Genomic DNA, 104,830 nt, shown 5'->3' on the forward strand with positions numbered 1-104,830 from the left:
ATACACTGAGCAGAACAAACAGTAATATGATTAGATTATATCTGGTCATAGTAAATAGGCTTATTGGTAAAAAGGCTTGTATTTCTGGTCCACTATTGACTCTCAAGTCTTCTCAATCGGTGCATCTTTGTCCATAGAGTTTCTAAATATATATCTAGAAATTACTTTTGGATAGGTTCTAAGGATTCAGCATTTAGTATAGACTGAAGGTGCACTTTGACTCTAAATTGTCAGTGACGCTATAAGTGTAAACTGGTGCTTACCGGGTGGCAAACATGGCTCTAAGGGAGGAGAAGGTGGCAGCATCCTCCTTCAAGGCTTTAAGCTCGTTGCGGAGCTTCATCATCGTCTCGGTCACCATGGCTTTCTCGTTCTCGTACTTGCTCTTCAGATTGGCCAGTGCTACCTCAGCAGTCTGAGGAAAGAGGACAATGATCAGGCAAACGATCTGCAAGGCAATAAATCAGCTATCTGATGGAGTAATAGTCTAATAATATAATATGATATATTAAAACAAAACACTATACAATCATTTGTAATTGTTACAATGTTAAAAATTAAAAAATTTCAGGTCCAAGCAAATGACATCCCTAAATGAGCACATTTTGTTAGAATTACTTTTAGCTTTGAACACTGAACCATCTGTTGACGACTTTGACGACTTTGTGAGTGCTGGGGTACTTTAAAGGATGTCAGCAGGAGCATTAGTGCTGTGCAGCACCAGAGTGCTTTGAAAGATCAGTCAATGTAACTGAAGTAAACCTGGAATATTAGGTACAATGTTGAAAGGTCCGCCTGGTGGCCTAGCTACTTTTTTAATGACTGGCTTTATCGAGAGAATGTGTGGCGGAACAGCAGATGACTACACAGCAGCTTCAAAGAGTCAGACTTGGCCACCCTGCCCTAGGATCTGCACACCCACTCATGCTTTTATCTTTATACAGCACAAAGAACAGAAGGGTCAGCTGTCAGCAAAAAGACGTAACGTTCCATGTGGAGACCAGACAAACAGGTGTGCCTCATTGTTAGTACACGTCCCCCATATTATCACCCTAAATTGGTCCATGGTTCTCGATGTGGGTTCCACATTACTTTAGTTTCAATTCCAACCCACAATGAACAAAGTCATTGTATTCATTTCTCATAAATAAAATGGCTATTTTCATATATTATCCTGTTTGTTTGGTCCCCTTATTCTTTGGGATCAATATAAACCTCAACAGCTTGATGTAGACCTGTAAATAATTTGAACTTGAATCTGATGATGATGGATGAATAAAACAGTATTCAGTGAGTTGAATGTTCAGGAATAAAAGCTCTTTGGGACTGAAACACCGGAAGCATTATTCTCATTCTGAGTGTCAAATATTTAAATATCTGCAGTTAAGCAAGCGAGTACTTGTATCAAATTTTAGTTAACAATTTTAACATTTAACCCAATGATAATGGTTTGTTTGATTAACTATTTTGCCGATGGTTCTAGCTCACTCAGCAGCTCTCGACTAGCCTGAATACAAACCTGCTTGTTGGCTTTGAGGACCGTTCTCAAGGTGGCGATCTGCTCTCTCTTGGTGCTGAGAAGAGATTTGAGCTTAAGGATCTCTTCCACGCTGGCCTCGTGGTCACGGTCAGAAGTGGAACCAAGCTCTGCCGAGGCTAGGCGCTGACGAGACAGCTCTGTACTGCGATCCACGGCCAGTTGCAGGTGTCTGATTTGGTCACGGATGATGGCCACCAAGTTGTAGATGTTCATTGGTTCCTTGCGTGGATCAGCCACTGGGGAAGAGACAGGGGATGGTGATTCTGCCTCGGGGGAGGGGAAGAGGCCGCGTGTCAGCAGGATGGGTGAACGCCGGCCACGACCCTCTGGGCTGGCACGACTGTTGGTGCCAACATTGGCTTTGCCCTCGCGGTAGAAGTCGAGCATGACACGGCTGGGGGTCTCATTGTTGCACATGCATACGTGGTGGTAAAGGTTGGCGAGCTCCTCGCTGAACGTAGCCAGCTCATCCTGTGCTACGCTCAGGCTTCCCTGGCTCTCACCGGCTGCCTCACTGGCACGACGTAACTCTTTCTCCATCCGTGCCAGCTGCTCACGCTCGGTCCGGCTGCTGCACTCCAGGGTGCTCAGCTCAGAGCGAAGTGATGCCACCTGGTTCTCCAATTGGCTACGCTGCTCCTCAAGCTGCGAGCGGCAAGCAGAGTATTCAGACTTCAGAGTTTTCAGTTCGTCTTTCAGGTGACCCACCTCAGAAACAGCAACCTGGGATTTACAACGTATAGAATTATTGAAAATTACCCATTTAAATTTTTGTATCCAGCAACAGAACCATACATGGGTAAACACCTTATCCAAGAACAAACCAAATCCGTGGAATGTCATATGCACTGTACATCGTTCTAATCTCACCTTGTACTTGCACTCCAGGATCTCAGGCCCATTGATGTCCACTTCATAGTAGTCGCTGTCCTCGTTGCTGTCACGCTCCTTCTCGTTGTCCAGGGCTGACTGGCGCTCCTTGCTGGCTTGAAGCTTGCGTATGGCATTCAGATTCTCAGTGAGGCGGCTCACCTTCTCGTGCTCCTCTGACAGAGCCCCGTGGGCCTGCTCCAGCTGCTTTTGTGAGTCCTGCAGTGTTGATAGCAAGGTCACCTTCTCCCGCTCCACCTGATCGACCGGGACAAGATGTGGGACAAATATATGCTATATGGTTTTATGCAATAAAAAAAAAAAGTTGAAACAAAATAAATTATTCTGCTATATTTCTTTACCCTAAACCTTTGATGCTGACTTGCATTTACATGTGCTCACCCGAACATTTTTCTTTTCTCAGGAATTTTTTGCCCAACAAAATGCCAAATGACAAAAACAGCACACTGGTTTTTCATTTAAAAGCTAAATTTCAAGTCAGCAGATCTTTGCTTGTATTGAGGCCTGGCTCTGCCACAAGCATGTGCTTATGCAGGTACTAAGTTTGCATGTGCAGTATATTAGATTGCTTTGCTTACAGCATATTCACTTCAGACCTCTATCTCTTCCAAAAATAAGTGTTCTATAGCACTAACATTTGGAAGGTTTTGCATTAGTATCTTTGTACTAATCAAAGTTTGTTAGTATCAATTCTGCTCCACCTAAATACTTCTATACACAAGTGTGTGTGTGTGTGTGTGTGTGTGTGTGAGAGAGAGAGCGAGAGGGGGGCTCTTAAGTACCGAAGCAGAACAAAATGCCGAAGAAATTCTATTTCAGTAAAGATCATGTTTCATTCTTGAGTGTCAAAATTCTCACTCACCTTCATTAATAATTCAAGGTGGTAGAACGAGCCTCTCCACCCAAATGCCTTATTTGTTTGGACTAAATTGGAAGATGTCTGACTGGTAGTATGAATGATAATACTGAGAGGCAAACGAATGTTGACGTGATTGCCGCTTATTTACTTGGATTCAATTCAAGATTTCATGAAGGCTGCAATGTGCTTGTCCGTTAAAACACTATCACGTCCTGACCTGACCTGAACTCACACCAGGCAAAATGGGGATGTGCTTCACTCACTGTTCAATAACTGAGCTATTATACTCCCCTGGGAGGGATATGTTGTATAGGGTAGTATTAAATCTTTGAGATTGATTAGCTGGTGCCCGACTGAGAGCATAAGGAAAGAGCAGTGAGTGCTTATCAAGGATGAGAATCAAATTACTACTGTTCAGATCATTCTTTCATCCTGGATGTGCTTGATGAGAGCAGGATATGAAATCATTTAAAATGCTGTCACTGTCAGCAACAGTCTGCTGTCTGACTTATACACACGTGTACACGCTTGCCGCGAGTGCACACAATGTGCCTCAGTTTTTTTATATGGTGGTCAAAGTTTATAGATTGATTTATTTACAGATGGCAGCACTTACTGTGCCAAAAAAGGGGCGGAGCCAGGGAAGCTAATCTCAAGGTTCATTCATAATATTTTGTAACTATAGCTGCCAGCCAATCACAACAGAGCATTTTATCATACTCAGGACACTTTCATAGGTTTTAATCTTCACGATTCTTAATTTGAATGTACAATCTTCTAAAGCTAAATGTAAAAATGATTTTACTTTTGTAATCATTGTCAAACTACACAGATTACAACATACAGTATACAGTTTGTATCGTACCTGCACAAGTTGTTGTTTAAGCTTATGGATTTCGGAAAGGTTGAGTTCACTCAGCAAGTCGTCCACGAGGCTGGGCGCCGGACAGAACAGCTGGCTCTTTTTGGGCGTGGACATCCGGTTATCCTCGGCTTCGGAGATCTTGTCGAAGCCGTTTTCATAGCCATGGATGGGCTCGTCGTTGTTAGGCACATCTTCGCTGAACTTCAACCCATCCAGGGAGATGCTCAAGGAATTGTGGTACATGGAGTCCCCGATGTTCATGTACTGAGACAGTTCCTTCCTCATAGTCGCCTGTTGTCCATGAACAAGGTGCAAAGTATGACAACTGGCATTTTAGTTAAAAGTACAGCCAAATAGATTTTATTAAGGAGAAAAAAAAGCACATTTAAAATATTATTAATAAAGTGCATAAAAAGTGGTGAAATCAGGGTGAAATCTACAGACACATTTCTCGATACAGAATATAGTACAGAGGCTGATTGTTCACTTCAATGCTATTTTTAGTGTTCATTAAGTTTTCAGTTGAGTTGGACAGAATAATATTTATTCGTGTCGAAAGGGAGCGATCGGTTGCTGAATATAAGCTTCCATGACATCAAATTAGTCGCATTCACCAGCAGCAGCTTCTTAATGCACGATATAAACAAGTGGATGGTTGTAATTCCAAGCAGAACACAACACTGACACTCCTACATTCCAGAGTAGCAACTGTATGGTGCATAGAGCCAAATCTGTGTGACTGGTTTTGATGAGCATTAAGCAACATCGGGACACTGAAATAGTGAAAACCGCTATTTGAATTAAAAGGAATTACAATAAATTTTGCAGTGTTGTTGGAATAATAGTGTGCTAGAACTGACAGGAAGCATGTCAAGAGGCTGGTGTAATGTGATGTTATTAAGGGAAAATTGAGTATAAGTAAGGAAATGACAATAACCATGGCATGAATGTGTTACAGATTGCAGCTGAACCAAATAATAGGGTATTTCGCAACTCTTGCCTTCTGCTCCCTCTCGGTCTTGATGGTTTCCAGAGCTTCTCCCAGCTGTCTCTCGGCTATCTCCTTCAGACGGACGGCATCCTCCAGTTGGCTGTTAAGGAACTGCGTGTCCTCCTCCAGGCGACGAATCTCATGCTTCAGGCCTTCAAACTCCACCTACAAGAGATGAGAGACGTTGGCAAAATCAAAATGTGAAACTCCTATAGTGGAGGTAGAACCTATACATGATATTATAACTCAAAGACAAAAGGAATTTAGTTTTCCAGCACAATATTTATTTATTAGCTAAGACGGACATCTTAAAGTAAAAAAAAAAAAAAAAAAAAAGGCTACCTGGTTCTGTTTGAGCACAGACACGGATTTCTGCAGCGCAATGTTTTCCTCCTCCAACTCGCTATAGTCCTGCAGCAGACGAGCCTCGCGGAATTTGTACTCCTTGATTTCGTCACGGAGTCGGGACCTCTGCAGCTCCACCACCTGACTGTTCTATAAGACAAAAAAAAAAAGAAGAAAAAAAAAGATAGGGTTCAGAGAGTAATAGGGAAATTTTAGGTCATCATGGGAACCATACATTTGATGCTCACTCTTTGGATGGCCAATCTGACACAGATGGTCAGCATGTAATCAGTGTGTGTGTATGAGAGAGGGGAAATGACAGACGCAACACACAGGTATACCAGAGCTACAGTAATTTTTCCAGTTGGGTTTGTTAAATTATTTTGCTGGGACTTCTTTTGGACTGCAATTTGCTAGCTGGTGAACCCTGTTGTATCACTTCGGTACATTCGTTTTGTCCTCCATCATATAAAAATTCAGTTTTCTTTCTCCACCACCCCTTCACTATCAGAATACACATGCATTAGAGTATGTTCTTGCATCATACACAGATTTTTCCCTTTCCACCTATGACTGCATACCTGCCTATGCCTCAAACAGCATTGTTAAGTTTGCAGATGACATCATGGTGGTAGGCCTGATCAGAGGTAACAACCAGACAGCTTACAGGGAGGAGATCCAGCAACCTTGTAGTAAGGTGTGAGGACAACTTGAACTCAACACCAAGACGACAAAGAAGCTCATTGTGGATTATAGACGAGCCGGCAATCACACTCACGCTCCCATTCACATCAACGGAGCTGCTGTTGAGCGTGTACCCAGCTTTAAGTTCCTTGGAGTCCACATCTCTGAGGATCTCATCTGGTCTTTAAACTCTTCTATACTAATCAGGAAGGCACAACAGCGCCTGTTATTTTCTGACGAAACTTTAAAAAGTCCCGTCTGTGCTACAGGATACTGGAGAACTTTTACTGCTGTACCATTGAGAGCATCCTCACTAACTGCATCTCAGTGTGGTACAGCAGCTGCACTGCTTCGGACCGTAAAGCCCTTCAGAGGGTGGTGAAAACTGGCCAACGAATCATCGGCACTCAGCTTCCCACCTTGGAGAACATTTACAATGGACTATTTATTCTTCTCCCATCGGTCAGACGCTACAGTTGCCTCAGAGCCCAAACAAACAGACTAAAGAATAGCTTTTTCCTGTGGCTGTTACTGCACTGAACAGCTGCTTCAATACTGCATTGTCACTTTGTGTATTTTGCACTGCTTATCCAGTACACATTTCTTTTTTTGTATATACTGTATCCTACATACATCCATTCTTGTACATATCTATATCATGTCATTTGAGCATATCTCCTCAAATGTCTGTCTATGCACAATCTTTGCACAGTATATTGTATATTATTATATATACACACACACACACACACACACACACCATATATTATTACCTACTGCACTCTTCTGTACATTATTCTCCCTCACCCTGTATATATGGACCTCGTACCTTATTTATCTACTGTAATCTATTGTAAATAGGCCACTTATGCACTTCTGGTTAGATGCTAACTGCATTTCATTGGCTCTGTACATGTACCTTGCACAATGACAATTTAGTTGAATCTAATGTAATCTAATCTAATCAGTCTCAGATACACATCGAATCAATTTCAAGGTAGCCCTGCCCACTTCTACTCAGCTGTTGTAATCCATGATAATAAACTGATGTCATGACATTGTGTAAATCCACAAATAGAAATATTCCAAATTGGACAGCGAGGGAATTAGAGCTGGTGGGATCTGGAGGCTGCTATTCGGCAAGAAGTCAAAAAACACATGAGCCCCGACAATCTATTTACATATACCACCGGGTTTAAATGAATAAATATACACAGTGCAAAATCTGGCCAAGTCTAAGAATGCAAGATATTTTATTTTATAGACTACTGTGATTGTTACGCAGGTTTACTGTAACATAAGAAAAAAAAAGAGAACAAGAAAAAGGGGCTATGTAAAAGATCTCTCTCTCTCTATCACAACAAAGAAAGAAAGAAATAAGTCTCAGCTGTTTAAACATTTATTGCTGTCCAGGTATTTTAGGAACACAGGTTCAATAGCTAACAATCATTAGCACAGAATCAATAGCACAGCAACCGCAGCATTGTACTCGCCCTGATCTCAAATTGTTTGGAGAGTACACAGGTTTTTTTTTTTTTTACGACATTGTTGCCCTTGAAAGAGCGGAATGACCATAATGCACACTAATTAAATTACAGACTACAGAGCTAACTCATTAAACTCTGTTGGGTCTTGGCAGAGGGTACAAGTGAAATAAAGCCTGGCATGAAAAAAACAATCAAACTTACAAAGGGTTTAATGGCATCCACATATCCAGAGCAGATATAAATTGAAGATTTAGCAACACTGACAAGAACATCCTAACAGATGTTTCGTAAAGCTGAGGACAAATCTTTACCACAAAAAAATTATTTTTTGAACGCCTCGGCTAAATCCATAGACGTTGGCACCTTTGGGTTTGTAGAAAAGTCAACATGAATATGGTCATCATGCAGTAAGGAAGCCTCTCAATACCCTTTCTCCTCTCACTGATATTTTGCAGACAAACTATATAGTAAAAGGTTCACATTGCCACAATTTTGGAAGCAACTAACTGTACTTTATAGCATGATGAATTTCCCTTTACTGGTACTAACATGCCTAAACATGTTTCAACATGACAATGTCCCTGTACACAAAATGAGGTCCATAAAGACATGGTTTGTCAAATATGGATTGAAGACACACAACTCTGTCCTTGGTCCCAATACACAACTATGGGCTGAACTGGAATGATTAATTGAAGAGAGATATAACCATAAAGCAGGAATTGGATTTGGAATGAGATGGTCAATTACAAATGGACCCAATAGTCAGGTGTCCACACAGTGTATTCGTTATTGAACACCATTACAGCAGTAATAGTGCACATTATCTCTACATGGGACAACCTGCTTTTCACCTCGTTTCTAAACCCTCTTTGTTCAAGATCAAATAAGGACCAGCTGCGAGGCCATCGTGATGTTTCCTTAATAAATATTAAAAGCCTATTAAAAATAAGCCATGGCTTCACCCAGACCAATCAAGATGCAAAGCAGGGCCATGACCTCACAACCTGGGTCTTACTGAAGAGCAAAGCCCCAAAGGAATTGGGATATGGCTGAATGCATTTGGGCAATATGGCGCAGAGATAACTTGGTAATGCCGGAGAGATGCCATTTCCTGGCACAAGTGAGGGACAAGGACTTAATAAGGATACAATTGGAGTCAGTAAAAGATGAATGATATTGGAACAGGCAAGTGATGGAAGACCTCTCTAGAGGGAGGTGCATACAGGGTTGCGTGGGTGTTATTTAGACCTCTGCGTCCTGGGGGTTCCATATTATCATAACACATTTGTTGGGGGAAAAATACCCACAGGACCCCTTGCTGGGGCTGTTTTGTTGAATGCATTACAGTTTTCAAACACGTAATGTTGTATATTTTTATATACATCTCTATGATGTATCTGTGAAATGCTTTTGTATTTGCCACCACTAGCAGCAAATCATAACCATAGATTCTAGTGGGACAGATAATTAATAATGGCCTGAAGCTAAATTAAGCCAAGAGGCCATCACACTTGCCTTAACCATGTAATAGGCAGCTGAAAGCATAGAGTCAAACAGTATGTAGTCTAGCAGCAAAGTTTTTTTTTTCTTCAGTTTTAGACATACCTGTGTTTCAAGATATGTAATAGAGCAGGTGTATTTCCTGCCCCTAGTAACAAGCGTTTCCAAGCTTCAAGAAAAAAAAACTCAATGCACTACAAATGGAAAACTTTTTTTTTTTTTTTTCTTTTTCCTAAACCTTGTTCACCGTGGTGCATACCTTTTTAAAACTACATCCGCTCCCCTATCACCTGTGATTTCTCACAATCTTTGAAGTGTATCTTAGAATCAAAATGGCTAAAGATCATCGAAACCCTGTCTTCTCTTTGCATTTGTTTGCGGAAATAACAAGATACTAGCATCCAAAGAACATTTAAATCTATCCCAATTTGTCAACACTATCACTCTGTTCTGTCTGCTGCTACCCCACCCTGAATATGGGCAGACGAAGACCTACTGTTTCATGCTATTTCCATGACTGCTAAAGAGCACATTAGTTTGAAAATAAAATGTAAATTATATTACGTTTCCTGAATAAAGGATCTGTAAATAAAGTGTTCATTTAAACTCGATGCACATTTTCTTTAATCATCTGCTGATATAGTTGTGATTTTAGCCATTTTCTTTAGCAAATAGTAATTCATTCTTATATCAGTGTATAATTTCATGCAGTCTTCTTAAAGTCTTCTTAAAGTGGCATTTAAATCTAACCCTAATCATAATTCTGTCCTGTGTGTGTCCAAATCAGGAAATTACAGGGACGTCTAGGCAGCACGAGACAAAGATTGCGCAGATGTTACAGAACAGCCATAACACCCCTCCCCCCATCTCTCCCTAGCGCATTCTCCATCTCTCTCTTTCCTTCTCTCCTTCCCTCTGGCTCGGTGACTCACACCATCCCCATCCCCCATCGCCTGCCTCCTGTCCATCAGTTTAACACATTTTTCCTTTGACCTGGTTTCTATCCATGCCACCTTCGCCATTCTTCTTCTCTCCATCTATTCTCTTCTGTATCTTCTAGTTAATGGTTGCTTTTAAAAAAAAAACAAAGTGTTAATAACACTGTCCCCAGGTCATGAATTCTCTGAAGCGGATACCTGCAATCACTGGAGAACACATGAACACGCATGTACACGCAGCAGTCGTCTCTGCAGCAGCTTGAAACTATAATGCATTAAAAATAAATACCTATAAACAGGCTTCGGCAGGAAATGCGGAACCTGGACAGACTAATTTACGACGTTTTCGGTGTTTTTTTTCCACGTGAAAAGTGATATCATGGTTTGATTAGAGTGTGAGGGACTGAGATGTTTGCTGTTATAAACTCCTGATGGACCATGATGCTGTAATACGATCTGAAGGTCATGACGATGGCTGCCTCCTGCCCTGCAGCTGAAGGTGATTCAGTTAAGACAGCTAAGCATTGTGTGTGTGTGTGTGTGTGTGTGTGTGTGTGTGTGTGTGTGTGTGTGTGTCTGCCTGGATGACCTATATGCAAGCTGAGCACATGTAAGGTCTCCAAGCATGTGCATATAATTAATAGTTTTATCTGCATGTGTGTGTGTTTGTGTGTGTGTACTGTTATGGTGTAATTATGGTGTAGCTGACTTCAAATGATGACTTCAAATGACGGTTTCAAATGACATCAGGCAAGTCCCATAAAAGAAAACCAAAGTGCATCGGCACTCAATGATAACACTGGACTGCGTTCAGCACTGTACACAAAAACTCTATAGATGGACATGTGGAAACCAGGAAATAGAACATGCTCAGGTGAACACGTGGAGCTATTTTATGAGTTGCTCAGTAGCTCCTAGTTTTATAACCACAAATGACTGTATAAGACTGTAGAAAGAACATTACTCATAATTTTACACTCCAGTGCTCATGTTAGTTCTCACTCACCAGTGTTCTGTATTGTTTAAAGACTATAAATCACACTCTTCATGTCACCTAAATGACGATGGGTTTCCCTTTTGAGTCTGGTTCCTTTCAAGGTTTCTTCCGCATAACATCTAAGGGATTTTTTTCTATGCTGGGATAACCGTTCACCATAACTCTTAAAATTCTGTAAAGCTGCTTCAAAACAATGTCTGTTGTGAAAAGCGCTATAGAAATAAACTTGACACGTTATATGAATAAAACAAAACGACATGCCATTTATGAGGGGGAAAAAAGTTAATCAAAGATGACCAACATGAAGGATTTGCTGTTTGCGTCAATTCTTTTCTATGATTGTTTTATTTCTTTTATGCCACAATCTTGACATACTTATTATTCAAGGTGTTTCTACACTACACAATAGGAGGTCGACCAATGGTGGATTTTAGCGATACTGATAGCCAGGTTGGATCGTACTTGCCGATAACCGATCAATTAACCAGTTTTTAAAATGGATTCATTGGCAAAACCAGTTTTTTTTTTTACATATAACCCAAGCCTCACTTTTACTGCTGTGGGCCATCATTTAAGCAAATAAGTTTCCAGTTATTGCTTATAATACAGCAGTTGTAACCGGAAATTTCCCTAATGAGCCTCTCACACAGCTTTCTCTCATTTTATTTTCAGCTTTCTTTCATTTTATAGTCACTGAAAAAACCCCAAAGCATAAAAACCTGTTGTGAAGTCTCTCTTTTGTTGAAAAACCAAATGACCTATCATAACCTAAACATGAACACCTGATACACGTTTACTGAACATCTTTCTGAAAATGCCACCATGTCAGCCATTTACTTTGTTAAACAAAAAGGCCTTACTTTAGATTCTGGTGCATCTGGTGCATCGAACATCTGTTGAATGATCCGTTACCATAGAAACTACACTATATTAAACAGAGCGCATTGATATAAAGCTGTGATTTGCCTGGTAGCTGCCACTACTTTCAAAGCTTCAGTGATGGGAAATTAATCTACAAGTTCTGGCCAATCAAAATCAAGGAGTGCTGTGGAACTACTTTACATTTACATTTGCGGCATTTAGCAGACGCCCTTATCCAGAGCGACGTACAAACGTGCTTTAAATCTCTAGTAGTGAATAAATCTACACTGGTACGCAAGAATACAAACTCAATATAAATATAACTCGAATTCTACAAACTTGGAAAGTGCTAATTTAGGTATTTCAGGAAGAGGTAGGTCTTCAGTCGTCGCTTAAAGAAAATCAGGGACTCTGCTGTACGGACATCTAGGGGAAGTCCATTCCACCACCTCGGTGCCAGAACAGAGAAGAGCCTTGAGAGCCTACTGTTGTTCACAGTGTCTTGGGTGTGTACATAATCTGTCAAAGGGAGTTTCTTTCTCAATGCGGAGAAGGTGCTGATTTGTCCACCTGTAATATCTATTTATGAACTGCCTAGCAGCTTGTTAATGTTAACTGGAAATGGAAAATCACAACATGTCTTGAATGTGCTACTTTGCAAACTCTGACACTTTGGATGTAAATTCATTCTCCCCCTTTTCCAACACATAAATCACTGTATGTGTGCACATTAGCAGCCCATCAGGTCCAGAGTTACAGCTGGGGCATTGGCTCTTAATGCTACAGCGTCATTGGACGCAGCCTTTAATCATTGCCGCAACGTCAAAGTGTTGAATGGAACTAACCGCTGTGAACACTAACGCTAACACATGAAAGGTAAATCAGCATTGGATCACAAAGCTCAGGTCTGTTTTTATACTGTGTTTAAGTCTTGTGTGTGCTTTTAACTGTTCCTGTATTTTGTACACATGGGATCTGAAGACATGAGTTATTTTACAGTCTTTGTACTCCTACTCCCATCATCTGACACACACACACACACACACACACACACACACACTCCACTGTACTGTGCATGCTGTGAAAGAATACTTTATTCATCCTATAGTTATAATTGCAGGACGATTAAGACTAGTTCATAAACTTTTGCTTATTCAAAAATCAAGCTTGAATATTGCGAAAAATTATTCCTTAATCATTTGCTTTTAGTGTAAAAGGAAGTCTAGATTAAAATGAAAATTTGGAAAAAAAAATAATATTAATAAATAAAAATGTAGTTTATCTAGCTGCATCTATTGAAATTTTTACTTTCTCATCTGCTGTGTGGTAGATTTAATAAAAGCCTTTCATGCAAACACACACAAACACACACACATACACACACACACACACACACACACACACACACACACACACACACACACACACACACACACACACTCTAACCGTGCTAGGACATGTAGCTGCAATAAACAAAATAAGCAGAAGATTTACACCCAACCCACACACAAAATTTCACCTCCCACCAGCCGACCAATTAGACCATCTTTTTATAAACTGGTCTGCTGGCACCAACTCAAGCTGTTTAGTTGTTAAGCTTTTGTTTGGCAGCTCTCGTTTATTAGGTATGAGAGTAAAAAAAAAAAAAAAAACTAAGAAGCAAAAATCATTATCAATTATAAAAGTGAACCGTGCATTACATACAATTCACCTTAAAGCTAATTTTGGCATTGGTTTCTGATGCGTGTCTAAATATGTCCTAATAGTTACAGTACTAGTTCATTATAACACTGATAAGTGTTATAAATGGTACTAATTTAGTAATTTTATTTGAAAATAAACTTCAGGAAATGTGTTTATGATTAAGTACTTTTAAAAGGACAGTGAAGCAGCCAATTTAGATGCTTAAACTATTACAGGAGCTAAAATTGAACGTGTTTTATACAACAAACAATTATGTAATGTGATTGTAAAAGCTCATTTGGGAATGTTTTCTATGAGATTTATTTTCTGGCATGTACAGAGGTATTCTTAAAAAATTCAGTTTTCCAGCCAAGTGTGGTTCTTCTTCATGATGCCCACAAAACCTTACAATTGTATAGGATTTCTTTGGATTCTGTGCTATAAAATTTTCCCTTCACTTAGACTAGGAGACCTGAACCTGTTCCAGCATGACAATACCCCTATACACTAAGCTCCATGAAGATATGATTCAGACAGCTTTCAGTGGCCTGATATAAAGCTTTGACCTCAAACCTATTGAACAAATGTCTTCAATAACACTCCAAATTCTACCAGAACCTCTTTCCAGAAGAGTGGAGCATATTATAACTTTTGGCAAATGGAGACTAGATGTGGAATAGGATTTTTAATAAGCACATGCATCTTGTTGTCAGGTATCCACAAATGTTTTGTTCATATAGTGTATCTTTATTAAAGTGTTTTGTGAAAGCATTTATATTTATCAGCACATCGCCCAGCCTTACATTTACTGTTGTAGAACATCTGTAAAACTAGTTAGTTGCTTATTAGATAACAGTTCAATCTGTACCTCCCTTAATAACTAAAAACAAATTAAAATGTACAATGAAAATATTTTAAAATATGCTTTGTTTATATTTGCCAACTTAGTTTAATTTTTTGACCGAGTTATATGGTATTGTGGTGAACAGCCCAGATGTGAAATAACTGCTATGTATCCATTTGTCACATCTGTACCACAAACATTCTTCACTCTGAGAAGTTATTTGCCATCATTGTCTGTCTTGCACTTCAGAAAAGCAGTGACAGTTAATGGGAGCCACACATCCTCTTCTAATTATGTGAAGTTGTGCACAACATCTGACATTTATTGCAGGACATCCCTGACCCACCCCATCACATCCCAGACACTAGACTGGCTGCGATCTCTGAATATGTTGCTCTTACTTGATCACTTTTCCTTCCAGGTTAGAATTGTTAGACTGGTGCAAGATCATATTTGGTACTGTGGGATTTCAAATAATACAATTTAGTAATAAATAAATAATAAATAATAAATTCCTAGTTCAAATACTAGTTTTAAATCTGATCCACATTTAATCCACAATCGATCTGCAATCAGCTTTTGAAAAACGCTGTTTCTTACAAATAACAATAAAGAAGCTACATGACAAGTATCATATTTTACCTGCTAATCAGTTAATATTTATAAAGCAAATGGTGTTTAACGTTGCATTTCTAAAGCACTTTTAATGTAGTCCTCAAATAAAGATCACACTGCAAAAGTATTCTCCAGCCAAGATATCTAAACTTTAAATCACAGAGATCTGATCATTAAGCACACAAAACGCTTATCATTCGATCCAACTTATCTTTTCATCCGACCGACACGCCGTTCCATGTCAGACTTATATGCGTGTGGAAACTTGCAGCATACACCGAGGAACTGAAAAGGAATGTCCGCCCTGCACTACTGCTTGAAATGTCAACGCTTCTACAACTTCGAGTCAATATACACTTCCTTCTTCAACTTATTCGAGAGCAGTCCGAGTTGTTACATCTGGTACGAGGAACATATATGATAAAGCGTGTGAATATCTGTCTAGGTCTGGATGTGCTGAAATGAAACAAGGGCCTATAGATATGTTAATGAAAGTGGCCCGGTTTGTTCACTTTTGCTAGTTAAAGTGCAAATTCTGCTGAATCTGAAAAGTGTAGCCAAAGCACATACTTCTCCAAAGCTGCTGACTCGGAGGAAGGAGAGATCTGGGCTCTTGTATGGGAAAGACGATTTAAATAAAAATGAAGAGAAGCGAATACCTCAGCCTGACAGACATTACAATGCTTGAAATGCGATTTGAAGTACTTGGAGGAAACATAAAGCCTGGAAAAGGGGATTTTCAAATGTTCGCACATCCTTAATCCGTTATGGAAATGCAGAAATTAAGAGGATTGACCACTTTGTTTCATTCAGGTTTTTCATTTCACGGCCTACTGTTAAGCTGAAATCCCTTTACTATACAGATTTCAAGACCCACTCGAGATCTTTGTCCCAGTCATCCACAAAAGCATATGAAGTGCATGAAAGCAAGTTGAAAGAACACTAATTAGCAATTAGAGCGATTGATTTGTGCATGCGCAACGATGTATACGGATGTAGGTGCGTAAATGGATTTCACTTGGTGGGTGACGGGTCATGGGTCAAAAGTCAAAGCTGGCATCATGCCTGGCGTGAGAGTATGTCAGTGCTTGCCAGATCAGATAGTGAGAAAAGCTGAGCGGCAGCAGGACAAACCCAGCGGCCTGCCGGGGATTCCAGAGCCACGGTGCTCAAATAACAACCAGTAAAACGATATTTGTTGGAGGTTATGTGGATTACAGTCGCTTTGACCATCAATAACTGGTAAAAACACCTGCCTGTGTGCAGTAAGTCACAAAATACTGCATGTCTGTTCCAATAACCCATCGCAGTGCTGCTGGTTCTGAAGAAATCCATTGGTGTGAAAAGTCAAAAGATCTCATTCATATCAGAGTGACCTTCGGGTTCTTGGTCACCAGTCCTCCAATTGCTTACTTTGGCAGGGTGGCCAGTTCAAAACTTCTTCCACTTATGAAGCTGTGATCTCAGGAACAGCTGTTAACTGTGATCCTGTGAACATTCGTTGCAGCAGAAATGGTTCTTCCCCAAATTAGTTCTTCTCCAAAGTGTTCCCCAAACCTGTTCAATAAAATCCTGTCTTTTAAACTCTACAGACAGTTCTTTTTACATCATGGCTTGGTTTTTGCTCTATTATCAAACTTCTTGTGCAACTCTTATACAAGCGTGTGCCTTTCCAAATTATGCCAATTTAAATGAATTTGTCATTTAAAATGTCATTAGGACATTTCAGTCATTTCTTTTTGATAAATTAGCCATGTCATCATAAATCAGGCTTTAGTTTTGATTAGGAATTCATGAACAACATGTTTAAATGAAATGTGTCGGAGATTAGTCTTATGCAACACTGTTAATGACTCAGTAAGTGCAGATTGCAAAAGAACGACACTCAATCGTAGGTCAACATTGTGGCTGACAATAAAGACACGAATGAATATAAATGATTATGACACTCATCATTAAACTATCAAATTGATTTATAATATTTAGAGATTTAGCGTTCAGCATTGGTGTGTCGGGCATAAAACTTAACGATGTGATGCATCGGTTGGAAAAAAGTCTGCATCGGTACAAGTCGGCATTTGTATCGCGAGGCATCGTTCTTAATATTTAACGATTTATTTATATATAATTATTAAAAGAGGCCAATTCAGACCAATGAGTTGTGACCAATATTTTATATGTAGATTGATTTCTCGTTATTTCACTGTTTCGTACATATCTTGAATGCATTGTATCGTTCGCTATGCATCAGGTTGCGAATCGCTTCTGTCTCGGTTATGAAGATGCACATCACCAATAAATGCATTCAAATTATATTATTAATCGTTCCAATTTTTGGCTTAATCCGTCAAATATTTTAAATATCATTCTTTTTTTTTTTTTTTTTTTTTTTTACCTATTAATGCCCAGGGGAAAAACCTGAATCTTGTTTGCTCTTGGTTTAGTCGGTGTTCTCAGTGTGTGTGCGATAACAGTGTGTCTTACCTCCCTGAGCTCCTGGGTGATTGCGGACATGCGCTCGTTCTCAGACAGTGTGTTGGTGAGGGTGTTCCTCGCCTGCCTGAGCTCGGTCTGTAGCTCTTGCACGCGCTGCTCGTAGTACGCCTCCTTACATGCTGACTCCTGAAGCAGAGATTCCTCCCGACTCTCACCATCAGCTGCCACTTTCCTCTGGTTGGAGTGAGCCTGTCCGAATGCCTGGAGGAAAATAAAAGGTGGTGAGGATGCTGTATTGGAGTCGAAACAAATTTGTTGTCACAACTACTTCTGTTCGTCATTAACATGATTTTGGACACCATTGAGAAATGGTGAATAAGAGGGAGAAAAAAGAAAAGGAAAAAAAAAAAAAACATTTATCTACCCCGTTTACATGTCAATATTCAAAATTCATTTTAATGTAACCAGAAACCAAAGTGCATTTGTGTGTTAAACCTTATGCAATAAGAAGAGGTTGCAATTTATTACTTAATCACTCCAATAAAATGTTCTCTGTCTAAGCAAAAGGAGGACACAGAGTGGGACAAGACATGGAGAAAAAAAAAATGTGTTGCATTCTACTGAAATCTGAGAGAGAGCCGCGCCCACAGGCTCATCGAGGGCATCAGAACCTGCAGATAATCTTTTCCTAACCGCTGCCTAATTTCACTTGCTACCTGAACACAAAGAGGAAACTCAGGAATTGTGTTAAGAGGTTGAAAACACAACCATCACCACTGCCATCAAGCGTTCCAGCTCTCACACAGCTTAACTGAGGCTTAGCGAATTATAAATCTCCCAAAAAACTCTGATCTTGATTAGACCCGCACAAACTCTAGCCCAGTACAACGCGATCGCAAACTCCTTGTAATCTAATCTCTGAAGCTTGGACTGCAGCAACACTCTGATGAAACACGTGCAGGCTTTGTTAAGACCTTTGCTTAATGCTTTGCTCTGCACTCATGACAAATGGCGTGCCTCGAGCACAATAGCCATTAATCAGAAAACAGAGATTTTGATGGGTTTTGCAAATGTTTGCCATTAATAAATAAGCATTTACAAATGTTGCATTTACTGTACCATGCCAACTTCAGCTCATTGTTACAGTGCTGGCTCATGAGTGAAGGAAAAACTCAATTCTACATCATATAAAAAAAACCTTTGTGGTAACAGTTTGGGGGAAAACCACATATGCCTGGAAAAGTCAGGTACTTTTGTCCATGTCTAGCAACCGAATCATTGGAAGAAATCATTGGCAGCACACGTTAACGTGGGGCATACACACTGGTAGGTCTTGGGAGTTTTGCTCGATCTTCATATATACACATACACGTATCTTACAGCAAGAGCTCAGAGCTTGACATTTGATCCAGTTTTTAAACACGCAACCCAGGCTGGGCTTCCACTTTCCCCCTGCACAGTGACATTCTCAAAAGGATATATATATATATCCTCAAAAATATATATATATTCTGGTTTCATAGAGTGTATATTTCAGTAGAGTAGAGTAAATATCAGTAAATAGATCAGTACAGTAAATATTTTCCATCTCTATAGAGATAAAACAGAGGGAAAATGAAAGGGTTAACAGCTGACTACTGAGCAGCCTCTGCATTGCAGCTGAGATTCTGCAGAGGAGAGTCTCTCTCTCTCTCTCTCTCTCTCTCTACCCTCCCTCCCTTTAACACACACGCGCGCACACACACACACACACACACACACACACTATAATAAAATACTGCATGGGCATGTTGAAGCTTGAATCACAATTATTGTTATCTGGAAGTCGATCCACTGCTCTTGTTCCAGCACGCTCTGCGAATAACTCATTTCTCAAGACTCAAGTCCAGGACACTGATACTCTCTTGCGTGTTAGACGATGCTCAAGAGTTACCTCATTCAAAAGAGTTAACACCTTAGAAGGAATAATTCAGAGGACATTCTAACTGACTGAACAGCTCATGGAGTTCTGAGAAGAAAAGTCTCATGCTGGGAAATGAATATATAATATTCCTGAAAAGCCGGCCCTGTTAGTGCTAGTCATGCAGAACGAAAGATGAAGGTCATCTTATGGATGGAAATAAAAGCCTACGTATGAAAATGAATTGGTGTGAATGTGTGGTTTTATTGCGTCAAACTTGTATGGCTCACGTGGAGCACTGGTCACCTGTATGCAAAAAAATTAAAATACATACATTAAAAAAAATCTCTCCTTCACTTTCTTATATGAAACATTTGGAAGCCAAGCATTGCTCTCTTAAGGGTACATTAGGAGCAGCGGCAAACAAAAAGGTAAACATTAACATTTTCCCCTGTTGATTTGAATAGAAACATGTTCATTCAGTTAACTGCCAATGAGTCATGTGGCAGACACACACACACACACACACACACACACACACACACACACACACACACACACACACACACACACACACACACAGGTCAAGCGCTTCCGTCAATGGTTAAAAACCTCAGAAAGTGACCTCTGAGACTCTGACACTAGCATGTACTGCATGTTAACTTAAATATTCCAGAAATATTCTGGGGTCAGAATAGTCTTTGTTTATAAGAAAGAGAGGGTTCAACTGACAAGAATGCTACAGTATCCCAAAACACCACTCTTTAGAACCATGAAGAGCAGAACAGCATCTCAGAACTTACAAAAGGTTTGGCTTCAATTGGCCAAAAAAAAGTAAATGATTCCAGCTGTAACTGACATGTTCAGACACACAAGCTAAAACACATTTGAAGCTGGATATAAATAATTACTAACATTTCAATTCCATAATATTAATAGATTTTTTCCAATAAAATAAAGCGGCTCTAATTTTAATTTTTACGCGTTTTACACACATTTCCCTGTGACGACACATAAGCCCTTGCAGGGCTCCAAAACACTTATTGACCAAAATTTGTGTCAATAATTAACAAGGTTATTTGTTTCGAAAAGCGCGAGATAAAACAGTTAGCACAAGGAGACAGGGAGAAAGGGGCACACTGTGCAAGGCACTGGGAGAAAAAAAAATCCTTATTGATTTTTTCTTGTCCTCTAACCCACAGCCATGAAAAACTGAAAATATCCACACCAGCTAAAACAGAACAGTGTCTGGGTTGGAAGTTCTTGATATTGAGCTCTGAACTCAACCCTACTGAACACCTCCGGGATGAATTGGAAAGCACTCCAGACCTCCCCACCCCTACATCAGTAGGCTGAATGAACACAAATCACCTCTACCACTCTCTAAAATCTAATGGAACATCTTCCTGGAAAAGTGGAGCTTATTATAACATTATAAATGGGGACTAAATGTTAAATGGGATGTTTAAAGAGCGAATCTTATGACCACTTTTGTCCGTGAAGTGTACTATAGAAAATCGCTTCCTTCATAAAGACAGCATTGACACTGACAGCTGCTCCATGGCAGATAGAATACAGCGGCAAGTTTATAAGAAATCGCATCAACAGACAAGAAAGGCGTCGTGAATTCCCTGCCAAATAGAGCCACAGAACAAGAGAATGCAAATCCATGTAGAGTGACTTTGCACAGAGTTTTCCTTCATTTCCTCTGTAGACATTTACATTTTTTCAGCACAGATTCTCACCCATTACTATTACAGGGAGTTGTTTTCAAGGTTCGTAGTCATCTGCATTCATCTCTGTTTCCTTCCCTTAGCATGACTTTTCCATGACATCAGTCTCAGCCCGCGCAGATGACTTATCCAGCTGACCAGTTTCCTGCTTGGGTCAGGAAGGCAGCTGGTTCTTTTTTAAAGTTTTCACAGCCTGACATTTAAGATTTAGAAACTATATATAACCAGTTCCAAACTCAAATAGGGAACCGAAGCAAATGCCAAAACAGCTATTTTTTGTTTTAACGAAGTGAGAAAAAAGAAAAAAGAATCAAGGCCACAAATACACCAGAAGGTCTCTGGTTTTAAAAATGCCTTAGTGTTGATTCATTCTGTATAAGAGCTGCTCTAACAATAGCTCCAAATGCATAGTTTAGATCAGGGCTGTAGCCTTCGGTGATTTTAGTAATCGAGTTTTCTACCGATTATTTCCGACGATTAATTAAGTAATCTGTAATATTTTTTTCTTTATTTAAGATCAATACAACATATACAAGAGAAAATAAGACAGTTCTCTTAAAATGACCAAGTAACTTGTTTCCTTTAAAAAACCATAAATAAAAATTAATTTCAGATTACAAAAAAAAAACAAAACAAAAAAAAAAAACAACAACAGTAAATACACTGTGTTTTCTTTATGTTTTAGTTTGAAATGATCTCATCTTCTGTCTGGACTTAACAGAGCATCGAGGCAAATCATTTGCTACGTGTTTTTTTTTTTTATATTTGAAATACTCGAAGGAATCGTTTCAGCCCTATTTTACATAAATTCACTTGCTCAAACGCATTTCTATAGAAGTGACGTGCAAAGCTACTTGCATGACAGACGTGCCGCTACAACTGATTTAAAGCGTGTGAAATGGTTGATATGGAGAATTTGTAAAGCCGCAATATGAAGCGTTTTTTTTTCTGTTTTCCAGAATCATAAAAAGCTCAGTTTTATTGACTGCATAAGAGAGGAAGAAAAAAGGCTGATGAGGGAATGACTGTGTATACAAATCATTAGGGATAACAGGAACTAATGTGTTTTGCACATTAAACATAAACATGAATGAATAAACATTAGACAATGTTCAATGAGAAACTGCCTTGGTATAAGAGGAATAAAACGCAGGAAAATCATCAACTTAACACTAATTAAGAGTTGTGTTGGGTCTTAAATTACCCTACTGATGATTGTTTTCTGATACCAACATGCTGTGACATGTTTCATTTCTTGGTTCAACAGACAGATTCCAAAATGTTAATTATATTTATGTCTTCAGCAGACAAATTAGAATGCTGTATTTGTTTCTTAACTAGTGATCAGCATACAGTCTACATTAATATTGGCACCCTTCAAGATAAAGGTGATAGGGAGAAACTGATCAGGACACCTAACTCTTCCTCAAACTGTTACTATGAAGTATGACAATTCCCCTGTGTACAAAGTGAGCACCATTAAGATATGGTTTATAACAGAAGATTTTGAGAGGGCTGCTATAGAACTCTGACCACAACTCAATTTGAAAAACGTTCTGCACCCTACATCAGAAAATTACTCAGAAGCTGAGTGAGCACAAATCTCCATAAACCTGCCTCATAATTTACGACAGCAAAAAGAGACTAATTATGGTTTATTATACTTAGGTGTCCACAAGCTATTGTCCATACACTCTGCGTGTGCGACACACGGCTTGTTTTATAATCAGCGCCTCGTAAATCCAACCTCAGACGCGCTTAATCAAATCTCAGCCTGGCAATGCACCGCTAATCAATCAGACTCAGCGTTTAATAAAGTGCACACAGACTGTGAAGAGGGGAAAAAGACCAAATCCTTGCATTTCACACAACAGACAACTGATTCACTGTGCATCTTCATATATGCACATCTGACACTGTGGCACTTTAATACCTGCATATTAGTCATGAAAACCGGCGTGAGCAGTTCGGTGGAATGTTATTGTTTATCTTGGAAACGCTTAAATATAATTTGGTTGTTCTTCAGGGCTAAATGAAATGTTTTCCATGTAAAACCAAAAGCAGGGACACTCCATTACAAGCACACACATGAAAAACCATTAACGATCCTGAACCACCCATTTAAATAATGGTTATATAAGCTGGTTTGTCACTGTTCGTTTGAGTGAACGCCCAAAAGAACCTAAAACCAACTGGTTCCCACAGGAAAATTGGCATTCAGACTCATACACACAACACACAACACACACACACCATTTCTCAGATTCTTAAGAAGCTGGCAAACATCCAGGCCTACCCCCCTTAAGGACCAACACACCCACATCCATATACCCCCGCACACACAAATACACTTTGAGGTACCCTTTGGTTCTTTCTATTCTGCTCTCCTCTCCTGCTACGGAGAACATGTAGAAAAAAGGCACCAAGAGCACAATATGTACTGATTCTTACATAACTTTCGTGTGCAAAAGCCTTTACAAGAACGTGAAATTCGCGCAGAAGGACTTTGACTCGCTCACATCGACACTCGTACTCACCTCTTATTCACACTAGTAGGCGATACAGCAACAGAAAATCCTGCGTTTTTGTGTGTGTATTGAAATGGCCTTAAGTCTATGCAAATTGGGAAATAAAGTGGCAAAGAGATTCAAACAGGCTTGATGGATTCCTCGGATCAATCCTGCGACACATGCTGTATTGTCATTTTATTTCCCAGGGTTTCTGCAGGTTTTCACCAAGCCGAATTTAAAACGTTTTAAGACCCTTAAAAGACCATTAAGAATAAAATTTAAGACCGATATCATAACATCAAAAACACACACTCGAATACGTTGTTAGCAACTGGCCTAACCCAAGCCCTAAATTCGTTTTTTTCCAGTCAAGTATCGCTATCGTTTTACATCTGTGGTACAATCCAGGAGAGATTCACACCATAACAAATTAAAAATAGAAAAACAGAAAGCTGATTGGCTGCTGCGTGTTGGAAAGAAAACACAAAAAAACATTCTAAAGTGCTGTGGGAGAATTTCAATGAGCATTTGCAGTACCGTTACACAGACAATGGAAAATTAAGACCTTTTTAAAATGATTTTAAGACCTAGAACAGCAAAAACTTACTAAGACCTATATTTTAGATTTTTTAATTTTAAACATTTATGTAAATGGAAACCAAGTTTCCTCCTGCACACCTACATCCCCCCTTTACTGTATATACACAATGTGTCTTATTTAGCCACAGAACATCTCTCAGAGACATTATGAAGGAAATTAAGGCTTGGAAAGCTAAAACAGTGATTGTTTGCACCATGAAAGCACTGGATTATTGCCCCACACTGCTTGGTGGTTGTGGGTTGGTCATCACACACCCGCAGGTGTCACCCTGCAATCAAGAATGCGTGCGGTGAACAAGAATGGCAACTAACTGTGTGCCTGCCTTCGCCCACGCAACTCTGCCCTGAGATGAGGTGATTGTCTTGTGCAATTAGAACCATCCACAGGAGAAAATTAAAGGGTGGATCCTGATGACCCTGACGATTAAGAGGTAGAAAAGATAATTGTTTCTGTTTCTCTCTCTCTCTCTCTCTCTCATACTGGCAGGAATTAAGAGTGTTTAGTTTGGTGGATCAGGAATCCACCATTTACTTGTTCACACACACACACACACGCACAAAATGATCCTTTCCACTCACTACCATACATAAAGCAAATCAAAGAAAAACACTTACGTAAACAAACAGACAGTACAGTGGTTCAATATAAAATATATAGTAAGGGTGATAAAAAGAAAGCTATTAAATCTAAGTGGTTAAGGCTCTGGGCTACTAGGTCAGGGGTTCAAACCCTGGTATCGCCAAGCTGCCACTTTTAGGGCCCTTCTGCAAGGCCCTTAACCCTCTGTGCTCCAGGGGGTGCTGTAACATGGCTGACTCTGCATTCAGTGCCTGTGAGATAAACAAAGTATTCTAAAAAAACCCACAAAATGTTATGCACATACTCTTGCCTATACAGTGTATAATGAACCACTTTACCGTGTCTGTATGTTTACACAACCGTTTCATGTTTTTCTGTTGTGCCAAACTGAATTAGGTAATCCAAAAAGAGTTATCATTTCGGTCTCACCGCCACACAGGACCCCCCCTGACCCGGATGCCGCTCAGCCCTCAAAGCTCTGAAGTAAACAGGAAGTAGGAATTCAATGGAGGGAAAAGGGGGGGAGGATCTTAAGATACTGTAGATGCTGGACGACTTCAGGGTTTAGCAGTAAGTGTAAGATGGGACCTTTGTTGTTGCAAAATACATGTTCATACAGTCTGTGCAATACAGGTCTAATCTGAAAAATCATCTATCACTGCCTGCAGGATTTTTCACATTACAAACTAAAAGCATACAGTTAATATAAAAATTGTTCATCGGTTCCGGAGGCACACTATTAAATGCATTATAATTTCTATATACAGATAGCAGGAGGCGCAGACTTTTTTTTTTAATAAGATAAAGCTTTCTCCAACCTGTCTCTATATTACATAACCATTTTTCTAATAACAAACTGACGAAAGTGTGTATTCAACGCTTTGCCATGAACAGTTAACAGTGCCTACACAGTGCGTCATTTGATGGGTACATAAGCAAATATGAAGACTAGCATGTGAGCGGAGACTTGAAAGAGGCCTATTGTCCGACTTCTTCCATTTATCACCGATTCTGGTCTTCACTTTACATGAATTTGCATGGAGGAACAGTTTTCACTAGGAACAGAGCTCCGACATAAAGCGAAAAAAAAAAACACCTTTCAAAAGCACACCATGCAAGAGATCGTGGCGTGGCGTGACCATCTGAACTGTGACTGATGACGTACTGCTCTCGCTGATAACACGAGGTCAGCTGCTCCTTTTAGACACACTTCCTGTCCAAGCTAACCGGATCCATTCTTCTTCTCCCCTTCTATTTTCCATCAAGCTTCTTTACAAAGACATTTGCCACACTGAACACTCACACACAAACTCATACACACACACACACAAAGGTTACATAGCAAATGTGTGTGTGCGCTCAGAACATTAACACTTCGAAGATGACCAAATTCCGAGAGACAGTGAAGAGTGGAATGATAATGTGGTGTAATGTGGAAAATAACCTCCTTACAAGCAGCGCTCGATGTAAGTACAGTAAGTAGGGTAAAGAATTCGTGTTAAAGACGCTCATTTAACTCACATTTTCATCAGCCTCAGGCTGTGGAAAATCCCTCATTCTTTCTCAAAGGGAAGTCCCATTTGTTTAAAAAAAAAAAAAAAAAAAAAAAAAAAAAGAGCAATGCTGTTTTGAGTCCACAGCAATAACTAGAAAAAAAAGCCTTTTTCAAATGTGAAAAATACAACACAAAGCTTATAAGCTCTATAACATACACAGAGCTGGTATATCCGGTCTAAGCTGCTAGTCTCTGTAAACCAGCCGATTGAGGCCATGTGGGCAGAGATTAGCCGCCGCATTCAGGCTCATTTACTGTAGATTAGCAGTTAATTGCGTTTTGTCACTCCGCTCGTTCATACACGGTTTTCTGTTACTTTGACATGCTTCATTGAACCGCCCATAAATATAGAGCACACCTTCGAAAAGACACAGTACCGTTCGAGACATATTTTTAAACCATGCACACCCAAAACACCTTATTATCATTATAATCATCATCATGTTGGTTCGCATGTTTTTGCCTCAACAACACAATGAAAAACAGAAATGTAGCATAGGAGCCGAAACAAAAAAAAAATTCAATACAAATAAAGAAGAATTCAAATCCTTTCCCAATCTCCTGCATCATTAAGGCTCAACTCGGTTGCATTAGGACACGTCTTTTCATATGCAAAACGTAAGAGGCTGGTTTTAATATCTTGATTTACACCTCCAAGTAATGAGCCTTTGATTAGACAGTGCCCGTCTTCTGAGGAGCCCGAAAGAGAGGCCTATTCAGGTAAAAGAGGCAGCTCTTGGTCTTGGCACCTGCTACGACTTTCCCACGCTGGTGCCCGGTGCCAGGATTAGGCTGACTCAAAAACCTTGACCCCAATAAAGAAAATTAGGAGGCTCTTAAGACAGTAGTCTCAACCTGTTTACGGTCTCTTAAAGGCATGCCGAGTCAATCTGGGTCGTATATAATTGTGCAATTAGCACCTTTAAAATTTCCTTGGGTTAATGGATGATTGTTTTAACGCACAAGCAATTTCCATTTCTAGCAGTGACCATCAAGAGGAATAGGAGCATGCAGCTGCTGCAGTATCAGCAGTGGGAGTGTGTATGTGTGTAACCAAATGTGAATGCTTTCACTGTGTGCTTCACACTCTACATAATGCCACAAGGGTCTTTGTCATGGCAACAGAATGAAGGGTGTTTGTTTTCGTGCGCGCGCATGCATGTGCACATGTGTGTCTTTTCACGGCCTCTCGAATTCCCTTATGACATTCCAGGCTAAACCCTGTAACGCAATCAGGCAACACTGATACAGTATCAGTCCTCTTTCCTGCATCATGTCAGCTTAAAATCGTATATACAGTGTATAGTTTTTTTTCCCCTTTTGCCCAAATTTGTAACAAACAAACAAACAAACAAACAAAAAGCCCCACTTATATAAAATGCCAATTGGATTTATATACAAAAAATATGCACATACACAATAACATTAAAAACAATCAATAGAACAATAATAATAATAAAAAATAGTAAAAAGAGTAAAATAAAATAAAAAAATCCCACAAAACTCCTAAATAAATGGCTTTAGTAATTCAAAAAGGGGTCAATAAGCAAGTTGTTGGTCTTTTTTTGTAGGCCAACAAAAAAAAAACGATTATTAGGCACACATATTAGAGAAAACGGCTGATAGGGAATTAAAAAATAAAAAGGAGTTAATTATGCTACTGGTATAGAAAGACATTTCAAGTATAGTTTCTTGCACCATATGTACAGAAACGATTTATACAAAAAAACAAAACAATATTACTAGAAAATGCCATTTCCTTTGTTTACATCAGCAAACATCTCAAAGAAATATTTGAGTTGCTTAGCCCACCCATGAATAAACAAATAAATACATACACACACCCCAGCTGTTCTGTGTGCCAGTGTCAAATTAAGTCAAGGAGGACGAAAAGTCACGACCTCTTTGTTCTACACTCTGTGGGAGAATGTGCGTCACAGAGGGAAAAACTGAAAAAGGCAGCCTGGAGAAGTGGATCAATTACTGAGACATACCATATTTAAACTTTCCCTTTATAACCTCCATGGTGCAGTTACATTTAAAATGTTAATATCTTGGCCAATTTATGTGCAATAATTGTCACATGTGCAATGACTTGTATGACCCTCACTGTAGACACATTTTCGTACAGTAGATTTCAACAAGATTGCAAATTCTTCGATTATACAGCATCTAAACTTAATATATTACTTAACATGTAGGATTTCATTACAATTCCTATATTGTATTTGCCTTTAATTGTAGTATGAGCAACTGCGACCTAACAATTTTCCTGTGGGATCAATAAAGCGTTCTGATTCACATAAAAACCAGACTATGCAGAACAGCAGCAGCTCGTGACAGAGATTGTGCTTAAATTAAACTCGAGAGCCAGTCACATGCTGAAAACTACTGTCTAACCATTATCTATTATCCCTTCTGTATTCGCACCTTTCCTTCTAACAATATCTGTTCAAACCTCTTCGTTTCCACTGTTGGGCCCGTGAGCAAGACCCTTAACCCTCCCTGCTCCAGGACTGAGAAAATAATTCCACCATGCTGTACAGTAAACGTGACAAATAAAGGCTTCTTTTAAAACATCTTTCAATGGAACTGGCTCGATAACCTTTGCACACCGTCTTTCACTGTGCCTAAACCTGCACAAATTCAGTAGATTAATAATTCACATTATTCGCCATGAAGCAAGCTCTTGTCAGCAATGATTAGCCATTCTTGCATTTCTCATTCCTGAATACTGCATGCAATGATAAATCAATAGCCCAGTGACAATATTTTCAACCCCATCCATCTCTAGAATCTCTAGAATCTTACAGGCTCCGGCTACATGTCCTGTTTACTCGTCTTCGTAGACGTAACTGGAAGATGCCTGACTATTTCCTGCAATCAGGAAATGATGGATACTGCAGAAAAACTTTAATTTTGCAGAATTGGGTCATTATCACTTTATCTCTGCAATGTCTTCAATGGAAATAGTCCAAAAGATCATGACTGTTATAAAGATAGCGACAGTTATAAATACACAATTAAAAGGAAAGAAAAAATGATTTTCTTTTGCGAAATAAATGACGTTCATTGACACCCTGCGTAAATCCACACAGTAATGAACAAAAGTTTGTGGACACCTGACCATAAGATGCATATGTGGTTTTTGAACAGAACAGAACCCAATCAACATTTAGTCTTTATTTAGTGTTATATTAACATCCACTCTTCTGGGAAGATGTTCCACTAGATTTTGGATTGTGATTCTAGAGATTCGTGTTCATTCAACCACAAGGGTGGTAGTAAAGTCAGGCACTGATGCAGGGTGAGGAGACCTGTGATGCAGTCCGAATTTCAATTCATCCCAAAGTTGTTTAAAATTTGTGCACATGGGTATTGTGATGCTGGAACAGGTTCCAGGGTATCAGAGTTCAAGCAAATGTAAAATGTAATGCTTCAGCATCAAAAGACGTCCTATACAATTGTGCACCTCCAACTTCGTGGTAACAGTGTAGGGAAGAACCACATAATGCTGGAAAGGTCAGGTCTCCTATAGTCTGTATAGTGTAAAGTAAAAAAAAAACGTGGCAAAATGTAATGTATCTGATAAGCCTTAACAGTTTATAAACATAAATCCTCCTCATTTTCACATAATTGAATTAACTGTGCTGCATTTAACACTTTTGTGCTGCATTTTGAGCATTTTTAACGGTTGTGGTAAAAAAATATGAAATAAATGAAACATTCCCATGAACCCTGCTCTTCTTCTTCTCCCAAAGCCATTTCATGGACACTGAATTAAAAACCCCAAAAAAGAAAACAACCAAGAAAGAGGCGGAAAAAAAGGTCAACTGTTAAACAAGTGACCACATGCAACACTGTGTGTAACAGCTGTCTCCAACAATAAACTTACATAAATCTGTCACAGGGTCCACAAACAAAGCCTTTATCACTCATTGTTATATTATTTTAACACACACACACACACACACACACACACACACACACACACACACACACACATATATATATGGCTTGTCATTAATGTTCAGAACTCTTTAAACTATATCTAACAATATAACTTAAAGAGAGATGAGGTCACTGAACTGGAAATGAAATAAGATGGGAATAATGTGTTTAAAAACCAGCAGATCACTGGATCACTCGGAAACAGCAATGGTGTTATGCCGTTATGCATATTTCTCATACACCATCCATTTGCAATACAATCGTTCAATGCATTTCTCTCCACGGCGTTTACATTTATGGTATTTGTCTAATGCCCTTATCCAGAGCTACTTACAATTCTTATTTATACAACTGAGAAGTTGGGGGTTAAGGGCCTTGCTAAAGGCCCAGCATCGGACGCTTGGTGGTGCTGGGATTTGAACTCATGATGTTCGGATTAAAAATCCACCAAAGGCCACAGATCATCACTTACCTTCCTGAATTTTTATTTTGTGTTCTGCTAATGTGGTCATCAGTTACTCTACAGTGTAATGGATTACATTTTGACAGCTGGACATGATTTGTGATTTTCTGGGCAATGGGCAACATCTGTAACGTCTTAGTTCAATTCACAAATGTCATATTACGTCAGGGCCACGTAAAGAGTCCTATTTAGGAGAACTCCTACTGAGAGAGAAAATAAACAGGATGTTTTTCCTCGATAAAAAGATAAATGAAACGGACTGATGATTGAAGAAGCGTTTTTGGGGCGAAAGCTGGCAGCTGGCAGTTTCTTCTTGAGGGGAAGTGCTTGGGCAGAAGCCCCAGAGAGAGGCATTAAGGAGCCAGAAAAACAAGAAAAGCATGACTTGAACAGTTAAAAGAGAACAAAAGACAAATGACTACACTGCAATAAATTGCTTGAGCGTTTCAACGTTTCTCCCTCTTTTATTTTTTTCTCTTGCCCTCAAAAAAAAAAAAAAAAAAAAAAAGCTCTTTTCAACTGCACATATTTTCACCCTCACTACATATTTCAGAAAGAAGTGTCATTAGTCCAGTAGAAGGCGGCTAATAGGAGACATTTTCTTGCAAGGATCTAAAAAGAAAAAGTGTGTATTCCATTTGACATTAAATGACTCAGTGAGAGACAGCGTTAGGATTTGTGGATGAAATCACTGTAAGAACAAATCTGTGCTCTTCCTCCTCATTTCTTTTTGACGAAGAAATGGCTTACAAAGCAGAGCTAAACACACACACACACACAGAATTCCATTTAGTTTACTCAGGACATCCCACAGCACTTAATGTTGAAACAACAGCTGCTGTCTGTTTCCCTCTTTCACCTACTTCTCAAATCATACGATTCACAACCCCCCAAAAAAAAATCAACCGGAACAGAAGAGGAGTGTTTTCTAAGCAGATAAGGAGGGAAAGTGGTTTAAATAAAAACACCCTCAGCTCGATGAAAGACTACAGAGCTGTCGTTTATCTGCAGAGCTGCATTCTACATTCTCAGCATGCCTGCATGAGCCGTAACTCGTTTGGCCGGCTCGTCAATTTTTCCAAGCGGGAAAAGGACACTTCCTGTTTGAATTCAAACCGAGCCCGCCATTTTTCAAAACTGTGCAATATGAAGTCATGCAATAAAAACCTTATGACAGCTTACTTGGCGTATTAATCAATGAGAAAACACCTTTAAAATGTCATTAGAGACACAGACATGCTGTTCAACAATGCGTTTACTCCTTTATCTTTATTATTGTGAAGTGTTCAGAATGAGACAGTCTGTATGTCTAAATGTCCGTCTGCACCTTTATGCATTAGTTCATATAAACCATAGATTCTGGATTCTCTAGAACAGAAGTCAACTTTTTTTTTTTTACCATGGAGCGCTTTTACACAAAACAATATACATACTTTATCATTTAATTTTTACATATAGCATTTATCGATGCATAGAAAAAACTTCGACTGAATCAAGCAGGATGAAGAAAAAATAAAAACAGTTGACTGTAAAAGTCGATAAAAATTGAAAGTAAAAAATAAGTTTTTTAAAATTATTTTTAGCAAATTATCTTCCGCCTGGGACCCGTCCACTGCCTGGTGGTATTTTTTCCTTCTTTCTAAGCTCACAAATAAATTTGCATATAGAGAAGCATAAAATTTTTATTCAAATTTAAAAAAATAAAAACACATCTATATCACAAGACACCCAGAAAATGACATACTGCTATAATATTACACTCATATAATACAGTTAATATCTTTTTTTATTGATTTAAAAAGTATTACCGGTTAGACGGCGCATGCGCATTAGTAGCGAGGACAAATATCGCGATAACGCATATTAATCGGAGTATCAGGCAGCCCACAAAGATGCCATTAGGAATTTGATGGATCTTCCGCAGCCTTTCTGTGGGTGACCTTGTAGAACAAAAATAATCGATGGGGGGAAAAAAGCATTTCTTGGCAAGAAATTGTGCTAATATATAAATAATAGCGCGCTGGTTTTCTAAACAGACCGTATAAAGCTGAAAGCGACGCTGAGGTGAAGGTTAACGGGGAACACCGAGCCAAACGCCGTGGCCCAGACGGCTAGAACCGGACTGGATTTACGATTTATGTAATATATTTGCTGCAAATAAACATTTTCAGGTTAATAAATATGGATATGAAAGTGGAAGAGAACCTCTCGGAGCTGGTCCAGTTCCTGTCGGACGCTGTCATATTCGCTCTCCAGCTCGTCGTACTGCTGCTTGAGCGCCTGCTTCTCCTCCAGCACCGCGAGCCCGTACTCCGCCGCCTGGATCTTCTCGCGCGTGGTCTCGTGCAGCTCGCCGGTGAGGCGCGCGATCTCGGCCAGCATCTCCTCCGCGGTTGACAGCATCATGGACGGGTGGTGTCGGGGGGATGACCACCGAATAAAATCCAACCTTTCCAATTTTTTCTCCGACAAAACCTTTAAATTTTTTGTCGGGGCGAATAATTTAGTTTCTTCTCCGTTTAAACATTTCAGCCTGTTTTTGGGGCAAGAAGCTGGGTCTTTCCTTTTTATTCTTATTATTTTTGCGTGCTATTCCATGAGCACGCAGAGCTCCGCTCCTCTCCGCTTCTTGCCCGTTAATCAGACCTGACTCCTCCGAGGAGCCGTCAGTTGCCCAAGGCTCCATCCAGAAACTGAGACGTTTAAATGGATTGTGGGAAATGTAGTGCTCTTGTCCGAGCTGCTGAAGCAGACTCGTATGAAAAAAAACTCATATCCCACGATTCAACGCGGTGGGGGTGTGCGTGCGCGCGCCTGGATCCCGGAAGCGCTGCCTTCACTTTGTGGGAGTGACGTGGAGATCCCAGGTATGGTGCAGTGTGTATGCGTGTGAAGCGCGCCATCTATCGGCAACAGGTATAGCACAGCTAATATTTCATGAAAAACATATAAATGGATAAAAAAAAAAAACAGAAAGCATTTCCACTAGCAGCACGAAGTCAAAGTCTTTCTCACTCGTTCTGCAATCCAAGTATTTTTGAGACCGATATCGTCGATATCGATACCGATACCAATACTGATACCAATACTTTTAATTTTCTAGGATATCATTTTTGAAAGCCATCATATAATCTGGAACAGATGGTTCTTCTTCTCCTTTGTTACTGAACATTATTAATTAAACACTATTTAAACATTAAAAGGTTTCTTCTGACTTCTGTTATTGAAAAAATATATATATGTTCGATGGTATAGATAAAGCATTGATCCCGAGAGATATGAGTAGCCAAAGTAGATTGTTTGTACGATGTACAGGACGCACAGCCGAAAAAGATCAGTTCTATACACATTTAGTAAATATTAAACTGTCGATAATATGTGAACATCTGATTTTAATATGTAAATTGTTTCTATTGCTACTCCCCCCAGTATTGCAAATATTGATTCTTTCAGATCGAGGTTGAGGTCAGAGCTCTATAGCAGGCCACCCAAGATCTTATAATCCAACCCTTGTAAAGCATATCTTCATGGAGCTTACTTCCTGCACAGGGACATTGTCATGCTGGAACGGGTTAGAGGGTTTTTTTGTTAAAGTTAAGGGAAAATTTTATGCTAAACCTTGCACAGAGGGTTAAGGGCCTTGCTCCAGGACCCCAAGAGAGGCAGATACTGGGCATGAGCCTTCAACTTTCCAATCAGTAACCCAGAGCCATAACCACTGAGCTACCACCTCCTCAAAAAGGACCCAAAGACATACTATACTGGTTTACTGACCAACTTTGTGGTAAAAAGGATTGCTTTGGGAAATCTTTTTGATCCTTTTTTCAACCAACATTCCGCTCATTCATGGTTTCCAAACACAAGGTACAAAAATAGGTAGTACCAAACACCAAAAAGCACTAGACTACCAAAGTGTACTTTCAGATCAATGCATTCATCCCTAATGCTAAGGTTAGAGTGTGTTCCCTGTGTGCTATATAGTGGTTTTATTCCAAGAACCTTCCAAGAACCTTAGTACAGAACAACAACAGGCTATGAGTTTGGTAGTATGGTGCATTTTGGTGTTACTCGTTTTGAACCTCATGTTTGGAAACCCAAAACCCTGTGCATAAAGCCAGCTCCATGAAGATATGCTTTATATGGGTTGGAGTGGAAGATCTTTGCATGGCTTTCACCCCAGGTCCTTACTATACATCAGTACCTGACTTTACTAACACCCTTATGGCTGAATGAGCACAAATCTTCACCAGTACACTTCAAAAATCTTGTCTAACATCTTACCAGAAGTGTAGTGTCTTAGATATGATACCCTGGGTATGAGAAATAGACACAGATCTATTCAATAATACCAACTAAACAGTCAAATCTGATAGCACAAGTCTGTTTGTGGTTTGTGTTTTGATAGTCTGCTAACACAGGTGCGTTCACCGACGGTTGTCCAGTTCCGGGTGGTCTGATGCGAGACGTTTAGTTGTGTTTTAACAGCTGTGTCCTAGCAATCAAATACAACAGACTAAAATGAAAAAACAGCTTCAACAACTGTTGCTCTGACAGCTACGAGAATTCATTTTATAAATAAAAATCTATACAGGGACGTGCCAGACTCCATTCGTAGTCACTGGGGCAAGAATTTGCATTGTGATGTGCCCTTTCCTGATTTTTTTTTTGGGACACTTTGTGTAAGATGTATATCCAATTATCCAAATATTATTGAGTTCATTTTTCAAATGTTCACGTTTATTATTTTAGATATTTTTTTGATACAGCTTTTGCACATTTTATTTTACTGTAGGGATTTAAAAAAATCATCTCCAGCTTTTTTCATTGATTTAGTCAACTAATTTGTATGTCTGAGATTTTGATTCAATTCATGTAAACAGTCAGACTGACCAATAACTAACAATTTTAGTCATTTCATGTTGCGATAATGTTGAAATGTCAAACTGTAACAAGGTTAAAGCACACAAAGTCTTGAAATATCATACGTCGGGTGAGTCTGAGAGTCTTATAATTCTATAACATCACTGATTCTGTGTGTTCTCCATTAATATACTCACTTTCAGTAATGGCTTTATTATGATTAGTCTTGGAGCATCCTGGGGTCACAGGAACCAGTCCACTGCTTTTTTGGAAAGCTCAGGATCGAACAAAGGATGCTGGAGCTTTGAGGCGGTAATGCTGCCATCACATCACCCTGGTTATAACACATTTAATATTAAAGGCCACATTTTTATAAACTATTTTAAACTGACACAAAACATTTCATATATACAACAAACTATTGAACTGGATGAAATGAACCGAGGTATTCCTCGATGCTATTCCTTTTGTTGATTACAGAACTCTGTATGAACATTAGCCACTTAACAAAAATCTCTCGAATATCTTGAATAATGCATCAGAACGTTCCAACTACGGTACACGTTTTACAAACAGGAGACATGCACAAGTTCTGATTAAATAAAATAAAACACAATTTCATCCTTATAAAACAGTTCCATATTTATTGCAAAATATTTTTTACAGTAAAACTAAAAAAGAAAAAAGAAAAAGAAAAAAACCTGGAATGGACAGTAAGGCCAACATCAGAACGGTGCGTGCTGAACTGTACAAGACATCAACAGTAACACTTTAAATAATCTTTCTAACCTCGCCCTTATTGCCGCCCGCAAACATGTATTTCACTCTGAATTCTCACTACAAACATGCCAATTGAATGAGTATGGATCTGAAATGACCTGGAACATTCCCAGTGCTGTTCAGAGCTGATAAAACAACCTGACAGGCAAGTTAGAGACCACGTTTACACACACTACCATGTGTACTGCAGTTACCATCAAGTCAACAAAAGTGTAAAAAAAAATAAATTATTACTCTTCCCCTATTTTTCCTTTTTTTTTTAAAAAAAAACAAAAGTCCCCCCCCCCCCCAAAAAAAACCTGCCACTTGGTTATTAACGCACTTTACAACACAAAACACAAGGCATTTACACAATCCTGCTATTCACATCTTCAAAACATGTCCAAATGAGAAAATTGTTATGACACTGATATGACAGGCTTGTGGCTCTTTACGAATGTCGACATTCCGTTTAAAGTACACACTTCTTATTCCATCTGTTCGAAGGATTTCGTAGGTTTAATGGGATGTTTTTGTTCGTTTTGGGTTGGTTTTTTTGTTTTTTTTATCAAAAGGGAAAGTTTTGTGCAAACGAACAAATACTGATGTCTTTATACTCTCGTATGAAGAACTAATGCGATTTATATATATATATATATATATATATATATATATATATATATATATATATATATATATATATATATATATATATACACACACACACATATTTTGGCACTGATATTCATCCTACTTTGCTGGCATGCTCAAGCTGTGTGCAGCAGGATCACATTACTGACATTCCAATAATAAGTACATCGTATGTGTATTTTTTTTTTTTTAACTCCAAATATGGATGCTACAAAACCCCATGTTTGTTTGACACGGAATAGGATACAAAATGAAACGGTTACGATGAAAATAGATTTCTTCGAATCTTACAGTGAGCCCTTCTGGAACAGAAACCTGGTTTAAGATGAGGTTAGGTGACGGAAATTGACAATGGTAAGACACTTATTGACAAATACGCACACTGTTGTTGTTTTTTTTTGCTGATGCAATTTACATTTTCATTAAAAAAAAAAAAAAAAGAAAAAACCTTGGATATTGATTTATATCCCAAGTATGAATATAGTGTTTAGTCCTGTTTAGTAAAGAGCGAAAGCACAGGACAGTTCCTTGCCATAATGCGTCAGAAAACTAAGCAGCAGCCTTTGACAGCCAATGTACAAAATTAGATCTGAGAAGGAAAAAAAACAAATCTTCCCTGTTTGAAGTAATGGGGGGGGAAATACGCAGTCCCAGCTCAGATCTAGGCTCAGCTTGTCCCAGATTGTGATGTTAACTGTATTAATTAGGACACGAAAGCTGGACTGATCTCTTATAATCATTTTTTTCGCATACATTTCTCTGGCAGACGTCAATCCAAAGGGCCGATGCTTTCTAAATGGCACGAGGTGGCTCCTCCTTCGATCATTTTTCCCCTCTGTAAAGATCGCAAAAGGAATGGATGAAATGATTTACGTTTTTTTTTTAATGCTCGACATCTTCAGATTTAGTGTCATGTACTCGAAGGAACGTCCTTTTGTAAAATGACACCTAAGAAAAGTGAATGACCTTTGATTTATTTTATTTTTTCACGAGTTATGCCTCCTTTGAACATAACGAATAAAATAACGTATCGCCGCGGATTTTCTTGCTCGAGTTCCCTTCATTTGACCTCGAGGATGTATGATGCCTTCACACACACAAAAAAAAAAAGAAAAAGACTGATTGCCTTAGAACACCACAAATGTAATCCATGTCACAATATATCATATAGGTAATATGCATATCAGCATGCACTGTATATCCTTTCGCTTGTGGAAAGCTTTTCAGGGTCTGCTAGGAGGGGCCGAGAGAGGTGCTATAGTTCAGTGGGAAACTTAAAGCTGCAGTCTTGTACGCCTTACAAAATGGCTCACCTTCCTCCACCGCTGTGCATCGAACTGTAATGGTTTTACATCCATGGATGGAGAGGTTTTATGGGTTTTGTTTTTCACAGAGAACAATATTGTCAGTCTGTAAACATCACAGCGCTACAGTGAGTCAGCAAATTATAAACAATAATAATAATAATAATAATAGTGATAAAGGAAATCTCACAGAAAGTTGATGAGTCGCAGTGGAAGTGACTGGTGTTTGTTTACGGATGATGAACCAGAGAATCGGTGTCTGGAATCTCTTTTTTGAAGAACGTCCCATTTGGGTTTTTTGATCAACACAAAAGAAAAAAAAGAAAGAAAGAGGAATGGTGCAGTCTACACTAGTGGGCCTGGCTTCTTGTATCTGCACAATGATGATAAAAAAAAGTCTGATAAATACAGCATCATCCTACTGTACATCTCCCTGCATATACAGTACCCTGCCCCATTCCCCCCCCCTCACCCCTACTTTGCCATCTAACAGTAAGCCGGGACACACTCTTAAGTGTGTGTGCTGTATGTGTGTATGAATGAGCGGGTTTGCACACATCAGACAAAGAGCTGGATACGTTCGCGGATGCTCTGGCGGCAAATGGGGCAGGTCTTGAGGGCGATGCTGCACTCTATACAGGAGGCGTGGCCGCACTGGAACACGAGCTTGATGTGGTTGTCGATACAGATGGGGCAAGTGATGCGCTCCTCCATCTGCTTGTAGCGCGACTGCAGCTGCTCCAGCAGGTTGTGCTGCTCCGAGCTCTCCGAGTTTGGACTGCTGTCTACCTCTGTCTGGTCTGCGAGAGAACGACAGATTATGGCATCGATCCTAGACTTGAAACCAAATCGCATTCAATGATCGACAAGTGACGGCTGAAAATACCAAACGTTGCAAAACTACGAGATGCACATTCGCATTCTTAATGAGCCTTACCTTGTCGGATTTTCTTTGTGATAGTGACCTGGCATTTGATGCATTTCTTCATTCTGTGAGCGCATTCTAAAGAAAACGAACAGTGTGAATAGTGTATAGTCATAAAGCCATAGTTCATACTGTATTTATATAACCACGCATGGCCTCTTAGGACTTGCGTCGGTGGATGCTCTTTTAAAATCACCCCTTTTTACTGGTTACATTGAGCGCTTTCTTATACCATAACTAAATATCCTTCAACAAATTCATTTGAGGATGTAATCACTTATTTATTTAAGGCATTCTGCTGCCACCATCAGGCAAAAAATAATATTGCAATGTGTTGCCAGAAGCCAGTTACCATCTTAGAGCCAGACTTCAGACAGCCCTGATCTAGTGGAAAACCTTCCACTTCCAATTAGAACTGCTGATGATCTCTGTGAACTGGATTTGTCCCTAGAGCCAGAGTTTAGACAGCCCTGATCTAGTAGAAAACCTTCCACTTCCAATTAGAACTGCTGAGGACACCATTAAAGCAGCACTATATGCAGAAATGTTTATTTACCCTCGCAGGCGACGCTGTGCTGGCACGGGGAGAAGAGCACAAGAAGAGCGAGCTCAGAGCAGATGAGGCACTCGCTAGGACCTGGTGCACTAGGCATGACTAGGTTGGTCATAGTGTTGGGTGTGGTATGAACCCTCCTCAGACTGCTGCTACTGCTCCCATTGCCACCCGTCCCACACGTCCCAGCCTGCAGTCTGACACACAAACACACAAAATAATTAGTTTTCATTTATATATATAGCTTACGGGTTCAATCTGCAATTTTAGACTATTTGACTACATACTGTGGATGACCATTAAATGGATGTGATTAAGAACCGCATTTCAGGAAACACAGGCTTCTAATAAATCATACTCAAAACCACATCTATCTGTTCATCTATTTTTCTATAGAATGAAATTCTAAATAACTATGATACATTATTTCAATATTGGACAACCACAGACGTACCGGTATTTCTCAGAGAAGCTCCTGATCAACTGCAACACGATGCTGTCTGCCACCAAGTCGAGTGGACTCTTGCCTTTATGGTTGGCGTAGTTCATATCAGCACCCTCTTGAGCCAGGAAACAGGCCATAGCAGCCCCGACATTCAGCTCCGTGTTTCCCAACAGCCCTGAGCCACTCAGCTTTTCACACACACAAAAAAGATGTTCAAACTTGAGGTCTGTGTTGTAAATTTAATACATTAACTGTTCTCATAGCTGGTCAGTGACCGCCAGATGAAAGTAAAAAGCATGTTAACAGATTTTGACCTAAATATTTAGAATTAATTCACGTTGGGAACCTGCAGTAAGTATTTGGTATGCAAGAAGCGGTACATTAGTGGTTGAGGGGTTGTTAAGCTTTGCTCTTGAGCAAGATTGTTTAACCGATAGTTTTTCAGGGTTGCGCTATACAATACAAGATCGGCCTCTAGAGGCGAATCACTGACATGACATGCACTTATTTAAAGTGTCATTTTTATTTATTTTGGTGGGGTTTTTTTCCAGTTTAAATGCATGTTTTTTATTTACCTCAATATACATTAATATAATTAATATATTCATACTTGAGAATTTATACTCAATTAGCACATTTCATGATTCAGTACTGCTTTTATTTTGTAATAAAATTCAGTAAATTAAGTGTTATGTTTGTTTTTGTTTTTTAACCAATATATACCAAAAAGAATCATTTGATTAATCGAATATTGGCAAGTACAATCTAACATAGCTATCGGTAAAATCTGCGGTCGACCTCTATCCTTAACCCCTCGACTTCTCTGCTGTATAAATTAAATAACTGTAAGTTGCCCTGGATAAGGGTAAGATAAGGGCCTGCTGTAAATGTGATCTAAAAATAATCACCCCTGTGAACACCATTCCCACAGTGAAGCATGATGGTAGTAGCATTGCATTGTGTGGAGGCTTTTCTTCAAACTTTGATGGAGAAACTTGACAGGACTGAGGGCGATACAGATACAGCCCAAACGCTAAAACATCAAGAGCTTCTACCATTAATTTTTGCCAAAGCAAAAATTATCGAGATCCGTAAGCGCTAAGCTTATCTATACATGTCCCAGAAGCTGTACCTGCAGCCAAAGTTGGTTCCATCAAGTGTTGTTCTATCGGGGTGAACACTTTAAGGTGAACACCAAATACCGCGATCCTGATCACTTATAAACGAGTGTAAGGCAGTTTTTTTTATATTTAGGCAGACTGAGTGATATCTTAGGGTGGTAACAATGATAGGTCAATGAAACTCCAAACACACAGAGCCACACACACAATTCTGCTGATGCATGAAAACAGCTTCATTGACCACCTTGATGTCCAACTACATTTCACCATTGGGTCTCACCCAAAACTCGACCCTCAGCGGTGTATGTATGTCTGTGCGTGTGTGTTTTTATTGTGTGTGTTTAGTGTGAATGACTCATCCTGCACACGCCAAGAAAATAAATGCTTCTACAGCTCAGGGTCAACTACAGTTTAAATCAAAACAATAAATCTGCATTATCAAATGATAAATTTTATACAAATGTATTGATTACTGATCAGAAAAAGGCTTGTTATTAAGAATTTATAGATGGTGCAGTCATTTTTGGGGCCCTCAAGAAACCATGAAATGTATTATACCCTGTGCTCAGACCACAGCTTCCTTCTAAAGGACATGCAAACAAAAAAAAACACACGTTTTCTATCTCTCTGGTGATCTTACTCGGCTGTATAGGTTCGAGGCATCTCTCTCTGTGCTGCTCAGGGAGGTGGCGAGTTGCTGGCGGCTGAGGGCCGTGTGCATTGCCGTGTCTCCCTCTTCATCTTCGGCATTCACGTTTGCTCCCTCAATCACCAGAAGCTCCACCAGGTGCATGTGGCCCTGAGTGACTGCCAGCTGCAGAGGCGTCTGACCGCGGTTATTGCGGATGTTGACATCACAGCGGCCCTGTGAGGCGCAAAACAGAGAGACTGAATGTTAAAATATGAAAACGCACAACTCGCTACGTCCTTCTTCTTGTTACCAGGATGACATGATATAAACCAGAGAAGGGGTCGTTCCTGAAGTCCGAGTCTTTAATGTGACTCAGAAGAACGAGTAGTCACCAAGAGTGATTTGTTCATTTTCTACTGGACGTGCATGTACAGGAAACAGAATTGAGTAGCTCATGAGTTCTCTGGTCCAAGTCATTCATTCTTTTATCATGTGAATTCTATATACGTTACCAAATGCAATAGATTAGAGGTTTTTTTAATCCAAATCTTGGCATTATTTGAACAAAGATTATGGGAGTCAATGAAAACGAATGACACAGATTAGAAAATGAGAGGTGAGCTACTCATTTTGATGATCATAATTTGTTCTAAGCCATAATGTCATATTTTCATTATTGGAACCATAGTCAAAGTTTGTGTATGTAGACGTGTTGGGGAAAACTGGTTATTAAAAATTTAACATTTTATTTTAAATCTAATTAATAGAATGGAATTAATTAAACGATAAAATTGATCATTTTGATGAATGAGCTTCGAAGAACCAGGTGATCCGATCTTCTTATCACTAATATGAACAAAAGAAGTCGTAGGAAATAACTAGTCCCAGTCGCTGCCACTAGAGGGCAGAAAAGCCTTCTACAAAGCGCACCCAGGGACTGCACCTGGGAGGCTACGGTTTAATGTCTTCCTGCAGGGATCGCGATGGCCACCATTTCCCTGGCAAATCACCTCCCATTCATTTTCACAGTGGCAGACCTGTGACTGCAAGCACACTTTCGCAGGGACCCAGAGGAACTACTTCAGCGTAGTAGTGCAGCTTCATCCGTCACAGTCTCAAATCATGTCATTTATATAAAACGTATTCCCTGTATATGTGTAAAAGTTGTAGTGTAGAAATGTGATTCTATAGCACTATTAACAAGTCCCTCTCACAAGTGTGTGCTTCTCACCTCTTTGATGAGGATGTCGGCCACCTCGTAGTGGTTATTGAGAGCAGCCAGGTGAAGAGCTGAGAAGCCATCTTCCTTCTTCACGTCGGCGAGCTGCCGGGCACGGGCCAGGATCATCTCTGTCGCACTAAAGACACACACGCAATCGTTACTGGTATTGTATTGTACAAAGTAGTCAATAAATACACAGCTGTAAAGAAGGTGTAACAGATGTTCTGCTTTTGAGAACACAGAATACAAGACGTTAGAATAAAGCCAGCGTTTCTCTTATTGGATTGACAGATAAAGAATGCTTAGTCACTTCCTTATATTGACTCTAGAGGTGTACGTGTAGAAATGTAAGAGACTTGGGATGATCAGTGGCATTTTCACTCTGCTTTTAGACTTTTACCTCCTGAACCCTGGTGAGGTGAATTAGATTTTTTTATTCAAGTCACCTGGAAAAGGTGGAAGTGTATCAGTGGTAAAATGTCACAGAGCAACGTTTACTGCCAGGATTCTCTTCCTACACTGAAGGTCATATGTAATAAGAAACAGTTCAGGGAACATCACTAAGCAAAGATGAATGAGAACACAGAGACTAATGAAACCTGAGAGAGAGAGAGAGAGAGAGAGAGAGAGAGAGAGAGAGAGAGAGAGAGAGAGAGAGAGAGAGAGAGAGAGAGAGAGAGAGAGAGAAATTAATAAAGGAAAAGAAAGAAAGAATTGAATAAAGGAGAAGAAGGAAAAGAAAGTAGGAAGGACAGAAAGAAAACATTTAATAAAGGGAACGAAAGAAAGAAAGAAAGAAAGAAAGAAAGACAGAAAGAAAACATTTAATAAAGGAAAAGAAAGAAAGAAAGAAAGAAAGAAAGAAAGAAAGAAGAAAGAAAGAAAGAAAGAAAGAAAGAAAGAAAGAAAGAAAGACAGAAAGAAAACATTTAATAAAGGAAAAGAAAGAAAGAAAGAAAGAAAGAAAGAAAGAAAGAAAGAAAGAAAGAAAGAAAGAAAGACTTGTACCTACTGGATGTAGATAAAAAAGGAAATAAAAAGGAACAACATTAATGATCAAACAAAAACTAAAGATAGAAAGAAAGATTTTCTTTTGTCCCAAAAAAAAAAAAAGCAAAAAAAAGCAATAAAACAAGCAAGTATGAAAGAAAACAAATACATGTAAAACTACAGCAAAAACTAATCAGCACGAACTGGATATAAATAATAATAATAATAATAATAATAATAATAATAATAAAAGAGTGAACACAAAACTCATGATCAAACAAAAAAGATAGAAAGAAAATGTTGCCTTCATCTATGACAGAAAACAAAATTATTTTGTAACTAGGTGGCATGATGCAGGAAAGAAAGAAAACAAAGATGAAAAAAGAAAGAAAAAAGCAAGCAAGAAAGAAAGGACCTGGCCTTCATCTATAGAAAGGCAAACAAAATAAGGTTAAAAAAAAAGAAAAAAGAAAAGAAAAAGAAACAGCACTGTGATTCGGTGTGAATGCCGTGTCCTAAGGGAGCTTTGGTCTTTGCTGATAATATCATCAATCATCTTCTCAGCTCCTCATCCCTTCCACCTCCCACCAGAAAAAGAAAGGCCTTGCCTTTGTCCCACACCTCATGCTCTCTTACACGCCATCCATCTCTCCTTCTCTTCATTCGAGAGAAACGATCGCAGCAGCAGCAGCAGGGCGGCACACAGGCCATCTTCCCCACACAGCATAAATGTTAATGTGGGAGTGGAAGTGAAGCACGTGTATCCCCTAATGAGGAGGACTGCGGACTGGGTGTGAACCAAAACTGAGCCAGCAAATATGATTACATTCCTGCAAGAACTCTGTCCGTGTGTGTGTTTGTGTTGTATGCTCCGAATATGGTAGGTTTACCCTGCTGAGGTTTCTCAAGTGTGTGTGTGTGTGTTAGTGTGTAGTGATGCAGACAGTTGTATTGACGCTGGGTGGCAATCTGCTCCTGTTTTCTAGCCAGATATATACGCGAGTTCTTATTATACCCCGAGTGCCGCTCCATATTCGACTGCCCTTTGACCGGCTGCAGCTCTGCGGAGATGAGATTCTCACAGCCGATTTCTCTCTTTCTATTCCCCCCTCCCCATCCTCCCCCTCACTTTCCCACATGGCCTTATGAGAAATGCGGGGCTCCTGATTTTTTCCATTTCCTCCCTGAAAATAAACAAACACCTTCCACGCAATAAATAAATAAATAAAAAACAACTCGCGTAGCCCCCCGGTGCGAAAGAGAAACCAGGAGAACGTGCTGATCTGGTTCTGAGTGCAACAATTTATTTTTATATATATCTATATAAACAACACCACAACCAAGACAATGTCACTGAGAAATATTTGGCAAAATATAAGGATAAAAAAACCCAACAAAAAGCGAGTTAAACGCTGATACGACTAAAATCGCGGGGAAAAAAACATTTTGATTTTATTTTTGTAAATAGTTCTTTTTCTCAACAATGGCTGCAAGACTGCTAGGACAGAAACGCTAACCTGCTGTACCGCACGTGTGACAGTTGCCATAACAAATCTAACGCTTGTTTTACGATCTTTCTCGCCGGAGAGCGTGTGCGATTTTTTTTCTGCCCCTCCTCCGTCTTTGTCTCGCCCTCTGAGAACGCTGCATCGCTCTCCCCATACAAGGGAAAGGCTGCCACTGCAGGGTGTCCTGAGTACATGAGCCAGGGACACGATCAGTCAAGTGTGTGTGTGTGTGTGTGTGTGTGTGTGTGTGTGTGTGTGTGTGTGTGTGTGTGTGTGTGTTCTTCAACTTAGTATAAGTGACAAAGTAATATCACATACACCACATTTACCCTATACACATGACTTATAGGCTATAGGATAGCTCGGCTTTTAGATCAGTGTGTAAGAGCGTTTATGATCGATAAAAGGGATACAGGTAGACAGTGAGTTCTGATGACCCCATCGTAATTTGAAAATACGTGGCCTAGCCTACCCAGGCATTTTAAAGAATGATCATTATGTGGTAATTTTACAAAAATTTTGTTAATAATTGAATTATTTTAGCAATTTCGCAATTTAGCAAAACAGAAGAATTTACACTACCGTAATATACCGTATATAAAGAATATACAAGTGGTTTGCCAGTGGAGGGCGGAGCCGGATGCGCTCTGTTTCAGTGATAAAGAAGAGACGCTGGCAGGAGTACGGCATCTCACGAGGCGGGGGAAGCGTACACCCTGGCAGCGTCCCAGCACCTCGTACCGCATAGATGCTGCTGCATTTGCCTTCGGTGCGCAACGTAATATATTTTTACAATTTTGTTGTATCGCTATCAGCATGGAGAGCGAAAAAACTGTAAGTCGATCCATCGTAACTCGGGGACTACCAGTATTTCAATCAGTAGTGAACAGTAAGGAAGTAAATGTAATTCGTAGCTTTTTCGTGTATCTGCACTTTACTGAAGAATTTCCATTTTCTTTTACTTTTAGTTCACTACATTTCAAAGTCAAATATCTGACTTCTTACTCAACTACATTTTGTTCCTTTTTCATTTAAGAGCAGATACAAAATTACCTGGTCAAACACGCGGCAAGACACCAATCAGGGCTGTTTTGGCCTTGTGATTGCCGCTTGGCTTTGGTATACTCATAATAAATCATAGTAATTTGGATACACTTAAGTACATTTGAAAGCAAATACTTTTGTAGTTTTACTCAAGTGAAAGTTTAAACGGAGCACTTATACTGGAGTCATATTTTGCAGAGAGGATCTCTCTCTCCACTTTAACTTAAGTACATGGTTTGTGTATTTTGGCCACCACTGGCCAAATACAGTACCTGCACCTCTGATCATGTAGATCACGATGCAAGATTAATCGTAACTTGCTTGTTGAGTTATTCTTTCGTAACGACGTGTTAATACGGTGCGGTTTTCTGTTAGGAGACGGCAGCATTTGAAGAATATAGTAGTCTCCACTCTGTAACAGTCTGAGGTTCTTAAAGTTCTAAAAGAAGAAACTGTAGTTGTTTCACCATTGTAAAGTTTCCAGAAAGGAGGGCTTTGGGGTTTCTGGGTAACAAAACATACTGTTTCATAATTTCATATAACGGCTCATAACATGATATACTGTAACACTGAATATATAGGGAATTTACTGTCATGTTCCTTTTTTATGAAGGGTAACTAATGCTAACCTCGTGTTATAATGAAAGTATCAGCGGATGAACAAAAGTTTCAAAAACTGCTCTTAGATGTGTTATACGCAAAAGTATTGGGACACCCGACATTTCTAGCGGTATGCGATTCTTCCTCAAACTGTTACCACAAAATAGGAGGCACACAGTTGTAAAGGATGTCACCTTTGCTTGAACCTACTGAACACCTTCGTGATGGTTTGGGGTGGAAGATCATGAGTGGCCTGCTTTGGAGCTCTGACCTCAACGCTACTGAACACCTTTGAGATGGATTGGAAAGTTGACTGCAACCCAGACCTTCTCACACCTACATAAGTACCTGACTACTAACACCCTTGTAGCTTAATGAGCACAAATCATCACAAGCGCACTCCAAAATCTATGCAAATACTATGCTGAGGTGTCCACAAACTTTATGGCATATAGTGTATGTAGCTCATTTCTTTGAAATCTCTTGTGTGGTAATTGTACATGTGTTGGAGATAATGTAGATATGTGGGTTAGTGAGTGGGTGAAGAAGAATAGCGCTAAAAGTGCAGAAGTGTGGGCTGAAATAATATCGTTGTGGAACATGTGTGGGGTTCAATAAGAGCACCTGGATGGCTAAAGTGGCAGGACGAGTCCCAAACGACAGCGTGCACTCCACTTAGTGTCCTACCTCTGACTCATGGCAGTAAAACCCCGACAGTGACACACTTGTAGTACTTGACACAACAAGCGTCTAATTGGGACTTTTTGGAACAGCGACTAAAATAAGACTGAAAGACAGACATCTCCAGAGGCTTGCATGCTTTTTTCCTCACAGCAGCTCTGGGTTTTTTTTTCCCAACTCAACTGGCACTTTTTGCTATCAGGAAGCGTTTGGGTAAAGGAGCACAAAGAGAAGAATGTTACCTTGAATATTTTCAGTGTTTTTAATGTGAGGGTACACAAGTTAACACACACAAAAGAGTTAAGCTCAGTGTTTGACCTACACGTGACCCGACGTAAGTTTTTTTTTTTTTTTATCGTCATTGCCAAGAAACACCGACATTTACAGTTACACTAATGTTGAAACCACACCAGAGCCATTTCTCTGATATGTACAGGGGAATGTGTGTGAACATGGTGCCAAAAATAATAAATAACTGCCAAACAGAAACACAACAGCAAGACCAAATGCACAACAGACAGACCACATAAACATCAAGAAAAAAAACACAATAGCAAAAAGACCAAATACACAACATCAAGACCAAATACACAACAGCAAAAAGATCAAATACACAAAAGCAAGACCATATACATATTAAGACCATATAACCAAACAACAAACCAAATACACAACATCAAGACCAAAACATAACATTAAAACCGTATACACAGCATTAAGACTAAATGCACAACATCAAGACCAAATACACATCAACACCATATACACAACATTAAGACCAAATGCACATCAACACAATATACACAAGAGGAAAAAGACCAAAACATAACATTAAGACCAAATACACAACAGCAAAAGATCAAATACACAATAGCAAGACCATACATACCAAGACCATATACCCAACAAACCAAATACACACCAACAGCATATACACAACATCAAGACCAAAACACAACATTAACACCATATACACATCAAGACCAAATGCACATCAACACCATATACACAAGAGCAAAAGACCAAATACACAACATTAAGACCAAATACACAACAGCAAAAATACTAAAAACACAACAGCAAAACCATATCCACAACAGCAAAAAGACCAAATACGCAACAGCAAAAGACTATACACACAAAATCAAGACCGAAAAGACAATATCAAGACACCAAACACACAACAGCAGAAACAAATACACCACAAATCCAAAAAAAAAAAATCTAAAGCACAACAACCAAACACCAACACCAAAAACACTGGCACTTATGCATGTTTGTTTTGTAAATGTGTTTTTGCTGTAAAATCTTTGTTTCCTTGATGACTTGATAAAAAACCTGCACACAGGAATGTGTACACGCGTTGTTGGGTGAGGGACAGCCGATAAGATTATAACTGGCAAGACTGTGATAGCTGTGTACAGTACACAACAGACAGCACGTGGGCAGTGAGTATGAGGCTGAAAATGAATTACTGCAGGGGGAAAAAAAACAAAACAAGGGAGCTGGTGAACAGACTGTACCATTCCCAAAGTACAGGCGTAACTCCCGGATGCCAATTATACGAGACGGTCTATTAGAAAATGGCAGTCATTGTGTGGAACAGTCTGGAAGCACCGAATCAGGGTGTTAGTTAGTTATACACACACAAAGAATAGACTATATATTTAATACACACAAAAAAGAGACTAGAACACAATAAATAGAGTGACTATAGTGTTAGACACATTACCATGCATTTGCCCTCAGGAATACTAGCCTTATGAGTTTACGCTTCCAAAAATATCCTCCAGTATTAGATCGGCGTCAAGTTCAACTGTGCGTAGGCTCTAAAATGGTCTCTCAAGACGCATTAGGTAAAAAACTGCACAACCTTTTTACATCCTTAACGCAATTTTCGAACAACACGTACAACTTCCAAATGAGATTTATTCAATCTGTAGCTTTTACACTGTTTCTTTTTCGATGTATCACTTTACAGACACTCTACTCTTGCCTTATCTGCCAAACCAGTGTAAGTAAGTAAACAAGGTACTTCGTCATTGTACACAATACGAAATTTCATTTGGCACCTCTCAAACACCAACAAGGATATTTAAATATCAATTAAATTCAAAGTAAAAAAATAAATAAAAAATTCACTGGACTGCTCAAAAGATCTTTTCTTAATAACATATGTTCTAAATGTAAATATTACACATAAAAACATTAAAGCAACGATCACCAACTTGTTTTTTTTCCCCCCTCACGAACCAGCAATAATGTGTATTATTATATTGCTATTATACATATAATATAATAGAATAGAATTAATCTATGGATTACACATATAATAAAAATGTAATACGACTCGAATACGAAATCAGTAAGAGCTGAATTTATCGATGCATGGGGAAAAAAATACGCAACTAAAACAGTTATAGGAAATTGGCACCACGAAAACCAATAAAATGGTTTTGTTCTTATTATGCGGCCAAATAAACCACACGATCTGTGGCCCGGTGCTTGGGCACCCCTGCATTAGAGATATTACAGTTATAGTAGTTACGTGCCAAAACAAATTTCCAACGATAAATAGCTGCAGTACTGTAGCAGAGCCTATGCATAGTTTCTCTGCTTGGTTATTGGTTGAGGTGTCCTATGATGTCAAAAAAAGAGTTAAACGTCACTTCATTTTTTATTTTCATTGGCTAATGACGTATGTCTATCATTACGCCCCTTTTTTTAACGTCAAGTGATACTACAACCAATAAATCTAAATAAAGCAAAAATCTACGGTTTCTTGAAATGCTACTAATTTCTTATGATGAACTGAAATCGGAACCATTCGCAAAACAAATAAAACATTTGGATCAAAATCGAGGCACGACTGTATTGCACATTGTGTAAAAGTGCACTGTGGTGCATGTAGCAGCAAAGGGTAAGCCTAACGTAAAACCTCAGTCCCTAATAGCTGTAAAAGGGGGATTACTGGGGTGATTAGAAAGATGTGATGACAACTACAGCTTTGGCAAAGAAGCTGCAATTCAGTCAGCATGTGTGTCATTTGATGACCTTGTACCTCTTTATAGGTGGTAAAAGGAACAAAATTTCTTGGGTGTGCGGAGACATTGATGAGCCCCCTGGTCATTGTTTGCAGTCGGCTCACATAAACAGCCTCCAGGTTCGATACTAAGAGTCTGGGTTTCTAAAAGCAATTCTACGGAATGCATATATATTTTTGGGGGGGATATTCATTCTCCTTGATTATTATATGCCTTTTGCAAACAAAAAGCGTTCAATGAAATAATGCTTTTGAATTCCTGATTGTAACTGGTCAAGTGTGGATTTCTTTGCTATAATCGGAGCTCCTATAGTGGGGGTTTGCTGTAACCCAAAATTCTTCCAGCGCTATGAGACGCATTGGGTTTTTACTTGCCGTTTTGTTACGGGTCGGGTGCTAGCCCAACGCCCGCCCTCCTCCTTTTGCAGTCGGGCTTAGGACCAAGTCCTTTATCCCCAATCCCACAACTGAGCACCCAAGAGAGTTCTTATATATAATTATTCGAGGTGCATCACTGATGAACTAAAAGTCTTACTGCCTAAAATATAAGAAATCATTAGCATGAGTTTCAATGAGTGTGAGGACTCACAGTTTGTTGCCCTTCAGGGCTGCGTGGTGAAGCAGGTTGAAGCCGCGGTTGTTCTGCTGCGTAAAGTCAATGTTACGCACCACGGTCAGGATTTCGATGATACTCCTGAAGTCCTTAGCGATGGCATCGTGTAGAGGCGTGTCCCCGTATGAGTCCTAAAAAGCCAAAAAGCACTGAACTAAGCACTTTACAAAATTATACACAGAAAAGGTGGAGTCAAATCAACTGACCAATCAAAGAGGAGGAACCATACTCCACTCCTTGAATATTCAAAATTTAGAAACATTACACATAACCTTGATGAGGGCTAGAACACTGAAATGACAACAATGGTAAATTATATACAGCTGGAGAGCAAAAAGCTAAGAGATGCTCTTCCTAGTCCAGTTTAGGTAAGCCTCAATATACTGTTCATTACTGGCACAGTGAAAACCCGATGTGGACTTCTGAAGTTGTTGCCCATTAAGGTTCTTTGTGTTGTACATTCTGTGATGCTTTTTCACACCACATTTGTAAAGAGAATTTGAAATACTCAAACCAACCTGGCACCAATAACCACAGCACAGTCATGTCCAAGTCACTGAGAGGACATTTTCACCCTCTTGTTCTTAATGGATAATGTATATCAGCAAGCTAACATCACCTAGCATGCAGATTGACTGTTGTTAATTAGTGGTTAGCAGCTTTCATTAATTATTAGCTATATGTGCCTTGTCACTCCTTAGCAAAATTTACACAGCAAACACTGAGGATAATTGATTCCATTCCAAGAACCCAGTGGGAAGAAATGTGCCATTGCTTTAAAGCGCTCTCGTATACACTTCTCCCACAGGATCTTGCCAGAGGACTCCAGTGTTCCTGAGTTTCGGTGGAATCAGCTTTTTAAAGCTGCTCGCTACTGGAAATTAGATCTATCAGCCTATCAGGCGAGGGATGCTATCTCACTATCTCATCAGAGCGAGCTTATGAGTTACACGTGCAATCGATTTGAAACGAGAAGTCATATTTTGCCTTGAGATGCCTGTTGATGCGTTTACTGTTTATCGGCCTGTGACAGTATCAGCTTGTGTCACTTCCTCCATTTCTACATGCACTTTGTTCATTTTTGTTAGCTCTACGTGACTCCATATGGATATCATTAGGCCTGTTGTATCTTATTCTTGGTGGTGATATCCCAGAGGGTCTTTTATTCTGTTTCTTTTTCGATTCTACCAAATATGTGCTGGCTGGAGGCAGTAGATGTGGTTTAATCAGGGGACATGCAGCTGTGCTGCCTCCCGCAGAGCTCAACTTACACCAAGAATACTCAAAAACTCATATTTACACACTGTTATTAGTACATTTAAAAAGTGGATGTGATTCAGAGGCTTTGCCTGAAAACAAAAAACAATAGGCAAACAGCTTGGTGAGAAGGCAATTATTAGAAAATGGAAGAAATTCAAGATGACTGTCAATTTCCCTTGGACTTGGATGAGTAAAATCCCAAGAACACCATCCCAACCGTGAAGCATAGTTTGAAAACATCATGCGTTGGGGGTGCTTTTCTGCAAAGGGGACAGGACAACTGCACCGTATTAAGGGAGGCTGGATGGGGCCATGTATTGTAGGATTTTGGGCAACAACCTCCTTCCCTCAGTAAGAGCATTGGGAATGGGTTGTGGCTGGGTCTTCCAGCATGGCAATGACCCCAGACACAGCCAGGACAACTAAGGAGTGGCTCCGTAAGAAGCATTTCAAGGTCCTGCAGTGGCTCCAGACCTGAACCCAATTGAAAATCTATGGAGGGAGTTGAAACTCCATGTTGCCCAGCGAAAGACCCAAAAACTGAAAGATCTGAAGAAGACCTGTATGGAGAAGCGGGGCAAAATCCCTGCTGCAGTGTGTGCAAACCTAGTCAAGAACTACAGGAAACGTCTGACCTCTGTAATTGTAAACAATGGTTTCTATACCAAATATTAAGTTATATTTTTCGATTGTATCAAATACTTATTTCATGCAATAAAATGAAAATTCATTATTTAAAAATCATACAATGTGATTTAGATTCTGTCTCTTACAGTTAAGGTGTACCTACGATGAAAATTACAGATCTCTCTGTTCTTTGTAAGTGGGTAAACTTGAAAAATCGGCATTGTATCAAATACATATTTGCCCCACTGTATGTACATGTGACTTTATTTCATTTAAAATTTAAATAAAATTGCAAAGATTTCAAACACACTTCCTTCCCGTCATCATGAGTTGAATCTATTTTGAAATACTGCTGTTACAGAGCAAAATGTGGAAAAAGGTAAGCGCTGTGAACACTTTCCGGATGCACTGTAAACATCACATAATGCATTTTTAACAAAAGCACAGCAAAACTAGGAGAATGGATAAAGCAAATCGCTAATGCTGTGTTTGGACATTTCTATGCTGGTTTGTGCTTGCGCTGATGCTACGATCGGTGTACAATGTAGATAGAATTAAAATTACAAATCTGGTTATCCTGTATGACCTCATGCCTCGTTAAGGCATCACTTTTGAAATGCGCACTGGCTACATATTGAACTAACTACAAAGATCCACTAAGAATTTGGACGACACAACACAACTGACACTGCGCCATGCGGTAAGGAGGAAGCAAAAATCTGACGTGGTTTATAGCTTTGTCTTCTTCTTCTTCTTCTTTCGGCTTCTCCCATTAGGGGTCGCCACAGCGGATCATCCATCTCCATACCCCCCTGTTCTCTACATCTGCCTCTTTCAACCCAACTATCTGCATATCTTCCCTCACCACATCCATAAACCTCCTCCTTGGTCTTTCTCTTTTCCTTCTTCCTGGTGGCTCCATCCTCGGCATTCTCCTACCGATATACCCCATGTCCCTCCTCTGAACATGTCCAAACCAGCTCAATCAAAAACCTCAACATCTTCAGCTCTGTTACCTCCAGCTCCACCTCCTGTCTTTTACTCAATTCCACTCTCTCTAAACCATAAAACATCGCAGGTCTCACCACAGTCCTATAAACTCTTTCAATTTGTACAGTGCAAAAAAAAAAAAAAAAAAAAAGGATGGCATGCCTATGTCTCTCTGTGAATTCCAAAACTCCTTCAGGGAGCCTTTCTACTCCAGCTGAGCTCCCACAGTTCAAGTGGAAAATGTGGAACGCCATTCTCAGAAGAGGCTCAGGCAGCGTGAAGATTCTAAATCAGCAGTGTGTGATTGCAAAGGCTGAGAATGAATTCAGACGATGGGCTAATTTGCTAATTGGCCCTAATGATGCAGATAAGTCACAGAAAGCACAGCGAGGGAAGCCAGATTTCCCAGTTGAGTTATTATTTCTCCATTTCTGTACTTTGTGAGGGTGAAACAGACAGATGTGTGAAAGAGTAGACTGATCCTTGCATTAAAGATGCTTTTAAAGTTAATTGCATTCAAACTACTGTTTTCTTCAAATGCATAACCAAGGGCTATGGGCTGCATGTATGCATTTGTGAACGTGTACCTGTAGGTTGACATCGGCCGAGTGCTCGGTCAGTACCCTCACGACGTCGGTGAAGCCCTTGTTGACAGAGATGTGGAGCGCCGTACACATCGAGTTGTTCAGTAGGTTGACGTTGGCCCCTTTGCTCAGGAGCAGGCGGGTGATTTCTGCTTGGTTTCTGCACACACACACACACACACACACACACACACACACACACACACGTTACAGAGACATGCAGCGTTAATGCCAAGATGAGATAATACACATCTGAACTAGTTTTATTATAAAAAACAAAGTCCTAAATGACTCGGCACATGCAAAGAGCACATCCACCCGCCGTCGCCAAACTATGATCAAATCAATGGAAACAATTCCATGTGTGGGAATGTAAGTTTGGACAAATAAAAGTCTCCAAAATTTCTCACTGCAATCAATCAATCCATAATATTTGAGACAAATAAAAGCTTTCAAAATCTAGACTACATTAATTAATGTTTTTAACCCAGTGCTTCCGTGTAAGGTTTATGTCTATCTAATAAAAATCCAGATACAGCATGATTACATTAGTGCTTGGCCCCCTAAAACTTCAAACATAATGTACAGCAAGGTGAAAGTACCTTAACAAGAACAGTAACAAAACAGTGACAAAAAGCCTTTGAGTTAAAGGCTGTTTAGACAGTATAAGACCTTTACAGATTATTATTCACCCGAATGCTGTGTAGTGCAGCGCTGCGTCTCCGTCTTCGTCCTTGGCCTCGATGCTGCTGTTGGCCTGCAGTAGGACCTTCACTACTTCCATATGGCCCTGGTGAGCAGCCACCTGGAGTGCTGTCTTCCCCTGGTTCTTTATGTCCACCTACAAACAATCAGTCAGGATATAAAGAGCATCATTATTGTTTACTGTGAGCCAGGGAAGGACTAAGATCATGCTCATATTCCCTAAACTGTAGCCTGAAACTTTTCCACCAAAACAATGTTCCTGTCCATGTAGTGAGCTCCATTGTTTAAAAAATTACCATATCTCACAGTCATCCATGACTTTTAGATTTTTTCTATTTGTTGGTTTTTTGGCTAAAACAGCTGCAAAGCTCCACCCATTTAAATTTACATTCAACAGAGTTGGTATGCGTTTGACTAAGCGAAAGCTTGTCACAGGTTTAATAGTAAAAGGAATAGGCTAAAATAATAAAAAATTATAATAACAATATTAATAATAATAAACAGTGTCATAAAACACAATTGTAAATTGATTCCTTATGCATTTAATGCAATTCTGACATTGTGCAATGCTCCAATTCCATTACAACACACCAACCTTATCTGGATGTTTCTGCACTAGTTCACGGACTTTAGCAACGCTGCCATGAGCAGCCTCGATGACCAGGCGCCCGGGGTTATCCTGCTCCGTGGACTGAGACAACAGCTTTTCCAGGACAGAAATAACCGTGGCTGAAAAATAGGTAGAAAAAGAGACTATTCACTCTTAATCCTCTACAGATATCCATAAAGAAAATACAGCTTCTTTCTCAGAAAGTCAAATGAGTCAAAATGTCACCATGCACTAGTGACCTGTTTGAATGATCTCAGCCCCCTGTGTCATGTGGGAAAGAAAAAGTGAATTTGTTGTTTGCCATGAAATGGACGGTGAGAAACGAGGAGTTTTGAAAACCTAGGAGGTCAGGTAGAACAAATGGAAGTCCATCCACCCATCGCCAGAGAGTGGGAGCATTTATGGATGAAAAAGACATGCAAAAGACAAGGGTTAACAAAGAAAATTGTGTAGATTCAGAGACAAAAAAAAAGAGAGTTAAGCATAAACTTCTTTAAGGAACAGACAACAGAAAAAAACAAAAAAGGTACAATTAAACAAGCGGCGTGACTGACGGGGATGCGGCCATTTTCTGCTTACTTCTTGATTCGCTTGGATTGTCAGCCGTCATCAGATTGGCGTCCACCTCGCCCGGCTGAGCCGAGAGACACGCAGGGTTAAAAGTCCACGTTTGTCCTCCAAATGCCACGCGCAGGTCACCATCCGCATACACTTTCAAAACCTTGCCAACCTGGCCCAGGGCCTGATGAAACACACACCCAGCACAAACAGCATTATCTTGATGAGTGCAAAACCTGGCCCTATCCTTAGTTCTGTTTTATCCAGCAAGCCTTAGTCTAATATTTGCTGTCTTTCTCAACTGCACCGAATAACAGCCAGAAAGAAATCAAGCACAGCTAATCTCGCTTGTGTTCTGGAACGGAGCATGTGATGCAGATACGTAGCAGTCCTGGCCAGTTTAGGTCAGAGGATTACCGTCCAGGTTCTGTAACTGGCACAAGCTTATCGCGTCTGTGAACTTAAATATGACTTTATTGTCACCTTGAGATTCGCCGAATGTACAGGATTAACTCCACTGATATAGGAACAGTACAAAGGTGGTTGATAATTCCCTGAATCATGCGATCCTGTTCTTTCAAAATGTACCTCGTTAACGCGATTATGTAATAGTGTTAACGCGTAACAAGATTACGTACGTTAGAATTACTTAACAAAAGTAAAATGCGTCACAGGGCAACTTTCCGAGTACACGCAAGACTACGTCACACCTGTGCCTTATAATTAGCACAAAAAGAACATGAGCAGTACTTGGCATAGTAACTGTCATGTTGAGCGAAATCGAACCTGAAGAGAACGAAGAGAAATCGAAATCATAAAACGTGACGTTTTATCTGACTATGCTGCGCATGGATGCATACGCATGCATGGATCGCTGGATGACAGCAGAAGCGGAATGTGAGAAATAGCTCTTGCTTAGTCTAATTTTTCACTTGAAAAAACATCCATACTGTAAAACACAAAAATGACAGTTTTATCTTTTAGTGATACGAATTAATTATGTACAAAATGACAAGGAATAATAGGAATTAGTTCAGGGAAAGCTACTATTGCTTAATTGCTGTGACATACAGCAGTGCCAGAAGTAATTTCTGAAAATCTGTTGTTATTTTGGATCAATAAACCAAAAAAATAAATAAATAAATAACAAAGCCCACACTGCAGACAGGATTTGCATTTCAGAAGAAAATACATTGAGAAAATCTCCCAGATGTTTAATATTTAAATCCCTCCTGTCTCGGTCACGATCATGGAAAGTGAAACTTAAATCTGTTACGGGGGAATAGGGGTTGGATTTATTCACACACGTTTTAAAAATATTTTATTAAAAGCTTCTTTCTTTTCACAATTTTATCATAATAAGCATTATCATAATGGCCTGTATATTAACTTATTGGGGGGGAAAACAGTAGTAGTATGTGAAATCAGATATTGAGCACCACCTTGAAACCAAAATGGGATGATCCTTGTTTTATAACAACTCTGCGAAGATTCGACTGTGAAACATCGAAACATCGAATCTTCCACTATTCGGGGTCACTCCTAATATATTCAACTCTCTGTATATGTCATTGAATTTGTATAGTAATTTAATAATGTGTAAAGTGTAATTGTACAACGTAAACTAACTGATATTTCCTTTAAATAAAGAGAGCGTAGTTGGTTTATGGAGTACGGTGAGTTTATGGACATTTTGCACAGTGTGTGTGGGACAGGATTGGAGTACATACAGGTGCCATACTGTCAGTCCACTCTCCATGCCCGGCTTGTAGCCTCTTCACAGTCTCGATGTCATCCAGTACCCTCACCAACTCACCTACTGCAAACGTGTTCACCTGAAATCATTTCAAGAACAGACAGACACACAAAAGCTTGATCAGACATGACAGTCCAGCGGGAGCTAAGGCTCTATTATGGGACTTACAAAGGGATTTGGCTAATCACTGATATGGCGTGTAGAGCCACGTGCATGAATGTCTAGTCATGCTCCAGTAACCGTGGGCTTTACATTTGTTCTGGATTTATGCCAAGAACATCAGCACTCGCTTTGGTTCTGGCTTTGGGTAAACGTTGATTCTTCAAGGTACTATAAGACGAGAAATGCACAGGGAGCTGCTTGATCCACTGCTTGCTCAGGATATTATATCATAAATCAACTGGAAATCAAATGAAGGTGAGAGGCCAAGGATGAAACAGGAGATTTATTTAATATCCCTGCCCAATTGGGAGAAGCAGGGCAGCTGTAAAACATGCACAGTGTAACACAGCCTTTCCCAGTGCGCATTAAATCAATACCATCTTCTCCCCCCCCAGTCATCCATATGCGCCACGTTATGTCATGTCCATTCTTCTAGTGTGAACCCATGTCTCTTCATAACAACGACAAGAGACTGGAAGACGTATTTCAGCCTCAAAAATCTTAAGCTCATAGTGTGTAAAGAAAATTGGCTAGGCTGTTGCATCACTTAGGGAAGATTTCCAAACTGCTTCTGCCCCCGTGAATCTCAGCATGAGAGCTGTGAGCCAGGAACTTCATGAAATGCCTTTCCATGGCCAAGTTGCTACACACAAGCCTAGGAGAACTTTTCCACAAATGTCTAGGGGTTCCTATATAATTGGGGATTTTTATGCAGAACGGCATAGGTTTCCATTTCAATAAGGGTTTTAAGAAGAACTCCTGATGAATGCTAATTAACTTTGACTTGGAAAAAGGCTTGAGGAACCCCTTTTCTTTTCCCTGATTTCTGCTTACTTTAGTCAGAGCGCCTGGGTGGAAAGTCCAGCGTATGTTGTTACTGTACTGGACTCTGACGTCCCCTCGATCCGTTATCCTGTGCACTGTTCCGATTCTGCAGATGTACTGTGAAACAAAATAAAAGCACAAACCCAATTTATTTGTACTAGCTTTGAAAACCTGGCAAACAAAAACATGTAAATGACAAAAATAAATACTTATATTAATATTGAGAAATAAAACTTTCTAATCATCTGATAAAAGGCAAAAATCAAAACAAAGGTAAACAACAGTCACTATATGGACAAAGGTTTGAAGGCCCCAGACCATAACCCTCTATTAACATTTAGTTCCCATGTGTTCATTCAGCCACAAGTGCATTAGTAAAAAAAAGCTACTGATGTAGGGGTGATGAGGTCTAAGGTGCAGTCAGAGTTTCAACCCGTGTAAACCAAATTTCATGTAGCTCACTTTGTGCACAGGGGTATGTATTATCATGCTGAAACAGGTTTGGGTCTCATAGATCAAGTAAAAGGAAAATTGTATGCTCCCACATCCAAAGAGTCCCTGTACAATTGTGTGTATCCAAATTGGGGTAACAGTTTGGAGAAGAAAACACATATGGATGGGAAAAGTCAGGGGTCCAAATACTTTTGCCCAAATAGTGTAGCTCCAGCTTTGTACATGAAGATTTTCATTCACCTCTGCCATTTTAGGATTCCAGCCTCCGTGTCCTTCCTGCATCTGCCTGAGGATGTCCACATCCAGCAGACATTTGACTTTATCCCCCTGCTGGAATGTGTGACCATCAGCACTCTCCTGCCTCTGCAGCTCTGCATGTTCACCTAAACACACATATGGAAGGAATCTTATACATCATGCATTAATGAAGTAATGAAGTTGGTCAGTGCCTTCCATAATATGAGAGATATTCTTTATGACAAATTAGATTTTTTCGGATATCTGTAAGAGTTAACGGAGAGAACGGGTATTCGGTTAACCGCTAATAGAAGGAAAAATAGCTCACTTAATATGGTGTAATCAAGTATCATTTTCCACTGCAATTAAATGTTCCTTTTCTCAGCGGTGGCACGTGTGCTCATGTGTCTGACAGACGTATTGCAGACAAGTAATGAGCAGAGGAAGGAAAAAATGCAGGTGCCTTAAACCCAAAAGCTAGATTAATATTTTATAGGGGAATTTCGTGCATACTTGGACATGGGTTCTACATGTGTGGAATTTTCTTGGCTCCCCTTCCAGTTGATTAAACAGCCTGATTTGCCTTGAGTAAAGTTGTTACAAACTGCCTTTATGCTTGAAAAATGAAGTTGAGAAAGGCTGAGGTCATGCTTTACTTGTTTGCTGTCAAATGTAATATTATAATCAAGAGAACCTTAGAAATGGATAATGGATAAAAAAAATAAAAAGAAAAGAAAATAGACTATGGTGATTTATTTAAATTTGTGACTGAGAAAAGTATTGAAATGAATATGGGATAGTCCAAGCCGTAATAATCACAATTTTACGTAAAAGGCTATTTGGGGCATTGTTTTGAGTTGTGGAAGGAATTGAAAATATATATTTTATTTAATTTGCCGTGTTGTTTCTAAAGAAAACCACGCGACCACGGTTTAAAGAATAATCTGACTAATCACTAATCAGCTAGCAACATCTTTTTCAGTTAATGTTTTTAACGTTTGAGTGTGAACACAAGGTTGGTTTTTACACTGACCAGGCATAACATTATGGCATTACAAAAATGATGTGAATAACACCGATTAGTTCTTCATCATGGCACCTGTAAGTGTGTGGGATATCATTAGGCAGCAGGTGAACATTTTGTCATCAAACTTGATGTGTTAGAAGCAGGAAAAATGGGCAAGCGTAAGAATTTGATTGAGTTTGACAAGAGCCAGATTGTGATGTTTAGACGACTGGGGCAGAGCCTCTCCAAAACTGCAGCTCTTGTGGGATGTTCCCAGTCTGCAGTGGTCAGTATCTATCAAAAGTGCTCCAAGGAAGGAACAGTGGTGAACCGGCGACAGGGTCCTGGGCGGCCAAGGAACATTGATGCACGTGGGAAGCAAAGGCTGGTCCTTGTGATCCGATCCAACAAACGAGCTCCTGTAGCTCAAATTGCTGAAGAAGTTCATGCTGTTAATGCTCAACGGGTCACATGTTTTGGCAGCGAAAGGGGACCAACATAATATTATGTAGGTGGTCATAATGTTATGCTTGATCGGTGGTCATATAGTTATGCCTGATCGTTGTGTTTGTGTCATTTTAAAAGGATCAAACGTGCAGAGTATCGGCACCTAAATTAATTAAATGTAAATATTGAACATTTAAATTGGGAGTACATAATTATTTATGAGATCAAATACACATACTGTAACTAGTACTAAAACAAATAGGAGGAACACATCTTTATTTTTCTCCAGTCACACCTAGCTTGGGCAGGTGCTCCTTGTAGTAGTAGCCTCCTTGGCCGTCTGAGACGTATTTGAGGTCCACCTTGCCCTTGTGACCCATCCTGTAGACATTAGTTGTGCCGTTAGACCAGGTGACGCTGGCCACGCTGCGGCCGGACTCTTGGTCCCAACCTCGGATATCGACCACCTTCCCGATCTTCCCCTCTCCTCCTGTTTGACAAAGCGACAAACGCAGAGGCAGACACACGAGAGCGCAGCGATCTCAGCACCAAGTCAAACAGTGTGAGTAATTAATGGACGTTCAAAACATACGGTTATGAGCTCAATTCGATTCACAATTCGATTCACTTCAAACACTGTCCATACACTAGTACTACATTTAGTACCAACCACGGCTACAAATGTAATATCTACTAGACCTTCACCTGAAACACATTCAGCATATGTACACAAATGTAGCATCAAAATTAAGAAAGATTGCATTGAAAATGAAAGAAAATGCAGCGGGAAATAATGGCAAGCATTTTTTTTTCCACACCCTGTGGGGCAGAGCAATTATCACCATCAACCCACAAGAAGATATTTCACAAGCACAGCATGGACATTTTGACTCATTTAGCATCAAAGACATTATGCAGTAAAAAAAAAAAAAAGAAAAAGAAAAAAAGGGAGGTGGGGGGCCCAAATGATTGAGGGTTCCAGTTGACTAGTTGTCACCCAGAGAGGATGACGTCTTGGCTGGAAGAAGAGAAATAAATGTCCTACCATGCAGCAGCTCTACACTTCAAACAAAAAACCAAAAGAACGAGGAGCAATGTCCCGAAATAAAATGTAGATTATTCCTTCCTCTGAGTACATAAACAGTAAGCGGGGATCCGTGTGTGAGCCATTTTCCATTTAAGACAGTAATGTCAAGGGACGATACAACAGCAATTACTCATAACCTGCATTCCAGCGTGGTTTACTGAGGGCTAAATTTAGATGTTTAGCCTTCGCTGTGGCACCCAAATGCAAAAGGCTTGTTCGAGGTAAACATTCAGATATCTACCAACACGTGAACGTGCCTTTTTTTGGAAGACATCTGCTGAACATACGCCACCTTATTTCAAGTGTTAACTGCGACTTCTGAACCGACCGCAAAAACCGTGTACGAGCTTCGAGCTGGCTTCAAATTTCCTAACGGGACAGTGCCCTGATTATCGCAATGTATTACTGAAGGACTTAATCTGACTTGCATGCTTTTACTTACCGTCTTGGTTGCCCCAATCCCAGTCGGGTCCACGAACGACTTTTACGCCCTGGAAGATTCCCTTAAGGATAATCCGTGACAGGTTTTGCCTCGGTGCCAAGCTCACTCTGAGTCAAGAAAAGAAAACACATTTTACACAATTAGATGGACACAAGACAATCACAGGTGTCTGTGAGCTCAGATGTTTGTGGACACCTGACTATAAGATTCGTATGTGCTTTTTGAACATCCCACTCCACATTTAGTCCTCATTTGCTGTATAACCTCCACTCTTCTGGGAAGATGTTCCACTAGATTTTGGAGTGTGCTTGAGGAGATGTGTGCTCATCCAGCAACAGGGCCATTAGTAAAGTCAAGCACCGATATCCGATAGACTTGAGCTCAGAGCTCTATATGTAAATCAAATCTTAATCTCAATTTGTGCACAGGAGCATCATCAAGCTGGAGCTGGTTTGGGTTTCCTAGTTCAAGTGATGAGGCCACGCAATGGCTGGAAAAGTTAGGTGTCCCAATACTTTTGTTCATATAGTGGACCAATCTCTTGTGTGTTACAATGCCATGTGGCACAGCAGGAGCAGCAGTTTGTAAACATATCATTGACACAGAGGATGCATTTGTTAGCCTTAACTCTCTGCATATTGTTAGCTACGTCAGATGATGGGGAAAACCAGTGGGTGGGAATTGGCAGATCAAATTGGAAAGAAAGTGAGGAAAAATTTAGGATACACAAAAACCCAACCATGTATTATTGGCTACATGCTCGGCACATAAATTCCCTGGCATTTGCATATGCTTTTATTACTGACAGAAAACGAAATCATGAAACACATCGATCATGTCTGGCCACCCATTAAAAAAAAATACATGAAAAACATTTAGAACAGTGATTTACAAACTAATCCTATACAATACACAAAAATGTCTGCTATGTCAATACAGCGATGCAAAAATGCCTGTACTTCTTTTTTGTTTTTTCAAAATTTTTTTTCTTTTCTTAAAAACCACAAGACAAGACACAGTTGGCTGGTTTCACAAGTCTCAGAGGAAGCATGTGCTAGCCCACAACCTCCCTGGGTAGAAACCGACATGTCACAAGGGAGAGCTGGTTAGCTGTAAGTCTCGGGTCCATTTCCCTTCAGTAAATTTCATTCATATTTAATCTGACTGCTTCATGCTGAAAAAGCAGAAGTTCGTCATCAATTTTAACAAGTGGTCGAAGGTTTTAAATGCTATGACTAATCAAGCCACGATGACACTTCCGCTTCTCACTGTCACTGCAAAGTATAAATTGCACATACGTACATACATACGCACGTAGCCTTTCCACAATGCAAGCAGTTATCGTAAATCTTTTATTTTTTCGTCGGCGACACATTTAAAAATAAATCAATAAATAAATATTGATTGTGATTTTCGGAATAAAATCACGTTGAAAGAAATCAAACAGGACGTCATATTTTACAGCCCTGACGTGGCACTGAGTATCTGTACAATCGTACAATCTGAACATACAGCTCGAACCTGACACGCGTGGTAGAAATGTAAAACAAAGTGTGTACAGCGAAATAAGCAAATGCGCTTAAAATGAAACAAAATAAGAAACAAAGCAGGCATGATAAAAGAGGAAAATAAACAAAGAACAAAGGTGATGGAAGCCCTAACTAAAGAAAAGAAATCAGGGGCGGGGTCCTGTTGCCTCAAGACCAACACACGCTGAATGGATACAGCCAACATGTGCTTAGCTGTTATCCGGAGTTAAATACAAGCCTTGTGTTTCTCATATGTCTCTCATTCCTTGAGTGTATGTGCATCTGTGTATTTCGAGTTCTGTTCCAAAATCAGAATGGATTAGACAGATCTTGCCCAGCGTACTGCCCTAGATCTAAAACATGTGCAGGAAAAATACAACTGAAAACATTTCGACTGTACGTAATCACACAGAGACTGCGATACAGTATGCCAACAAATGAGAGCGCACTTAGTAGCCAGTTCTTCCAGATCCTTTCAAAATATCCCCTGTGCTGCGTCAGGACCGGGTCCAATTACGTACCTTATTGTAAAGATATGGTCCGATCTCGGCGCAAAGGAACTGCCTATTCCCATACTTCCTCCGAAGGCTCAGCATGAAGACTCGCCTCAGTTACACATAATATAGATTTCGACATTCACTAAAAGAGGCCAAATAACTGTAGTGTCTGATATTTCAATCTTCAATCAATCATCAATCAGTGTTTCTGATGGGGTTTTCTTTTTTCTTCAAAATTTGTCCATAAACAAACGACAAGGTGACATCCCAGTCTTGGAGGTCCGAACAAAATAACAGCAAACCTTTAGATTAACTAAGTAAGCAGGGGTCAGGTGTAATCTCCCAGACTCTGTGTGTGTGTGTGTGTGTGTGTGTGTGTGTGTGTGTGTGTGTGTGCGCGTGTGCTTGAAAACTCGAGCGAGATCAAGAGTTGAAACTAATCTCTCAATTTAGGAAACGAAAGCTCAATGACTTCTTATCAGGCACAAGTAATGAGTTCTGACAAGTCAGCCAAGTGTGTTCATTAATACGTCTGCCACAACACATAACCCTCTTTGGAAGGTTTGGCTTTTATAAAAAGGGTTCCACTAACTCTAACTGTAGAGAAGCCGAAGAAGATATTTTTAAGCATGTTATCTCTACTTAAGAGTTTATTCTAGTATTGTGAGCTTCTTTGTAACAAGTGCTAGGATGGCGTTAGATGGCGAAGGCCAAATGTAATCGCTATCATATTGTTTTTGTTAAAGAACTGCTTTAAGGAACAGTGAAAAAAAGGCTACATGGTTGGCACTGTACAGCCAGTTCAAACAATGAGGAAGTGGTAGGTCAGTGGTTAAGGCTCTGGTTTACTGATCGGAAGGTCAGGGGTTAAAGCCTCAGTATTGCCAAGCTGCCACTCTTGCACCCTTGACCAAGGTCCTTAACCCTCTTTGCTATAATGTTTACATGACGAGTTTAAATCGCTTTCTTTCCTTTTCCTTTGTGATACAGACGATCAACAAAACCAAAGCAAAAACATACTGTGACCATTCCGAATTCCTTAAATAATACACTCAACAACAATCACAAATAAAAAAAAAAAAAGGAAGAACAATATACTTTTTCTTTATAGTTGTAGAATGTTTGTTAGTTACTATTATCACATTTACAATACTTTAGCAGCCATGAACAACCATTCCCTCAGGAAATCTGCACTATTTTTCACTTGGAATGAATAAATAAATAAAAGAAATAAATACATCACAGCTTCTCAGCACTGAGTATGTTGGTCACGTGATGGGATCACCAAACAAGAAATGTCTATACACCTTCTATGTACTGAGACACCAACATGCCAGCTTATCATAGGGCTATTGGAACAACAACAGGGGATATCCAGCATCAGCGGAAATAGAATAGGGCATCTATTTTATTTCCGCTGATGCTGGATATCCCCTGTTGTTGTTTACCTCAGGATAAGGATTAGTGACTAGCGGGCATGACAACCGCTAACTAACCAAGCGTCAGGCGTGAGCTGATTAACAAGCTGCGAGGGTTGTTGTGTTTCCATCGCATGGTGAACGTACGCGAGGCCATATGCTCTTAAACACACAGAAACCTCAGAGGACAGATGCCCCTGAGTAAAGCACAAAAACATTATCGTACACGCCACACTAATATTTTCTTTGATGAAAAAAAGAATGTGTTGTAAGGAACACAATAAATAAATTCATAATAAGAACAGAAAATCCTGATTGCTCGCACCTTTTCAGATTCCTTTCTCTACTACTAAGACACTTTCTCTACTCTGTACCACAATTTGACGATGAGCAATGATAAACAACGTATTGTGCTTTTTGAATTGTTTTTACCTTATGCTTGTTTATAATGTTAGTAAACGTTCACGAGATGTCACGCTACACCCAGTAATTCCCTTTGCAACCTCGCTTTTTTTCACCATGCTGAAATAAAAATGAGTAAAATTACAATTTTCATACAATTTTAATGAAAAACCGGAAGTTGCAAAGTCCCTTATGGAAACCTTACTGACCGATACAAAGCAAAACACCTGACTCTTCTTCAGTAAATGTTAAATAAACTTCCCTATTGTTACAAAGACACAAATCTGAACTCATTAAACACAAGTTCCCTATTTGGTATTATTATCGCAAGATCTTTCTATTGTGCCCCATCTATTAGCAAAATAATCTACTTCCCTCTCTAATTTCTGGTGAAAATGGAATCTGTGCATCATTCTACTCACTGTCTGTTTATTCCCCTGAGAAAGCGCAAAGCTAATCAAATCCAACAAGCTAACGTTGCATTAGCTCTTTTTCTCACAAATGATCCCCTTTAATGTCTCCCTTTATTAGATATGGATTCATGCCAAACACACGTGAGTGTAAGTTCTCAATCAGTGTGATCCAGAAGCGGCACGATGAGACTGGCTACTGACAGCCTTGGAATCCATGTGAAAACGCATATGCTGTTTCATTCTCTTGTACAACACTGAACAATGTAGAACATTGATATGGTTAGGGTTGGTATACCCTGATAAGAGAAACTGAAAATATTAGGATAACATTACACTACTGCAGACCAATGTAGCTTCAGATTCCTGTTTTTGAAGGACAAGCCCAGAACCCATTGTGGTGTTCTGCTCAAGTTCCTGCATGTTGAGCGATCCGAGATGCTTTTCCGCTCTACACAGTTGTAAAAAGAGTGCTCATTTAAGTTATATATCCTACCGTAAATTCAAACCAGAGTGGTCATCCTCCTGTAATCTCTCTTAACAACATTTTCATCTTCAAACCCTCTCCTCAGTGAATCTTTAAACAACCACACTTTCGAGACTGTTGTGTCTGAAATTTACTTGAGATCATCAGTTTCTGAAATACTCAACCCAGCCCATTGGATAGTAACAACCACGTCAAGGTTCTGACATTCAATGTGACCATGTGAAGCTCTTGGCTTGTATGTGCATACTTTTATGCAGTGCAATGCTGTCTTATGATTGACTGAAATGTCTGTGGTCTCTACGCTTCAGGAAACGCTAGGGTTCTCAAAACACCGCCTTTCTCGATGACTACCGACTTTCTGTTACAATATAAAAACAATCTGACTAAAGGAAAAAAAAAAAGCAATGTGAAAGAACATAGAGATGAACAGACTACATTTTCTATTATAGCTGCAAGTGAGTATAAAGATGAGCAAAAACATCCTATCATATGACCTTTCATGCCAGGAGATCCCACCCCCCTCCCCCCTACAGTCAATACACTGGATTCTGTATCCGGGTGTATAAAGCTTTCATCAGCTCTTAGTAAATGGTGCCCCTCAAATCAGTCGCTGCTTTAGTGAAGAAAGACTGAAACAACCAAAACATGACAGATTTTCTTATTTACCATCCATTTCCCAATCTGAGTGGCTCATTTTCCATTTAAAAAGGAATCTAATGAGAACTGAGTGCTCGTAAGGTCTCCGAGTCTCCCAACACTTTATTTGAAATAGTGAATAATAAATTGCTTGATGTGGCAGTTCCATAAAAGAAACCGTCATATACAAGAGTCGGCGCTTTCATCCCGATGGAAATCCAGTTTTATACTTATGCAAATCAAGTCCCACCCTTGACTCGCATACCTCACGCCTTCCACTGTGGAATCTGTGCAATAATCCATATAAGCAGAAAGTACAGTAAGACTGTCTTTACATATATCTATGTAAAGATCCCGCAATCAGAAAAGTTTCCAATGCTCAATAGTGCCAAAGGTAGGATTTGAGTTTTGTTCATTTGCTAAGCTTTTGATCATTTTAATATTGGCGCAAACCGAAAAAACTTTGACTCGAATGATTTCAATAAGGCTATTGATAAATAGAATGCATACAAAATTAAAAGACAGGCCAGAGTTTTCACATTCATAATGTTTGGCTCCCCAAACTGTTACCACAAAGTTGGACGCACACAATACTAGATCATCTCTGGATGCGGTAGCATTCAATTTTCCCTTCACTTGAACTAGGAGACCCAAACCTGTTCCAGTATGACAATGCTCCTATGGGTTGGAATAGAAGATCTTGAGTAACCCACTCAGAGATCTGATCTCAACCCTGCTAAACACCTTTGGGATGAATCAGAACATGGACTGCACCCCGGGGCTCCTCAGCCTCCATCAGTAAAGAAGAAAGGTTGTTCTGAGAACCCCGGCACTAAACAAAGAAATAAAAACAGCACAATATAAAAAGGTGGAGATTGAGACAGAGCCGAAGGAGCACGGTCTGCTGGAAACGCTGTAAGTTAATCTTGTCAGATCATAACAGCCAAATATGGATCTCATGTCGAGTTGGCCGGCGAGCTTGAAATAAGAACAAGAAGCGGCCTGTTTACGGGTACGAGGCCCCCATCAGTGGGGGTAGGAACACAGAGGCTCTCGCCACAACACCACATTCAACCAGCACACAAACACAGACAGGCTTAACCTCAGCTTCGCTTCAGTAAAAACCCGCGTTCGATAATCTTGTTTATGAAAGAGGTCGAGTGCCTTGTGGTAGGCACGCAAAGAACGCCGCAAGTTCTCAATAGACGCATACGGATGCTTAATGGGAAGGAAAAAAACAGACAGAAGAAAGACAGATAGAGAGGAAGTTACCAAGATTACGATCATGTTTAAAAAATAAATAAATAAATACTTAATATGGACTGTTTTCATTGTGCGAGTTCAAAATCAACAAGATGTAAATCGTCGACTGAGTCAATCAGAGAGTGAAACCCCCCCAGCAAGTTCTAAAGAGAGTTTATTATTAGTATAGAGCGCTGTGTAAAGGTCAGTGTTGGAAGGCAAAGACGTGTTAAAAAAAAAAAAAAAAAGTAAGAGAATTAAACATTTCCACGATTTACAAACATTCATGTACAACAACTTTTTTTTTTTTTTTTTAATGCATCATTCATCTCAGGTAGACTTTATCCAGCTTAGGAGGGAAAGAGGAAGATCGAGGAGGTGGTTTATAGATGTGGTGAGGGAAGACATGCAGGCAGTTGGTTTGAAAGAGGCAGATGTAGAGGACAGGGGGGTATGGAGACGGATGATCCACTGTGGCGACCACTAATGGGAGAAGCAGAAAGAAGAAGAAGAAGAAGGGAACCAGCATTTTTTTGCGTACAGCTAGCATCCTGGAGAACCTGCCACGATCCTTTCCAAAGACTTGCAGGTTGTGCAGGCAAAAACTGATCGCCTTCATTATGTTAAAAAGTGGCATGTTATGTAAAAAATGTTTCTTTCTTTACATCTCTTTATGTGATGTCATTTCCTTTTTTCCTTACAGTTGTTCGAAAAGAAAAATCGGACTCAGCAATGGAGAAGTAAGAGTACAGCCAATGGGACAAAAAACAAAGGTGTGTTCACATTAGCGTGAACATTTGTCTTCGGTGACGAGCCAGAAAACTGACAGCGAGACAATTGACACGTGAGTCGCTTTATGCAAATGAGCCACAACATGGAAATTGGCATAATCTGGCAGGGACCAGTTTATGAGTGTGTTTCAAGCTTGTGGTGCTAAAAGCTTATACAAACACACCTGGAACATAAACTACATTACACATTTTTACGCTCTTAAATTCTTTGATTCAGCTTCAGCTGGTTGTGCTGGAAATTTAACTTGCGACCATCTGATCAGAAATCCAACCCACTGAGCCCAACCCACATCCCTCTATCTCATGCAAGCTGGATGGACTGTGCAAGCCCACAGCCAACAGCAGCACTGCTACCCCCACGGTTACAAGAGACAAACTACATGGGACATGAATCAACATCCAATATATATATATATATATATATATATATATATTAGGGCCCCATTAGGGGTCGCCACAGCGGATCATCCACCTCCATACCCCCCTGTCCTCTATATCTGCCTACCTGCTACCTGCATGGCTTCCCTCACCACATCCATAAACCTCCTCCTTGGTCTTCCTTTTTTTGCTCCTTCCGGGTGGCTCCATCCTCAGCGTTCTCCTACCGATATACCCCATGTCCCTCCTCTGCACATGTCCAAACCATCTCAATCTCACCTCCCTCACCTTGTCTTCAAAACGTCCTACATGCGCTGTCCCTCTAATAAACTCATTTCTAATCCTGTCCATCGTCGTCACTCCCAACAAAAACCTCAACATCTTCAGCTCTGCTACCTCCAGCTCCACCTCCTGTCTTTTATTCAATGCCACTGTCTCTAAACCATACAACATCGCAGGTCTCACCACAGTCCTATAAACTTTCCCTTTCACTCTTGCAGATACTCTTCTATCACAAATCACTCCTGCCACTATTCTCCACTCTGCCTGCACTCTTGATGAGTTACCTCATGTACCTAGACTCATCCACCTTCACCACGTCTTCTCCCTGCAACCGCACCACTTCACAAACCTCCCTCTCATTCACACACATGTACTCTGTCTTACTCCTACTGACTTTCATTCTCCTTCTCTCATGTCCTGCACCACCCTCACATACTTCTCTGACACACCAGACTTCCTCATACAATACCACAACTCCTCTCTCAGCACCCTGTCATACGCTTTCTCTAAATCCACAAACACACAATGCAACTCCTTCTGACCTTCTCTATACTTCTCCATCAACATTCTCAAAGCAAATAAGGCATCTGTGGTGCTCTTCCTCGGCATGAAACCATACTGCTGCTCACAGATGGTCACCTCTTCTCTCAGCCTGACGTCCACTACTCTTTCCCATAACTTCATGGTGTGACTGATCAACTTTATTCTCCTGTAGTTACTGCAAGTCTGCATTTCTCCCTTATTCTTAAACCAGCACAGTCCTTTTCTATTCCTCAGGCAAAAGTATAAATGGTTCTTGAAACCGTTCACAACTGTTTTGAACTGCTTTGGCTGACCTTTCCTCATGATGTCCAGCTTTTCTTGAAAAGTCCGTCTTGATATTAGACTTGTAAGTGTATCTGTGACTAAATCAGACCTCTGTCAGCCATTGTGGAATAAAAAAAAAAAAAGTAATTAAATCTAAACTAATATATTTCAGTTTGTGCAGTTTGCTATAGATGCAGTCAGTGTGTGAGCTCCGACCATCCAATCAAAGCATGTGAAAATGTTGACATTATTGTACGCCTGCTAAAGGGCCCCAGTTTGGCCGACTAAAAATTAGATAAATTAAATAGCTTGAAGCAACATTTATGCTACAGGCGCCCACATTGTTGAGTCTGTAGGCCACACCGGCAGATTTTGACCCTGGAAACATGTGATGTAAAATATAAGTGGATAGAAACTCTAACCTAAATTTACACTCCAGGAGGCAGCGCAAGCATGAGGAACGGTATGAAATGAAGAGAATAGCCTATTAGGAATAATTTAATACATATTCATGAAAAGAAAAAAAAAACCTCAGTGATTCCTGAAGGCCTGCCCACTGATCGATCTCTCTCTCTCTCTCTCTCTCTCTCTCTCTCTCTCTCTCTCTATATATATATATATATATATATATATATATATATATATATATATATATAAACAAAACAAAAGCTAAGATTTAATGAAGCCTGAAACAAATATAAATATTTCATATTGTATTTCATTATAATAATGCTCTCAAATAGTAAATATGTCAACTATGTTTCAAACCGTTGTCTGTCCAGTTTATTGGCAGATTCATTCTTTTCCGTCATTAATGACAGAAATTACTTAAACTTTTTATTAGTTGCACTTGCAGTCATCCACATGATACTTTGACTAAATATTTCCCATCTAGTTTAACCTGTTTGGGGTTTTTTTTTCCTTCAGGTGTTTTTCCACGCCGCAGAACCACAAGGTAGGCATTCCTGAAATTGATTCATATTCAAGTGGTTGTAAAATGATTACAACCAGAAGCACCTGGTAGACTTGTTGTGTTGCGTTACAAGAGCACAAGGTCATCATTAATTCAAACAGACAAACAAAAAGTAATTCTACCTGTATGGCTGATAATTTTTTTTTAAATTATTATTATGAAAGCAGCAGAAGTCATTCTCTACAGACAAAAAAGGCTAAAAAGGCTTCATTGAGCATAAAATATGTGGACCATCAAATATTTTGAGAGTCTCCTATGGTAACTTTAATTCACTGTTGTGTTCTTGAGTGAAATTGGTGTGTTATGTAACAGCAAGCTATGTTGGGAGAAGAAGAAGAAGAACAATGTGACCCAGGAATAGCATAAAGTTTTGCCTTGCAAAAAAAAAATTGAATTGTAGAATTGTTATGGATGTGAGAAAAGATGAACTCGGTATACTCACGGCTGAGAGTGCGCGGTCTCGTATCGCTCGAAGGCGTGCGAGAGGTCGTGCTTGTTGTTCATGTAGCAATGTGTGCACAGGTCATAGTCGAAGCACACCTTGCATTTCCAACGCATTCCCATAATGCCGTGCTTCTTACAGCTGTCGCAAATGATGTTCGAGTGGCGGACACCTGCAGGGGGAGGCACTAGGAATTAGAAAACGACAGAGTGACCAATGATTGAATAATTTTCCGTGTTAAAAGTGGGATCATGAAAAATCAGAAGCGGTATTTTGTCTGCTTGTTCCCTGAGGAAAAGGTGCTGATTAAAGATTCAGATTCACTGAATCTAAGGCTGATTCCAGTTGTTCATTAAGAGTGTACAGAGATCATGATTATGCTGATTATCCTGATCTCGTTTTTTGCTGCAACGTTTACACTACAAGCATAATTAACTGCGTTGTTAGCCCATCATGCTGCTGAACTGACAAGCAAAACAATAGCTACGAATCGAAACGACTGCTGCTCAGTGTTAAATCACTGTTCAAAAAATTTCTGTGGTATAAGTCAGAATAAAACACTTCAGGACATGCTGTTCTGGATGGTCACACTAACTCCATGTCACAATGTTCGATCTGGAATTATTTTTCTATAATAGCATGCCATGTCATGTTTTCTTTCTTACTTATTTGCTACGCCTGGATTTTTGCAGAATTTAATTGTACAAACTGTACTTCTCCGTGTGACTCACAACTCACCGTGTGAAGGTTTCAGAGAAAAGTCAGAGAGGCTGAGGAGTCCAATTCTATTTTAACAAGAGAAGATGCCATAAACTCATTTGTGCTAAATTTAAATGAACATCAAGCTAAACTGAAAGCTTTCCAACTAGACTGAATAACTCACTGCCTTTTTTTGGCAGATGCAGGCTCTTTATTAGTACCTAGAATTATTGACTACTTCAGAAGGGTAATTGTTTTCCTACAAAATATGTAACACAAATAAATAACATATCATAACATAACATTATGACCACCTGCTTAATAGTGGTCCCTCTTTGACAAAATGTTCACTTGCTGCCTAATAATATCCCACTCACTAACAGGTGCCATGATGGAGAGATAATCAGTGTTACTCACTACACTGCTCATAAAGTTATGATGTAATAATGTTATGCCCACTATTATTTTAAAAGCAATGCCCTCCAATTGATTAATGTCCCATCGACCTTATATTCCTATCCAACACCCACAGCTCCAGGAATAGGCCTTAAGTTCACCACAACCCTGACCAAAATAAAGGCGTTTATGAAAGAGTTATAAATCAAATAAATGCATTTTCGAATGACTACATGTCTTTCATCAAATTTACACAAGGAAAAAAGTGAATAATGGAAACATTTAGACCATGTTAAATCGACAAGGAGCCATGTAACAGGGGAAGACAGTCTTCAGTCTGTGTGAAGAGGAGCCATGAGATGGCACAAGTGAATACTGAGCTCACACAGTTCTGTGTTCATTTTAAGGCAGTGTATAATGAGCACGCAGAGCTAGTTGCCCTTTTGCATATACACTGCTTCTCACTCGTTCTGTTTTTTTTTCTCTCTCTCTCTCTCGCTCATGCTCTTTCGCTCCTTTACTCTGAATCATTTGAGGCTGAATGATGAATCAGGCATCTTTGCTTTACAATGAGCGTTTAACTTGGTTAGAAATACAGCCAAGGAATCTGTATATGGCTAAACTGTTGAAAGATTGTGTTTGTTTGTGTGTGTGTGTGTGTGTGTGTGTGTGTGTGTGTGTGTGTGTGTGTGTGTGTGTGTGTGTAAGAGAGCGAGAGAGAGAGAGCGAGAGAGAGAGAGAGATGGTAAGACAGGCAGACAGATAGGTGGATGAAACTGCATGTGTTGCATGTATATACCACTTTATATAGCCCTGAACCACTGGAGAAAGGGAGAGAATTATATAAATTCACATACACCACTCTCGAATAACAAGGACCGAGGGATTGGCGTTTGTCTGCATTGCAACGTGATCGACTGGGTGATGGTTTGGAGTGTCCGAGACCCTGTTGACACTTGGTTATTGTATATGACATCAATCTGGACTGTATCCTGAAAAGATCTTAAAGCACATACATTTAAACGTCTAGAACGCCGTGTCAAAAATCACTGATGACTGTGGCAATTACCTGCAATTTCCTGAAAACAAGGACATGCAGCTTTTTTTGCTGCAACACTCGGTGCCTGTCTTTGTACCCAGACCTTCAAAGCATAATGTCCAGCAGCACTTTCTAACCATATCTAGTTGCATTTCTAATATTTCAGATAATGTAACCCTATAGAATAAGTACATTAAATACCTACCCCTAACCTTCATATATGGCATTTAAATATTTCGTTTCAATAAAATGCTGCGTCCTATTAGCGCATTTTTAATGCTAAGGACCAGAACTAAAATGGCAGAGACTTTACATGACTATCATTCTTATTATATTCTCAAAATACACTATATGGACAAAGGTTTGTGGACACCTGCCCATCATATCCTTATTACTTCTATTTATTTTTTCCACTAGTTGAAGATTTCCCACAAGAGTTGCAGTTTTGAAGACACACTGACCGAGTCGTCTAGACATTGCAATTTGGCGCTCGTTATACTCGCTCAGATCCTTACGCTTGCCCATTTTTCCAGCTTCTAACACATCAACTTTGAGGACAAAATGTTGACTTGCTGCCTAATAATATCCCACCCAATAACAGGTGCCATGATGAAGAGTTACTCAGTGATATTCACTTCACCTGTTATAATGTTATATTGTCAATGTTATGACTGATCGTTGTAGGGTATTTGGCCTGATTATAGTTTGGTATCTTATTTGGACAAACATATATTGGTCTTGCTGTGCAGAATTTCTAAAAGCTTTTTTTTCTTTATAAAAAGAGTTAAAAAAAAAGGGTTTTACTGCAATAAAAAATTCCTGCCATGAGACATTAACTGAGATAATTCTAGTCAATTTAGAAGTGTGAATCACACACTAGGGGGTTGTGATCAAATGAATAAGCTGCCTAGGAATACAGTTAAGCACAAAGCTTTCTGTACGACTATATCATTAAATATAATTTTTTTATTTTTTCACATTTTATTCATTTGCTCACGTTGATAGATATCCTTCAGTAACTAGGTATGAATTACTAGCATGGCCTAGGTTAATTAAATTGATGATACACTGATGCAAATCCTGACACACACATCACAATGTTCTTGGCTGTCAAAGGCACAGTTCTATCAGTTGCACCCACTGACACTCACCGATCTGTGCGTTGTCATAAAGCAGCAGGTCATAGGCCCCCTGGTAGCCGGTGCGATAGTTAGTGCGAGTGCCGCTGTCCCACTGCACAACGACTGTCTTGTCAGGTGTGCTGGTGCTGCCCTGGCGCCCCACTTCCACTACTGTGCCTACATGGCCCTCGCCGTCGTCCTGGTTGCCCCACTTCCAGTCGACTCCGCGCACCACGCGCATACCCACCTCCATGGCGCCGCGGGCAGGTGGGCTAGCGCTGCAGCTTCCGGCCTCGCCGCTGCGCTTCCGGTGTGGCCACGCAGGCGGCTCGGCAGGCGGATGGGTGGTGTTGGCGCCGCTGCTGGGGCCGCTGGTACGTGAGCGAGCTGGAGGCAGCGGGAGGGTGCCAAGTAAGGGGCTCTCCGGAGACAGGTCAGGGGTGACTGGAAAGACAAAGCAAGAGACCTGCATGTTATGAAACTAATTTGGAACATCTCTAAATTCAAGATGTTTCATTAGCAAAGTGGCTTAAGGCTGGGTTTAGTGCCAAATGCCTACCCACAATGAAAGCTACCTCCAGAACTTTCCCGCCCTGTATAATAATGACGTCATTTATTTTTCTTCACAAAATGAGGTGTAAAATCCAGTGTATTTTTATTGCACTAATTGAGTGTGAAAGAGAGCATCTTGTAATATGAAACCGCGCCTGCAAAACCTCTGGCATATCAAAGTAGACATGCGTCTGTGTATTTCATAAAGAGGGCAAGTTGACCTTAGGATGAAATCAGCCCTGTTCTCCTTTCTTCCACATCAATAAACACACTGCTCTACTGCTGTACATGGGACAAAATTCTTCTTGTAGATGTTAATCAGTAGGTGCGGTCAGACAGCACTGTATGACCTAGTAAACTATTGGGCCACTAGCAAATTTGTCATGAAGCCTATGGCCAAGAGTATCAACAGCCAAAACTTTTGACTTGGTATTTTCCAAAAGATTTAGAGCTAAGAGAAGAGTTTTTTGTCATTGCTGCAAACAGTATTAATTATCAACATTAAAGTCTTCTGTACCATCATTTATTTGTGAACCTGACATATAAGTTGGCAGTAAACAGTGAATGATTTTGGAGATGCATGAAAAAATCCTTAAAACACTGACTATTTCTAATGATTGTGACACTAAATGTTCTGTAATGATAAAGCTAATGACTAGACTTCAGAATACATATGAATATTTGCCTGATGGGGAGTTTTTATTCAGTGGAAAAAGGCAGAGAGGTATGGAGGAGAGAAACTAGAGTGAAAGTGTTGGAAGAGTTATTGAGTATGAAGATGGAGGAGACGTGCAAGGAAGTGGGAGTAGTTTTAAGGTGGAGGGAATACGCCGCAGTGGTAAATGAAAGGAAGTGAGAGTAGTTATAAGGGGGAGGAGATACGCCGCAGTGGGAAAAAAAAGGAAGTGGGAGTAGTCTTAAGGTGGAGAGGATACGCCGCAGTGGGAATGAAAGGAAGTGGGAGTAGTTTTAAGGTGGAGGGGATACGCCACTGTGGAAAGTGAAATGCAGTGGGAGTAGTTATAAGGGGGAGGAGATACGCCGCAGTGGGAATTGAAAAAAAGTGGGAGTAGTTTTAAGGTGGAGGGATACGCCGCAGTGGGAAGTGAAAGGAAGTGGGAGTAGCTTCAAGGTGGAGAAGAAACATCGCAGTGGGAAGTGAAAGGCAGTGGGAGTAGTATAAGATGGAGGGGACAGGCTGCAAAAGGAAGGCTGAGGACATGACAGTGGGACGTACAGTAGAAGGAACAAAGATAAAGCAACTGTATTCCATTTCAGCACTGCAAATCAGTCTTATGAAGCATCAATAAAGGCTTACGCACTACGGTCTTTATCTATGATAGCATGCTGCTTAAAAAAGATGGAGTTGCTCAGTCAGTAATACTATTTTAGTATTGAAATTAGGTCATTAGCATTTGACAGTTTATTCCACTTCTAAGGAGTGCTAAAATGATAAAACAAAAAAATGTGCACAGACTAGCTCAGGAATGTTTTTAATCTTGATGATACGCCTTTTCCTGGATGCGCAATCAACTGTTTATATAAAGGTCTGATATTTGATCTGATAAGAGGGCCTAACATGTCTAAGATATTATGATAGATCAGCTTGATCATGTATATAACAGACATCAATCCTGAAACGGCGTCAACACACACATCATCCACATATGATATACTGACATGCAATCCTTTTTATGAGCGGAACATAGTTACAACCTGGAACGAATTAATTGACGTAATTAAAATAAACGTATTGAAGTAGCAAGTGTGTTTAGTCTCCACTATTTGAGAGCATTTGTTTAATTTATTTAAACATTAAACATTTTAAAACATACACAACAATGCCAGGGGTATAAAAAATTTAATTAAATAAAATAAAATCTGGTTACTAGAAAGAAACTAGAGTTAGCGCAGTGTCACTGTGGCTACTCACTCCATACCAGAAATCTGCATGAAAGAGCTTGAAGTGGTTAGCGGCTAACGCTAGCGCTACGGATTTGTTAGCGTTTTATAATCAGTTTCAAGAATTTCTCATAAAAAGGGAAAATCTGGACAATTCCACATACAGAGGGAGTAAATGAATGAAGGATGGAGGGAATGAAGACATTTGTTAAGTAGAACATATCTTGAGAAATTGTTATATTAATTGTAAAACACACACACAAAGATTGTTTGAGTTAATGAATTAAAAGTGACATAGTTGTCCCACAAAAACTGTTAGAACTGAGCATATATACTGCTTACTGCACTGTTCAATTATGGTCAATTAAAAGTCATTCAAACTAAATGTCGATTTGATTACATTAAATCGTATAAACTCCACAAGCAGATGTTCCTGGCCTGATTTCCTTCACACCACTGAATATTTTCTGCCCGTCGCAGAACTGCATTCATGCCAGCCATCATGAAACTGTTCTACATTATGTACACAGTCCCATGGTGGCGCATGGCGAGTGTTGCGATGGTCAGAATATATATTTATAGTGTCAAGTGGTGTAAGTTCTCAACATAATGGAAAGTAGGGATATTGGAAAAATACCTCCAACATAGAGGGTAAGTTTTTAACTATAGTCAGTGCTTCAGAATAAACAAAAATCCCCCTAGGTTAGGGAAGAGTTTAGCAGTTTCGTACACACCGATCATCTCCTAAAAAACTGGAAAGTTTTCATGAGGAACTGGTCATTTAATGTTTATTACTTCATAATGGTCTATTAGCATGCAAAAGCCATCTTAGTAAGTGCACTATTTCAAACAAAAAACCCAAAGAGGAAATCTGAAGGAAAATTGCATATAGGCTAAACTAACAAGCACATGATGTCCATAAAGTTAAGGGAGGTGTAGAGTTAAGTACATGTCTGTAGAGTTAAGAGTCGTGAGACATTTCTGCCTAAAGATAATTAGAGTAAAACCTAAAATAATAATGAAAGGATTTCTCAAGTTGAATGTATGACATCTGATCACAAGTGATATTTGTAATGCTAGGTGTAAGTGGCTATGCCTCAGCTGTCCACTTTTTGTACAATTACGCAGAAATCATGGTAATACCTTAAATCTGCCCCAATGAACAAAGTGAGCATCATCAAGAAAAGGTTTGCCAAGGCAAGAGTGGAAGAACACTGAAGGATGAAGGATCAAGGGTAAATTATTCCAAATTGATAGAGAGCATTAAAGGGTAACAACAAGAGCAAACAAGAATGGCAGTACCCTCAATGTTAATAATTTAGAACCTCATAAAGCTGTATTACATTCATAGCAAAATGACAATGATTCAGCCTTAGTAAAAACAAACACTTTAACCCAACTAAAGAGCTCTACTGAGCCCTGAGCAAGTCTTTGTAAAAAAATTATTGGCATGCATTAAGCGAAGAAAACATATAAGGAGATTGCTGAAACTGCAAAAATTGGGTTAAGAATTGTCCAACGCATTGTTCAAAACTGGAAGTATAATGGGGAAAAAATTGTGGTCGGGAAAAATCTTGAATGATCCGCGATCACTTGAACGTTTGGTGAAATCTGATTGTAACAAAACAGTAGAACTCATGGCTCTGTTTAAGAGTGAAAGAGCATTTGCACACACACAGAAAGGGATTGGGACTAAATAGCTGTGTAGCCTTTAGAAAACCACTTATCAGTGAGGCTAATCGGAAAAAAGGCTTCAATGTGCTAGGTAGCATAAAGATTAGACTCTGGAGCAATTGAAGGTGGTCATGTGGTCTGATGAGTCCAGATTTACCTTTTTTCAAAGTGATGGGCGCATCAGGGTAAGAAGAGAGGCGGATTAACTGATGCACCCATCATGCCTAGTGCCTACCGTACAAGCCTGTGGGGGCAGTGCTATGATCTGAGGTTGCTGCAGTTGGTCAGGGCTACAGTAGGTTCAGCAATGTTTTGTGCCCAAAAAATACACTGAATGATCAGGACTATTCCATCAATAGATTTTTCTTCCCTAATGGCACGGGCATATTCCAAGATGACAATGCCATTATTCATCAGGCTCAAATTGTGAAAGAGTGGTTCAGGGAGCATGAGATATTATTTTCACACATGGCTCGGCCACCACAGAGTCCAGACCTTAACCCCATTGAGAATCTTTGGGATGTGCTGGAGAAGACTGTGTGCAGCAGTCCGAATCTCCCATCATTGATTAAAGATCTTGGTGAAAAATTACTGCAACTCTGAACAGGAATAAATACTGTGACAATGTAGAAGCTTATCGAAACGATGCCACGACGAATGCGTGCCATAACCAAAGTTTTTTGGGACAGGCAGTGTAGATTAGTCTCCAAATTAAGTTGATAAAGTATTCTTACAAAGAAGAAAAAAACAATGATTCATACATTAGGTTGGCCCATCATATGAATTCCTGCAATTTTATATGCACCCATCTCACTGAGGCCTGGACAGGTTGCATGTTGTTTTCATAGGAAATGGTTTGCGAGCGACGCTAAATAACTTTTTATAGCACTATAATTTACAGCACCGCAGAAGCCATCCATCTATCCATCCATAACCTTAATCCCTGCTGCCTCACAGGAATGTAATGCTCCTTCCAAATAACAATAGCTCCATTTTATTGTGACATGAAGTTTAGACTCCCATAAATCAAACTTCAGATGAATTCAGACACCGGAAATCGGAAAGTCATGGTACACTCAGCTTCATTTAGCAAAACAAGAAAAGTCAAGCGGCAAAGAAGCTGGTTATGTATGTAACTGTCTCATATTATTATCCATAGATCCATAGATGTATAAGCATGCTGAGTCATATTGTCTTTCCTCTCTCAGATACCACAGCTTCTGCTCGGATCTTGCCATGCCTGGTGTACGAGTTCTCATCAACTAAAACTTAATCCCAGCAAAACCGAACTGCTGGTCATCCCAGGTGATTCATCTTCACATCAGATTCTCAGAATATCTCTTTATAACTCTGCTCTCCCTTTCAGCCAACCTTGGGGTAACTATGGATGATCAACTGTTCTTCTCCTTACATGCAGCCAATGTGAGTCGTTCTTGTCGACTCCTTCTCTACAACATCAAAAGGATTTGACCATTTCTGTCCACACAGGCTGCCCAGGTGCTTGTTCAGTCTTTTGTCATTTTGAGACTGGACTACTGCAACTCTCCGCTGGCAGATCTACCTCTAAACGCTATTCGTCCACTGCAAATGATCCAAAACGCAACTGCACGACTTGTGTTCAACCTTCTCAAGTTCTCACACACCACCCCACTGCTGCACTCCCTCCACTGACTTCCAGTAGCTGCACGTACCAGATTCGAAACACTGATGCTTGCATACAATGCTAAAAATAGACCAGAACCCTCTTACCTCAGAGACCTCATCACTCCTCGCACTGCACCACCCTTCCTGAGATCCTCCAGGACTGCTCAACTGGTACCACCTTCTTTCAGGGTAAGAGGTAGGTATACCTCAAGGCTATTTTCTGTTCTGGCACTGAGGTGTTGGAATGGTCTTCCCCTAGATGTTCGAAGAGCGGAGTCTCTGGCTATCTTCAAGCAACGGGTGAAGACCAACCTCTTCCTGAAACACCTAAACTAGCACTTTTCCAGAATCGCTCTTAACAGCATTGTAGATTTATCTTTAGTTGTAATCTAGAGTACCAGTGTAGATTTAATCATTGATAGTGACTTAAATACTGTTTAATACAACCATGCTTCCCCTGGAACCCTCTCAACAAGACTGTACCGGTTCTGAATTGCAAGAGAACCTTGCAGATATGCACATATAAATATTCGACTAGCATTCTTTTAAATGGTCAGAAACCCAGGCCAACAACATCAAGAGGAATAAAAATTCACTTTGGGACTAACCAAAAAGAAGGTGCTCAGAGATCGTCAGTGATATTGTCAATCTTGTAGAGTCTGAAGACAATACTTTGTAATGTAACATAGTACCTTTAAAAAAATGAGGAAGATGCTACAGTCGGGGATAGAAGTCTAGCCCGTCTGTTTGCTAAGGTAACAACAACCACCACCCGGTGGCCTAGCTTCTTCCTAGACAAGGGGGCCCCCTGTGTCTCTTTACTCTGTGGCAGATGAACTGTTGGTCTAAGCTCCGGATGGCTGCCATCTGGTCTAAATAATACTAATGGGTGCTTACTGGCACAGCGAGGAATTATACACAGGCTCAGCCTTACTAAAGTCTCCACGTTCCGTAATATGGCCATAAGAAGTAGTCCTGGATTTAACTACAAGCTCTCCAAAAAGTCATATGGCTAACAAATGCGTTGTAGCTTATTACCAGGGTATGCAACTCTGTTTTTTAAAAAAAATCCATTTCAGGTAAGCATTCTAGAGAGGCTCCTTAGGAAGAAGTTAAGGGAGGTCTCACGCATAACTCCTAGAAGACCTCGGTGAAGGAGGCACCTTTTAGAACAACGGTTCGAAAAACTTGAATACCATAGAGCGGTACTATTTTAAATCTACTATTGTTTAGCTAAATAGAATAAAGGTCAGGATCTAGGGTAAAAAATAGACCAGGTCCAGTTGATGTGGCCTGTTTGCATTCAGAGGTGTTTCCTGGGCTATGAGGTCATAGCTGGTGAGATCTTGAAAAGAGATTCTCTGCAATGCAGAAGGAGCTGACTGACCTTTTGCCACCCCGACTAACCTCTTTCTAGTAAGGCACTGCTCCCTCGTGTGTCTTAAGTACCCTGGTTTTCTACCCTGGCAGGGCCACAAGGGTCAGTCTTCCAAATATAATAGTATCTCGAGGGCAATAGCCTCCTTGCAGGGTAGGAGAGATGCCTACCAGGGATATGAGAGCATGGCTTTACATGAATATGATTTATGAGAGGTAGGTCTGCCCCATGTGGAAGGTTGTGAAGATCTGAAAAAGCCAAGAGAACCGACTGTTGCCAGTTTTGCCAATGGTTTGGAGGGGTGAAATGGAACTGACTTGACCATATCTAAAAGCAGTGCGGTTTATGAAATACATTGGCAATACCCTATATTTTCTGGAACCTCAGAACATCTCAGTATACACAATACAAGTATTGAAATCTAGACTGTAATACAGAGAGTTGCATTCATCTGAAACTATAACCTGTGGTTTTAAGCAACTGCTTGTGGGTAAAAGTCACTTTTGTCCAACACTATCAAATAGCAAATAATATTGCTTAATTAATTGGCAGCGAAATCGATTGCACCCATCTGTGGAAGAGAGAAATCCTGCAGTTGGTTATCAACACCAGGGCTCCCAATCCTGGAAATAGGAAACGGATAGAAAATACGAAATCGACGCAAGGATTCAAATTCTTCAACAATACTGCTCAGAATGGATCTTATCTTAACACCCCACCCCACCAGATACTCTGCAGGAATGCCGCAGAGATCCTCTTGCCATGCACTTTGACTTTTGGAGAGGGCGTTCACAGGCAAGTTCTGTGCCAAGCACACTGAGTGATTCAGCAAAGTTGCAGGGTCTAAGACGTGTGTGTACCTACGCCATTGTTCGCTCTTTGGCTGTATGCTATGTTATGTTAATGGGCAATGCATCCTATTAACATAAACACACACACACACACACACACACAGAGCAAAATAGAGAATCTGGAGGCTACATCACTGATTAAGTCAAATCACAGTTCAGTTCAGTCATTTACACCCTGGTGTAATAAAATAACCCCCCCCCAAAAAATGCACAAATTTGCCTGTGCAAATCTGTGGCTAGTTTTCAGAAGATGACATCATGTGCAAGGTAAGAAGAGGAAACGAAATTTGAATGAGGTTTTTGTGTGTGCCAACTGTTCCGGATAGCCATGGTGATATCCGATTTAAAAAAGAACCCCAGAGGAGTCTGAAATGTGCCACATGCCTGCATGAAAAAAATAAAATAAAAATGTACGAGATTTATTATGTTTTATTTTATTTATTTATTTTTTTAAGAGTAGAGTGAGGTAAAGCGTTTATTTGTTCTTTGTTTTGGTGGGAGGCTGGTAAAAGATACACAAATGACTTAACCTAATTTTGAAATTCGTATCCCTAACCGATTGTGGTGTTGTTTACGTCTGTAAACAATCTGTAATAGCTGGATATCAGTCCAACAGGTTTGTATGTTTCTCTCTCGTTTTTGTATTTGATTTACACCAGGTGTCTGCTCAGCCTTGGTAGGCTTATTGCGCTGTGTTATGGCTAGCATGCTAATGCTATCTGGCTTGCGTCTAATGTGTTTGCCAGGGTGAACAACAAACCACAGAGATAAGATAATAAAATATATGAAGAACACGGATTGGAACACACCAGAGTGACTCTGTTGGCCTCAGTGATGGTCAGGTGATCTCTAATGCATCATTACTCAGAGCCTAAAAACAATGGATTGCCACTGATTTTATTCTGAATGCTGATGAAATGTAAAATATCTATTTTATCCTCAAACTGCATACTACCATTTGTCAGACTTTAGCTGTTATTTCTATTACGCCATTCTCGATAGTGTACATTACGCAGGTTGGGACGCAACACTGAATGTGTGCGGTTGCAGCCATGAGATTAATCTGTGAAGCACAAAAAAACAACGAGGTCGAATCTTTGTTTTGCAGATGATGTTGCAGGAAAGTGTTCTGGGGTGGGGGGTGCAAAAATAGTGTTCAACTATATAATAATTAAATTAATCATTCAATCTGAATCCCCTTTTGACCTGTAGACAGGTGTAAAACTAGCACAGATCGTCCCTTGATAGAGCAAGACTTTTCAGCCAAATACGATTTATGTGTCAAGGCTATGTTAATGGTTATAGAGATTTGTAACATAAGGCCTTCGGGGAACCGGGCACAAAAAGAGCTCCCATGCCAAGCTAATACGGTAACACGTGCCCCATTCAAAAACCTTGTAAAAGCTTTATGAGACCACAATGAAATGCCATGCACAGTGCTGAATTTTTACAGATCTGGCAGCCGCATACACCTTTTACATTGAAACTTGTCTGGCAATTGATACAATTCCAGAAATTGGGCAGGGACCAATCAGGTGCTGCAACTCAACAATGCTGCTCCCCATTCAGTAAGGGAAGACCCTTTTCATTTGCTGAAATGCCAATAGCTTTAGCATGCCATAATCAAACCTAACATCCTCAACAGAAGCTAGCAAAACATATATTTTTTTATAGAATCCATAGAACAATAACCAGGAGCTGGAAGATGCCTCCAAATCTTATAAGCATGATACAAGGGAGCACTTCAGCTTTCTGTTGAGGCCAGCGAGTAGTAGAGTGAGCGAGTGGTAAGCATTACAATGTGCCGAATCGGTCCAACGCACTGGCACGAATAGTGTAAACATACGGCTAATAAGGTGCACGTGCACGCACGCAATCGCCTTTGCTGACTCAACCCTGGCTATAGACATCATCGTGGTGATTTGGAAGTTCGCAGGATTCGAGCGCTACTCCGAGCTGCGTGACTCTGGAAGAATAAGAAAAAGCCTTGCGCTTCAGACGGGCTGCACCGTGAGTAATGCCAGTATGAGCAAAAGGCATTTTTTCATTACATTCACATAAACACGGTGTCGGTTTCTTTATACACTGCTAAGAGTCTGCATTGATAACGAACACTCACTGTTTTAATTTAATGAAAGAGAAGCCCAAGGACTTTTTTTTAGGCAATGCCAGTGTCCTCTTAACTAACAAATCAGAGGTTTATACCCAAAAACATGCACTTCCCATCAGCCACAAAACCCAGTCACATGCTGGTTTCTGCACATGAATCACATTGTCTATTAAAATATGTATATATTTGTCTCTCCATGCTGAGTGTCAGTCCATGATTGTTTACCTTTGTTCCATGTTTCACGTTCTGGTATTTGTTTCTTTTTTTTTGTGTTTGGGCTTATTGTGTTTATTTTATTAAAATGGTCTCGCTTCATTGCATGACAAAAAACATATCAAGTATCAAGATAGTTTGGCTGCAACCCCTTTACATATCTAACGAAAGCCTGGTGCACAATCTGCGACTTTGGCCACCATTCGGTCTTCTAAAATACATTTTGGAAAACCTAAAAGATTCCTAAAATGTGTAGTTTTTCGATTGCTGCTTTGGCATGTATACCGACAGTCGATTAATACGTAGGCTGTTAAGATAATTTTTTACGAGGCCGGTTTACAGTACAGCAAGAAGAGAAACTTATTGAGTTATGAAGGGAAAAGAAGTGTTTCTATGACATTTTATTATCAAGGCATGTCATGAACAAAATAAACTCTACACATTGTTTTTGTTTGCTGCTAGCTACCATTAGAGAGTGAAGGCGGGTCTAAAAGTGTCACGGATTGATGATAAACTTCAGATGAGTCTCTTTCTGGTGTGCGTCAGTTTTTGACTGTCGTGCAGTCGGACATGACGGAGATCCTAAAGTGTGACATGGGGATCATGTCTGTCATTCAACAATCGCAAAGAACTATCAAAAATCACACACAGTGTGCACCTGGCATAAATTTTATATTGAACTCTGGGTTGCCAGGTATGAATTTCGAAAGCCACCATTCACCCTCACTTGTGAATTCTTCCACATACAATCTGCCACAGACCTGAGTATCCAGTTTGCACTGAAGGACAAAAAAAAGAAAACATCGCCTAATGCTAGTGAATTTTTTTTAATCATTATTTGTCATTTATCGGAATACTACAGAATGTTAAACTTCTCATGGTCTTCGAACTGGAATTGCCATTTTTGGATCCAGCCCTATAGACAGACACTTTCACGCTTTTCACCATAGCCAGGTTCCACTGGCCGCTTTATGAAGCGAACATTTCTAGAATGACTGAAATCTACAAAACAGGAAACGCAGAACTGAGCTGTGGGTATATGTGAATGGAAGAAAGAATGCCACTGAAGTGGAACACACAAGGGCAATGCGAGTCAGATTGCTCGGCTTCGAGTGTGTCTGTGAGAATCGGCAACAGATGCCGTCTCCATACTGTACGACCGGCATCACTGGCAAGCACGTTATTTCTTACTGCTGCTTAATTACACTAAGACTTCATCATATTCTCTCATCAGACTCTTTGTACGAGTAAACGAAAATAGAACCCTTTTTTTTCGTGTTCGAATGAATGAGCAAACATGAGAACGGTTCTAAATGGGTACATGCTGTTCTATTCAGGTCGGCAACGAGTTCGAATCCCGACGTGTTTCCTTCAACACTCTGAAACAATTAAGGCACACATAGACAGCACCTCAGGCAATCGTAAACCTTCCTACCAAATTGTCTTGCTGATATGTAGCGTAGCAAAGTGCTCCGATGCTATTTGTAGCCTGCGAATAGTTACGACAAAGACTAATAGGCTACAGCACAATACCATTAGCAATTACCTAAGGTGTGAGCTGAGGTGTGCTGGCACCAATTATGCTACACTGTGTTATTTTTAATTTAGCAGTCAGCAGTTTCACGTGTTGATTCACTCTGGAGAGATTTGTTTTTTAAGTGTATTTATAAACTTTTATTTATTTATTTTTTTACACTAATCGGGATAAATTTTAAAACGCTGTTTTTGTCGCACTCACCCTTTCGTCTTTTTTTTTTTTTTTATCGTTTCCTGAAAATTGCTGATGCGCACTGAAAGGTCTAAAATTGCTTGCGTCCCTGTACTGAGTTTTTCAAAGTCCACAATGCGACGCATTGACTGAAAGCGCCGTCTCGGTGTAACCCAAAAACAGACAGAAGCATATGAGCTTTTCAAACGAAAACGTATGTGTGGACATGGCCTCACAGTCTTCTTTACACCATGGTCTCTGGATACTCGATTCTGATTGGCCGGAAGGAGTTGCAATGTGAATATAGTGGAAAATGGCATAGAGAATTAACACAAATAGCACCAACACCAGCTTTAATATTAGTAGACATGCTACAGGCTTATGCACAGAATTGTGGTACTGTATGAGAAAGTCAAGTGTGTCAGAGAAGTATGTGAGGGCGAGTACACTTCAAGGCTCTTCTCTGTTCTGGCCCCTGGGTGGTGGAATGAACTTCCCCTAGATGTCCGTACAGCGGAGTTCCTACCTCTTCCTAAAACACTTAAATTAGCACTTTCCAAGTATGTAGAATTCAAGAGTTATATTTATATTAAGTTTGTAATCTGGCGTACCAGTGTAGATTTATTCATTACTAGAGACTCAAAGCACTTTTGTACGTTGCTTTGGATAAGAGCGTCTGCTAAATGCCGTAAATGTAAATGTAAGTGGTGCAGGATATGTATGAGGACAGTGTGAAAGCAGTGAAGTGTGCAGTAAGAATGACAGACTGGTTCAAGGTGGAGGGTTGGACTGCATCAAGGATCGGCTGTAAGCCCTTTCCTGTTTGCAGTGGTGATAGACAGGTTGATGGACGAGGTCAAAGAGGAGTCTCCTCGTTTGCTGATATTGTGACTTGTGGTGAGAGCAGGGAGCAGGTTGAGCAGAGCCTGGAGAGGTGGAGGTACGCGGTGGAGAGAAGGGGAATGAATGAAAGTCAGCGGGAGTAACGTGTATGAATGAGAAGGAGGCAGTGGAGTGGTGCGGTTGCAGGGAGAACAGGTGGAGAAGGTGGAGGAGTTCAGGTACCCGGGGTCAACAGTGCAAAGTAATGGAGAGTGTGTTAGAGAGGTGAGGAAAAGAGTGCAGGCAGGGTGGAGAAGAGTGGGCAGAGTGATTTGTGATAGAAGAGTGTCTGCAAGAGTGAAAAGGAAAGTTTATAGGACTGTGTTTGTATGGTTTAGAGAAGAATGCTGAGGATGGAGCCGCCAGGAAAGAGGAAAAGAGAAAATAAATAAACAAATAAATTGAATAAATGGCATAAATAAACAAACAAATACATAAATACATTTTGTTGTTTTGAATAATTTGATCTATTATTTGGATTTCACACTATTAATCTCAAACTCAAATATGAACCTTAACCCTAGATTATTTTACATTGAACGGCAATAATCCTGTACATAAATATGATGAATATGTACACTTCTGCTGTTCCTAAAGGAACACAATTGTACATAATTTCTATATCAAAATGTTCTAAATACTATATAAACAGTAAATAGGCACTACATAGCTACAAACTGTATTGTATTGATTCTTTAAAACTTTATCAGCCAAATAGCAGAGAATAAAATGAACGTCCCTTCTAAAAGAATGTCTAATATTCCCACTATTATTGAGCAATGGGGTACCAGGTTGACCTTGCTGTAGCCCCTCCTACGTCAGTACAGTGACATACTTACTTCGGTGTATGTTCCCTGTGCCCCCATGTTGCCTTCCTCAGCCATGCCACCTGTTAACACTCATTGATGCCAATTTATTCAAGCTTATTCACACTTGAGGGAGGGAAAAAACTTGACTAATCCAAACAGCACCTCCCGCCATGCTTTAAACAGGAACCTGTTTACAGATGCATGCTTGAAAAAGGGAGTCGAAACTCTGAGCTTTAACAGGAATTTAAAGAAGGCTGAGAGGCTGCTGCTCTCAAAACATGACTGTACATTTTTGACCATGGGATATGCAATTTCTTTCCCTTTTTTCTCCCCCACACAGAAAATTTATATTTTACAGATATTTGAATGTGGTTCAAACCAAATCTAAACAATTCCAAACAGGAAGTTTTGAATACATAATAATAGCAAAGTGTTCTGTCGATGCTTTTGGCTCCAAAAAAAAAAAAAGACCAAACTATTACTGTATGCATTTATCTGAAACATTCCTGAAGGTTTCCATGTATAGATACTTAAAGGGGTCTGCGGCTGCACTCAAACCTTTCTGAACCCTTGTTCTGGGCCATATATAGTAATATATCTAAGGAACACATTGTTTGCACAGCTGATAAAGACACGTATGCATGCTTCGTTTTCCACGCTTTGCCTAATACTGTGTTATAAGAACAAACGCTTCACGATTTAAGCAACATATTAAACAGCTTGTCTTGAAGCTAGCTTTAAACAGCCAGGTGAGATCCTTCTACATGTAGTGGGTCCATGCTTGATCTGTAGTTCGAAACTGCTAGAGACAAAACACATTCTTGCTAACATTTACTGAGTAGCTACAACACAAGCTCTTCAGCTTCGGGGGTAAAAGGTTGCTTTGTGCTGATTTCATAGAATTTTGCCTGTTTGTGTGTGTGCGTGTGTGTGTGTGTGTGTGTGTGTGTGTGTGTGGTTCATGCAGCTCTGGGATTAATGGTAGCAACCTAGCTGGCTATTTTTAGCTTGCAAAAATGGTCTGGTTTGCTTTTGCGGGTCTATGTTTTCAAACTCATTTATTTATTACCTTTGGATTATTGGTTATTTATGTATTTAATTACTTTACATTTAGACTTTCATGAGGCCTCCCAGCAGCTCAGGTGTCATTTTTGACAACCTAATTTAATACTGATATTATTTGACAACAAAACAATAGCTGGACTGTGAATTGAGGAGAGATTGGAAGATGAAAATATAATCTGAAGCACAAACATATACTGCATTTGTAACATTAGAAATGTTTTCATTGTTATGAACTTAATAATTTGAATAGACTTAAATGAAGTCAAACTAGAATATATGAACCATAATTTTGTCAACTCAACTAGTGAAATTCCTATTAAACAGCTACCTTTCCCAACTAGCTGAAACTGCAATATCGAGTATTTACATGACTGAAGAAAACTCGCTATTTGGGTGAAAAATACTCAAATTGCTTACACTGCACTCTAAATACCAAAATTCAGTACAGTTCTTTTAAATGCAAATGGGAAAATATTAAATTATTAACTACATCGGACATGTACACCAATCAGCCATATGATGACAATCAGTGACAGGGGACTTGAAAAGGGTTGATTCTCTCATTATACGGCACCTGCCAAAGTGGAGATATATTAGGTAGCAAGTTCTCGAAGTTGATGTGTTTGGGCAAGTGGACCAAGTACACTCACTCCTATATGACAATAATATTCCCTAATGACAATGCCCTCATTCAGCTGGATAATGTGCCCTGAAGCACTGCAAAACTGGTCCAGGAATGCTTTGAGGAACATGACAAAGAGTTTAATGTGTTCATTTGGCTTTGAAATTCACGAAATTTTGTAAGACTGGACAAAAAAAAAAGTCTGATCCATGAAGGCCCGATCTCACAACCTATATGACTCAAAGGATCTGCTGCTAACATTAACTTTATAGCTGATGGGTGGAAATACCTGGATATACAGCCATATGATACTTTTCTAATAACTCCCACCTGGATTACAAATGATGAATAACAGCCTCCGAGTTCAAATCATCTGAGTTTTTCTGACAAAACTGCACATGAACCAGCAATTGCAGGATAAAGACTACAACAGGAAATTCTACTTCCTGTGACTTGGTGCAGCCTGGCCACATGTAAACACTATTCAGACAAGTTCCTGAGTTTCGGACAGTATTCGAGAGTACAGTAAGTAAAACTGGATTGGGGTTTATAGTCAGTTGGGGGAAAAAAAATATCAGGAAACATTTAAATCGTCACTGTGTGGTTTATAAGCTTAAATAGCAAAGTGGTGTACTTAAACCACAAGTGTTAGAGACGGTGTGGGAAATGAGAGTGTTGCAGATATTACACTGTTTACAAAACGGGAAATGAGAAGAAGAAAAAAAAAACCCGAAACAAAACACTGGCCTCCACCTTTTACCTAAAAAGTACAATAACCTAATCCATTCGGTAAAAAAAAAAAAAAAAAAAAAAATCTGAAAAATTATAATAATAAAATATACTAATAAAATATAAGTGGGACGTAATAAAAAGTGGGGTTTTTTTTGGTATTCAGTTACCACAAATCGACCAAATGTCCACCAACAGACACACCATCTAAATAACCGGCTGATTTATGAACCAGCACGAATGGTGAAACAAATTTATAAACGAATTTTAAGATTTGGACGCAGAAAAGCAGTGGCACTTTAAATGTCTTTTTAATTTGTGGTGACTGAACTCCAGATCCATCACCTCCATCAACAGGGGTGAAAAGGCAGAAAATGGAATTCATTACAGGCTTTTTGTTAGGCACACATGGTGACCTGCAGTTTAAAGAGGGAAATCAATAATGGCCCTGGATAAACAGACTGGGAGCATTACAACCAAAAAAAAAGCCCCCAAAGGGAAATCGGTTTTCAGTTTCCAAGCGCTGACGCTGAAAAGCGTGGGTCTTTTTTTGTGTGGTGTGAGAGCAAAATCCAGAAGCGTAACCTCAATGAAAAACGCTTTTATCATGACCAGTTCCCTAAATGTAGGCAAAGCCACCTAGCAGTTCTTATCAATAAGCATCATTATTTAGTTGCTATTGCCCAATGATTCTCGAGTAATGAGAAAGACAGGATCTTACACTTCATGGACCACAAGTCGACACATCCTCTGTGGTCTGAGCATCTCCTGTCTTAACTTCGCCCCTCTCTCGCTTGCTCACACTGTGGTGCGTCGGCGAGCTCTGGCTCGTGAAATCTCTCAGCCTGTTGCTTTTGGCCACAACTTTGTTTGAGTGAACTTTGCTCCCTGTTCAAAGACTGACACTGCTCTTCTGGACCAAAAGGTGTCCCTCGAAAAAACATTCGGACATCGCGTTCAAAAAACTGTACAAGCTTTCCTCTAAAAATAGAACATGACGTACAAAATCATCGGCTGCTGTACACCAGATAATCAAATGACAATACCAGCATACGCTCATTAACAATACATATTATCCGCAAGGAGTGGTGGATTAGCAGGCTAACAAGATAATCAATTTTTGTGAATCAAGAGGAAAACTGTTGAGAGATCTATTGAGACTGGATAGGATACGAAGACTTTTGGGGTGTCCAAAAAGAAATCTGACGGGTCTACTTTTACAGAACCAGTTAGAGGTAATTAAATATAGTGTAGATGTGTGTAGTGTCAGGTTAGTGGTCTGGCTTAGGAGAATAGTCAAAGTTAAAAAGCATATCATATATTTTCGATTCAGGCTTCACACACACATTCCCATATGTTATACCCACTGCTTTTCCTTCCAGTGCTCTTTAAGAACTTAAAAAACTGGTCGAAGAGCAGAAACTCGGTTTGCATGCTGAAGTTAAATTCCTCGACCAGCAAACGGAGAAATGACCCACTTCCTGAACCAGCTGAAGAATTCCCAGACTGTTTTGTAACATTACCTCTGGGTACGCGTGCCTGAGATACGAGTCGATTTCTATTTTAAACGTATCTTTCACGAACGAAAAAAACCTGCATTCTTTCCACTTCCTTGACTTTTATGTTGGTCACTTCATTACGGTTTACAGGGCGAAGCTAATCGCCACAGCTGGTATGCTAACAATTAAAACTGGTGGTAATAGACACCTGCTGAGGTCCATGAGCAGTCTGCTAGTGCTAGATTTCTCAATAAATAAATAAATTCCTATTAGGGAAAAAAAAAAGAGAAGTTTTCCTAAGTTGAGCCACTGCCGCTTGCTGTAACTTTTGCACACTCCATTGTTTTATAAAGTGTTTTTAAGGGAAGTGGTATCTCAGTAGTTAAGATGTCGAAATTCTGATCAAAAGGGCAAGAGTTCAGCACGTCTAAGCTGCTGGTCCTGGGCCTTCAGCAAAACTCTAACCCTCAACTGCTCAGTTGTATCAATGAGATGTGTAGGTTGCACAGGATAAGGGCATCTGCTGGAACGCCACAAATTTAAATGTTCTCCAGTTCTATCATATGTCAAATTAATTACTACCAAAACTCAAAGCTGAGTGAAAAAAATAATAATACAAATCAGCTGAATATCCCTAAACACTTCAGTTGGCTTTGTTTATTAGAGTTTAATTTTGGTCGTTTACAGTTCACAGTTTCAGGTTTAACGCTTTTAAAGCTTTTTTGACCAAAACTATAAAAACGGGAGCACCGAAATGGTAAAACCTAAACTAAACACACACTATATACACAACTGTATATTTTCCAACCACATGTGGTTCTTCCCCAAACTGCTACCACAAAGTCATAGGCACAGTATTGTACAGGACGTCTTTAGATGCTGTGGCATTCAATTTTCCTTTTACATGAACTCTGAGACCCAAACCTGTTCCAGCACGACGATGCCCCTGTGCACAAAGTTAGCTCCATGAAGACATTCTTTACATGGGTTGGAATGGAAAATCTTGAATGGCCTTCTAACTGCATTTCGTTGCTGTGTACCTGTACTATGCAATGACAATAAAGTTGTATCTATCTATCTATCTATAGATCTCTGACCTCATCGTACTGTTGGGATGAATTGGAAAGCTGACTGCACCCCAGCGTCCTCTCCCTATAACAGTACCTGACCTAACTAACACTCTTGCGACTGAATGAACACAAATCTACACAAGCAAAATCTAATGTAGCATCTACCCAGAAGAGTAGAGGTTCCCTATAACAGCAAATGGGGACTAAATATGTAATGACGTGTTCAAAAAAAAAAGACATCGGTCTCTTATGGACAGGTGTATGTATGTATGTATGTATGTATGTATCTATACTATATTTAGCCTCACTAAAGTGCATGTTATTCAGTTCTTCATTTCCAAACATTTTATTCAAACCTACCATTCCTTATTTAGTAGCTACATTGGGACTTAAATAAGAAGTGTGCATTAAAGAAAGTCAGAAATAAAAGCGTGCACAGGGGAGAACGTTTGCGTAAAGCATTGGAAACCTTGATGAATCCTATTTGTGATACTCATTGGCTCACTCACTCACTAGTGAAGGTTGCGGGATGGTGGCGGATTGCCGACTTCATTCAAATCAAAAGCCTGGCACAATTTACACCCCGGTGCGTTTCAAACAAGTAATTAACAAACTCATCCGGTGTCATCAGCACAACACGCTGCAACTAACTATCACAATCTAGAGATTCAAGACAAGAACTTTTACAGCAGTATTATTAAATCACTGACACTCACTCACCGAGGCCTTTCTGAAAGTGTTTCTTAGTTGAAAGAAAAAAAAAAAAGAAGTAGAAAAAAAACAAAGAAAACTGCTGCAGGTCACGGGAGCTGGTATGTGCTGTTGGAACACCCGGTCACCATTTAGTCCTTAGTGTTGCTTATCAGCAAGGATTAGGCAGGAGGGCAAGGGGGGAAAAACGAGCGCAGAGCTTTCAGCTGACGACTCTCACACCCACTGCTCTGTTGCACACATTGCTATTTCTAGCGCTGGCAAACCACAGTCACTCACCCCCCCATGCAAACACACACACAGAGTAATGGACATCCACACTACACAACTACTGCTGCTGGTTGAATGCGTGTATATGCACGTTATATACCATGCGAATGTGCATACGGTGCGTGTAACTGCACGTGCTTCTATGAGCTTAGAACGTCTGTGATATTCTGAAGACAAGAGGGGTTGGGTTGTGTGCTCGGTAAGCTCAGAGAGAACAACGCAAGAGAGAAACGGCATAAAAGCTCAGGGAATTCTGTTTTGATCTGCCATTGAGATTTGAGTCTTATATCTATAGATCCTGAAAGCAGAGAAGAAAAGTGGGCGAGTCCAAGTGTGTGTGGGTGGGTTGGTGTAGGTGGGTTCACTGCCATTAAAAAAAAAAAAAAAGGCAAAGCCCAGCTTTGGGAAACATGGATTCAAGCTTGGTACAAAATCGATTTTTCCCTGCTCTAGATAAAAAAAAAAGAAAAAATGAATCACAATCATCCTCTGCTCCTGACAGCCAAAGAAAGAGGTAGAGACAACATGAGAGTGAAATATCAGCTTTGCGGTCTGGAACTGCTTGTTGGCAGTGGCGAGTGTGAAAAAAATAGCCTAGATGCTGGATTTTTCAACAGTTCCAGAGTAAACAATGGTGTCTCTTTTATTTTAAATAACCCTTTTACAAATGGGTTTTGGTTGTTTATTAGTTGTTTACAAATTGGCTGTTTAATGCCCACGCGCAACTGCCATTTTTCACCGTTCTTGTAGCTTCTTAAAGAAATGAGAAAAAATAAAACGAGTTATCACAAAAAGTCTTGTGCAAATCACTCAAGGTAAACGTGTCAGTTGTCTCATCTATTATATCGGGGTGAAATATATCAAACATTGCCATTTCTTCGTTTAATAACTCGTACTAGCGTTAAATCATGAATTGTGAAGCTCCTACAATATGTACAGTTTTCCAGGTCTGGTAGTGCACTGTAATCAACAGTAAAAAGTAAATCGCTGCATATCATGTTGCTTCTTGATCAAAATTACTTAGAAACATCTTGTATATCGCACAATATTCGCTCGCTTCATTCTACACGCACTTCTTTGTACTCACAGAAAGCATTTTCAGATTTGAGGCATGCACACAGCTGCTGAAAGACTGAAAGCAATGCGCACAAGCAACAAAATGCAAACACTCAAATACCCTCTGCTCAACACCAGTATGACAAAACTCCTGATATTACATTCTTTTGCACATAAAGAGACATGAATGAATGAATATTTGTTGAGATCAAGCTCAAAGGCATGCTCATATTGAGCTTCTTTGTGTTCTTAGTTGTGAAATCAAGACACCGCATGAGACACCCTGTAACCATATTCATACCATTACGTGTGGTTACGAAACTATTGTAATACATATGATGTTTTTTGTATTATTTGGTTATGACTGCTGCCAGCTAAATAATACGAAAAGAATCACTTTGTAAATGCAAAAAAAGAAAAAAATTATAATACGAAAAACTTCAGAACACCGACAAGAATTTAACTTCCCGTCATTCATTTCTGTACCGTGCACAGCACGACAAATAATTCAACTCGAATCGCGGCGCTTTAAAGAGTTTCATAACGAGTGCAAGCAGCAAAACTGACCCCATATACCTTTCTATTAGGTTTGATCACGATTGCTGATTAATAGTGCTGACTGTAATTGAATTAATAAGCCTGTTTAACAATGCATTAACATTTCCATATTGAGAGTTCATTAACACCTGTATGGCAGATTATCTACATTATGTGTTTTATTATGCGTGTCTATATAAAATAGAAAAAGGTACTATGTCTATAACTGTTGAACTGTAGATACGGTGAAGCTTTCATGAACATTTATAGTAGGAGTCTCAAGTGTCAGTGAAGCTTCTATTAACATCAAAAGCATACGTTTTCCGCCACGGGAAAGTCCTCAGGACTTGATAGAGCGTTTTCAATTAAATACGCTTATATTTTTACATTTTTTTTTATTAAAATAAAAAAGAAGATTGCGAGAAAACATCTATAGTTGCTATAGGGAAAGTGATAAGAAGTTATTGTCTTAAAGATGTTCAACATTAAATGGTTTTCCACTACGCAAAAAAAAAAAAAGCAGAATAAATAAAACAAAGCTGATATGAAAAAAAAATACATTTGGGACATTTGGCAAAAGACAAAGGAATCATCTGGTTTTATACAGCTGAGCAGTGGATAGTTATGGACCTTCCTCGAGGGTTCAGCAGAGGCACCTTGGCATTGCTAGGAATTGATCTTGTTCTTTTGATTAAAACATCTTAACTGCTGAGTGTTTTTTTTTTTTTAATACCATTCTACTTATGCTTGTCCTAATCATATTTTGAAAAGTAGACTAAATATAGTAACAGGATAAATTGCACCGGGGAGCAATTTAGGTGCTGAGATGAACAGCAGCACTCCTATTTAGTCTCAAAGCCGGCCAGCAATAAACACATCACCACACACACACACACACACACACACACACACACACACACACACACACACACACACACACACATCTGGAAAACCCTACAAAATCCCCTACTGGACAAACCCAACACTTTAATGGCAAATCACATGTAGCAGGTTGATATTTCATCAGCATCATGACCAAGCCAAGAATTCAATGTGGCTCATGATTAAAATGCACTCAGTATGAAATAAAGTATAACATTTCTTTTTTTTTTTCCTTTTCTGCAAACTTTGAAACTATCTTACGCACACATTCCATTCCTGTAAACCAAAACAGCATAGGAGATGATAGCAAACGATAAAGCCAGACTTCTTGTGGAACACTTTTGTCAATCCCGAGCGACACTAGAAACCCTTGCGAATCTGATACGCGTCACACTCAGGTTAGAGCAGGATTGATCGGAAATATTGCAGAAATCGGAGAAATCCATAAACGATCCACTGGAATGTAAGCGGAAGTCACATGAACTGGCACTGGTGACCTGACAGACATGTGGAAATGAAACGCAGGGTTGAAAAGCAACCATTAGCTGCATGGAAATAAGAAAATGCTCACACTCTCATAAATCCCATTTTGGGTCACAAAAGCTTTTAGAGCAGGAAAGATTGCTTATTAGTACAGGGATTGGGATGCATGCTGCAATTTTAGATGAGATTTTGCACAATGTTATGCTGGACATCATATGCATATATTTGCATCTGTTTTTTTGGGGGGGTGGAGTTAGTAAGTATACACAGATGCAACGCATGCACATGACACTGCATTCTGCAAAGATCTTATGCAAACCACACGGCTCTGTTTATGCAGTAATAAAGGACCGATTGAAGTGTCTACGTGTGGCATGCAATATTAAAGAATTAGATTGGTTGATAATCAATAATCGATCTCAGAGCATTTCCATCTGGTCTGTTCTTTTCTGTTCATCCAGTACCGAGCAGCTGCCTAGTTGTATTGATAGTATTCCACTCATTGTTTTCGCAATATACAAAACAAACAAACATTTCATCTCGGGAATAATGTCGATCTGAAGGGTTGAGGAACCTGTCCACGATGGAGGAATGGAGAGGGACTGCATTGGATTCTGTACGATTTATTGTCCATGCACTGAGCCACTGATCGATAAATAATAATAAACCATCGCACCAATATTCTTAAATATCGCGACTGGAGGAATCAAAAGTAAGAATCGTCTTACCTGTGGACAGCATTAATACCGCCGCGAGGATCTCACCTTCCCAGCCAGAGAAATGTGTCTAATGGTCAAGCTTTAGATCAACGTGAGAGACGACCATAACGGAACAGTCATGTGTGTCACCAAAAACTAGACAGCTTCACCTCCTCTCTCCCTCTCTCTCCCTCTCTCCCTCTCTCTTATCTAGCAGCAACCAGACACCGGGTTCAGCACGGACTCAGTTGCAGTAAGATATCTTCTCTAACCTCCCCCTGGTTTCCCCCCTTTTTATTTTAATTTCAACTCCATACAGGCGACGAACGACCGCGTCAAAAAGCCCGACATCTCCGTCCGTGCTTAGCGGAGCCGTCGAGACGGAAGTCAAAACACAGGAGGCGTGCTATGCTAACGGGGCTTCGCATTGACACTCCCACGCGCCGCTCGTCCTCTCTTCGATTCAATTTTTTTGTATATCTCTTTTTTCTTTAAACAATAGAGGAAGTGTAGAACACTGAGTCTAATACAAACAAAAACATAAAATGAATCCGTTTCTGTACACGCTAGGATGACAATCCAGTTTTAACGCCGTGTTGTGTGTGAACGCGGAGCGCGAGCTCGGTGCAGCTGACAGCTGTACGTCATCCGCTCGCTCGCTCGCCCTGGACGCTCGTTACTAGCGAGAGTAAGTGCGCATGCGCGCAAGCTTCACGTTAGATTCAGGATCGCGTTTTTTCTTTTTTTTTTTTTATTCTCAAGCGCAATTTTTTGTGATATTAAGACCTAAAAGAGGTTTATTGTTATGCGTGGTTGTTAATGTGCCTTTAAAAAAAATTAAGATTTTTTTTGTTGTTGTTTAATAACACTCGCGAAGCGTGGAAGGCACTGCTGCCATGGCAACGCGCGAACGTCGCCTGGACGTGGTGCGCGCGCTCTCTGCAGTTCAAGGTCTAGACTGTGTGTTGAGAATGCAAAGCAGTTCAATTCAGTGCAATGCAAGTCATATCAGTGCATCTTCTTTCAATAGAATTCAATTCTATTCAATGCAATGGAATTTAAGCAAATTCAATTTAATGCAAATCATTGCAATGCAATTAAGTTGTATTTGTATAGTGCTTTTCACAATGAAAATGGGATCAAAGCAGCTTTTACAGAGATAAATCAGTTATAAGTTTGTATAAGTTTTGTGCCTATACGTTTTTTCCTTATAAATTTACTAGGAACCATTACCCAGTGGTTACTGTGGCAAGAAAAAGTTCCCTGAAACAGTATTAGGAGGAAACCTTGAGAGGAACCAGACTCAAAATAAACCATCCTCATCTGGGTGCCACCGAATGTTCATGTCATTACAGTTCCATCATTGTTGAGGTGTACTGTTTAGTGATGGTGCTTAAATTCAGAATTGTTAACTGATATTAATTACAGTCCACATCCATCCTCATATTTCTTGAGTTGCCCAGGAACTTTGTAGAGCTTTAAGGCTGTTGATATGGAACCATCTTCAGCTTCACAGAGTGGACATTAATTGAAGGGGACGCCATTCAAGGCTTCGGGATGAATCGGGCAGATTCGAAGAGAAGACAGGAGCACCGGTCACTGAGAGAGAGAGAAGAGAGAGAGAGAGAGAGAGAGAGAGAGAGAGAGAGAGAGAGAAGGAGATATTTACTTTATTACCCAACGTGGCCCAAACATAGAGCCAATCTAAAAATCTGCACCAGTGGTGCAACTGCACATTTCCTGAGGGGTGCGCAAGATTGCCACCCCCCTCCCCCTCCCAAAAAATAAATACACTTCATGCGATGCCACCCTTGTGCGGTGCCTCTATGTCTTGTATATACTGCATAACTCATTTTTGCACCTATGCCGAGCACAAGTGTGCACACTGCACACTTCACACGTGCACATGCATGTGTTTCTTGCATTTGCATTATTATAGCTTTGTACATTTCTAATGTTTTTTTTCTTAATTTCTTAATTTATGTCATACGCTGCTTGGAGGATTCACAGAGTGGGAATTTTTTTTTAGGGTGTAACACAGTGGTGTCAAGCTCAATCATAGAGGGGGCCAAAATAAAATACTGGGGCTAATAACAGGGCCAAATATGGTCAGCTTTTAGTTAACAACAAGAAAAGGATCAAGTGTGAAAATAAAACAGTAAGTAAAAGCAGTGTGTTCGTTTATTATACATATTTGCCTGGGCAGAATGCTTGGCATCATTTAATTTCTGTCAGTTCATTAATGCTGCCACTTTTAAGCTCTTAAAGAAAAAGCCCTTAACCCTCAACTGCTTAACCCTCTGGATAAGGGCGTCTGCAAAGTGGCGTAAGTGTAAATGTCTCTGTATGCTGTAGATTCCCCTTTGCTGGAATTAGGAGCTGCAAACAGCTGAAGATGTTGAGATTTTTGTTGGGAGTGACGAGGATGGACAGGATTAGAAATGAGTTTATTAGAGGGACAGCGCATGTAGGACGTTTTGGTGACAAGGTGAGGGAGGCGAGATTAGGATGGTTTGGACATGTGCAGAGGAGAGACATGGGGTATATCGGTAGGAGAATGCTGAGGATGGAGCCACCAGGAAGGAGGAAAAGAGGAAGACCAAGGAGGAGGTTTATGGATGTGGTGAAGGAGGACATGCAGGTAGTTGGGTTTAAAGAGGCAGATGTAGAGGACAGGGTGGTATGGAGACGGATGATCCGCTGTGGCGACCCCTAATGGGAGAAGCCGAAAAAAAAAGAAAAAGAAGAAGAAGAAACATGTTCCACCTGTGCACAAAGAGAACTGCAAAGCTGAAAATGTACCAGGCCTCCTCATTTTACAGTGTTGCCCAACTTTACTAATGCTTTAGATGGTTGATTGAGCAACTCTTCACAGCCATGCTTCAACGTCTAGACCAGAGCAGTTATAACAGCAAACAGAAGCTACATCTGTAAATGGTCTGGTTTCTTCATGGTCACTTTTGGCCATACATTGTTAGTAAAACAATTCATTCCTGCTCTAGACATATAAAGAAGTTAAGAATAGGAAAAGATTATCAGAGACGTGTTTAACATGACGTCAACGCTGCCAACATCTGTGAGAGCGAAAGACAATCTGATGCACACAAGGCTATGCAAATCACCCCAAATAGGACACCATTCCACTGCAGGGCATTGGAGGAAACTGGAGAACCCTGAGAAAACCCACAAAGACACAAGTACATACAAGGAAACTCCACAAAGACGCTAAATTGAGTTCAGGATTACACCCTTGAGCTATGAGGCAGCAATGTTAGCTATGAGGCAATCACTAGTTCAGGCCCTAGTTTGTTGAATCACATTTTCTTTAACTATCAGGTGCAGCCATTTTGGATCTTGCATTTTTGTGTTTGAAAGCTTACCACATAGGGATATCCGTGAGGTACTTGGGGTTTAGTTGGTGGAGGGTGGAGATGGTGATATAAGATGTTCTTTTCAGTGGATCTGATATAAAGCAACAATATTTACAGGGCAAGCTCGCTTTGCAGTAGATTAAACCCTAAATGACGAAAGTTGTGCAATCATTGCTTCTATTGCTTTCTGGCCTCCACCCAAAACGCATTACACTTATCAGTGAAATCCCTTGCAATTAAATTCTGGCCACAGCACTTCCGGGTTGAATACAGAATTACTTGTAAAAATAAATCGTTTTTAGAGAGGCAGATTCCATAGCAAAACCAAAAGTGTTCATTGTGGTCGTTGTTAGGAAACAGCGCCGTCTGCTGTTTCAAGCGGCACACCACAGGTTGCTGTGTGCATTCCTTAATAAATGTAAATGCAATTATGTTAATTGCTGTGGTAGAAAAAGAAATAAAAACTCAATACACCGTTATAAGAAAACATTTCACTTTTCTGAATCACATCACCTTTTTTTTGCTGCTTCATATCCCTAATTTGAGTATAATTTTAGACACTGACTTGTTTATCTCTGCAGTGTAGTGTGAAATCTGGGGCATGTAAAATAGGTGGGAGAACCATTTGGACTCCCCAGAAGACAAGGACGTCCCTAAAGATAAGTGCGTGCAGGGTGGAGGTAAACAACATTATGCTTTTTTTTACATTCTTTGAACTTGTTTGAGTTTGCACTAGAATACCTCATGGAAAGTTGCGGGGGCCTCAGCTGTATCAGAATTTCCCAGACACTAACATAGATTTTGCATAAAGCATTTAAATAGTCCACATCTGTGCAGTCTACATTCGAGGACAAAAATGAGAAGAGAAAAACGAGTGTTCTAGCTTATTCGAACTGTTCGGGCTGTATATTGATTATTATGTGATGCCTGGTCTTGTTATTGGATCTCATTTTGAAACTCTAACTTGGTGTCTAAATAAAATGTCAAAATGTAGATCTTTTTGACTTCACCACCATGAGAAAACTATTCATCCAA

The 104,830-nt window shown here is 39.9% G+C and overlaps 2 protein-coding genes across 4 annotated transcripts in view; both read right to left on the minus strand.

The window, feature by feature from the left end:
• zgc:171572 (protein bicaudal D homolog 2) overlaps positions 1-33,930 on the minus strand; it is a 45,696-nt gene extending 11,766 nt beyond the window's left edge. Inside the window, exons 1-8 of one of the 2 annotated variants that reach the window (XM_046870663.1) lie at positions 33,037-33,930; positions 17,588-17,800; positions 5,489-5,641; positions 5,156-5,311; positions 4,156-4,446; positions 2,411-2,668; positions 1,520-2,263; positions 264-415 (exon numbers count right to left, since the gene is read on the minus strand). In XM_046870663.1, the coding sequence (XP_046726619.1) occupies positions 264-415; positions 1,520-2,263; positions 2,411-2,668; positions 4,156-4,446; positions 5,156-5,311; positions 5,489-5,641; positions 17,588-17,800; positions 33,037-33,237 (2,168 nt within the window). In that variant the 5' untranslated portion in view covers positions 33,238-33,930. The remainder of the gene's footprint in view (positions 1-263; positions 416-1,519; positions 2,264-2,410; positions 2,669-4,155; positions 4,447-5,155; positions 5,312-5,488; positions 5,642-17,587; positions 17,801-33,036) is intronic. The other variant, XM_046870664.1, reaches the window with a different exon arrangement.
• Positions 33,931-38,063: 4,133 nt separating this feature from the next.
• mib2 (MIB E3 ubiquitin protein ligase 2) lies at positions 38,064-101,088 on the minus strand. 2 transcript variants are annotated; one of them, XM_046871053.1, is made up of 19 exons: positions 100,455-101,088; positions 77,110-77,523; positions 73,825-73,996; positions 63,531-63,637; positions 62,297-62,491; positions 60,552-60,694; positions 59,868-59,975; positions 58,846-58,950; positions 57,137-57,299; positions 56,543-56,676; positions 55,935-56,083; positions 55,246-55,402; positions 51,758-51,912; positions 43,312-43,438; positions 42,090-42,314; positions 40,338-40,516; positions 39,887-40,080; positions 39,343-39,408; positions 38,064-39,205 (listed from the first exon to the last, which is right to left on the minus strand). In XM_046871053.1, exons 1-19 carry the CDS (start codon positions 100,465-100,467, stop codon positions 38,964-38,966), a joined length of 3,048 nt encoding a protein of 1,015 aa, XP_046727009.1. In that variant the 5' UTR covers positions 100,468-101,088; the 3' UTR covers positions 38,064-38,963. The 2 variants fall into 2 exon arrangements, with proteins under 2 accessions (XP_046727009.1, XP_046727011.1); XM_046871055.1 differs by lacking the exons at positions 73,825-73,996; positions 77,110-77,523; positions 100,455-101,088 and adding an exon at positions 65,581-65,823.
• Positions 101,089-104,830: the final 3,742 nt, after the last annotated feature.

This window comes from Silurus meridionalis, chromosome 17 (genome assembly GCF_014805685.1).
Source record: "Silurus meridionalis isolate SWU-2019-XX chromosome 17, ASM1480568v1, whole genome shotgun sequence".
NCBI lineage: Eukaryota > Metazoa > Chordata > Actinopteri > Siluriformes > Siluridae > Silurus > Silurus meridionalis.

Coding starts and splice junctions, on each gene's coding strand:
- mib2 (XM_046871053.1), bottom strand. Junction 57,300..58,845: donor GGACTGACAGTATGGCACCT/GTATGTACTCCA, acceptor GTGTTTCATCAG/GCCCTGGGCCAGGTTGGCAA. Junction 56,677..57,136: donor CAATCCAAGCGAATCAAGAA/GTAAGCAGAAAA, acceptor CCTATTTTTCAG/CCACGGTTATTTCTGTCCTG.